The sequence below is a fragment of the Rhinolophus sinicus genome, linkage group LG14 (assembly GCF_036562045.2).
Source record: "Rhinolophus sinicus isolate RSC01 linkage group LG14, ASM3656204v1, whole genome shotgun sequence".
In the NCBI taxonomy this organism is placed as follows: domain Eukaryota; kingdom Metazoa; phylum Chordata; class Mammalia; order Chiroptera; family Rhinolophidae; genus Rhinolophus; species Rhinolophus sinicus.
Window position 1 is genome coordinate 47,093,194 of NC_133763.1, and position 121,896 is coordinate 47,215,089.

The 121,896-nt window shown below is 45.9% G+C and overlaps 1 protein-coding gene and 1 long non-coding RNA gene across 2 annotated transcripts; one reads left to right on the forward strand and one right to left on the reverse strand.

Moving 5' to 3' along the window:
* Nucleotides 1-51,584: 51,584 nt before the first annotated feature.
* LOC141568452 (uncharacterized) lies at nucleotides 51,585-52,481 on the reverse strand. The gene is made up of 2 exons (XR_012491581.1): nucleotides 52,229-52,481; nucleotides 51,585-51,809 (listed from the first exon to the last, which is right to left on the reverse strand). It is a non-coding gene; the product is annotated as an uncharacterized LOC141568452 (long non-coding RNA).
* PTGFRN (prostaglandin F2 receptor inhibitor) lies at nucleotides 51,785-121,181 on the forward strand. The gene is made up of 9 exons (XM_019730614.2): nucleotides 51,785-51,929; nucleotides 80,197-80,565; nucleotides 82,992-83,405; nucleotides 88,795-89,175; nucleotides 99,869-100,294; nucleotides 104,584-105,003; nucleotides 112,815-112,922; nucleotides 115,916-116,221; nucleotides 117,670-121,181. The coding sequence occupies exons 1-9, from the start codon at nucleotides 51,881-51,883 to the stop codon at nucleotides 117,834-117,836; spliced, it is 2,640 nt and encodes an 879-aa protein (XP_019586173.2). The 5' UTR covers nucleotides 51,785-51,880; the 3' UTR covers nucleotides 117,837-121,181.
* The last annotated feature ends 715 nt before the right edge of the window (nucleotides 121,182-121,896 follow it).

The window sequence follows — 121,896 nt, forward strand, 5'->3', positions numbered from 1 at the left end:
ATTTTTTTCTGTTCAAATCACTGTGTTGTTTCTGTTTCTTGTCTAGACTCTGACTGATAGTCAAATAGTTGACAAGAGAAGCTTCCTTTATATACAAGAAGACCAGTTAATACATATGCAAGGAGTGATAGACTTGGAATATTTTACAGTGAAAAAAACGAGGTCTAAGCAATGATCCTCAATGGATGCCACAGCCATTCTTCGAAAGGTCCATGGGGAATCTAATAACGGATGGTTCAGGCTGATTTTACCTAAATCCAGAGGTGGATTTTTGGTGAGCTTCAGCACCCCTCACTTGCACGGTCCCCTTCCAAGAACTAGAACCTAATTTTGTATTTGTAATTTTGATTTCTTTCTCTGAAAGGAAGCTCCTCAAATTGGAAACTTCGTTTTCCACACACCTGGACCGTGATCAACCTCAAGTTCACAAAAAGAGAGACAACCAAACGTGATGTGTCTCCTGATGTGAAGGAACAGGAAATGGCACCAACTGTGAAAATTACCTTTGCCAAAAATTTAATCTCAAACTGACTGAGCCTCCAGATACAATCACTAATTTATAGAAACACTCAGGATAAAAGAACATATTAAAGATGCCAAATCCAAAATATGAAAGATTTTTACAAGAAAGTTGGGGCAGGAAGGGAGACTGCCATGGGTTTTAAAAGACTTTGGAAAAATGTCACCAAAAGCAACGTGCGTACTTTGTTTGGATCCTGATTCAGATCAGATAACCACTTATGAGATCATCGAAATGTCTATGCTGACTGGACCTTAGATGGTATTAAGGAATTACAGTTAATATCTTTTAGATGTGGTAATGGTATTGTGGTTATAGATTTTTTTTTTTTTGAGTTTTAAAAAAGAGGATAGTTTATTGAAAGCAAAGAGTCAGAGCGTCCTTAGATATATATATTTAATTATTTTTGAATGAAGTGATATAAAGTCGGGGATTGTCTTAAAAAATAATCTAACAAAGGGTCCGATAGTAGAGGTTATAGAGAAAGTGCAATTGATCTTAGGTTGATAAATGTTGGAGCTGAGTGATGGGAATATGGAGGTTCATTATAATATATCCGTTATATTCAAACACACTTTTGGGTATGTTTGGAAGTGTCATCATAAGAAGTTTAATGAAATAAAATATAAGCTACCACAGGTGGCATATTATCTGCATATTAATAATAACCAAATTAATATTGGATGTTACAGTTTACAGAACACTTTTCATACATAATTTAATGTAATCCTACCCTCAGGCCTACAAGATAGGTTTTATTGTTTTCATTTCTCAAGGAACACTTTCAGAGTGGTTAAGTCAGTGGCTCACAGGCCCGGAGCTCAGAGGAGGCAGAAATGGGATTCAGGTCCAAATCCTCGATTTCTAAATCCCATAGTCCTCTAGATGAGGTAGAAGAAAAGCTGAGTGATTCTGGTTAACTTCTCAGCCTCAGAAAAATGGGAATAATAATACTCAGCCTGTCTTCTTCTCAGTTGTTGGGAAATTCAAGTCTGATGATTTCTAGAAAAGTGCTCTGTGAATTGTAAGCTGCCTTATAGATTTAGATCGTCATATATAGACTAGTTTTTTTACAGGGGCCTCTACAAAAATGGAAGAAAGTAGAGAACGCGAGGGCTGGTCTTAAGCAAATGCAACCTCCTGTTTCCTCTCTGCAGACCTCCTCATGTTCCCAAATCCGTCTCTCACATCAGCATCAACTGGTAACATGGTTAAGGAGCTTGTGGGAACAGAGGCTCCACAACAGCTGTTTATAACTTAAAAGTTTTATGGCTTGTTTCGGGGCTAGTAAAATGGGTGTGAGACTGCGTGGCATTTTTCTGCTGTTGTCCGGAAGTCTCTATTAGATTATTTACACTAAGTCATTGTTACCTATGAATCTTCATCAAGCAACACTGGAAAACAAATGAGAGACACTTTCAACTCTCTGGGAAGGGGGTAGGGGAATGGAAATTGAGAGGTACAGTTAGCATGGCTGACATTAAACAACAATAACAACTGCAGAAACAAAAAAACAAAACCTCTTTGGAGACTTGGTACAGACGTCGAAACAACCTTTCAAAATGGCAGCATCCAAACCACCACTCCAAACCACCTTGTCCTGAAACACACATTCAATGCTTGCACCGTAATTCTGCCAGTAAATCCTTTAAATACTAACAAGAGCACGTAAATACAACTACTTACTTTGTTTTCAATAGATTCCATAAGCTATTTCATGCGTCAGTATTTCTTTTACAGTAACAGTTTTAGCCACACACAACTTTGGAAGCCCCATTACCTCTCTGGGTCTCAATTTCCTTAGACATAAGTTAGGAACAAAAATAATATTGATCTCATGGGTTAATATTAAATAAAGTGTACACTGTGCATTGCTCAGGGCCTGGCCCAAAGCAGGCACATGTTAGTGTCTCTTTGAATAGAGTTACTTATTAAATTGTGCGTGCCAGTCTATAATCGCCACAGGAGCTCAGGAAAGGAGGGCATTGTGGACACCATGGTACCAGCGTGTGGTTGCTGAGCACTCGGTGATACTGGAAACAGGGGGCTGAACATGTCACAAAACAGTGTGGAATGTCAATTTCAGCATCTTGGTGCTGAGTATATGGCTATTCACTACACATTTTTTTCAACTTTTATGGATGTTTGAAAATTGTTATAATAAAATGTTGGGAGACAAAGTTAAAAATAAAATCTGGTGGCCCCTCCGAGCTGTCACAGCCACGAGCAGCCTTAGCAGAATAAACGGAAAGCAACTGTCCAGATCTATGAACCCAGCAAAAAGGGTGGGAGAAATGAAGGTGGGGGGTGGGGCACTGGGGGTGGGGAGCAGAGGAAGTGGCTCCTGCCTGATGGTGGACACGGTGATGGAACCCCAGCTCACAGAGGGTCTTGCCAGGAAAGTTTGCATCACTTGGAACTTCTGTGCGGGACTTCTCCCGCCAGACAAGCCATGACCATTTCCAGTTCTGCTTCCAGCCTGCCTGGGGGAGCAGCATTACAAACAATGACTCTGCTTTCAAAATGGAAAACTTCAGTCCCAGGATTTCACCAGGAACTTCTGGAGCTTGTGAAAGGTACCCTGCTCCTCAAGAGCTGAATTAAATGGTAAAATTTCAGAATTGCTGCAGAAGTGAGTCACAAATGTCCTGAAAATAACGTATGTGGGTGATTTGTCGGAACTCGAATGTATTGTTTTGGTTTAAGGGATTGCACAGGACATTGGTTGGAAGGGTATGGTACAATACTTATGCCAAACACAGCGTTGGGGGCTTGCTATCTACACTTTACAATTGACTGGGTGATTAAATTAAAATTTAGTCAACTGAGAGTATACACGTATATCTTGAATCTGGACAAAGGTTTAAATATTTTAAGTATTATTGAAGCCAGTAAATATCCGTTGAGCACCTCTTACCCACCATGTAACTATTATGAAGTACAGCAAATATTACTGTTTCCATAATGTGTGAATTATGGAATTCCAGGGATGTGTCATATTCAAGCCTTTTGCAAGCACGGTCTCGTCACGTGTGCTTCTCTGTGAAAATATCGTAGTCTTTATAGTCAGGAAAGTATCACATCAGGGCAAAGCTGAAACTGTACATTCAGCTGGTTAGCAGTTATCATTTACGATATCATTTTTTAAGATAATTTTTAAAGTAAAAATGCAAATGGTTTGAAAGGCCATAAACTGAAAACAAAGTTCGCCTCCACACAACACCCCCAACCTCACTCCCCAGAGGTCACTCTGATAACAGTTCTTTGCATGCAGTTCTAGAAAACTTGACACATATGCAAGTCAGTATGTACGGGACGCAAATGCTGGCTGCCCACCCTACCGGCATGGCTGACTCGCTTTTGGTCCCATGTCTTGCTTGACACAAAACTCAGTCCCTTGATCAGCATTTACAAGAAAGCCAATCATACCAAATACATTCTGATGTTTAAAGTGTTATTACAGACCGATGGGGAAATTGATACGGCGTGCTTTCTTGAACAGGATGCTGCTGGCGACATTCTGAGACAGGAGAGAATGTGCTGCAGTTGGCCCACGCAAGGGGCAAAGATGGAGTAGTATTTACCCACCAAATCCTGTGTGCCATTCCTCAAGACCATATAATTCATCACACATTATAGAAACACTAGAGAAGGGTCACATTGCCCAGCATCAGCATCTCTCACCTAAATAAAATTACAGTCAACATGCGTCTCCTCAGTTGTCTTGCCAGCCCAGACAAGGCATTCTCCTCTTTGGCCCCTGTTCACTGCATCCTGTCAACACACACACACACACACACACACACACACACACACACACACACGGCCTCAGTAATTCTGGTCATGCCTCTTCCAAGAAGCTTCATGGGTCCCTGCTGCCAAGGTCAACTTTCTGTCGTCATTTCCCAGTCAATTGCTTCAGGATGGTTCGCTGCAGCCACACCAGACTCACACTTCCCTGCTGCCCCATCCCTCTGCAGCCCCTTAGCTCAGGACCTCGTCATTTCTTGTCCAGAATGCCACACACTTTCTAAACTATTCTCCCTGCCATGAGGGCTCTGAGCATTCGAGTTTATCCCTTAATCATTACCACCTCAACCCCTATCTTCTACCAACCATCCCAGTTCAAATGCATTTACCTAATCCCTTTTTGATGGACTTTTAGGTTGCTTCTAGTTTTCTCTTGCTGTATGTCATAGTTAATATCATTGACGATACATCTTTGTACACATGTTTGTTGTAAACTCTCAGAAGTACAATGTCTGGGTCAAGGACATATGCATTCACAATTTGGATACATTTTAACAAATTAATCTTTTAAAAATAACATGAAGGTACATAAATGTGTGCTTCCACCGTGTCTGGAAGCACCTGTTTCCCACACCTGGGCCAACACAGAATATTACTAACCTTTGTCATCTTCACCAACCTAATTGCGGAAAAATAGTGCCTCATTATTATTTTGTCATGATGAGCGAGATGAAGCATCTTTCATATATTAATTTACCATGGATTTTTTTTTTTTCTTGTGAACCCATCTCAGTATTGATACCAGCAAAAATCCGCTCCTTCTAGAAAAGATCTTTTCCCTTTGCTTCCAGGACACTTCCAGCTTTTGATTCTTTAGACCCTCTTTCTTGTCCCTTTACTCACTTCTGGAATGTTCCTCTTCTCCAAGGTTCCTGCCTCGTCCTGTTTCCTTTGCCCTGTACACTCGCCCCCGTGACGTCATCTATTCATCCAATACTAGTTACCTTTTACTGACCACTTATTATGATCTAGACATTCTACTAGGCGTTCTAACCACTTATCATAACTATATGAGGTCAGTATTACCATCTGCAAGTTTACAAATGAGGAAACTGAGAGTACAGATGCTCTTGCTTAAGGCCATACCACCAGTAAATGATGGAGCTGGGATTTGGAGCCAAAGCTGTTCCTCTCCAGTGCCAAGCTCTGTCACTTGCCTTGGCATGTCTTCATCAACAGGGAGAGAATCCTAAGTCTATATTACCCCTCCCGGCCTCTCCCCTGGTGTCCAAACCCACACACCCAATTCCTCAATAGAAATCTCTATGTGGACATCTGCAGGAACCTCAAATGTAACATGCTCCCTCATGAGCCTGCCCTTCCAGTGGTCCCTTTTATGGTTAATGGAGTATTTCAGCCTCCCAGCTCCAGCCAATCAAGTCCCATAGAAACAGCTCAGACATTTGAACTTTTCTCTCCTTCTCTCTGCTGTCCCTTAACTCAGGACCTTGTTATTTCTTGCCCAGAATGTCACAGACTTCCTACACTGTTTTCTCTGCCATCACACTCTATGCATTCTAGTTTATCCCCAACTCTGCTGCCAAAGGTAGTGTCTCCAAAAAGCATAATAATCCTATAATGCTGTTTATCTTATAAGGTTCTTACAAGGAAGAAGTGAAGTCATCTATGTAAAATATATACCACATATTAATTCCTCAAGAAACATTAGGACCCCTACCTCCCTCCGAAAAAGTAAATCTGGGAATATAATCCTTTTGGCCTACATAGTAAAGTCTAAAGACTCAATGGCGTCCAAGAGCCTGATCTACCAGTCCCATTCTGGCCTCACACCCTCTGCTCTAGTCAACCAAATTCTTTACTTGTCATGTCTCTGTGCCTTTGCATAGACGGTTCCCTCAGCTTGGAATTCCCTTCCCCACACTTACTCCACTAGTGAGCACTTTTGATTCTTTAAGCTCTAACTCAAACAGCCCTTTTCCCATGGTGCGGTGGCCCTGATTTCCTCCGGTCAGATTCCTGGGCCCCTTCTCTATGCCCCTTTATTTACTTGCAATATCGCATGGCAATTACTTGTTTACCTGCCTATCTTGGCGGTACGGTTGAGAACAAGGCTGGTTTTCATCCATCTTTATGTCCTCTGTGTGTGGTACACAGGAGGGGCTTTAAAAGTGGGTGTTGAATTGACATGTTCCATACGTTAAGAAGCATCTGTCTTACCCTCCCCTCTTCTAGAACTAGCTTTATGGAGAAAAGGAATAAAATCACTGCAGCATCCTGACCGTTCCCTGCAGGCAAGAGGCTTGGCCCCACCTCTCAGTCCCTGCCCTGAGGCATGGAGCTGGCTGAGTCACGTAAACTCTCTGAAAGCCCACCTTTAGGTATCTGTGGAGTCAGTCTCAGCATTTGCCCTGACGATTGGCAAGGCCAAGGTCAAAGGACATTCCAGAGCGAGAGAAGGCAGAATGCAGTCAGATGCAAATTGGTTAGAAGGAACGGGTAGCCAAAGCCAGGGGAGGAATAATCATTTTAGGAAATGGAGAGATGCCTGCAAGGAACGCAGGCATTGGAGTCAGAAAAACTTAAATTCACTGTGTTATCTTGTGGTAGCAAATTAACCTTAAATGTTGTCAACGTATCCCAACAAAGGGCTTGTTTCACTTACCGTCCATGTCCACCACGTCTGCCCTCAAGACAGGCTCCTGAAGTCACAGTCCTGGGGATCCATGCTGATGGCATGTGGCAAGTTGGGGTCCCCACAAAGCAGACTCTGAAAGGAAATAACACACAGAGGGTGTTAGGGAGTGCCCTTGGGACCAGCACCTGTGGAAAGAGCAGTGCAGAGGGAGGAGATGAGCTGCAGTGCAGGCCTAGCAATAACCTTGGCCTAACCTTGGGTCGCTGTAGCTTGACCAGCCCTTCACAGCCATCCCGAGTTGGGCCAAGAGAGTGGGAGCTTCCTACTTCGGTGTCAATCAGGGGTGGACCATGCTGAGGTGGCTCTCTGCAGCGGAGGCAATCCCTGCAGGGACAGTGTCTGCAAACAGCACTCCCAACCCCCAGGACACCAAGTCTTTTGTGGAAGGGGACACAAACAATGTGACAGAGCCCCCCGTGCAGAGGATTTATATAGTAGTACACCCTTGGAACACATGCCAAAGTATCTCAACATGGGTTCTCCCCCAGAGGCCGAACCTCAGCCTGGGATGTGAGTGCAGGCAGCTTATTGGGGAATATGGATGTGAGACAGGAAGGAAAGGAAATCAATACGGAGTGCTTTCATGAACAACATGCTTGCTGGCGATTCTGTGAGACAGCAGAGAACATGCCCGCAGTGGACCCACTCAAGGGGCAAAGACGCAGTGGTATTTATCCACCGAATGCTGTGTGCCATTCCTCAAGACCCCACCTGGAGGCAGTCACCCCCTGGCAGTTCCAACCTGCCTGGCCCAGTTGAGCAGAGTCACAGGGTGACTGCAGGAAGAGCAGGAATGGTAAGCATCAAGGGGATGTGGGTCGAACGCTATACCTGGGAGCAGAGAGCCTGGGCAGCCTCTGGCAATGTTATGCTGCCTGAGACCAGAAGTGACAGTCATGCATCCACGGGCAGAGCTAGACATGGCCCGTGTGATGGGGCTGGGACGAGGCGTTTGCCTTGACCCCGGGAGGGAAGGAGAAGTGGATATGGCTGAGCCTCTGTAACATTTACCACACCACCTTGCCCACCTACCAGCTGTGTGTGACTGAGAAGTTGCTTTACCTTTCTGAGCCTCAATTTACTAATCTATCAAGTGGGGAGAATAACGCTTACGTCATAAGATGTGAGAAGTGAAACTAATCTCCCACAATGCAACAGCACTGGGAACATTCTAGTTCTAGTCTTGAGTCACGTGATAGGTCATGTATTACCTGTATTCTTTCTATGCACCAACTATACCATTAAAATAATAGAGGACAGTTGCTTGACATTATGTATTGTTGAAATTCTAAGACAAATTTCAAATATAATAAACACCTTTATACATGCATATATGTATCAATAATCTGTCACAGTTTCTAGTACCTAGCTGACAATTAGTAATTGGTAACTATTATTACCTGGGAATTACTGACAATCAGTCTCATTAATCACAAACAAACAATGGGTTTGGAATGTGAGTTACCCAGATAAATAATCAGCCCAAGGAGAGATGACCTACGCCTGTTGACTCACCGTGTAAACACAAGTCATGGCAATTTACTAACAGCAAGACCTCTTTCCTGCTGAGCACTTCCAGCCCAGGCTCCAGAGCCAGACACGGGGGAAGAGGTCAAACGTGGTCGCATGGAATCTGTGTCCTTTTCCATTAACTTCTGAGCACTAGAGAGGCTCGCGTGTAGCAATGTCATCAAAATGAGACATGGAAATTCCTCACCTGCCACAAGCTAGACAGAGCTTTTGAGATGCAAACCATATACATTCTCAGAGGAGAGGATTCAAAGGGAAGAGAAAGTCACTTTCAAAGAAACAGCCCCCTGCCTTCCCCCTCCACACAAGCGAAGCGCACAGAATTTTTGCAATCTGCAACGAAAACAGAATTTTAAAATAAACCCTAGGCTGTACTCTCACATCAGAATTTAGAGGAAAATGGATTTCTGGAAGGCGAATTTGTTTTCCTACATTAGTTTCATACACACACACACACACACACACACACACACACGTCCACAAAATGCAGCCTTCGTTCACAGGGCAAACATAGAATGAGCAAGTTCACCTTCAGAGGGAGAGAGACATTCAATAGTTATGAGGGCAGGCTCGAAGCTGCATAAAAATAAAAACTCACAGAAGCCAGCAGATGGCACTTAGTCATAATTTTTCTGATGATTTCTATTAATTGTTAAATATTCTTCATTCTGGCATCCCAATAAGACAAATGATATGCTACGATGGCATCGTAAGTAATGTTTACCCTTTGAGACATTAAATAGGCCTGTTGCATAAAACCTCCCCACCTACATAACCAGCCCAAGACCCATTTTTCTCTTGCCCATGTTTATCCTATGCATATCACAGCGTGCATATGTATGCCCATATATCTGTGTGCTTCCAAGCATGCAGCACATTTGATAAATGTAGGAAGTCACAGCTAACACCTTCAGCCATCTCCAGAAGCAAATCCAAGTCAAGGAATTGTTGTTCCTGAAACAGTCACACAGAACCATTTAAACCACCATGTCTGCCAGAAATAGAACTGCAGAAATACCTCAGGGAGGCCACTTTGGCAGTTTCCTTCAAGGCTTCTATTACAAGCATTAACAAGGTCAGTGACCCTTCCAGCTTGTCCCACCTCACCTGGCCATTCCTTTACTTTCTCCCCGCTCCCCAAGCCTCCCTCCTCTGCTGCCTAATTCCCTTCCTTTATTCTGCTTCTCCTGCTTTCGTTCCTCTCTCCTTCTTCCCCCCACCCCCCCCCCAAGCACTGGAGTCGGTTGCCTAAGTCTTGCAGGGACAGATGCTGTACCAGTCAGGGTTCCTGGTTTCTGACACCAGAAATTGACTCTGTTAAGCAGGGAGGGGAAAAAAAAAATTGGAAAGCGATCAAGTAGTTCACAGAATCAACAGGAAGCCTGGAGAATCTGGCTCGGCCAAAAGGTGAGAACCAAAGGAGATTGGCAGCACGGAAGACAGCGAGGGTCACATCGCCGAAAACGACTCAGCTGGGACAGCGCCAGCGGCACCAGGTGCTAACAGCCACGCTGCCCCTTGACTCTACTGAGAAAGGGTGCCCTCGCTCAGAGGGCTTGTTTCATTCCCTCCGCATGCCAGTCCAGGCTGAAAAGCTGCCTGCCAAGTCTGGGAGAGTAGGTCTCCTGCATTGCTCTCCAAGAACAGAGGTGGAGTTCTGGCTCAGACTGAAGGAGGGTGGGCCTACAAGGCCAGGGCGCTGGGGAGCCTGTCGAGAAAGCAGGAGAAAGCAGATCTCAAGAAACACTTGAAATGAGGAAGCACCACATGGCACAGACACCACTTGTTTTAAACCTGCCTTATTCCTAGGGCACAGATGGGGAGGTTTGCACTTCCAAGCTGAGGGGGAATAACTTGGGGAACAGGAAAGCTATGGGACTACATACGAATCAATCATGCCAACTCTAGAAGGACAAACTATCAAGTGAAATTAAGTGGATGCCGTCGTCAACTCCCTTTATTTCATGAGAACTTGGTCCTGGACAAAGCTAGGAGCTGCAGTTGCTAATGTGAACGCCCTTTGTTTCCAGGTTCTATTTAGCCAATTTAAATTCCAGCTTCTAAACCGTATTCCTTTGACCTCCCACATCTTAACCCTTCATGGAACGAGACGAACTACTTTCTAGGGATGAAATTTGTAACATGATTCCTGGCTTGGTGCTGGAGCCTCTGTTCTCATCCTGCCAGCTGGTCCCAATTATGAGCCGGTTTGGGTAATTTGAGAGTGTGGCGGGTATTTGTGCAGTAGGAGTGTTTTCTAAGCACTTAACTTCCCTTAGGGTCCCAAGCCCAACTAGAACTAATGGATTCTTTAATATTCTGAATTATGAGGTGATTTTTGCTGGTTTTCCAAAAAAAAAAAAAAAAAAAAAAAAGGAAATAAAATATATAAATAAAATCACTTGGTGGCGTGCCTGAAAACCACTGCCAATGCAGAGTGGAAAATGAAGGCAGCTGCCTGTGACATTTGGGCAAAGCTCCAACCCGGCCTACATATCTAGGTGATTGCCTCCATTTTCCTCTGTGTTTTAACACAGTGGGGCTGTGTTGCTGCAAGTTTTCTTCGTAATGGGTGGTGACACCCAGGCAAGTGTTAGGGAGATCTCCAGCCCAATGTTACAGGGCCACACACGTATCTGAGTTCAAGTTTCTGTTTTTTCAACTTAATGTTTCTTGAGCGTCTGTGACACCAAGGCACTGCAAATTCTGGGAGTTGAAAACTGGGTAAAGTTCACTATCTAGTAAGATGGATCTCACCCAACCAGAGGCATATCAAGGTGATGGAGAATAGAAGAGTCAGCCCTTGGCTGGGAAAAGCATTGTGTCACTGACATTGTTTAGAATTGCCATGGTGCGTGGCGTTAATACAAACCAGAAGGCTTTTAGTTGTTGTTGTTGCTGTTTTAACTCTCTACAGACTAATATACCCTATTGCCTGCATCTAGGCTGACTTCTCCAAATGGCACCTTCACCACAGTTCTCAGCTCCAACCCCTCTCCCAGTTTGGGCCATCACAGGCACGGAGATGGTTCAGGAGAAAAAAGTTACAATGAAGATATAAATGTCACCGGAAGACAAGTGCCCATAGCTGAGTGGGCTTGAGTCCCATTGGCAGGTTAACAACGCCAATCTTAGGTGGGTAGACTTGGTCTGTGGGGGGGGGGCAGTCTGAGGCCCCCTTCTCATCCTTATCCCTTGAATCACATTATCGGCATTTACGAGTATCAGCCAGCTCCTTTTTCTCACTAAGTTATTATTTTATGTCTTTGGACCCAAGGGTGCTCATGTGTAAAGTGTGGATAAGAATAGTCCTTCCTAGACGAACTGATTGTTTTAAGGATTAAATGGGAGAACACATGTCAACCATCCGGTACATGGTGAGCACGCAATAAATGTTAGCTGTTATTTTATCATTATTCTATTAGAAGATATTATCTTATGGTGCTTAATTCCAAGGAACAATATCAAATCGTTCTACAAAGTTTGGTTCAAGCTCATGAATTAGAAAGACCATAAGCCACACAGAAAGAGGCAGAGCCTGGGAAATGGAGGAAGGGTGTACCCCGGTCAGCCGTATCAATGCAGATGCAATTCTGAGGGTCCCTTGCCTAACCACTGCCACCCACATCGATCCAGGAATGCCCAGGAGATGGGTGTGGGAGAGCCTTGGGCCCTTTCCTTACCCCACTTTTACCCATATTTACCATCACTTATTGAGGTTTCTTGACTAAATGATTACACTGATGATTGCCAAATGGTAACTTTCTAATACCATTATTTTTAATGCATTAATTCGTTAACTTTCTACAACAAGAAATAATTTTCTTCATGTTTGTTTGTATGGCTACATCTATATGGACTCACAGGCTTCTGTTTTATTCAGTGAGTTACCATGACTTATTTTTATCCTTAAATTGTCCCAGATTTGGTCATAGAAGTCCCTTTGAGATGATTTTTGGGTCCTTTTGATACATCCTCATCATTCTTGGAGAAAGTCCATACATTCTGGTATACTAATATGTTCCAGAACCATCTTGTTCTTTCCCTGTCTCCATCATGAAATCAGCCATTTGTTCAAGGAAACCAAGGTTCCCGATAGTGGAGAGTGACAATGGGAACGAAGAGGGGAACACCAAGTATACTTGTTGCTACTTGGGGTGTCAGACCTCCTAGTGTCTTTCACTGGACAGAGCTGGAAAATATATATGTGTACATGTATATACACACCTATCTCTTGTTATTTATCCATCCATCCATTCTTCCATCTATCCATCCATCCATCCATCCGTCCACCCAGCCATCCATTTTTCCATCCATCCATCCATCCATCCATCCATCCATCCATCCATCCATCCATCCCATCTAAATCATAGTTGACACTGATAGTTCCAGTTTCAATCCAATACCATGAAGTTTATTCTTTTTTTCCCCTTGGGATGCCATATGTGTGCATCCCATCTTCAACAGTGGTAAACCTGGCTCCCAATCTACCTGTATGAAGCCAAACTCCTGACACCACTGAGTCGTTCTCCGTGGCTCACTCCTTGAGCGTCCATCTACCAAAATGGCTACCTACCTCATCCAGGCTTTTTGATGAAGAAAGAAATTAGGGAAGCCAACAAATATACCATATTTTGCCATGTATAATGTGCACTTTTTTGACCAAATTTGTGAGGGAAAAATAAGAATGCACATTTATACATGGATAGTATTAATTCCATATCTATAAAAATGTTAATTTTTTTATTTATGCTTCTGAATTAAAACTGTAACTCTAGAAATCAATAATGATATCCGTATGCAAAATAATATCTTGGAATATGATCATCGGTTTTGTTGAATTTACGATGAACTTGTAACGATGAAGAGTTCTTGGCCTTCTATGATGTGTAAATATCGTAAATTTGTTACCAGTACATAAAATTTCTTGTACCTCATATCTGTTCTTGTGTTTTGTAATTATTTGTTACATAAAATTTCTTGTACCATAATATGCTAAAAAAAAATGCTAAAATTCCTTTATAATACAAAAACAAGCAACTAAATATAAACAAATAAAATTTTGAATTAAAAAATTAAAACCAAAGACTTTTCCCCTGAAAGTCTGGGCCAAAAATGTGGGTGTGCATTATACATGGCAAAATATGGTATTTCAAAGACAGGAAGAGAAAAAGAAAAAAAGGGAATGTAAAGGAAGCAGAAGTAAAGAGGAGCATTGGGTTACCTTTTGATTTGCATTTTTAAAAGAGAATGACAAATTTGTAGAGAAACAATTGAATGGGGAAAAGAATGATCCTCCTCTTACTTGGCTTGGCCTTCCCAGCCCTTGGTAGCACGCTTTAAGAAAGCTTCGATCTAAATGTTTAGAGAAGGAAGGAAGGGTGGGGTGTGGGGAGAAGACAAGAAGAAGGAGACAGGGAGACCAGAGGCTTCCCCACAGGGATACACCATAGATCAAACTCGTGTTCTCCTTTCTGCAGTAGGACTTGCTTGTCTCTACAGTCAAGCACAGAAAATCACACTGAAGTGTGTCTTCCTTGTTCTGTGAAGAACCTCTTAAGTGGCTTCCGGCCGTTGCTTACATAAATGTAGTAGTGTTGGATCTATTGTCCTGTAGAAGGGTAAGTCATCGTAATATTCCTGGCTCAGCAACAAGTCACTTACAATCTCTTTTAGTTATATAAGTGTAGGACAAGTCGGCCCTTTGTCCTGGGAGGAGTTGTAGCAGGATTGTTTTTCCTTCCCCTTCTCTCACTCCCTGCCTAGTAACCTTTTTTTCATAGGCCGACCCGGATGTTACGGATGACCTGTTTGCCTGAGAGCCCAGTGCCTCCTGGGAAGGAAAAGAATGAAGTGTCACTACTCCCAGAGGTTCAAAGTTAGAAGTACATAGCATGCTGTTATGACTCAGGGGCTGGGCAATAAAACTCCCAGGAGGCTAGAGGGCGCTGGCATGCCTAGCCCTCAGTATGGAGGTTTACCAGCTGGCCAGATCATTAAGTCAGACGGGCCCACCAGGTGGCAAAGACTGGCACCAGGGAAGTGGTTGTGTGTGTGGACAAAAGATTGGGCTGGTAAGATCTGCAAACCGGTGGTGTGCTACAGCTGGCTCATACTGGCTTGCAAAAACCGACCGTTAACTTTTTTCAAGAGTTTTGCAAGCCAGTGGTTGCATATAGCCGTTATTAAACGTCGCGTTACGTCAACTTTCCATGAAAATTTATATTAAAAACAAAGGTAACAAATACTCAAAACTCATCACTTACTAATTATTTTACCACATTTTACTGTTGTCTATGCTCTTGAGGTTCTTTCCATCTATTGTAGCTATGTATGTGGTGGAAACGGTACATAACAATGAGCTACTATGCATTCCCACCTCTGCCTCAGTGAGGTCCTGTTGGGAGCGTGAAATCGATCATGGAGAGAGTATGTTTATACCATGGGAAATGGCAAATTCTTAATCAGAGCTTCCCACCCAGCCCCCACTCCTCAGGAGCCAGTTGTTAAACACTTAGCAGCATGATCCTGACTGTAACCTTGAGACTTATTCCTTCCTTCAGTCTTCACTGGCTGAGACCTGCCAAGCAGTGAGGTCCTCGTGATGGAGCACGCACCGAAGGACCCAGTGAACTGCGGTACTACCTCTATTCTCCAGGCTGGAAGGATTTGGGAATTGCTTCAACTTCCTGACATTCTTACCTCCTGCCGGAATGACTCAAGCACCACGAGGTTTTTGACCCACCTTTTCTTGTACCCCGTTTCTAAGTCACCCTGTGGCCATATTGTTCCTCAGCCTGAATCTCTGTTGTTGTGTGTCCATGAGATGCCTAACATCCCTCGGGGAAGTAACGGAATTGAGGGACCCCAGAACCCTTCTTCTGAGCCGTCCTGGCCATTGGGTTGAGAGTGTCCATCACTGAGTATAACTCTGGTGAGTGGGCCAATCCTCAGGAAGATACTGTCACAAGATGAGGCAAGCCACCTAGAGCCTGTGACTGTCACAAGAGGAGACGGTATCATGTCCCTATTTTGACCATGACCCATGTTGGCTCAGCAAGCATCTCTCTGCTCAGTGACCACACTGATAGAGAACCAAATAGAACTGGATGGTTGTTTGTACTCTGGAATCCCTGGACGTAAAATGCTGATTACAGATTTGGAGGGTGAAAGTCTGGCCTCTCCTTTGGACTTCCTGCTCATACCAACATACGGGGCCCTGAATGATGCCCTCTGAGAACCAACTGGGCACCACATTTGCATCTTCAACTGGGTAGAGAGACAATCCACTTCAACAGGAAAGAAGGCCGGCGAGCAGGAAGGGAGGAAAGAAATAAATTAGGAAATTAGAAAGGAGTGCCTAATATTCTCCCTCAGATCACTCCTTCCACAGTATACTCCATCTTAGTTCATCGTATCTTCATTTTCTGGGGGCTCAGATCTTGGTATCTGTCTTGACTCCTCTTTTTCCCAACCCCAATTCAGTCCATCATCACCTACACTTTCAAAATAAACCCAGAATTCCATCTGTCCCTCACCATTTACCACTGCCACCCCCCAGACCCAAGCCACCATTATATCTGTCCTGCAGGGTCAAGAAAGCCCATTTCTGCCTTGACCTTGTTTTCAACACAGCAACTGAATGCTCTTGTGAAGTCATAAGCCAAATGGCATCACTCTTGAGCTCCACTTGAGCTTCCAGTGATTCCCATCTCATCCGGGATGAAGGCAAAAGTCAGACCCAGAAGGCCCTGTGGCGGGCAACGTCCCCCCCCATCCTCTTTAACCTCCTTACCCGCTGCTCCCCCTTTGCTCTCTCTGTCCCAGCTATGTTGGCCTCTATGTTCTTGACTCTCCCAGACATGCCGCCACTTCAGGGCCTGTGGTGTCACTGTGGGTTTCCCCAGGGAGCCACATGGCTAACTCCCCGCTGCTCTTAGTTCTTGACCAAAATCATCTCCTCAGTGAGCCCTAACCAAATTCCTATCCTCCCGTTCCCCCCTCCTTTCTACTTTATCTTCCCTCCTTGGCTTTTATTACTACCATTTGTAAAATTTTTTTAATTGACGTTCTCTTCCACTAGCCTGTGGGTTCATGAGGGCACAGATTTTTGTTTTGGTCCCTCTTCAGATTCCAGAATAGTGCTTTGTGGGTGGAAGGAAGTCAGGAAGGGAGGGGAGGTGGTGGGAGAAAAGAAGCTGGAAACTTTAGAAAGAATGAAATGAGAAAGGGAAGGAGGGAGGAGGAAAAGAGGTAGAGGGGGAACAATGGAATTTCACTTCCGTTTCTGAGGATGATGGTGGCACGATAGCCCTGCAATAAAACTCATCCTTCTCCTTCCTGACTCTGCTTTCCCATCTCCCTCAAGTTGCACAATGACCTGGCTTGGAAGCAGAAATTCGTCTAAGGCTGTGTATCAGAACTGAAGTACTCTTGGCAGAATCTATTATAATTTATACCCCAAGTTCGAATTTGAGCCAAGACATATTTCCAGGGGAAAGACAATACAGCACTTCATCTTGCCGTCGCTCTCTCCCCTTGGTCATGTCAAAGCAGTTTTATAAACAAGCACTATTATTGTACAAGAGAGGCAACAGAAGGGAACTACTACTATTTAGGTGACCAATGGCAAAATCATTGAATCAATGTTATACTGAGGTATAACAGGGGATTCAGTAATGTTGTGGAATCAGAGGCAGGCTTCAACTGCATCAAATTAATAAAATGTAATTTGGAAGAAATAGAATATAAACATTTCTACATAAAAACTGAAGTCAATGGGGATATAAGAAGTTAAGAAGTAAAAATAGGTTTATACCAAACTAGATGGAACAACATTTAAACAGTTGTTGGGATATTAAGAATAGATTTACTTTGTAAAGAATTTGGAATAGTTTAGTCATTTTCCAGAGCCACAGGTATTCTGTGCCAGGTGGGCAATTTTTCCTAAACCAACTAGTTGTCTAGTAAGGGGGCTTTGCAGACAAGTTCCCCAGCTAGAACCCAGAGAAGCAAATGAATCTGGGTTTCTGAAGCTCCAGCATCTCAATACAAACAAACAGGTATCAATGTTTCCCAGAGATGATGATATAAAGTGTGATATAACAATGTGAATTTCCTGAGCATTGGGTTCTCCCTTAACTTATGTATCATGGGACAAGGTAGCATCATATTAACCTCAATCCATAGCCTCTCTGGGTTCAGCCTCCAAAATACTACTAATTTTAGGGAAATTGGGATAACTCAAGAAAGTAATTTTTCATGTATTAGTTAGGATTAGGTTTGGCAAAAGAGGTTGAACTCTCCTTACCCATCTCTCCCAGCAAAAAATAAAAATAAAAATTGGTGGCTTAAACAACATAGAGGTTTATTTCTCTTTCACATAAACTTGCTTGTAAACAGATTATAAAGAGTCCCACAGTATCAGGGACTCAGATTCCTTTTCCTTCATTTTCTGCGTTGTGTAGTCTTCAGTTTCCCTATCATCTCATAGTCCAAAAGAGCTGCTTTAGCTCCAGCCCTCACATCCCCATTCCAGCCAGGTGAAAGAAGGAAAAGACGAAAAGAAGGGAATAACTCCTCCTTTTAAGAACACTTGCTATAAGCTGTTCACACTACTACGTACATCCAATTGACCAGATCTTTAACCACATGACCTTAACCTGACTGAAAGGAAATAAAAAAGACTGGGAACCAGAGTCTTTCCAGCAGCAAATGCTAGGTACATATTAAGGGTACTAATTGTACGGAATACAGGGAAAAACAAATGTTTTGAGACAATTAAGCAGTCTCTGCCACAGGTTACCTCCTTTGACTCTCCAAAAGCATACGTGCACCCTTCTTCCCCCGCCTGGGACACACTCCCTCCCCAAAGGAAGAAATCCCAAAATCTTATGAAGGGACTGCCGCTAGCTCAAATCAGTATCTCTGGTCGATGTGCAGTCTCCGATTGGGTCTAGATAGATTCAGTCCACGATCTTGCAAACCACAAACTGAAAGACTAATTATCTTCCCCTTACTGAGCTACACATACAGGGATGGAGTAAGAACAGGAAAACCACAATTAAAACTCCCATTCAGAAAATGGGAAGTCACACGGTCCACAGCAATTATAAACCCCGCTGAGCAAGAATAGAGGAGACTGTCATCTCAAGCAGAGGAGGGCAGCCACCTGTCCTCTGGGAGGTTCCGTTGTGTCCATTGTCCTGCACGGCTACAGCCGGGGCACGAAGAGGCCAGTCTGCCCTTTGGGGGCTGCACGGCTGTCAAAGCCCGTTTCCTGCTGATGCAGATTTGGAGGCACAAGGGTTGCTTTACACATGGAAGAGTCACAGGCTTTTGCAGGTTCGGCTTATGGTTTCTTCAGCAATGAAATTCCCTTAGAAACTCAGGGGGCATGCCTTCCATTTGCCTTCTATCCATTCCATGCCCAAGGAGCAACAGCCAAAGATCTCATCTAAAAATCGTTTTTAAATTTGAAGACTCAGGTCTTTTGCTTACACACCTGTGCCCACCCCTCCCTCTAATTTAATGGCAGTTAGTTGAAGCTCTCTGAAACAATACATTCTGGAAGGAAGACATCTTGAATTGAATAACAGCTAAGCTGCCACCCACTGTGTAACGGAGAGCTTTTAATGGCACTTACCTGAATGGAACTTCCTGCAGCTTTAGAGCCACCGCCTAGGAATAGATCTTTTGGGGAGTCAGAACATTTTTCTTTTTCAAGTTCCCAAATCAGTGGACTGCTAGTCAATTTAGATGGCAGGTCAAAGGCAGAAAGCACACCCTTACCACGTTTCCTAATAGCTTAAAAATGGGGAAGATTTAGCTTTAGTTTCCTACTCTTCCTATCGCTCAAGGATTTTAGGAGGTCGTAATGACACTTGCTTACCAGCCCCACTCCCAATCCTGGTACCAATTTTGTTTTAGCTAAGATAGCAGAATTGCTACAAAAATAGACCGAAGAATTTTATCATGCTAATACAAAAGAAATGTATTTTCCTTTCACAGGATGAGTGCTCCAGAGACTCGGGGACCCAGACCACCTGAGGCCATGTCTTCATAAACAAAGCAGCCCTACTATGGAAGAGGCTGGGGCCCCATATCTTACACCTTTTCCTGTAAAGAGGTGTTGTTGGAGGCTACCTGCAACCTACACCACACGAAAATAAGTTTGGCGAAGTACTCAAAACTCAGGGTTTTCAACTAATAGAGTGTTGTGTGTGTAGCAATAGGGCGTCTCTAATCTGAATGTCCATTCTCTGAGAGTTAGGCTTCTCTCAGTGCCCCGTATGAAGCCACAGACCCAGGGAGCCACTATGCGCCTTGCACACACCTGACTTCAAATACCCCCACTCCCATTATTTACTACCTATGAGGCTTTGGGCAACTTACTTAATCGTTCTGAACCTCAGCTTTCTTAACTGTAGAATATAGATTAAAAAATAAAACGACCTATAATTTTAGGTATAGGACATGATTTTATATGTGCTTGTTATATATTTAATTTAAAATATATTTATTTACATATATTGAAACATTTACGTTTACATATATATGTATATATACACAGAAGTATATATACATATGTGTGGGTGTATATATATATATACATATATATACACACACACATACATACATATGTACACACACATACACACAGAGGGTACCAAAAAAAAGTATACACATTTTAAGGAAAAAACTGTATTAAAATTGTAATACTCAATATAGACCGATAACAATAGATAAATACAAGTCACGTTTGACTTCTGCAATTACAAGAGGTGATCAAAGTGGTGACCATCAGTGTAACTTTAATAGTTTTCTCCTTTCTTAAAATGTGTATACATTACATTTTTTTGGCACCCTCTGTGTGTGTGTGTGTGTGTGTGTGTGTGTGTGTGTGTGTAATGCCTGGTACTTAGTAAGTGTTTAATAAACGGTAGCTCTACTTATCTGAGGCACACGCAGTTAGGATGTTAGAATCCGCATTTAAATTCGGACAGATCTGTGTTTGGATCCTCATTCTGCCCCTTGCTAGTTTTGTGACCACGGGCGCCAACTCTCTCCTTGTCAGTTTCCTCCCTGGTTAAATGGGCATCAAAACACCCACCTCAGAGTGTGGCTGTGAGGATTATACGCAAAAGAGCACTTAGCACAGGGCATGGCCATCAGTACATCACAGCCATTCAACATGAAGTTATCATTTAAAAAGTCTTTTTTATTACTCCCTGATTAAGAAGGCTCAGCTAAGTTTGGAAACTACCAAGCGTTAGGAAGAAGAAAATAAAAATCTACTGAACTCCCACCACCCAGGATGACACTGTCGGCATTGTGTCTCGATGATTTCATTACAGTCTTCCTTTTTCTATCAGACTATTATGTCTAAGGCTGCAGACTGTGGGGTACCCTTTGAGTCTACACACAGGAAGTTCCTCACTCTGTGTTATGAAAGAGGAGCCAGAAGTCTCTACCAGTCTGAAAATAGAAACAAAGGGCCCACTTAAAATATACCGAGTTTCAATGGGAGAAGAGGGGAGCTCTTCTGAAATTAGTCTAGATGGGCTGCCACCTCGGAAAGAACTGAACCCTAAGGAACAGGAAGCCGGGCACCATCAGGGGATCAGGGAGTCCAGGGCTACTGGAGACGCTGGGCCAATTCAGTGTCGCCCGCCTCAGGCAGGTTCTGCTGGGGAACTTCCAGGGCTCATTGCAGTCAATAGTGTATTCTAGTCACAAAGGGGTTGTGAGGTTCAGCAAAGAGCACAAAGCAAGAAACGCAGACAGAAACACTTAAAACTTGCAACTGGGCACAGGGCAGAACTACAACCCAAAACTCTGGATTTACATATTCTGACATATCCCGTCGAACTAGAACAAGGATCAAAGATTGAAATTGGACAGCGACCATCAGCTTGATTTCTTTCTCAATGGGCTGCGCATAATTGGCACTCAAGGACTACTTTTTATAATAATCACTGATAATCTGATAACAGAATAACAGACCAGTTTGTCATTTTTAATTTCTGTACCCCCCCTCCCCTTACTATTATCTCCGCTGAGACGTTTTGCATTCGTCTTTAAAATGTAAATTTACCTACAGCTATTCATTCTGCTCTATTCTAATGCCTGTCAAACAGAGATGAAAGAAAGCTGTACCAAGGCAAGTCTGAGATCTTCGTCTCAATCAGTAAAATCTTCCGTGGAACCTTGCACTACTCAAGCAAGACAGATCTGAGCTCCTGATACGGTTCGAAAAAGTGACCTACTTTAAAACCTAGCAGTGTGTGTGTGATGAAATGAAAGTGAATTGTTTTGCTGAAATCTGACACTAAAAATAGGGCACCGGATCCTTCCCCTGCTGGCAAAAAAAAAAAAAGCATTAAAATGAGTGTGTGTCTGTATGTCTGGGAATATGTCTCCATAGCAACTATTGTCCCACCTCCTCTATCAGCAGCATTACCCCTCTCTACAGAAAGAGGTCATATGCACGCCTTTCCCAGCACCCCTCCCAATCCCTTACTCCATGAAATCTAATTAAAGAGTGAAATGAATTTTCGCGATGCTTCTAGAGGCTGGGAGAAGTCCAAGGTGGGGGATGGGATGTGGAGGGCGGATCGCTGTTTGGGGGTCGAGAGGAAGGACAGGGAGACCTGCCCTTCCACACTGGAGCAGCAGCACGCAACTCTGCTCTCATTTTTTAAAAGAGCCACAGCTCCCACGCTGAGGCGCTGCAAGGGAGTGATAAACCTGCCATGCAACGATGTTATTACTTTAATGGATACAGGACTGGTTGAGCACTTTATTTCCACCAGGGCTTTTTATGTTGTATCTTCTTCTCTTTACACCACATCCCGTTTTCCTCAGCCCCCTTCTCTTTATTAAGTAACGCTGTCCCCATTTCTAATCCCACTCGGGTGAGGGGGAAAGAAAGCATTGCTTGAGATAATAGGTCTGCCTCTAGAATGAGGTGTGTCAGACAATCACACTTGTGAATAACCCCCACCCGTCAACCTTAAACACCCCTTTTTGTATAGATTAGAGGCGAGCAAAGAATGGTGTGGATGGGGTAGGTGGTAAGGGTTGAGGAAGACACTGTGTGAAGGCTGAAGCCGATTTGTGCAAAGAAGCTTCAGGGCTTTTTTTTTTTTTTTTTTTTTTTAGCATCTGCTGGGAACCTCCCTTCTTTTCCAGCAGCTGCCGCCCTCCTTCTTCCCCACCCCCTCACCCCCTCTAGTGTCCAGTCAGCAGTGGCTTCAGCCACTGCCTCTCCCTCCACTCTGGCCATCCCTGCCCTCAGCTGTCTGGGCATCTGCTCCGTATTCCTGTATCCAAATGTTTTCCCCAGGTTGCATGGCAGTCTGGCTTTGTGCTGCATGAGGTCCCAGGTGCAGCAGAACTGTCTTCCCATGAGGATCTAGTCGGGTCTGGGCTTGTCCCACTGACAAGCAGGAGGCGGGTGGCTGGAAGGCCTGGGGGGCCTCCTGGGAAAGAGGGGAGAGTCTGTCACACACAGTCTTCTTCCCAAGGTGGAGGGGAGGGGCAGTGGGAAGAGCAGCACAACGTTTGTCACTCAGACTTGTCTGTGTCCCAATGGACTGGGTGTGAGTGGGCTGCACACATGTGAAATGCCATGCTTCACCAGGACAGGGTGGCAGGGCACAGAGTAGTATGGCCTGAGGCAGCTGGCATGTGACTCTGGGCATCCCCAGGAGACCACCAGCTTGGCATCTCCAGTAGCTGCCATCTTGACTATGTATCAGCCCCACAGCGTCAGCAGCAGGCACCTCCCTACACAGGGGGAGACAACCAGCCTCTCCATGGCGGGCAGTGGCAGGGGTTTCCCTCTTGCCAGCCAGCTGATGCCGTGAGGACCCCTGGCTTGCCAAAGACCCCTGAAGCCTCTCGGAAAAAATCAGGGAAGACCTACAGAGACGGGTAATGGTCAAGTCAGAGAAATTCCTATGACTTCAGCTTTGTGCCCCGGCTGATGTGGCTTATCCACTATATCATCACGAGAGCTAATGTTTACTGGCAAGTTAAAAAAAAAAAAGCTACATTCACTAAAAGGTAGCAGTGGTGGAAGACGATGGATAGACCAACCGTCTTTCCATGACCAGCTTGAAAGTGGAAGCTCATGCACGCCAACCAATTGCCACCAGGGCTTGTTGACAGACGAGAAGGCCAGACGACCCAAACCATGACTTCAGGAAGGACTGTCCCTGGTGCTTTCCGGGCTGCTGAGAGAATTCTCATTTAACAGCTGTACGTATTCCCACTGCTGAATGCGTATTACACAATATTATCAGACCTTCTCCTACACAGAGCAGCATTCTTGGCCCCCTGGGCGATTCACGGGGTTCCAACACGAGAAAGGGAGCTATCAAGAGTTTGGTGATGAGAGAAATTGTAGCACATAGGTAACAGAGGAAGCCAGACTGGATATCTTTTCAGGCTGGATCAAGAAAAAGCTTTGACAGAATGAGACATGGTTTTCCTTTATTTGAGGTGTTGGGGGGCGGTCTACAGGTCTCGGCACAATTTGTTCAGTGCATGGAACAATGCAGCAAGTATTCCAACCCTGAACAGCTGGGAAAGGAGAGAGAGATGGGAAACGAGAAAGGAGCTGGGTGAGTTCACGCTTGAATAATAGATTGTCTTGGTAACAAAACCACAGAGAGGACTAGGGCTAGCCCAGGTGTAGAGATAACGCGCCCCTCTCCCTTGGGTGTCCACCAGCTTCGAGTTTTCTCGTACGCCACCTTGCCCATACCTCTCCCAGGAACAAGTCCCTTCAAAGCTTGCTCCCTGTCTGAGCCAGTGGCCTCCACCATGGGATGTGTGTTCACTGATCTACTGGGGTACAGAAAAAATATTGGAATCACCTTTAATAATTATTAGGCCTCTGCCTTAATTCTAGTCTTCAAAAGGTATGATAACGTACATCCTATATAGTACAGCAGTGATCAGTATTCATTTCAACGAAGGGTTCTCAAAACATGTCCTAATGGGTCGCATGATCAAAAATGTTTGGCAGCCACTGGTCTAAGGTAGAAGATGAAACCCCTTTGCCTGATGTCCAAGGTCTCAGCAGTTGACCTATTCGACCTCCTCTCCCACTATGTCACGTCTCAGACCACCCACTGCAATAAAGGGATCTGGTCATCCAGAAATTCCTGGGCTATTTTATTTTACTTTTTACACTTTCTTGCTTCTGTATCTTGGCTCATGGAATTCCAGGAAATGAGCTTGTGTTTACCTGGATACCTTGAGTCTCCAACCACTATAGTAGCAGAAATTCCAGTCCATTCCAGGATACCCCTTCCTAACTAAGCTTTCCTAAGTAACCACCATGCTCATAATTCTCAATGAAACACAGCTGTCTGCTGGGGAGAGATGGTCACTCAGACGTAATGGACTCTCACGGACAAACACTACAATTACTGCCTCCCCCACTTGCAGCTGTCCCCACTGCTTGGTAGACTAGAGACCATCAACATCATAGGAATTATTAATAGCTATGTACCCAGCCGTACCAGCCTTGGTGATAAGACCTTGGCATCGTGAAGTAAAAATGGTTCCAGGAGGGACAGTAAAAGCACAGAGAAAACACTTCCTCCCTCTGGAATTCACTCAATCAGGGGTCTCCCAGAGCAAAACTGCGAGGGTAAGAGCACTGCATGCATTTCTGTCCTGTGTGCTTTGCACAATCGTGCCCAGCCAGGCAATGGATCAAGCCTTCAATCCACTGCCTTTCCCAAGGTACCAACCGACAGATTGTATTTTCCAAACATGACAGCCAGAATATCTCCCATCCATCATGCTCTTCCAATCATGTGACACTGATGCTCCTCCCTTTCAGTGGTGAGGTCAGAGTCCCCTCCCTTTAAACTTGGGTAGATCTTTGTAACTGCTTTGTGACTGCTTTGACCCACAGAGTGTGGCAGAAATGACGGTGGTGTGTGACTCCTGAGGCTCGGTCATAAAAATGCCATGCACTTCTATGAAGATCTCCCCAAATACTTCCTTATTATCTGTGCCACCTACCACAGCATGTGCCAGATGAGCTGTGTGACTCTGGGCAAGCTGCCTAAGTTCATGGAACCTCCATTTCCTCATCTGTAGAATGGGAATAACATTAATGCCTACTTCATGAGGATTAAATAAGGCAATCCGTGTAAGTGCTTAGTGTAATGCCTGTCATGTACTAAGCGCTCATGGTTAGCAATTATTATCACCACCTGGTATATGGTGGGTGGTCAATTAACATTTGTCCATCGATTAATCACTTCATGCTGTGCCCGGACTGAAAAGAAGACACACCTCCCATTCTTATCCAGAGCGTACGTGTCCTGGCTCTGCCACTGTCGCCAGCCTTCTCTGTTCCAGCTTCTCTGTGCCTCCCAGCACATGCCATCCCCCCACCACCACCATCACTGTGTCCCCTGCCCCAGTCTTCTCTGTATTTTTCCTCAAACTCCATATTGCCTCTTGGCGTTGCCTTTTCCAGTTTCCTCTTCCTGAAGGATCCCTTTCAACTCCTCAGTCCCCTTTCAACTTTTTTTTTTCCCTTAACTAAGACTTCAGTTCCCGGCATCTAGGGAACCCCTTTGGAAGCCTTTCCTGACCTCAAGATTAGACCAAATCCCCTTCTCCACTTACCCTATCATGGCAGTAGCTCACTGTACGGCAATTGCCCATGAATTTCTCTGTCTCCCCCCATCACCCAGAAGCTACTGGAAGGCAGGATTTCTGTGCTGTTCACCACTGTATTCCCAGTGGTTAGGAGTGTCTAACCAATAACAGTTCCTTAATAAACACATGTTGAACAAATGGTTGCAAATGAATAGGAATTGTAAAACATTAAAGAAAGGCTACATAATATTCAGCATCATCTCTTGAAGAAAGCAGAGAGCTGTGTAACACATTGTGAAAAGATTTCCATCAAAACAGCTTTAAATAAAACCTTGGCACTTAATGGACTAAACTTCAGTTATCTGGAAAAACAATTTGCTTGCAGTGCTTTAACAGAAGATGGTAACTAAATGAGAATGTGATTCGCTTTTTTTTTTTTTTTTTTTTCCATAGGCTTCTCAAATAGAGAAGCTCTTGGGAGGATGGGGGATTGGAAAAAAGAGACCAGATAACTTCCACTGTGCCAGGGATGGAGGCTTGAAAACTTAGTTGCACGATTAGTTGATGACAGACTCGTAGAAACTTCGAGCTGAAAGGGACCTTGATGACTGAGTAAAAATTGCTTGATTGAAAACTGAACTGTTTGTGACCATGGGGAATGGACCACAAAGCAGCTGTCACCAGCCAGGAGAAGGGAATACCTCTGCTGTTCCAAGGATCTGGCCCCCGGTTTCTGCACTAAATGGCTTTCCAGGAACCCCAGCAGTCCCTGCCAAAATTGCATTTTCTGGTTTAACTGCTAAGGCTTTCTGTGTGGAACTAGTAAATATCAGCAATATATTTTTTTTTTGTCCCAATGTGATTAGTACAGAATTCTGTATTATTCCTTCCCACGGAAAGCACACCCTACCTAGGGAGAACACCCCAAATTTCCATTGTGAGGCTAATAGCGACTTCTCACATAACTGAGGCCACTTTGATTTCCCACAGAAAGGCTTCTACCACTTAAATCTCCACCTCGGTTGATGTGGCCAGAACCTGTTGGAGAACTGCATGCCATAACCTGTGCTTCTCTGTATGTTGTCTGCCATTTATCAAAAACCCCGACTATGACATAATGGCAATAACCTTCAGAATGCTGAATGAGTCTCCTCCCTGCCTGGGAAAGCCTTCTTTTAGACAGGACGTGACATGCTGGTCTGGGAGCTCCCAGGTGACATTTTTTCTGCCACTACCCAGGATAATATAAAGATACGTCCACTCACAGACTACGTCCATTGTTTCTAGACCTTCCTGAGGTTCTTTCCCTGGCCCCCCTGCCCCAAAGGAACCCTCCCTGACAGTCCTGTCCAATGAAATCTAGAACAGGTGACTCAAACATGTAATCAAGTTTTAGCACAGCATGAAGAAACGTGGGGGTCCAAAGAGCCTGAGCTGCTATGCAGCACAACTCCAGGGGGCGCCACTCACACACAGCTATTCTGCCAACAACCTGGAGTTCGCTGCCTCACACTGTTACTTAGTTCTCAGCACAAATGTAAAATGTCTAACATCGGGTTCCTAGGTGCCCCTCATTTTCGTCTACAGCCCCTTTTCGGAGGTTGTGACTCTGCCAGCTGACACTTCTTCTGGTTAATAAAACCTACTTTCATTTATAGCTAACAAAACACGTTTGAGCACTTACTATCACGAGAAACTCAAGGAGTTAGGTAGTTACTGCCTTGTTTTACAAATGAGGTCACTGACTTGCGAACAATCACCCAAACTAGCTGCATTTCCTTCCCAGACCCTGTAAGAAAATCCATAGATAGAAACCCATCAATTTCTGCCAGGCCATTTTCTCTCTCTCTCTCTCTCTCTCTCTCTCCTTTTCATCTTCTTCTCTTTCTCCCTCCCTCCCTCCTTCTTTCTTTCTCATCTTGTCTTGGTGGTCTCCGCTGAGTCCCATTCTGCCCTGTATTTACACATATCTATATACGCTTTATGGATACTTACATTCTAATGCAATCACTGACCTACATAGTCACCTCCTCTCCTCGACTCTGACGTCCCTGAGTCACCCCCATCCCTGACCCTAATGCCATAAATGCTGTTTCCGTGTGTCAGGTGGAGAACAGGAGATGGCATTCATTCTGAGTGCTCCTCAAAGTGTGGACTGAGAACAAGCAGTATCAGCGTCACCTGAAAGCTTAGCAGCAACGCAGACTCTCAGACCCCGCCCCAAATCTATTTAATCCGAATCTGCGTTTTGATGGAATCCCCAGGTGACCTGTATGCACATTCCAATTTGAGAAGCCCGGGTTAGAGGCTAATGCAGGCAGACGGTGGGCGTGTGTGTGTGTGTGTGTGTGTGTGTGTGTGTTCACACAACTTTTTATGGGGTCTGACCATCCCCCAAAGGAGGGCCTAACTGGTAACCTCTGGAAGCATCCTTAGTGATCACTCGTTCTGACTCCAGTCTCACTCATAACTTTCCTCTACAACAGTGGCTGACTTGGGCTTGTGTAAGAAGCAGAGGACAACGAGCTGCATTTAGAGGATGCCAGCCTGCTGGGCTGGGGGCTCCAATCAGCGCAATGGAACCGTTGCTCCTTCTTCAGATCAAATGTAATTCCCACCGCAACACCGGCAGGGCCAAATCCCTTGCATGCCGTAGTAAAAATTCCTACATTCCAACTGACTGTCTACTTCCTTCAAGGAAAACACATCAGTTAGTTCATATGCTGGTTGGGGAAGAACAGGCTTGGCATTAGATGGACATTGCTGATTGGGAGAAATCCTGAAAGGTCTCTGGAAGACAACGAGGAGACGAAGCCACTGACTTATTATAAGATCAGGCTTTGGCAACCGCGAGGCGACTTCCTCGGGCAACTCCAAGGCTTCCCCAGAGCATGTTGGTTGGAACAAAATTCAGGCTTGTTCACACAAGTCTGATGAACCCTGTTCACTATTATAATCAACTTCAGATTGTTTTCAAAGGTAATTCTGGCCTTCCTTCAGATGTTGATTCCACCTGAGTAGCTTTTAACTCCATGTTTATTAATGGGCTGAACTGAGACCTTTCTGTTTCAGTTCCAAAGGGCCAGGATGGCATGGGAGACCATGTCTAGATTGGGTCCCTTTGGCAAATCAGCTTGCTCACACCCTAGATGAGTCAGCTGAAAGATAAAAACACTAAAAAAAATTCCTAATTTTCAGCTCTGGCAAATGAAGGCCTTTCTACGAAACCAAAAACCTCCTTGTTTCTGCTGTCATTGCAAAGGGACTGTCACACACTTAAGTTCTTCAGGCACCTTCAGCCTTCTAACCAGCCCTTCCAGTGTTCTCAGAATTCCCAATGCTGCATCTCTGAGGAACCACAGGGGCTCTTCCCAACACTCCCTCTTAATCTGCTCCGAGAAACCACCACCCAGGTGGGGAATGAATCTCTCTCTGTCCCTGTTGATACCGGCACTGCCCTCTCCATGCTCAATCCCTCTGCTGTAAAGCAGCCCTTCAAATAGTGGGGGGTCTCTCATCAACCTCAACAGCTCCCTGTCTCTGAGCCCACCCCTTTCTACCTGGGCCTTTGAGAGATACCCACCCTTTTCTCCTTCGTTCCTCTACCCTCTATTCATTTGTTAGGCTGAGATTTCTTAGAAAAGTACTGTGCTGGAATTTCTTTCTCCCCCAAAAAGGAAACAATTCTAGAATTTGACAGTAACCATCCAAAGAGCTAATAAGGTGAATTCAATGACCTTTCAGCATCTTCTATTTGCTCCATTTCCCAATGGCATCATAGCTGAATCTGGGAGCCCTAATCACTTGTCCCTATTGAGTCACCTACCATCCTTTTTATTGGAAAAGTCTTCAAGTGATATTTACAGAATCCACAGTACACCTTCTACCAAGATTCAAACAGATCCCTCCAAACCCCTTCCCGGAATCAATCAATACCCCATCAGTAAAGAAGCCACTCAAGGTATAAAGCCCGTAACAGAAAGTTAAAAGACTCAGGGCTTCGTTATCCTTTACACTAGTCCCCGTAGGACTCCTGTGTTACCTGTGAGAAAACCCAGGGTCGACAGTAAAGATTTGTCCAGGACTCTGAGCAACAGACAACATCGTTACCCTGTAACACACCGTGGTTTCAGGCTTACACACTACTAACCCTCACACACGACACGACTACCACCCATCAACCGCAAGTCAGTTCTTTACTATAACTGATTTATGCAGTGCATTCTTTAGCATTCCAGTTGATGGAGCTAGTCCACACATTTTTGCCTGCATTTGGAAAGAAAAACAATGTACCTGGACAGTAATGTCTCGGGGTTTTCCTCTTCTTTCTCACAAAACCTGAAGGCGGATACAGGTGATACAAAGTTTCCAAGGGGTCCTGTTTTGTTGCAATATGTGGACAACTTGCTCTTGGCTCTTCCTCCCAAGTCCCCTCACAGGAAGACAGCATCTACTTGCTAATAAAGCTTTTAGCGTTTAAGATACATAGGTCGCCAAAAAATTGTGCAGTTCGCCCAAACCTAAGTTCAGTACTTAGGGCAGCTGATATCAGAACAAGGGTGTCAGGCGGGGTCTCAGCTCTCGCTCCCCACATAAGAACGCAGGACATGGTGAGGCCAAAAAGGAACACCCACGGAGCCATAGACAGGGGAGTCATGCCACTACATTCTGGCAGGCGGCTGGGTTGGAGACACAGGAAGCAGCAGCCGTAATCTGCCATTCGCTTCTCTGCCAACCAACTAACCAACCCCTTAGCGTAGCCACGGCAGTTATATTACTGGCTAATGGCTAACTGGTTACAGCTGATGGCCATCCAGCCACAGTGGATGACCATCTGATTACAGCTGATGACCACCTAATAACCGAGCCAGCACCTTTCCACGTGAGGCCGAGAGCCTGGAAACTGCTCTCCGGGACTCTGTCCCCACAAAGGGCTGCACCCAGATCCAGATTAGGTTTGTGGGGTCCTAAGTTTCCCCAAACCACAAACTAAGTGTCAGCTGTGAGGTTTTCTCCGGCTAGTTGGTTATGAATGAACCCGGACCCAAAGCTCTCTCTTACGGCCAAACCTCTGTGGGTTTTACTAAAGAACAACAACCCTGACCCAGTTTTATGGGAAGAAAACAGGACCGTGTAGCCCTTTAAAGCTGTAAAGGAACGTTTAGTAAACCCACCTGCCCTTGGGCATCTCAACTATCAGATTCTCCTATTCCTTTTTTTTTAAATGAAGAGAAAGCGAATGCCCTTGAGGTACTGACCCCAAAGCATGAAAACCACCATCGACCACCCACAGGGTATCACAGCCAGCGACTGGAACCTGTGGCACAGGAATATCCCCCTTGCCTTAGGGCCATCACTGCCACTGCCCTTTCGGTGATGGCCTCCGAGGAAATCACTGTAAGATCCTCTGTAACCATCTTTGTACTCCATGCCGTGCAAAGAAGACAGCATCTACTTGCTAATAAAGCTTTTAGCGTTTAAGATACATAGGTCGCCAAACAATTGTGCAGTTCGCCCAAACCTAAGTTCAGTACTTAGGGCAGCTGATATCAGAACAAGGGTGTCAGGCGGGGTCTCAGCTCCCGCCCCCCACATAAGAACGCAATTCTCATCCCATTCCACACTGTGCAGTCAGCCGCCCCTCCTCCTATGAAACCCTTTCGTTAACTGCTCCTCACTCCCCTCGTTCACATTGTAATCACCTTAACCTGTGACTCTTCTCCCCTCGTTACTCACAAAGGCCCTCGGGACTGCTTAACACTGTGAGATCACCAGCTGACCCCTTGTGATGGGCAGGAAATGCCTTTCAGTAACTGAGACTTCTCGAGGTTCGCTGGTTGTTCTTATTTAAAAGGTAAACAATGGCTAATACTGTGCTGAATATGCAATGTCAACACCCTTGGGTGCAGTTGAAGTGGCATCTTTGCTTTTTGACCTGCACCCTAGCCCAGGGCACAACTGAACATTTATACTGATAATAGATATGCTTCCGTAGTAACTCGTGATTTTAGAATGTTGTGGAAGCCACATGGTGAATAAAGTTTGAGATGGCCGGCACATTCAGAAGCATTGGATGCTATACTTTTACCTGCTGCTTTAGCTATGATTGAGATCCCAGGGCACCTAAACTTGACTCTCTGGAAGCTAAGGAAAATCACCTTGCTGACACTTTCACCAGGAATGCTACCCTTAAAGGAGCCAACAGCAGTCAACCCTTTGTCGTGGTCCAAAGGGATAGTTCCCGAAGGATAACTTAGAAAAACCATCTAGAGAAGCCCAATCATTGGCCTCAGAAAAGGAAAAACAAGATTAGAAATCCAACAATTGTTGTTTTGATAAAAAGAGAAAGCTCTGGTTTGGGCCGAATGACAACCCACTCCTACCGGAAACTCTAAAAACCTCACTCCTAACTACTGTGCATACGTTAAACCACCGATCCACTGACACTCATGAATTCCATAGCATTCATGAATCAGTACTGGTGGGGAAATATTCATAGGGCTGCAAAAAAGTGCCTACCTCACCTGTCCCACCTGTCCGAAATGCAACCCAAAGAAGACTGTTTGCATGGCTCCCAGATACTTTAAATTGCCTAATGGACCATTTGAGATTTGGCAGATGGATTTCATACAGTTTCCCCCATTTCATGGATAGAAATGTTTTAGTCATGGTCTGTATGTGTTCTCGTTGGACTAAAGTTTTCCCCCGTAGAGAGGCTACTGTTTGCCTCCACTGTGGCTAACATCCTTTTGGAAAAGATTACCCCTAACTGGGGAGACCCTCTCAGACTCCGTAGTGATTGGAGAACCCATTTCATCAGTCAGGTGCTTTGACAAGTCTGTGCTATTCGGCCAGTTTTACAATACTTCCATTGCGCTCACCACCCTCAATCCTCAGGTTTAATCAAATGCACTAACGGCATTACTAAGTCTCAATTGGCAAAATTTGTAGCGACCCTCCAGATACCTTGGCCAAAAGCATTGCCATTGGTCCCTCTAAATCTCAGATCCACCCCCTTTGGAACTCATTAACTCTCACCCCTTGAGACAGTCGCAGGGCAACCAATGCACCCAGCCCCGCCTCTTTTGATCTGCAGCTGATAAAAGGAGATATACTTCAATATCGTAAAGGCATGCTCACTTCTATCAAAATTAACCACGTTTTGGTAGAGCAATCTTTTCACAGTGCACTCCAGGGACGTGAAGACCTTAAGCAACATAATCTATTGGAAAAGACACCTTCAGAAAAACTCTCTTCAACCTCACTGGAAAGGCCCCCATCAGCTACTGCTAGCCAACCTCCGTGCCACCACACTCCAGGGAACAGACTCCTGGATTCACGTGACACAAGTAAGTAATGAAAGCATCGAACCCTGACTGGACCTGCACACCACCTTCAAGGAGACTTGAAGGTCAAAATTCCCCAAAGTTGAAGCACACTGCACCCGATGAGTCAGCTTTCCCAAGATGTTCAGACCAGGCCAGTTGGAAAGTTTCAAACCCACAGACGCTTCTCTTTCATCTAGATTAGTAACTCACTCTGGATTCTTACCCAAATTCATAGTCTCTGAATGTGCAACCTATAGGCTGTATTACTTATAAGACATTTTGCTCCAAACAGCTTCTCTTAATTGTTTCATGCTTTATTCCTGCATTGTGTCTTCCCAAAGCACTTGTTTAATTCTTTCAGATCTGAGTGTACCTTTGCTGTCTTCACTGTTCTAAGATACACACTGTAGAGGAGCTGTGCCTGAGAGATCTCCCTCCCACCTCTCCTTGTCACTCAGATGTGACCACAATAGGGTTCCAGTCTCTTCCCTTTCCCTCTGAGGTGGGACATGACACCCAGCAAAGATCCTTCCTGGTATTGAAGACAAAAGGCCACTGAATCCAGAAAAACCTGACTCTTGATCAGCAAAGCTCCTGGAAAAAGATCTTAATCAAAAGGGGGAAATGTGAAAAATTAATAAACGGAAGTTTCATTTAAAATGGAGTTGGAAAGCTAGAAGAGACAGTTCTCGCACATGTCACTTAACGCACACTACTGACCTCAACAGGAAATGACAAACCACCTTGCATCTTCCACAGGAAGTGATACTACATTACTATCTCAGCAAGAAGGAAAAATCCCTCCTTGCCCAGTTACAGCTCAGCCAATGGGAGACTGCCACAAGTCAACCAATGAAAAGTCACTAGACTTTCAACTTTCAATTTCCTCCAATGGACTCTTTGTTTACATAAGTCTATAAAAAAGCATTTCTCTTGTTTCTCTGGATTTGCCTGTGGTGGTTTGCCATTACGCAGCATGTCCCGAATTGCAATTCTTTGTTGTACCCAAATAGTCCCATTTTGCTGGAGCAATATCTGGCTGCCTATTTGTTGAAGGTCAACATATTTCATATTTCTTTCCATTTTAAATTGAAAAAAAGTTAATTATGCAGTTCGGGAGATAAGCAGTTCAAGCATCTAGGTTCTCCTTGCTGGAAGAAAGGGGGGATGACCTTCAAATCTGGTGATTTATAAAATGGGTTGGCCTTACTAAACCTCTCCTACAAGAGGACGTGAAGGAGAAGGTGGGATATAAGTCACATCACTTTACCCAAGCTGGAGGGTCCACATGGTAAGGGGATTGTCAAGCCTTTGCATTTCTTGACTGACCAGCCCTGGCCTTTCCAGAAGTCTCTCTGCCTACTTTGAAGCGGCAGAGAAGAGAGATGGCCCCATGGCAGTGTGGTGTGGCTTTCTCCCACAGGAGAGCCCAGGGAAAGAGAAGCCAGCAAAGCTCCTCCTGCCAAAGGCAGGATGGTTTCTGCAACTGGTGACACTGGCAGTAACATTTTCCAGGAAGCTGATCTAACGTAGAGACAGCCAAACCTTGGGGAACCCAGGCTGCCCCAAAGCAGAAAGCTCTGAGGGTGTAGCTAAGGCTAATGCTTGGAGGTGCTGTCCCAGCAGCTGGAGGTCATTAAAAATGTGGCACTGGCTCCCTTCTTTGTTTTTAGGATCAATTTAAAGTCCTACCAGCCCCTGGGGCAAGGAGTTAAATTCAAAGAACAGGGACTTGGGACTATCCAGACAGAATCCTGACTCTCAAGACAGGATGTCATTTTTAAAAAGCTATTTATTGAAAAAACAGACTTAAAAAAAAAATCATCCACAAGTCCACCCTCCCCTTGAAACACATTTACTGTTTTCATTTTTCTACATCCTCCTCCAGAGCTAATGCAGTTTTTTTTTATTGCTTTTTACTTAATCAGTCTTGCCTAGGTCTCTCTTGTCTCCTCCCCACTTCTGAAGGCAGTTCTATAAAAAGTATTGTCATTTTCAGTGTTCTGGGTTTGGTGGGGAGAAGGGCAAATCTCCTTCATTCTCTGTGTCTCTTGGCTCATTCCCTCCCAAAGTTGACTCTCTGTCCAGGTGCCCTCGTTTCTCCTGGTGAAGTGTGTTCACTGACTCACTGACTCACTCCACGTGATTGCCCAGCTTTGAAGGGAAAGGCACTAGTGAGGAACAGCAATGTGCTTTTTCAGCCTCACGCCCATTCTCACCTTGAGTCTGTACAGTCGACCATTGCAAGAGGCTGTAGAATTGCAGCTCCGGGCACGCTGCCTCAGTGCAGCCCTGCTTCTTCCTCTGCTCTTGAGTTTCTCTCTCTTCCTCTCCACTGATAACAGCTCTCAGGAACGTCAGGTAACTAAGTGACTAAGGGAAGGATTTCCTAAAGGATTTACAGTGCTCGTATGCCACCACCATGTACTCCAGTTGTTATACTTCTCAACGTCTTTTAAAACGAGGACTGTGGCATTCCTATTGGGAACAGGGTAGGATTTAGGGGTTGTGGCTCTTTCCAGTAGCTCTAAACTAGCACCACTCAGAGTCCTGTCCACAGCAGGACCAATGGCACAGGAGTTGGGGGGCTTTTCTCCAGCAACTTCTGTTTCCCATCTCCTGTGTCACTGACTCTTCCCAGGTGGCCCTGACGTTACTCCCTGGCTGCTTATTGCAACTTTGCTTGACGCCTGGAACTCTTGCTTCTGGAAACCTCACTCTAATTCCCAGGTACTCGCTGGCTTAGGTTTTCTGTTCAGGTTGTCTTTATCATGATGAGGCTAGCTGTCCTGACTTAGCTGAAGGCACACAAACCTTTTGTCTCGGAAACGGGCAGGCAGCGGAAGGGAGGACTCAGGATTCAGCTTAGCACTTCCTCTTTGTCCACTAAGTCTGGGCTAACATTCGCGTGGCCTTTGTTCATTGAATGGTTTTTCTCATTTTTCGTGAAAAGAACTATGGTCTCAATTAAGTTCAGGGACAAGAAAACCACTATCAGGAAGACTAAATAACTGTAACTTGGGAGTCAGAGAGGCCTGTGATTGGATATTGGCAGGGCCACAGATCAAACTTTGTAAACTTGAAAAATGTGCTGTTCTCTCAGCCTCAAGTTCTGCATCTGTAAAATGGGGTTACTACTAACCACCTCCTAGGCTTGCTCTGACATTAAGTGAGATAATATGTATAAAACTCCTAGCACACTACCTACTTGTACACAGTGGTCTACAATTATATTTTTATAATTACTTACTGAAAATGAGCACTTACTGTTTTCTTATTATACTAATTTGTACGAATGCATACTAATTTGGATATTTTTGATGTCAAATAACAAAACTCCAACCTAACTGGCTTAAAAATTAAGAAAAGTTGTTTTCTTGTTTTTTTTGAACAGGACTTTATTGGGGAACAGTGTGCACTTCCAGGACTTTTCTCCTAGTCAAGTTGTTGTCCTTTCAATCTTAGTTGTGGAGGGTGCTGTTCAGCTTCAAGTTGTTGTTCTTTCAGTCTTAGTTGTGGAGGGTGCAGCTCAGATCCAGGTCCAGTTGCCATTGCTAATTGCAGGGGTCACAGCCCACCATCCCTTGCGGGAGTCGAACCGGCAACCTTGTGGTTGAGAGGACAAGCTCCAACCAACTGATCATCAGGGAGCTCAGCGGCAGCTTAGCTCAAGGTGCCATGTTCAATTTTAGTTGCAGGGGGCGCTGCCCACCATCCCTTGCGGGACTCGAGGAATTGAACTGGCAACCTTGTGGTTGAGAGCCCACTGGCCCATGTGGGAATCGAACAGGCAGCCTTTGGAGTTAGGAGCATGGAGCTCTAACTGTCTGAGCCACCGGGCCGGCCCCGGTTTTCTTGTTTTTTTTCCCCACATATCTATTAGTCTCCGAGGTCGGGGGCTTCAGAGTTGATTAGTTCAGTGGATCAACAATGTCACCAAGGACCCAGGTAATTGTCATCTTTGTCCCCTGCCATTCTTGTCATGTTAGCTTCATCCGCAGGCCAGCTCTCTTCATGTTTGCAACCTGGCTGACACGCAACCATCATCACAACCAAGTACAACAGCATCCAAGAAAGACACCATATGTGTATGTGGGTTATGTTTTCTTTTCTTTTTCTTTTTTTTTTAAAGATAAAAGAGACTTTTCTATTTCTGGCCATAAAACTGTAACTTATATTGGAATTGCCTTCCTGCCATAAAAAACTACAGAACTGGACAAAGCACATGAAAAAACTGTTTTTCACCATAAATGCAGGCAGTACAGGATCATCCCCAAGAGAAGGGGGGGTGGGGGTGGAAATAGATGATCCCTATAATTGCCCTGACTTTCTTCCCGGAGACGTTTCTGGATCACAGAGCAAGAGGGGAACCCAAGCAGAGCAGGCAGCCTCTCTGAGTTTGGGAGACAGAGACCAGAGTTTGGGGATATGGAATTTGGAATGGGGGGCTGAGTACTGGAGAGACAAATCTACACAGAGAAAGGTCCCCCAGCAATCTGCATAAGGGAAACCCTTGAGTCTTTTGTTGAATATTGAGCTGCATAAACTCAGAGTAAAATTGCACAAGGCTGGGCAATAAAATGACTCTTGAAGCCGCACAATTCCCAGTGTTCACACAGGAATGATAGCTGTTTGTATTTGAGCCAGCTAGAGTGGAGAGACTTCTCTGCATACCTGGGCATTCAGGTGAGACTCCAGAGGGTCACACCTTAGCAGTAAGGCTAAACTCACCCTAGAGTAAGGGCTACCTGCCTTAACAATGGTTTAAAAAATCCTCAAGCGAATCAAGCTGTTTTTACTTTTAACGTAAGTATGTCTCATGCAATATGTAGACATACTTGTACTAAAAAATTGCTCATTGTTTGAGGTTCAAGATTAATTGGGTGTTCCATTTTTTTATTTCCTGAATCTGGAAACTAGATAAATGTACTGTGGTTACGGAAGATGTTAATATCAAGGGAAGTTGGGTGAAGGATACACAGGAAATCTGTGCTACCTTTGCAACTCTTTCATAAATCTAAAATTATTTCAAAATAGACTAAAAATTTAGTTTATAAAAGATTTTTAATGACACAAGAAAATATTGTTATGTGAAAAAAAGCAGGAAACAGAGCTATGTATTCATTATAATATATATATTTAATGAAATGTATCCATAAAAGGTAAAAAACACTGAAAGAAAACACATAAATATTAACAGTGGTTATTAGTGGATAATTATATTCTGTGTTGTTTTCTTCTTTTATACTTTTCAGATGTGCAACTTTTGTATAATAAGCATACATTGCTTTTAATAATAAACAGTTTTTAAATAGTTAAAAAAAGAAGAAAAAAAAGAATCAAGCTGATTTGCAGGTAAATTAATTGCCAACTCATACAACCCCATCACTCTTTAAAGGAAGACAACAAAATCCAGATACTCAACAATATAATCTGTCAATGCCTAGTATATAATTGTTACTGGATATGCAAAGAAACAGAGAAATGTGACTCTTAATCAAAAGAAAAATCAGTAAACAGAAACAGACTTAAAAGTGACAGTTATGGAGGAATTCCCCCACCCCAAATTTAAAAAGCTATTATAAAATATGTCTAAGAATTCAAGGTAAAACATGGAGATAATAAAGACATGAGTGAAAACTACAAAAATAATGAAGTGGAACTTCCACAGCTGAAAATAAAATATCTGAAATAAAGCCTGGATGGGCTTACCAGGATAACCAACACTGCAGAAGAAAAGATCAATGAACTTGAAGACATAGGAATAAAAGCCATCTAAATTGAAGTACAGACAGAAAAAGTTTCAAACAGTGGGCAGAACCCTAGTGACCTATGGGATCATATCAAGTGACTAACATATGTATAATTAGAATTCAGAAAGACAAAAAGGGTAGTGGTACAAAAAACATATTTGAAGAAATAGTGGACAAAATTTTTTGAAATTCAATGAAAACTAAATCCTACAGATCTTAACATTTTAATAAACCCTAGAGAGAATAAACACAAAGGAAATCACAACAAAACACATCATAATAAAATTGCTGAAACCGGTAATAAAGACACAATCTTAAAAGTAGCCAGAGAAAGAGATACAGTAATGATTGAGCTCTTGTTAAAAACACTGCAAGCCAGAAGACAATGAAATGATATCTTTAAAGTGCTGAAAAGAAAAAGAAACCTTACAGCTTAGATTTCTATGTCCAAGTGAAATAGTATCCTTTAAAAATGAAGGCAAAATAGAGATTTTAAGGCAAACAAAAAGCTGGGGAATTTATCACCAGCAGAAACATCCTACAGGAAATGTTAAGGAAGTTTTTGAAGTGGGAGGAAAACAATACCTGATGGAAACTGGGAACCACAAAAGGAAATGAAGAGCTCTGGAAATGTAACTACGTGCATTAATGAGACATTCTTTTTTCTTACTGTAAAATTTCTTTAAAAGATAATTGACTGTTTAGAGCCAAAGTAACAATAATGTAGTCTGAGATTTATAGCCTATGTAGAAGAAAATTAATGAAAATGATAGCACAAAGGAAGAGAAGGGGAAATTGATAGAGTGCTGTCAGGCTCTTATATGTACACGTGGTTGACCATGGCAAGTTAAAGATACCAATTGTAAATACAGAAACCACTTTAAAAAGAATAGCAACGAGGTATCACTAAAAGCCAAAGGAAGAGATCAAATGGAATACCAAAAATAAACAGATAAAACCCAATCCAAATAAAGGTAGAAAAAGAAAAGAACAGATGAAACAAATAGAAAACAGTGGTAGGATCATAAACTTAGACTCAACCATACTAAAATTACATTAAATGTAAATGTTCCAAGCATCCCAAATACATGCATAAGGCAGAGACTGTCAGAATGGATTAGAAAACAATTATATACTGTCTACTAAAATTGCACTTTAAATATAAAGTCACAGATAAAGGTAAAGGTAAAGGATGAAAAAAGATATACCCTACAAAAATCTGATAAAGGACTTGTATTCAAAATATATAATGAACTTTTACACTTCATTCATAAGAAAAATAACTCAAGTAAAAATGGGCAAAATATTTGAATAGACACTTCACCAAAGAAGATAAACAGATGGCAAATAAGCATTTAAAAAGATATTCCACCTAATTAGTCACTAGGGAAATGCAAATTAAACCACAATGAGATTCTGCTACTGACCCACTAGAATAGCTTAAATTAAAAATGACAATCCCAAGTGCTGACAGCTATGTGCAGGACCTGAAACTCTTACATGTCTTGGGCAGTAACTGCCAAATAATATGTTTGAAAATGTTATTTGGAAAAATTTGGCAGTGTCTTATACATTGAAACATAAGCTTAGCATATGATCCAATAACACTACTTCCAGATATCTTCCTAAGAGAAATGAAACCATGTGTCCACACAAATACTTTTTTGCAAATGTTCATAGAACCTTTTTTCATGATAGGCAAACCCTGGAACAAATCCAGATGTGCGTCAACTGGTGAATGGATAAATAAATGGTGCTATATTTATGTCATGGAATACTGGTCAGCAATAAAAAGGAATGAACTGCTGATACACACAGCAACATGGATGAATCTCAAAAGCATTATGAAATGTGAAAGAAGCTAGACTAAATATATAAGGCTATACCTGTATGATTCATTTTATATAAAATTTTTGAAAAGGCAAAACTAGAGTGACAGAAAGTGCAGTTGTTGTTGCCAGGGCCTGGGTGTGGAGGGAGAGGATTGATTACAAAGGGGCAGGAGGAACTTTTTGAGGAGACAGAAATACTCTATATCACGACTGAGGTATTGGTTACATGACTGTCTAGATTTGTAAAAACTCATCCAACTGTATACTTACATTGCTGATTTTTATTATATGTAAATGATACTCTAACAATAAAGAATAAAACAAACAAGAAAAAAAAACAGTAATCATAAGAAAGTTGGAGTGGCTATATAAATATAAGAAAAAGAAGACTTTTCCAAGAACCCCACCCAGAAGACTTCCCCTCACATCTCATTGGCCAGAATTTCCTGACGTGTTCACGCTTAAACCAATCACTGACAATGGAATGAAACTTATGAGGATTCAGAGTTAGAGCTTTAGAGAGCTGTCAGGTATTACTACTCACTGGGAGTGAGGCAGCCACCTGTTGTGAGGCATATGGCTCAAGAGAGGTGGGTGGACTCCTCACTATTTTGAGGTTCTAGGTATTATGAGGGTAACTAGCAGCTGTAACAAGTAAGCCCCTACATTTCAGTAACTTAACAGCCTCGAAGTTTATTTCTCCCTAGCGTAATAGACCAATGCAGGTATTCCTCGTTGGGGCAGCTTTCCTCCACGTAGAGATTCAGGAACTCTTGTTTATTACCCATCTTGTGGCTGTCATCTTAGGCTTGTGGCTTCCACTAGCAAAAGGGGAAGAGAGTCTGAAGAATCCACATAACTGCTTCTTAACCTGCACCCCTCACAGCTACACACGCAGCTTCTGCTCACACTCATTGGCAAGGCCTAGTCATGTAGCCGCATGGAGAAGAAAAGGGAGCTGGAAATACAGTCCTCACAGGACAGCTGATTCCCAGTGATAAGTCCGCACTGTGGAATGGGACACCCATTTTGGGAGGCAGCTGGTTGTCTGCCATAGTGGAGGTGGAGACACTCACTGCTGAGTTACGAACCAACAGCTTCTACCACAGAAACGCGTTATTTACCCTTCCTCAATTATCCCCCAAACAGTGCTTTGCCATAACTATTATTGTCCCCATTTTGCAGATGTGGGAACTGAGACCCAGAGAGGTTAAATAACATGTGCCAAGTCAGATAACTTTTGTAAGTGGCAGAGCCTGAGTGTTCACTTATGCTGTGTGACACTGGTTCTGTTAACCTCTATTCTAAAATGTCCGAATAAAAATGTCACCACTTCTTTCTTCATCATTTGACTTTCGGAGCTTCTGACACACTCAGGTGAGTGTCAGAAGGAAAATTTCTAAGGATGGGCCACACAGACGAGGAGCAGGTGTCTGCCTGACATTCACCAAGTTTCCTTTTGTCACAGTGTCACGAACACAGACTGTGGAAACACTACACCAACCCTCTTTTCTAGAGGAATGTTGACCCATGTCTGGGCAAATAAGTTTAGTACAAGTCTGTCTGTTCAAATAAATCCTAACTCTCTCATTTTGCAGGAATGACTAACGAGTTGCCATGACTCATGCGACACCCTCCACCCAAATAAAGTGTTTCACTGGATTTTTCTTACACTAGCATGCAGTGAGGAGGGGTAAACTTTTATTTTTCCTGATTTTCATCAGAATCGTGGACCATCTTTGACCATTCTGTAGATCACACATGTGCCCAAGACAGCTGAAAGATGGTCTGGTGGTAGGAAAGGTGCAGAGGAGAAGGGGAGGGCCTGCAGATGGCTTTTCCAGTTTATTAAGATAATGGTACCATCCACAATTCATTTTTTACTAAAAACAAAAATACCACTCTCCCTATAGCTACCACTGTCAGGTGAACAGGTTGGACAAAGAGAATGCTAAACAAGTTTATTCTGATTCCACTTCCTTAGTGCCTTACCTGAAAATGTATGTAAGAGGGTGAATTTCTTCTAGAAGAGAGCACATCATTCAAGCCATTCCCCTCTTTAATCAAAGCTCAGGAACTTTCCATGTTAATTTATTTTAAGCAATTTTCTGCTGGAAATCCAGCACAGAGGTGGTCATCCCTTCCATTTGAAGTGCTAATAATTCACATTCTAACTCCAGTTGGCTCCCTTGTCTGCACTTTGCATACTTTGTGGAATCATTTTAATATTCGATAATCACTTTAATATACTGTGGAATCTTGCACAAGTTACTTAGGCTCTCTGGTCCACAGATGCCTCATCTGTAAAATGAAGGAGTTGGACTAAATAAGTGGTTTTAAGTGATCTTTTCCCACATAAAATGCAATAGATAAGAGAGCTAAAACTATACTCGTTGGACCTGAGGTATTTATGGAGCAGATCTATGAGCCATGTGCATGCTACGATACAAAGCTGAGAGGACCACTGCCTCTGCTCTCATTATGGTGGGGGATACAGACATAAATACAGGACAGTGTGTAACTGTAAGACACACACATTGACTGCAGAGCTGGAGACATGCATGGGGCATCGGGTGGACACCAGCCTGGGGAAATGGGGAGGGCTCTTAGAGGAGGGAAGGGTAGATGTGGCAGACGCCCTGCATCATGTCACATCCTTTGGCCCCTCTCTGAGTTTCCACAAAACCATGGAGGACAGTTCCGTACAGGTTGGCCCAGCTCAAGCCCCTGCATCAGGACTGTAGGCTAGGACGGTGCACACCAGAGGCATGGAGGAATTCACTCACCTGCTGGCCAGCCAACTGGGTGGGAATCAGAGAGGAAATGCTGGAGCCTTCTGTCTCCTGGGGGACAGCTGAGCCACAGTCTACACAGTTGGCCCTAGTGGTACCGTAACACACGCTTTGTTGATTTCTCTCATTCCCTGACTTGCTCCCCGTGCTCCCTCACTGCTGCTTTCTGAGATAACTTCCCAAATAAATGACTCACACCCAACTCAGTGTGTCAGGTTTGCTTTCAAGGGAACCTAACCTAAAGAAGTGGCCACATGAAGAAATGTGAAAGGCCTTTCAGAAGGAGGGCATGGCAGCAGTAAACGCTCAGAAGTGAGAACCTGCAGAGCACGGGAAACACTGAGCAGTTCAGTGCTGGCTGGACCATTGCATTTGATCTGTTGATTACACAGCATCTGGGGTAAATTACCATCCATCTGCCCAGGACGCTCTCAGACCTCGGCAACCCCCCCAACCATTGTGTGCTCAGAGAAAGCAAGCTAATTCTAATATTTGCTAACCAGTGCAGACAGATGAACAGTGCACTTTCCAAGGGTTGGGGGGAGAAGCAGCTGCCCCGCTGCTGTTGGAAACTGGCCTTTCTCAGGAGCTCCCGTGATTCTGATGGGTCACGTGCCCTCTCTCAGCCCCCCGGCCTTGAGTTCAAGGGCAGCTGACAAAGCCTAATCACATCCCACCCTTTCCCTGGTAGCAGAATTCACTGTGATTATTACCTCATTGTATTTAATCTGCAAATGAGGAGTTAGAATTTAAAATGTCTTTTGAAGGGCAGGAGGTGTGGAATAGAATTTTACAGTAGGGAGGACAGGAAACTGGTTCCTACATGGTGCAATCGCACCAACATAATAAAAGACATAAAAAGGTAAAATGAGAGAAATGGGAATGAATAGTGGCAAGGGAAGGAGGAGCTGAAAGCGAGGTTATTCAAAATCCACGCTTTAAGTCCTACTCATTTGCTGGGAGGGTGGGGGTGGGGGGGCACAGATTTGACTCTAAGTAATCTAATCACTACGATGAAAAGAAAAACACTGCCAGTTATAATATCTGCAGAGTCCATAAAGTAAAAAGAAACCGGTGGCTAAGGAAAAGCACGACTTGTAGTGCTGAGACCAGAGCAGAATTTCTCCATGAGTCCTGAGTAGAGAGGCTGCTGCCGGATATAACGAAGAATGGCTGTGAAGCTGTCCTTCCAGGAAACACAGTGACAAAGTGCATAAGGCTGTTTCTCAGGACATCCCTCAATATAGACTGATGGCATCATGACAAAACGCAATTCAGTAAAAGCAACGTTATTGGGAGCCAATATGATATAGCCAGATATCAAGCTTACTGATGGTCTGCTTCATTCATAATTCAGGGGTAGGTCTTAGGGTATCTAGAAGAATGTACAGACTGCATGTACTTTAGGTAATCTTCCATAAACATTGTTTCCCTCGGCTGAGCTTTTAAAAATATTGAGGAACAGTTGGTGTGAAATCATCATCTAGATGACAGGTACTCCCAGTGGCTAGTTAAGCACAAACCCACTGCTCTGCCCACCTGATCAACCAGCCCACCTGGGGCAGGTCTGACATCCTCTTGTGAAAATGCTGGGGCCACACCTGGACAGCCCGTATGTCTCACGAGTGGATCTCCAGTGTTTTCATGGGCAGGATGTGCAAGATTTTCCACAGAAAGTAACTTTGTGGGCTTCCTAACTCAGAGGCAAATGGGTCCTCAAGACCCCACAAGCTTTAAAAAAATATATAAAGAGACCCCCAGAAGCTTTACGTCATACAGCATGGATACAACAACGTTAGTCCAGAAAACGGTATTAAAGCAGAGGCTACAAACCTAGTTCTGCCGTGAGGAAAGAAAAGCCATTCAGTGAAGTACAGTCGTTCCCCCTTATCCATGGGGGAGATGTTCCAAGGTCCCCAGTGGATGCCTGAATCCGCAGATAGTACCAAACCCTATATAGGCTATGGTTTTATCCCATACATACACACCTACGATAAAGTTTAATTTATGAGTTAGGCACAGTAAGAGATTAACGATAATAATAAAACAGAACAATTATAACAATATCCTGTAATACAAGTTATGTGAATGTGGTCTGTCTCTGTCTTGAAATACCTTAAGGTACTGTACTCACCCCTTTTCTGGAGATGCTGTGAGATGCTACAATGTCTACATGATGAGAGGAAGTGAGGTGGATGACGGAGGCATCATGACATAGCGTTTTGGCTACGACAGGTGTTGCTTGAACACAAGCACTGCCACAGCCCTACAGCTGACCTGACAACCAGGATGGCGGCTCAGTAACTATCTCGTGGCACCATCTACCGCAGGGACAAAGCAGTGATTCGTGTCTCGTGGGATGGGGCAAGCGTCGCGAGATTTCGTCATGCTCCTCAGAACAGCATATAACTGAAAACTTATGCATTGTTTGTGTCTGGGATTTTTCCATTAATATTTTCAAACCATGGTGCATGGGGCGTAACTGTGACCTTGGAAAGCAAAACCGTGGATAAGGGGGACTCCTGTACCCAGGAAGTGGCTGGCTGGCAAAATGCCACTCCCCAAGCACCTTCCAAAAACAGACAAAGTTGCAAAATGTACCCCTCTGCTCAATGACTTGCTGAGGGGGAGTATGAGCGACAACGTGGATAAAAATGGGGACACGTCTACCAAAAGCGATGGCTTGGTTTTGGAAGAATTAATCTATGAGTCCTCTCCAGTAGAGAGGAGGTGGGTAGCAGGAGCCTGGTTTTGCAGAATAAAGCCCTGGCATAAGCCTACGAGCTTGCTCTGTTCTCTAACACGGCAGGACACACCTCCAGCCCAGCCCTAAGGGGTGCAAGTTGGAAAAAAGGGCGGAACAGCAGAGACAAAGTTTGTAAGAGGCACTAGAAAAGAGAGTCAGCTGGATTTAGATAAATCACACGGCCTGAAGGTTGGAAGGACTTCCTTGAAGCTCAGTTTGTTTAGGGCCCCACCTAATGCAGGAATGCCGCTATGGCTGCCTTTATAGATTGAACCTGGGGCTGAGTGCTCTTTAGCCAGGAGAGGATACCACTATCACTGAACTAACTCTGGTGATGACAAACTAGGGCAATTCTGTCTCCTGGCAATTTTTACCCAGTCACACGGGCAACACAACACCCCAAACAAGTCTGTAAATCTTCAAAATAATCTGAAGAGAACCACTCAGAGCGTCTTGTTATCTTCTCCAAGTCTTCCAGAAGAACTTATTTCCATGCAAAGTAACTTCTCACTGGATGATCAAATAGATCTAGCAAATAAAAAATATGGGATGCCCAGTTGGAATTTGAGTGTCAGATAATACACAAAGAATACTTTTTTCAGTACAAATAGGTTCCATGTAGTACTTGGGACTACTGAAAAAGTATTCCTTGTTTATCTGAAATTCAAATTTAACTGGGCATCTTATATTTTAGCTAGCAACTCTACTCTGGATGCATTTTAGTTTGCATATGTTTTTAAAATGGAGCACCTAGAACTTAAGATAATATTTCAGTTGAACCCAGAAGCAGAGGTCAAGTAGGTGAGAAAGGCTGGAAGGGGAAGGAAAAAGGATATGGCCCACTCCTTCATCCCCCACCAGCATGCTTCTGTGTGAAAACTAGGGTACAGTGCGTTCACGGAGGGCATAAAGCCCCCTCCCCCAGCTCAGTGTCAAGGCACAAGTGGGGTACCTCTGTGTACCACCAAAATTGGCAGCCCTGGTCTTAGGTAAAGAATCTCTTCCAACATCTCAAAGTCCTCTGTAACTATTTCTAACTTCTTTTTCACCATCAACTCTGCTGTCTGTATTCATTGTGAGAGGTTATTTTTAGCTTGAGTGGGTAGCATATTTGCAGAATACTACACACAATGGTTTGTGCCTCTCCTATCTACTTACCTCCCTTTGAATTTTTTCTCTTTCCTGGCATCAATCCTTTGAATTTCTTTGCAGTACTACTGATCTTTTGATACATTCAACTAGAATATAAGCTCCTGTAGGACAAGGGCCAGGTACACTGTTAATGTAATAACAACGCCTCCCTTTTGTAGAGAGCTTTAACTGCAAAAGCCTTGTCTCATTCCACTTATTTTCTCCTCATATTCTTCTACCCCAGGATCCCTGCAGGCGTAAATGCTACAGGGTGGGTGCCTGGGGACACAGCTGGCCTGGAGGAAGTGAAATTAGGGGCAGTTCTAGTCATCTAAGAACACTTTCTCCAGGAGCTCCCATTACAGTCTTTTAAGGCCAGAGGTCACAGAGCACAGCCCAAACTTAACTCATTCCAAACAGATGAGACCCCTTGCTGTTTTTGAAGCTCCTGTCAGATGGATATTCCACAACTTCCCCCAAGGCCTCACCAGTATTGAATGACTCTCACTCATCAGGAAGTGAAGGCTTCCTCTCCCCACCCTTCCCTTTTTAACTCTTAATTCCATTCTCTAATTCTGTGATTAAATCTTAAATTTCTTTCTGATTAGTAATCCCCAGGGTAACTTCAATAGGGGACACAGGCACCTGGAAACAACACGAGGACTATTTTCATGAAAATGAGGAGGGGGACGAAAGGCCACGTGTGATGATACTCCATCGCCTGCCACTCTGATGAATGACGTAGGGTCAGGGTCATCTGGAGACTGGGCTGGTGGAGGTGGCAAAGCTCGCACACCAAGTCTGGGTGAATCTTGGGACCATCAGCCAATTCATTCATTGGGACCTCTCACATTTCCATTCTCAACTTTAAATAATAAGGTGAATGTATTGATTTTAGCAGGGAAAGCAGCTAGCAGTGTGAGGGTGGGGACCCTTAGGAGGTTTTCAGGGGCAATGTGTACAGGCAGACACGTGTAATCTGGCTGTTGTGACCAGAGCCCTCTGAGGGTCATTGTGACCTGGCCATGGAAACCTATGGTGGGACTCACCTCCTTGGGGATGAGTGTAGGTCAGAGTTGCTGGAGAGTGAGCCTTCCTGATCCAGGCAAACACATAGACAACCAAACTAAGAACAGTTGACTGGGGCAAAAGCCTTACTCTGGCATAAAGATGTCTTTCATAATACAAGCATCATCAGATTCCGGAGTCATGAATTATAACAAATTGTGCTGGTCTGATGTGGGTGCCGTTTCTTTCGTGAGAGATGTATTTTATCCTTTGGTCATCAGGGCTACCCAAAGGGTATGGTGGCTGTGACCAACTGTCTGGAGTTATTCATTTACGCTCCTTTTCTGCTACAAAAACAGCTGTCGTGGGCTGAGTCTCATGACACAGGTGACTGCCCGCGACCAACAGGCTATCCATTTCAGTCCTCGTGTTACTCACCCTGCCTGAACAGTTTCATTTCATATTTCTATTTCAATTACTAACCACTGTCAGTTCCATGAGTGTAAGATGCACCATTCATTTAATAACACCTGGGGGTGGGGAGGGGAGGGGATAAGAATCCCGATCCCATTAAATATACAGTATCTATTGTCAGCTCATCCCTACACCTCATAGCTAAATACCTACTGATACTTCAAGACTCAATTCATAGTCATCCCCTCTGAGAAGCTCTTTGGACAACGTTTCTCAGGACTGACCACTCCCTTGTGTCACAACTGCACCTTACACAGGCTGCCACACCTACGATAGTCATGATGCACAGACTGTAACCCCCTCACGGGCAGGAACTATCTTGTTCATCTCTGGCTTCCCAGAGTCTAGCCCAGTGGCTGACATCAGTTTGCGCTATAAAGATTTATGGAAGACCTCCCATGTGCCAGGAACACACCTGAGTTGCATGTGTCTGTTAAAGGAAAGATTTTCAGCAAACATCGACTGTGCAGTACCATGGGAAATACAAGATGAGAATGTGACAGTCCCTTTGGCACTTCCACCATTACAGCGAGACGGGAGCAGGATGAATGCTGGGCTGTCCTAGTCAATTTGGGCTGCTTAACAAATGCCACCGACTGGGGCGCTTAAACGACAAACGTTTATTCCTCACAGTTCTGGAGGCTAGGAAATCCAAGATCAAGGTGATGGCTGATGCATTTCCAGGTGAGGGCTCTCTTCCTGGTTTGCAGACACATACCTTCTTGCTGTATCCTTACATGGCACAGGGATCATCTCTCTCCTCTCTTCTTGGAAGGGCACTAATCCCATTCAGGAGGGCTCCAATCTCAGGACCTACTTACCTCCCAAAGTCCCATCTCCAAATACCATTGGGGATTAGGGCTACAATATATGAATCTGGGGAGGTATAAACCTTAAGTCCATCGCATGTGCTCACATGAATGTGATTAAGTGGCAAAATGTGTGGTTCAGACATTAAGTGCTGTGGGTAGTTAAGAAAGGGAAAGATCTGAGCGTCTGCAGGGACCAGGCCTTACTCTTCTGTGTAGCTCCAGCATCTCCCAAAGCCTAATGTGAGGCTTGCATTTAAAGTTAATTCAATTAAACTGAAAAAGTTCCCAGAGAAATTCTCGAGGATTCTAGGAGATGGGAAGGAATCGCAGGATGGGTGGACAGCATAGCAAAAGGCTTGGTGGCAAGAACGAATTAAAAAACATTTTTATAAATTGTGTTATAGATAACATAGAATTTACCCTTTTAACCATTTTTAAGTGGCATTAAGTACATTCACATGGTTGCGCCATTAAGGATGAAATTTTGAGTCTCTTTCAGAAGGGCTCATACCTGGGTGCTCACACATTTGTTAGCGGAATAACAAACACTTGTTAGTGGAAATAATAATGCCTCAGCGTAAAAGTGTGTTTCTCTCCCCAACTTAGGCAGTTTCCCCACTAACATCTGTGATTTGTTTTGCATCTATTATTAATGTGAGACTGTGGTGTTGGGGGGCAGGGGGCCCCAAGGCTGCTCCCAGTGTGTTTGAATTATCCTTGTGAAGTTCTAAACAATGAACACTAAAAATTTCCGCCCCCAATACTGGGCCTTTTGTATTCAAATCAAAAGCACAAAACCCTATTGTGGGGGAAAAAAGAATCTATTGGCCACCAGTTGCGTCCACTTAACGTACATTCCATATGAAGTACTGTAGCTATTAATACACTTGAGTGTTTTCTTTTTTGTTTTTTCTTTCATGGGTGTGTGTGAGAAGTGTTCTCATAGGCCATAGGCACCATGGAGAGGGAAGCAGGTGGGCGAGGGACGGTGAGGCCCACCCAGCCGCAGGGCAGTGAGCAGAGCTGTGAGATTTGGGTCCTGGTTTTGCCACTTCGCTGTGAATCCTTGGACAAGTCACCTAAACACTTAGGGCCGCTGTACCACAAGGAGGATGGAATCCATGGCCTGTAAAGTGCTTCCATGGCTTTCAGTCCTATCTGAATAATTTTTCGCAAGGGCCAAGCGGCTGGTTGGTGGGGTGCTTAGCTTGGGACCAGTGGGTGAACGCGCGGGCAGTTAGCTGAGGGAGCAGGAGACAAGCGTGGGTGATTCCACAGTGGTGGAACGCGGGGTGTCCCAGGAAGGAGCTAAAGCGATGCGATTTCCAGAAGAGTCTTTCCAAGGCCAACTTTTAAAGGTCGGAGGAAAGTTTGTCGTGGGGCGGGAGCCCGAGGGGAGAGCTGGGTGGGCTCGGCCGCCTCCTCCCCTTTAAGCGGGCGGGCCCGGCGCTCGCTCCGTTACCTGGAGCGGGGAGGGGCTTGGGAAAGTTTGTGTTTGTTGCTGGCAAAGCGCCCGATGGGAGGCGCGGGCGGGCGGGCGGGCGCTGCGGTTCTTCCCTTTTGCTTTCGGGAAGCGGCCGGGGCTGCTGGCGAGGCGCAGCGGGGCGGCTCTGGCGCCCGGCTCCCGGGGCCCGGCCGGCCGGAGGAGGGCGGGGAGGAGGTAGGCGGACCGGCGGGAGCGAGGGGCGCACGTCCGCCCAGCGCTGGGATTGCTCGGCTGGCGAGGAGAGCGGAGCAGGCGCGCGGCCCAGGCGGAGGAGCGCCGACTCTGGAGCAGCCGGAGCTGGAGGAGGAGGAGGAGGAGAGGCGGCGGGGAAGGAGGCGGAGGCGGAGAGTCCCTCCCGCCCGGCGAGCATGGGGCGCCTGGCGCCCAGGCCGCTGCTGCTGGCGCTGTTGTCGCTGGGTGAGTGCGCGCGGGGCTTGGCGGGGCGCGGGGGACCGTGGGGCCCTGGGGGTTCGGCGGGGCGCGGCTGCAGCGCGCGGCCTGGGGCGCCGAGGGTGCCGGGGCCACTCCCGGGAGACCCGACCGGGGTACGCGGGCGGCGCGGCCCGGCGGGGAATGACCGCGGGGCCTCCGGGAGCCGGGCGCGAATCCGGCCCGGCAGCGCGCGGGGTACCTGTCCCCGCGTCGCCAGGCCGAGCCTCGCCCCCCACACGTGCGGGGGGAGTGGCTCGTGACCCGCTGCCCCCAGCCCTCCCTACCTGTTGGCCGCCAGGAGCCGGGCTCACCTTGATCTCCGGCCCGGAAGGTGCCTGCGGTCCCCGGCCAGTGTCCCCAGCTCGGGAGCGGAAATATGCGCCTTTGATCTGCCTGGCGGTAGTCGAGACCCGCCGACTCGCTCCTCACACACAAACCCAGGATGAGTTACCTTTCTTGGGAAGCGAGGGAATCCACCAACTTCCTTCTACGAAGGTCACGAGGTGGCCCAGAGCGCTACAATAGAAATCAGTGTGCGAGTCCTTCTGTCATGTTGGCTGTGGTTAGAGCTTCTGCCTCAGTCTTTTCCTGTATTTCTTCTGGAAACTGCCTAGCTCCATATTGACACACAAAGACCTAGGAGGCTTGGCTTCTCCAACTTTTCCTACCTGTTACTTTTCCTGCCTTTCCTGTCCCCTGTCTTCCACCCTTCCCAAACCTCCGTGCCTCTTGATGAATTGGCCCAATGCCCTCCCCCAACCCAAGGAATCTTTGGTGGGTTTTTTTCTCTTCATATTCCTTTTACTCTATACATACAGACACCATCTTCCAAGTAGATACATATCGTTGTCTTAGTGTATTAACATAACCATGTGGGAATCAGCCACAGAAATACATCTGTTTATTAAGTGCCCACCGTGGTGCCCCAGGGCTGACCCTTATGTGCTTTGATATTCTTGAATCCTTTTGGTCTGTGTCAGAAGAGAAAGAATGCTGTTACCTGACCACCGGTTTCCTTCCAAGCCTTTGGAGAAGGCAGATCAGAATCTTTTGCAGAGTGGGTGGTGTGGGGTGTCTGTCCCTTCCAGGCCCCAGCTGCACACGGGGTAAATGACTACTCTGCATTTATGGTCTGAGGGTCCCAGTGGAGGAGCTCCACAGCCGCTCCCATCCTGATGGCTCCAGGGCGCCCACTGTCCCAACCCCCACGCCTCTTGCTGCTGGTGGGCCAGGCTTTCTGCTGCTACTGTGTTCTCTTCGCCTCCGAGGGGTTTTCTGGAACGCACTCCCCCAGAGAGTTTATCCAGCCACATTGTTTTAGCTGCCACCATTTGCAGAAAGCTTCCAGATCTTTCACTTAGTTTTGAAGCCTCTCTTCTGTGATCTCAGATCTGAGGGCTTTTATTCTTTTCTTTTCACTCTGGGACCCTTGTAAGATCGTTTGTTTCGCACTGCTGATGATAGTCCATAATAGTTAATGGGCTCATGTGTTTGGGTCAAACAGGGCCATGGCTGATGGTTGCACAGACTGTGCACTGCACAACTCTGGGAACTGCTATTCACTTTATAGTCTGTGTGAGAATGACTCCCCCTAGAGGTGTGCAGGTCACAACCTGTGTATCACTAAAGGTAGACGTTTGAAAAAAAAAAAAAGCCCTTGAATAGCTATGATAAGGGAAAAAAACGGAGAGAAGAAAGGGCAAAGGGAGAAAATAGAAGTGGCAAAGCAAAAACAAATGGAGGAAGCACAGCTTGGGGAAATCTTCATTATATACCAGTGTATCCTGCCCTGACTGGGCATCTCATGTTAACCTCACACGGGTAATGTCTGTGGTGTCACCAGCCAATGTCTTATCCCCTAACAGGTCCCTGAACTTGAACCTGATAACTCTGTCCCCACGGAATCTCACTCAGTATGGCTTCAGTCTGACCTTCGGGAAGGCCTCCCTATTGTTCCACTCTAGCACTGTCCTGATTCCTGAAACGTAATGTGTTGATAAGCAAGATCGTCTTTCCTCTCGTGTTGCAACCTGGGCATAATCTTGCTGTCACTTTCTTTGACCTCCATGTTCACTCTGTCCCTCAGTTCTGTGGCTTTTCCCATAGTGCAAACTCCAGCTTTTTCCCGTCCTTCCTGTTTCTACAGCTACTATTCTAGCCCAAGATGTGATACTTCCCCACACCGTTCACTTCTGACATCTTCCTGGTTGACTCTTTCCACCAGCCTCCCTTCTAAGTTCATCATTTTCCTAAAGGATCAGCTTTGGGGGTCCTGCCTTTGTGCGCTGGTTTGTTTTTTTTAGGACTTTTTATAAAGATATGCTTCCCCTTGTGTTCTCGCCCCTCTGGTCTTCTGTCTTGATTCAGACACTTCATTCTAAGTAACCTGTTTGCTCTCCTTTACGTAGAACATTTGTGAGCCTCCTGGCTCTTCCATGCCGCTTGGCCTCGCAACGCCTCTCCTGCTTCTCTCCTCTTGCCTGGGTATTTCCTTTCCCCCCTAAAACTCAACTGCCTGCATGAAGCTTTGCTAAGTCTATCACCATCACAACAACTTCATATGTCTGCCTATGTCTGACCTGTCTTGTTTGTGCATTCAAGATCGCATTTCTCAAATACCCATAGGAATCCATACGGGTGTCCCAGACAAATGCCTCCCTGAGTGGTGGGGGTGGCTGGGGGAGGACAGATAATAAAACAACTGACTAAAGATAATGAAATACCTGACATAGACACTACGTGCTGATAGGAAGCAAGGAAGAGGAGGAGTCGTTTTGACTTGGGATTGGGGCTGATTTTCCTAAGAGGTGACATTTGAGCTGAGCCTTGAGGACAATTAGTATTTTGGAAGAAAGGGTAGAAGAACATCCCAGGCTCTGGGGAAAGGCATCAAGTGTGGGTGAGTGAGGGTACAGGGCTCCTTCAGAAATGACGAGGGAGCTCCATGTAACTGGAGGTGGAAGGAGGAGGACGTGAGGGGAGGATTTTGGGTGGATTCTGAAAGATGGTTGTGCTGTGCTGAAAAGTCTGGACCACGAGGGGTGGGTTTGTTGGCCTATGGGTGCTGCCAGGCAGCCTGTACTTCTTTATCATAGCACTTATCTCGCTCACTGTATGTAATTGTGTGTCATGGTCTAAATCCCCACCCTGATTGTACCCCTGGGGGGCAAGGGCCATGTTGGTCTTGTTCACTGTAGTATCCCTATAGGGTGACTGGCACATAGTAGGTGTTCAGTAAATATTTTCTGTGAAGCTATATGTGAGGTTTGAAAATTAAGTTTGCGAACTCATCCTACTAAACGTGCTACATGCCTCATTGCTAAATATCACTATGGTCACCTTTGAAGTACTCCCCTTGGGAAGCTGTGCACCGATGCCAGTCTCTAGTCCACCCTTCAAAGCAATTTTGAAACTCTTCTGGCCATCAGAGCTGTCATCATATTATCCTTGATGTCCTGAATGTCATCAAAATGTCTTCCTTTCAATATTTCCTTTGTCTTCGGGTAAAGAAAGAAGTGATTGGGGGCCAGATCAGGTGAGGAGGGAGGGTGTTCCAGTACAGTTATTTGTTTACTGACTAAAAACTCCCTCACAGACAGTGCCATGTGAGCTGGTGCATTGTCGTGATGCAAGAGCCATGAATTGTTGGTGAAAAGTTCAGGTCATCTAACTTTTTCACACAGCCTTTTCAGCACTTCCAAATAGTCAACTTGGTTAACCGTTTGTCCAGTTGATACAAGTTCGTAATGAATAATCTCTCTGATATCAAAAAGATTGCACCATCATTACAACAAGTTTGCGAACTGAATACCGTGTTTCCCTAAAAGTAAGACCTAGCCAGACAATCAGCTCTAATGCGTCTTTTGGAGCAAAAATTAATATAAAACCGCATCTTATATAAGACCCAGTCTTATAGTAAAATAAGACCTTGTATTATATTATGTTATATGATTATTATATAAGACCCAGTCTTATAGTAAAATAAGACCGGGTCTTATATTAATTTTTGCTCCAAAAGATGCATTAGAGCTGATTGTCCGGCTAGGTCTTATTTTCAGAGAAACATGGTAGTCCGACCTCTGTGTGTATGTGTGTGTATACACATATATGTATGTATATACACATATAGGTATATATACACACATATGTACATGTACACATATATGTGTATGTATGTCTCGTTTTATCTGTGGATAATGGGTACCCATTGAAAGTTTTCAGGGTGAGATTAAGACACCATGGCCATCTGAGGAGAGTAAATCCTCACTGGGTGCAGCATGAATTAGAAAGTGGAAGGTATGAAGATTGTGGAAAGGGGTTATGATATTCTGAAAAAATGTATCTTTTGAAAAATATTTGCAAATCCATTGAAGTAGTTGTTAAGCGACAAAAGTATTACACCGATAGTTTAAAATTCACATAACATAGATGGTATTATGTTAATTAGGCAGGCTAAACTGCTCCAACAGACTCAAAGCAAAGAGGTTCAAACAATCGACGTGTCCTTCCTAACAGTCTCCAGGGGATGTTTTGATGAAAAGGTTGGTGGGATCCCTCCCTGCTCTACACAGCCGCTCCCAGGCTGATGGCAGTTCTGCTGTTTTCAACTGTGCTTTCTAAGGTCACTTTGGTTGTCACCATAATCTTTCCAGCTCCATAAACGGTGAAAGCGCATAGAGGAATAGGTATGGAGGCTTCTTGGCCAAGCGTGGAAGTGGCACACATCATTTCTGCACACATTCCATTCGAGAAAATTCAGTCCATGCCACACTAGCTGCAAGGGAAGCTGAGAAATGCAGAGTAGCCTGGCAGCCGTGTGCCTGGTCCTAAGGAGGGTGAGAACAGATTTGACGGAATAGGTAGCAGTCTCTGTATTATAAAGGATATAAAGTAAAAAAAAAAGTGCCCACCCTCCCACTGCCCAGGCACAGCACTCATAGCTAATGGACGTGTGTCTGTATACTGAACGTTTGGTTTGTTCTTTTCTCAGAGTTTCTATGCAGGGCTCGGCGCCTAATAGGCACAGAGTTAAAATAGCAGCTGTGTATAGAGGATGGGCAGATCCAACGTCAAGCTTGTACGTATATTCTCTTCCTTACTCCTCACAGCAACATTTTGAGAAAGGTACCAGTGTTTTCTTCATATTACTGATGAGGAAACTGATGCCAAGAAAAGTTAAGGGAAAAAAAGAGTTAAGGAACTTGTCCAGAGTCTTTCAGCTGCTTCATGGCAGAGCCAAGATTTGATCCCAGGACTCCATTCTGCCTCTACTAAGGGAAAGTTGGTGGATCGTCACCATAACCTTATGCTGTGTATTGCTTGAGGTTAGTGAGGTGAAAAGAGGTGATAGTGGTTTGAAAGCAAAAGTACCATTCTAGTTAAGAGGGTCTGGGGCGGGGGGTGGGTGGGGTGAGTGCAGCTCACGCCCAATTCCTGAGCAGACTGTGCCAGGATGCACCTCACAGATGGGGCGACTCTGCACGCCCTCGTAGGTCACCGCACCTTCTCTGAGGACAGGACCCGAAATGCTGCTCTCTCCAGACAGCGCTGACGCGGGAAGCCTGGCAGCAGGAACCCTGGTGAATTCATCCAGCCTAACGGTCTTTGAAATGCTATGGCCTTCTGAGATTCCTTGGCCCTCATTTTAGCCTTGTTAACAGAATTCCTGCCTCTGCCAAGCTGATTAATGCCTGCCCTGGCTATAATTATTCTTATTAGCCTGCTGAATAGGGACTCTCGTTGTTGGTGCTCATTGCTTGCTAGGCATTCAGGCTAGTCGGCATTTATATGGCTATTTTGTTTTAGTGACGAGTGTTGAATGGATTTTTACCCCATCGATTGAATGTACATTTTCATCTTGGCGCTGTGTCTGCCAGTTAAATAAGGTGTGTGCTTGTCTGTCAGTGTGTGACTGCATCTCACTTTATCAGGTGAAGTTGGGGGACGCTGTCACGGCCGTTCATAGCTATTCCGTTTAATTGCATTGGTTTCTTCAAGACAGGCGAGCAAGGCCATTTGACTCTCTGCTTTGGGAAAATAACTAGAACTGGCAAAAATTGTTCATAATTTATCTTCTAGGAAAGGGCAAGTGCTGTAGTTGGCACAGTCAGTGGTTTTTGAAATCTTGAATATTTCTCCCCCCCACACCAACTGGAGTGTTTGTGAAGCAACAGAATTAGACCCGGAAGTTAACGCTATCCCGGACCAGCAATGCGATTTTAGTCGACCAGCGATAATGGCTCTGCATACCCGTTTGTGTCCTTCGAATGCTGATTTCTCCACCGTGCTCTCTAAGTGTTTGTGTGAGACTATGGAGTCACTAAGCAGCGTGATTCAAATTTAAGTATGATGGCGTGGGACCTTAATTGCATCCTGCTTTGCACCTTTATAAGCAGCTGGAACGTGAAAGCATTTACATCACTCAGGATATTTCAGGGGACTGGCTAGTGTTGCTCTGTGTAGGATGAACTTGGCTTAAGGGTGCAGGGCACATTTCAGGATGGGTGCTATCTTTGAATCCTAATAAAATAGAGGCACATGTGCAGACAGATGGGTTACTTCTCAGACCTTAAAAGTGACCAAGACAAGCACATCTGGTAATGGCTCTCCCGTGTTCTTATTTAGAGCTAGACTGGGCCAGAACTTCCTAGCTTTCTGGCCATGGTAAGGGACCCACATGGGTTTCAGGTGGGTTGTAGGTGTGTCGTGATGCTGATGTCCTCATCCCCTGGATCCTGCAGGTCAGAGATGCCTCTAAACCAGAAGCCATGTTTACCCTGCAAGCCATACAGGTATGACCCCTTCCTGTGTGCCCTGTGATTTGACGGAGGTTGGCAGGTATCTGTTTTACTTGGTGAACCCTAGCCCTTCAGCCCCAACCTGGCCTTAGGATGAGCTGTTTTCAGATGGAAATTGAGAAGCTTGGTGACATGGCGAGTAGCTCACTTACTCATTCAGGAAATATTGCGAGAGTGCTAAGTACCCCAGGCCAGGCATTGTTCTGAGTGCTGGGGATTCTGTGGTAAACAGAGGTGACGCATGTCTCCCCTCCAAGGGGGGGGGGGCAGGATGCACCAGGCTTATGGTTGGTGGTGTCCCCAGAAAGTGCAACACCACCTGGATGATGGAGGTGAGGGTCCAGGGCAAGGTCTTGGGAATGCGTACAATTAGCAGACAGGAAGTGGAAGGCAGAGATCTGGACGGAGTGGTCAGGGCGAGGAACCAGGAGAGCCTCTGTCAGAAACCAAGCAGAGAAGGGTGCAAGTAGATTTGTTAAAGAGGGATTGACCGAATGCTGCTGAAAAACCAGAATGATAATGACAAACAAAGCATTATATGTGTGTATCTAAACTATTTCTGCTCTTGAAAACCACTTATGCAAAGAAAGAGTAGGGCTCAGGCTCTGGAATCGGCCTCCTGCCCTCTAGCAAAGTGAAACTTGGACAGGTTTCTTTACCTCCCTGATCCCCAGTTTCTACAGCTGTAAAATGGAACTGATACCTCTCTTGCAGGTTTGTCATGAAGATTAAAATAACATATCTAAAAGAAATGCAAACATTACACTTCATGTATGTAAATCCGTAGAACTTTGCTACTCAAAGTGGGGCCTGGGGGCCAGCCGCCTCTGCCTCCGCAGTACCTGGGAGAACCTCAGGGCTTAGTCTGCATTGTAACCAGGTCTTCAGGGGTTTCGAATGCATGCTGAAGTCGGACAAACCCTAGTCTGGAAGAGTGCTTGACACACAGGTTATTTGGTGGCCTGGGCTTCCTGGGTGAACGCTGAGGCCATGGCCCTGGTCAGAGTCAGAGCCAGAGAGAGGAGCATGGGGCTGGGCTGGGCTCTGTGGGAATGTGGCAGGTGGCGTTAGCCATGAAGGAGGGGTCAGCTCAGCTCTGGAGTGGAGGCAGTCAGCCTGGTGTCCTGACTTAATCCCACCAAGTTTGGCAGCCTGGGAGCAAGGGAGGGATGTGGTGTGACCTCTCCATGCGATGATGGTGGAAGGATGAGGGATGCAGGAATCTGTAAGGAGCTGTGACAGGTGGCCAAGATTTGTAGGTGGGATGAGCAGGTGATGGAGCTGGAAGGCCTGATAAATCACAGAAGGTTGGAGGGACTAGAGGACGTGATGAGGGTTAAAAAGCAGATTCAGAGGCACAGGGAGTGGGTGGGCCAGGAAGGGAGGAGGGAAGGATCCAGAGAGGTAACTTGTGTATGTAGGGTCTTGGAAGTGGAAATCTGAGGGGTGGTAGGCTGGGCGGGCAGTAGCCCAAATGAACACTTATCCAGAGTTATCACCTCTGACGTCATTTTGGCCAATTTACCTCTAATATCTGACTGGGCCAAAGTGTGATAATGTTTGTTTCCTCGCCTTTTAAAACACTGGGCTTGGATTCTGGCCCTTGATCTTCCACTCATTAGTGTTGTGACCTTGGACAAGTTGCTGAGTAGCTCTCAGCCTCTGTGATGTAAGGGGCCGGGCTAGCCAATCTCAAAGGCCCTCTTCCATCGCGAACTCTTTGAGTCCACACTGACCCCTGCTGTTGGCCATATGGGCTGCTTGGTCCAGCCTTGGCTCCTCGCCCATCTTTCCCAGCGTTCCTCCTGTCTGCAGCCTGTCCCTCTTATCTCTCACCTGCCTGGCGTCTCTCCACCACAGGGCGGTAGGGGCCGCGGAGGGCTCTGGGAATTGTTTGTCATTCTGTCACTGTATCAGCAACTACTTCCTCCTTGCAGCCCATTTCCTGTGCTGTGAAACTGGCATCTTTCCCCATGATTCTCTGGGTTATGGAGGTCCCCCTGCCACCAGGCTAACTGTGCTTTCAGATGGACTTCTGGGAAAAGTCACAGAAACAGTAGAACCAAGAAGGTGCTTCTAGATGACAGACCTTCTTATTACTGATTTTTTGGCATGTTTTATTGAGGTTATCAAGCTGTGAGTAAGTGGGGGTCGAGTTATCAAGGCTCAGCCCCCAACTTGGGTTTTCTTCCACATTTAGTCCTCAGGTCTAGGGAAGAGCCTGGCAGACGGTGACGTATCACAGGCTCTCCTTTTCCTAACACCCCCAAGACCACAGCGAGAAGAGACACAGACATCTTCGGATGTGTCCAAATGTTACCACCACCTTTGGATTTTCCACCTCCTTCCTGAAGGGTAGGAGAGTTGAAATTCAGATGTCACCCATCAGTAGCCTTAACTGACTAAGACATGCATTCTCAATGATTGGGGACTTTCTTCCTTTTCATTCTCTTGGTCTGAAAGGGAAAGGTTCAAAATGATGTTGGACGCAATGCCAACGAAAGGCTACAATCTGGAAAACCTCCATATTTCTAGGAACCTGTGTTTACGATGTTGGCCTCCACTGTATCATGGCTCCTTCAAGGTGCAGTGACTGGTGACCCAGGGAAGCTGTCTCCCTCGTCTTGGGTGCAGACAGTTTTGAGGCTTGTCGAGAACCTTCTAGGTGTGAATGCTCGGCTGTTGGGAATGGCTGTCTTTGGCGGTTCTGGAGGTAAAGGGATGGACAGTGCTTTCTAAATGCCCTGCCCCTTAGAATGGTCTACGAACAGACTCTTAGCTGCTTTGTTGTCTGTCCGGTGTTCTGCTGCTCTGTTTATGCTGCAGGGAGGAGTTAAAACACAAAAACTACGTTTGGCAGAGCTATTCATGTTTCCATTTTCTGAAGGCTGGCACATCCAAATGTTTTCTTATTTGTTAGAAGGCAGTGGAGTCCATCATCTTTGATCGAGACACCCATACAGTAAGTTCTGAGTGGAGAGCACAGTGCCTCGCCCAGAGCCGTCTCGTTGGTCGAAGTCACAAACGCACCCAGCTATTACCCTACACCGCAGGGCAAGACATCCCTACTTTTCCTCGTGGTCATGTTTTTTTTTAATACTTCCGCAGCATGGAGGGAGTATTTACCATGTTTCTGACACTGGGGGAGGTGACACAGGAATTAGGAAACGGAGTCCACCGTGGAAACGGAACCCCTTAAAACTGAACAGCAGAATGGATCGTTGGCGCATTTGAAACATCTGAGTGGATGAATTACTGGAGAGCTGTGCATATGGGGCTGTCGGAATGATGGGGATAAAACGGGGGCCTGGAGCTGTTATTATGGAAAGTCTTCGTGGAGCAGGTGGGATAGGAACGTGGTTTGAGCCGGGAGCAGGGAAAGCATTTCAGGTATGAAAATGACCAGCGCCAGTTGCTCAGAGGTGGGAGTAGATCAGTGTGTGGGGGCTGGCGTTTCATGTGGGGATTAGCTGACTTAAGCTGGAGCAGTAAGAGAGGCCTCAGGGGGTGTGGATATTAAACTCGGAGGAGGGGAGGTTGGTGGAGAGGAAGAATGTGAGCAAAGTCACCCTGAAAGGTGTTGGCACATCCTCAGTGCCCGCAGAGCAGCTAAGAGCCCACACGTGTGAGGCTGGTGAGGTCTGCGGGGGCTCAGAGGAAGCTCGCCTGCTACATTAAGGTGATACATCAGGCCATCATCCTATTTTTGGTTGTTTCTTACAAGGAAGACGGCTCCTAAAACAATTACTGATATTCCCCTTAGGTAGTTCATCGGAGCATTTCTTCAAAGGACTATTACTGAATAAGAGACACAGGGACGTTGGAGAGGAACGATGGGCAATTTTAGATGTTTTTCTATGGAAACGAGCTTTACGCAATCATGTGGTCTAGTCATCAGAGTCCCACTTTAATAACAATTTATCCCACAAACAAGTTTCATCCGAAGCGTCAGGATGAGTCCCAGAAAGCTGGTGTCATACCTAGCTCGTAAGTACCTGCGGGAGGTCTCTGTTCCCGCCCCTCTGGAGTGTCACAGAGGGAACAAGGTGGCATGTACTGCCCAGTTGCACTCTTGGGGCTCCACAGGCCTAAGGGGGTGGCCACGCAGTGGGATCTGAGTTTGATCCTAAGAAAATGGCGGTGAGACGTCAAGGTCTCTGTTCTGTCCAGTATGTTCCGTGAAGGCATTTGGGCCTCAGCACAAAGAAATGGGAAAACTGAGCCCGTCATCAAATTTTGATGACTCCCCTTGAAGTTTTCCCAAGGACCCCTCGCTCCACACCCTTAGAAACGACTGTACATTCTATGCCTGTGTTGCCCCCCCTTTTGTTTTTCTATTGTCTTGGAATGATTTCCATTTGGAGCTCAAGTCCAGCCTTACTTTCCCTGGAGAGAGGAGGACACGTGCAGACCCCGGGGTGCTGCCGGCGGTAGCACGGACCAGCCTGTGCCCGTCCCTTTGTCGTGGGCTGTCATTGAGCCACGTGCCTTCAGAGCACAGCCATCGATTTCTAATGATCAGGTTATTAGAATGAGTGTTGGTCCTTCTTACCCCAGACGGTGAGCGCCATGAAAGTAGGATCATGTCTATTTTTGTTTATCCCAGTGTCCAGGAATTCGTGTCTTGGAATGATTAAATTAATTTATGTGGTTCGAAAACACTTGGGTGTATTTCACATATACATATACATCTATAATAGAGACAATGTCCGACATATATGCAATACCTATGTAAAATCTGTGTGATGGACCTTACGTCATAAAGGGGGCAGAAGTGACTATCTTTGGTATGTGTGCTTCCTGTCCTTTTTTGTTACTACCATAGTGTTACCGCACGAATTTCTTGTGACTTCATTTCTAAGACAGAGGTTTGCGGGGTAGAGTAGGAAGAAGTGGAGTCCGCCCGTGAAAAAGGAAGGATGAGAATGTCTCCATTCTTCCTCGTGTGATTTTCTGTTTCTTGTCTCCTTGGCAGCTGGTGTGGGAGATAAACAAGTCATGGGTTCTCTTCATTGTCTCTCTGCTCCCTCCACCCCTTCCTCCCTTTGTGGGGTTGACACAGCCTCTCCCATCCCCAACTGGCATCGCTGCCTTCCTGGGCCTCCTCTTGCTTGTTCGCAGTGTGGAGAAGCAGACTTCTGCATTTCCAGTGCATGCTCCGCGTGCCCTGTGGTTGAGCTAGTTAGTCCAAACCACAGATCTGCCGCCTGTCATCACTGTTCTAGCAAGCAGCCTGCTCTGGCCACGTCGGGCTGGGGCAGGGATGCTGCTGCCTGTGGCATGGACCTCGTCCCGCTGTCTGCCTAGTTTGCAACGACTAGTTATTACCTCCCTGGTGCCAGGCCTTGTTCTAGATCTCTTGAGGGGCATAGACACCGTCCCTTGACTCCCGTAGCTGCCTGTCTAGATGTGGAGGCATGACATACACACAGAAAGAGAGCTGGTGTCACAGAAGTGTCCAAGGATTGTTAGAAGAAATGCTAAAAATTCAGAGAAAAGGGAGAACATTGTGGGCTAGTTTAGACAGAGGTGTTCTCGCAGGAAAGGTGAGACACCTGACAATCCTCTACACCTGTGTGCATACCACCTGTCTCTCCCCTCTACCTGTATATAGTTTTAGGCGTTAGTAGCATGTCTGGGTTGGGGATCTTGTATAAGGATCCGAAGGACCTGGGTCGTTGGCTTCTCTAGCCCCAAAGGAGAGTGAGTGGTAATAAATCTGCTGTGGCAAAATTTGAGGTTTGGGATATTGAGATTATATCACTTCCTGGGGTGCTGAGAACGGCATCTAGATTGATGTGTGTTATGGCTGCTCTCACCACATGCTGTTCCCTTTCTGTGATGAGCTTAGCAAAGAGCTTTTTTGAAAATTCATCGATGAGGGGCCATTTCTGGTATATAAGTGAGATTAAGTTTCTCCTATTATCCCACCCAGATGCTGGTCTGAAGATCAATGCCGGCTCTAAAATCCGAGTTTGTGGAAGCTCAGTGAGACAGAAGTGGTGCAGTCATGACCTCACCACGCATGTTGCTGGGCTGTGAAGGTGATGACGAGCAGAGAGCCGTCTGCCCCTTCGGGGGACTCACAGTCCAGCGAGGGAGGCAGACCATCCCAGCTCGGGGTGATCAGGGCAGCCATGCCCAGTTGACCTCAGCAAGCTCATTCTGAACTCTGCCTGGAGCTGCGGACTGAGCCTGGGGGAGCATCAGGAAAGCCATCTGCAAGGTGGATGCATCCGAGCTCATTAAGTCTTGACGACCAGTCGGTGTTTGTCTGGTAGAGAAGGGGTGGGTTATTTGTTTCAGGCAGACGGAAGAAAGAATATGGCTAAAGGAATACACCTATTTATAAAAGTGTGCTGGTCTTGCATGAAGACAATTTGTTATTTTTTTTAATGGCTGGAATATGGGGTTGAGTTGTAGAGTCTTCAGAGGGCAAGCGTTGAGACTGGAGAGAAAGTCCTAAGAGTGTAAAGAGCTTCGACTGTCACCTGAAGGAATTTAAGCATGATGCTGTGGGTGAGTTGGTCCATTTTTTCCGGTTCTGTCCTCCCTAGAATGCTCCAAGTCCCTCATGCCCTTTATTTCCGTGATATTTTAAAAGATTCTCATTGTTTGAGGACTCGTTCTTCCCACCTTCTCTATGAAGCTGCCACAACGTTCCATCCTTCTCGACTCTGACGCTTAGCTGGGTGTTCGCCCATCACCTTGCCTGACGATGTCGTTCTGCACACAGTAGGTGTGCAGTAAAGAACTGCTGAATGAAGGAATGAGATACCAGATTGATAGAGTTAAAGTCCTTTCCTTAAAGGGCACGTGCACCCAGAGTCTTTTTCTGTTCAGGTCAAACTGCGACACCGCTCTCCTTCCTGGGCCTCCTTGGGGTAGCTGGTCATGGACCGCCATTCACTCATGGCATCTGTAAATGTCAAGGGCAGGCGTAAGGCCTCGTTGGGAGACAGTAAAATAGGGGGGAGACAAGACAAAGCTGCCCAAGGTAAGGAGTGGGGGAGAGTTTCAGCACCAGTTGTCTCAGGTGCCTTTCATGCCCAGATGGAAGTTTAAGTCCTATATGAATCCCGCATTCTCGTTAAACTAGAGGCTAAAAGCAGGACCAGGTGTTCCCACAGAACTTGGCAGACTGTGTTGGCCAAGTTCGAACACGGAGAAGCTTGAAAATGGCTGAGCAGTGAGGGATGCTGGGCAGTGCTTGGGCCTCTAGCAGCTGTTAAGTTTATAGGAAGCTCTAAAATAATCCTCTGGATTGATCTTGGCTCAGCCTTTTCTGTCTCTGGTCCCTAGACAGAGAATTCTTTAAATCATGTGATATTTGGTGAGTTATTTGGGTTACTCATCAGTTCAGATCGCCTCACAATGTTTTTGCATCTTTTTGTTGGTCTTTGACATCTCAGAACCTCAGTTTGCTCATTTAGTCCTCTTAAGGTTGAGTATTAAATGATGTGAACAGGATTTATAAACTGTAAAGCAGTGCTGTAAATGTAAGGTAGGTTTCGTCAATTACCGCGTCCTTGAGGGCAAAGCTGTCTGTTCAATACTTGGCTCACGGTGTCAGTTAGGGTTCCATCAGAGAAGCAGAGCCTCTATAAATATTATGGACTAAGGCATTTATGAGAAGAATTAGACTTTACACAATTGGGAGGAGCTGGGGAAAGTCAAGGCCAGAAAAGGGGAGCTGGAGGACCCGGGGGAAGCCATTAGTCAGCCCTCCTGAAGCACCTTTGGAGGTGGGCAAGGTGGAGGTTGCAGAGGAATCTGGGACCCCGGCAGGGAGGGACTACAAAGGGGGCCTGGCGAGGGAGTCTGTGGAAGGGTAATTGCCTTTTCATAGCTACCACTTCTGATTTGCCGCCAAGCAAATGGTGATCTGGGGGCATTTGTCAGTAAGGATAGCAACTGGGAAGAAAGAACAGAAAGAAGAGCAAGGTCACACTGGTGCCCACTCACACCTGTGCATCTGTCTCACCACCTTTAACCAGAGCATAGTGGCTCCTGCTGCCCTTCCACTTCCCAAGTCTCAAATGCACTACTGTTCTGTCGAACTGACCCGGAACTGCATAGGGAAGAGGATTCTGGGAAATGTAGTTCCAACTTCGCCAAGTTGACCCAGAACAAAAGCCTACAATTTCATAATGTAGAATTAAAGATTTTGCATGGCTCTGGCCTCCTAGGATCTCTCAAAGGCCACAGAACTGGAACCAAAGTCATGGTTATATGATCTAGTGATTCACCGGTCAGAAGTCCAGTGAGTTAATGATCCAGTCTTTAAGAAGAGATTTGTTCTTGTGTTCCTGGGTTTCTGGTGGCCTTGGTTTTCTTCCTGTCTTCCTTGCCTTTCCTGTCTGTAGTGCCAGAGGCGATGGTTATGTCAGCAGCAAAAGCTCAGTAAAGTTGCACTAACCTTAAAGAGCCTGTCAATTCTGGTGGAGTGCAAAATCTTTCTTTCACCGAATTCTTGTTTGACCTGGAAGACTAAATGCTTACTATTCCTCCTTGCATTGCATGAAGGCTAAAAGAGGGTTTCTGGATGCAAATGACTACAGACGAGAGCCAGCAACTGTCATGTACATGTTAAGTGAGAACAAGGTTCAGACGTCTGGGCCACCCTCTGCACCCCCATGATCTGTTATTCCCAGCAGCCCCTTCCTCATGTTTCTGCAGCCAGCTCAGGCCAGCCGAGGACTCAGGGAGTGCCTTGGTCCCTGGAAAAATAGCACACTTGGTGAGATTTAACAGTCACGTCTGGACCTTGTCGTCACTCTGAATTCTGTCACCTTTTGATTGTCAACTCTGATATATCCCCCTGTGACCATAACCTCTTCCCTTTACTCCTTTCCAGTATCCTCGTGTCTGTCTCCATCCTTGCTGTGAGCCCCCAATCTTGAACGTTCCTTTTTTCGAGTCCACCAGGCCACTCTCGCTTTCCTGGGCTCTGATCCAGAGCAAAGCCTGGTGGTCAGCACTTCAGCAATGAGCTTGTTAGCGTCCTGGGGCTCCCCTGCCACATTTCTGTGTCCGTCCTCGTGTCGTAGTTGAGTGATCCACCCCAACCATCATCTCTGAGCCTCAGCCTTATCTTGCTAAGGAAAATCTCCAAACCTGCCCACCCGAGTTTCCCCACAAAGTCAGGGTGTCTTTACTGCACCTTAGGCCTCTTTTGTGTTCATTTTGTGATGGTTTCCTATTATAATCCTACTGCTTGTTCGAAACCTTTCCCATGATGTATTTCCAACATCTAACCCCTCTCCGACTTGACGGACACAAGGGAGACCAAGCTAAGGTTCCTCAAGCTTTTTGCCTCAAACATTTCTCTATTTTTACCTACAGTTTTCTCCTAAATTCTGAAAAAAGTCAGGGCTCTATCTTTGGCTCTTTTTTTCCTTTTTCTGTGTATACTGTCTCCCCATGTGACCCCAGGCACCCTGTGGTTTTAAACACCATCTGTGTGCTCATGGCTCTTCAATGACTGTCTCTGCTTGGACCCCACCCCCCTCCCCAGCTCCAGGCATACATGTCTACTGCCTACTCCACTGTACCCCCCACTCTCCTGTCTAACAGGCATCTCAAGCTTAGAACAGCCAGGAGAGAACTCTAGCTTTGCCTGATACAACTGACTCCCTCATCTCAGTAAATGGCTTTCCTATGTACCCAGAGGCTCAAGCCAGAGCTTGTGGGGGGCGGGGGGGGGGAAGAAACAAACTTTCCTCTACCTTCAAGGTTCTTCTGCCTGGTCTAATAATCAAATAGACGTGAGGCAGATTAGCAAGAGAAAATGATCAAATTTAATACATGCGCATGGAAACTGTATGGGAACCCTGCATGGATGAGTGAGTCAGAGACCCCACATTCCCGAGAGGTTCAGAAATAGAAAGGGAACATAGGTTCTGAGCTAGGGAATGAGGCAGAGTGCCTTGGGGCTTCCCAGGGCCATTGCAGGAGGATAAGAAGAGCAGATGTTTAGTAAATAGAGGTTTGTTCTACTCTGTAGATGAGTCAAAAGAGGTTATCATTGGTAATCTCATGGGCTACGCCCCTCATTCAAGTTTTTTTTTTTTTTTGTAATTAAAGGGAGGGGCAGTTTCTCTTGAGCCTGAGGCTAAAGTTGCCTTTAGCGCCAAGGAATCTGCATACCACTGAAGCACATCTTGGGCTGGCTCCTTCTGAATCCCTACACCTGCTTTGGGGTCGTTTTCATGGCTGTGCCCTATCTCTTTGCATGTTTGATTGTTCCCTTGCTTCTGGCTCTTTCTCTCCAAGCCCCACACTACATCACTGACAGTGCACCTCTGTGGACGTCACCAATGACCACTTCAGTAGGTCCTCAGTTCAGTAGGCTTTTCTCAGCACCCGTCTACCTAGCCTTTCCCGCAGGCTTGTTCATTTTTCCTTCAGACTGAAACATACCAGTGTAATAGGAGTCTGCTCTAGGAATGTGTAAGATGCAGATCTGGGTAAGAAACAGGTTCTGCCTTCGGAGCTGGGCATCTACCAGGAGCAAGCAGATGGGTTTGTCTATAAGTGAAACAGTCGATGTTACTCCCCACCCTCCCTCCTGGAAATTCTTGCATCCCTTGGCGGCTGGGACATAGACTTTTCTGGTTTTCTTTCTCACTGGCCACTATTTCTTTTTCTGTGCTGTTTTTCTTCTGCTTGTGTCTGAGAGATAGGAGTTTGCTATGGTTTTGTTCCGTTCTCTCTCTTTCTGTACTCTGTCCCTCAGTCACCTCTCTGACTTCCACATCGTCTCTTCACCCCCCTCGCTCCATGCATGTGATTTCACATTCATGTGGGACTCAGATATCTGTTAGGGGCTTCCGTATCAGTCGATCTTTCTAGCATGGCTCTCAGATCTGCTGCCTTCCCCATTCCCAGCATTGCCTGTGTTTTGATTCTTATTACCTCTGTCATCTTGTAGAGGGCTCCCGCCTGACCTCCCCTGGGTCCGCCCCCGTCTGCTCTAATCACCCTCCTCTTCACCACCCCCACAGGTCCTCTCCTAAGGGCTCCCCCCTTTAACTCTGGTCACCTTCCTCCTCAGTGTGTCCTGTCCAGCCTTCCCTCCCCACCAACCGTTTTTCAAAAGCCCAGTTCAAATGTTGACAATGCATGAAGCTTTTCCCTAATCTTTTTGGATGGACACACTCTCACTTTTGAAGTCCATGGCACTTATTAGTACCTCTCTTTGGTTACTTCCATCCTTTCCTTTTGTAATAAATTTTATTGGGGAATATTGGGGGACAGACAGTGTGTTTCTCCAGGGCCCATCAGCTCCAAGTCATTGTCCTTCAATCTAGTTGTGGAGGGTGCAGCACAGCTCCAAGTCCAGTCGCTGTTTTTAATCTTAGTTGCAGGGGGCACAGCCCACCATCCCATGTGGGAATTGAACCAGCAACCTTGTTGTTGAGAGCTTGTGCTCTAACCAACTGAGCCACCTGGCTGCCCCTCCAGAAGCTCAGCCACAGCTCTTTGTCTTCAATCTAGTTGTGGAGGGCGCCGCTCACTGGGCCATATGGGAATTGAACTGGCAACCCGGTTGTTTAGAGCTCGCGCTCTAACCAGCTGAGCCATCCAGCCGCCCATCCTTTCTTATATTATAATTTTTTTGGTACACTTTCTGACCCTTAACATATCATGTATAAGTCCCTTAACATATCAAATATAAGGCCATTTTCCCTTTCTCTCTCACCTGTCATCTAGCATTGGTGCTTCTTGCTCAGTTGTTTGTTGAATGAGTAACATGTTTCCCAAGTGTATTTCAGTGAGGTCTTAACTGAACCTTTTTTTTCTCTTTTTTAATGATTATAAGGCCTCTAGTAGAACCTTATTTGCGTTCAGATGGGATTTTGAAGTACTGCCATATGTGATTTCATTACACGTTCTCTGCTGGCTGTAACTTGTTTAATGCTGCATTTTCATCACTTAGGAACTGTCTAGATGAAAGCTGGCACAGTCCCTTCCTGCCAGGCCTCTCAGTGGCAAGACATGAAGAGACAAAGGTTTTTCATTTGTTGAGTCAGATACTGCAACATAGGTGCTAGGAGAGTTTGCAGGTTTGATTGTCTATGTGTTCATTTCTAGTTCACATGTGAACTAGGAACTCCATGTGGAAATCTTTAGGCCCCCCGTCCGTCTTAAAGGCTTTGTAAAGACTCAGGAAAAGGGACTTGGTTGTCCTTTTATAAGGGAATTAAAATAACATCAGCTGTTGAGTTTCAGCGTTTCAGCTCCACCTGTACCACCAGATACAAAACTGCCAATCAATACTCATTTTCCAAGTGGCCCCGATTGGAGAGTCAGGCTGTTGGCTTCTAGGCAGCTCGGTGAGATGATAAAATTTGAGCAATAGTAGAAACAATTGCAAAAGTCCTTTGCTGTGCTCTGCAGGTCTTGATTTAGAATAATGTTGGTGATAACCCCAAGAAATAAAATCTATTTCCCATGGATATCACGAGGGGGTGGAAGACGGTAGATAAATACAGTTTAGTCTTCATTAGCTTGTCTCAATGATTCCTCACGGAGAGCTCTTATTGAAATAAGCTTTGAAGGAATAGCTTACCTTGAAAAACTTGCCTGACTTTTCTTGCCTACCCCTATCCATTCTATATGACAGGGGAAAGTTGAAGGCATTTAATTATTTTCTTGAGTACCTCAAAGGGGGGCAAATGGTAATCTGCAAACTATTACCTCTTGCTTGTTAGTTATCTATACTGCTGAAAAGTCAGAGCAGTGGGCTTCCAAAAAGCCCTTCCTATATGATTTTGGAATAAAGTTCCCTTTACCTTTTTTTGAATAGGAAAGTCTGTGACGTTTAAGCTAGTATCACTTTAAATAATGAAGGTAGTAGGTGAGAAAAATTTTTGAAGAACCTGGAAGGTATTTTTAACAATCCCACTTCTCTGCTTCTCTCATCTGTCTACTTCGTATTGAGAATATATATTTCTCTCTGAGGAACTCATTTCTGTTACTATGCTGCCTGTCTGGTTTACACTGACCTTGGAGAATTTGAAATATTTTATAGGGAATTTCAAGCTTTCTTCTTTCTACTCAGAGCAAAGGCAAAATCAACAGAAGGTAGCCATATCAGTAACACAGTTGAAGGCAAAGCATCCCAGCCCATCTTTGTCTTGACCGTGCCATGTATAGGCCAGATATGTGGCTTTGAGGCCCTCACTTCACAGCTGTTATGACCTTGAGCAAGTTATTGAACGTCTGTGAGTCTCAGTTTCAGTCCTGTTTCCTCCGTTCTGTGATAGGGGTGGTAGGATCTATCTTACGGTTCTGTTCTGTGGATTAATTAAGACGAATTAGGAATAGTATGTACTGCAGTGCGTGGCATATAAGGGAGACACAGTATATTATTCCTCCTCTTACTCTATCCCAGTCTTCTTGAGAGATATTTATTTAATGATGAATCAAAGTGAACACATCACAAAATAAATACATGATTTTAGTTGAAATGATGGATTCTGTGATTTATCAAGTGTTTTTTATTATTTCCCTTTGCTTCTTATTCCCCAATAGTTATTTGTTATCCATTCTTTCACTTCTGTGGTTATTCTAGAGATTGGAATATACACTGTTGACTGCTTGGTGTCTACTGGTGGCCCTTTTATCATTACCGGGATAATGCAAGACCTTAGGACATTTAAGCTCCATTTATTCCACTCTTTCTCTCACTTTTTGTGCTGTTGATGTTTTATATTTTAATTACGCATATATTTTAAATTCCAGCAGACATTACTAATACTGTAGTATATCATCAATATTCAGTGGACTTATCCACACAGATACCCTTTCTTTTTGCTATTTATGCCTTTGTATCTTTCCATGATTGCCTCTGGGATCATTTTCCTTCTGTTTGAAGAACTCCCTTTAATATTTTTTGTTGGTGTTTCTATAGTGTTTCTTTTTGTTAATTCTCTTTCCCTTGTTGAGAGTTGGTTGAAAGCATATTTATTTTGCCTTGTTTAAAAAGGATTTTTCTCTGTGTCGAATTCTCGCTTGGCAGTTATTTTCCTTCATGACTTTAAAGATGTCATTTCATTGTCTGATGAGCATGTTTTCTGTTGAAAGTCAGCCATCAGTTATATCATTGCTCCCTTCGCTGCCTTTCAGCCGTTATACTGTGACGTACCGAGGTGCGGTCTTCTTTGTATTTATGCTGCTTATGATACGTGGTGCTTCTTGGATCTGTGGCATGTCTTTTGTTGCTTTAAGAAACATCTTAGCCATTATCTCTTCAAAAATGAATTCTCCCTAATTCGACCACATTCTTCCTCCTCCTGGAACTCCATAACACGTTTGAGCTTTTTACTGTCTCTCATGGGTCTCTTAGATTCTTTTCTGTGAATTTCATCCTTTTTGACACCCTGGGTAAGTTACACTGACTTCTTTTCTGCTGCATCTAATTTGCTATCAGAGCCATTTATTGAGCTCTTAATTTCCAATGATATATATGCAGAGGGTGCCAAAAAAATATATACACATTTTAAGAAAGGAGAAAACTGTGTTAAAATTCTAATACTCAATATATACCGATAACAAAAGATGAATGTAAGTCATGTGTATACATTTTTTTGCACCCCTGCTACACACACACGTGTGTATATGTATATATTTTGGTTCTAGAATTTCAATTTGATTATTTTAATAGATTTCAGTTAAGAAGTGAAATGCTATTGTTTATTTCTTTAGTAACCTAATCACAGTGATTTAAAAGTCCGTATCTGATAACACCAATATCTGGATCCCTGTGGATCTGTTTCTATTGTCTGTTTTTTTCTCTTTTGTTTTCAGTCATTTGGTCGTGTCGTATAGAATGTCTGGTAAGTTTTGATAGGATATTGAAAAATTACAGCAGGTCTGTATGATGTTATCTTCTCCCCAAGATTTACTTTTTTTCTTCTTCTGGCAGGCTTGTAGAGTAAGAGAAGCTCACCATAGTCTAATAAGGAATTGAGATGTTTTGAGACTGGGTTTCAGTATTGATGAGAGCTAATTGGTTTTTCAGCTTTGCTCTTCCTCCAAGGGCATAGTAGTTGAGAGTCTGGGGTGTTTACTATAGTCTGCCTTCCTGTGTGAACTGGGAATTCCAACTATCGTTTCCCTAGTACTGAGATGGTTGAACACTTTCTTAACCTTTTAGCCTCTTAGTATTTACTTTCTGCTTAGCTTCTCTGCCACTCATCCCCCCCACCCCAAGCCATTTTCATAATGTCAGTTGCTTTGAGGGGCAAAGCAGTGTGCTTGCCTCCCTGCTGTTGTCTTTTCCCTAGGATCTTGGCTCCACAAACTATGACTTTCTTAGTAGCCCCAACTCCCACAGTTGTCTTCTTGGTCCCGTGAGATGCTGGCCGCTCTGAGCTACTGACTTTATTGAAATCTGTGGCCCACACCTCTAAAAATTGGCAGGCATATCTAGAGAAAAAGCAGTGAACATTGGTGTTCTACCTTGGCGTGATCTGGACCCCTGATCCTGGACACTTGGATTGCTCACCGATGCATTCAGTTATCAGTTTCTTGTATTTTACGCATCTTGTTCTCAGGCCTGGGATAAGCTACTCTATCCTGAAATGGAAATCTCAACTACTGGTCTTTTGAAATTTATACCCTACTTACATCCCCTCCTCCCAAAAAAGTGTTTGAGGCAGTTTGCAATGATATGTACATGTACATGCAATGAAAACTTTAAAGGTAAAAAAAAAAAATCAAAAGTACAAGGGTAGCTGGGAAGGCAGGGGAAGATATAGAGACAGTGGAAGGAGATAATCATTAGAAATTTAAGCTGTGGGTAGTTTCCATAGTTATCATCATATTTGGTACAGGACTTCCTTGAAGCTAAGGTACAAAAGGACACATGGATTCCATATATGTTGGAAAACAGGACTTGGAAGTTGGGATAGAGGAAAGAGATGAAACTAGCAATAACAGTTGTATTGGGCTTTTGGTGGATTTGGTTTATGTTTTTTTTTGTAGGCTTAGGCAAATTTTTCTTTAAAAGAAGTGGGAGGCAATGAGGGTTCTGCACCTTATCTAAAAGGGTCTGATCTCATCAGGGCATTACACGTGCTGGACCACTTAGTAATTGGGATTGCTAATGGTTTGGCAGAGAGGCCTTAATACCACTGCACCACGTGACATTAAAGCCCCCTTATTTTGTCTTGAGCATCAGCGGTCCTCTGGGCTGTGATAACTGGTTTGAGTGGGAAGGGATATATATGGTTCTTGTTTTCTGGGGAAAGAATGTACAATGGTCCACCAACAGGTACAATTTTCTGGTACTGAATTCTAAGGGAATTTTATCATATGGATTCTTGTGTCATCAAACAGCATGACGTTGTTCTTGGTACTTTTAAGGGTGATAAGCAAATGCTTTTCATATGAAGATTTCTTTTGTTGACCCCTGAAAATAAATGAAACCATAATTTAAAGTTGCTACTTAGTAGAGACATTTTTTATGGAGAACTAGCCTCGTCACAGTTCAGGTACCAAAGTGTTTGGGACTCTTAATTTGAAATGCTGGTAGAATTGAGAAAACCGGAGGAAAATTTCATTCTTTTCTCCTTAGTTATCAACTTTTACAAGAGGTTTTGACAAAAACTGGCAACGTGTGGCTATGCAGATAATCGTTTTGATTTGAAAAGAGCCATATGCTTTATTTTTTTTACAAGTTACATTTATTTAAAAATATTATTAGCTGTTATTTAGCACCATTACAAGAAATCAGTGCTAAATACCAGATTGCTTGTAACAAGCTGAAATTCTGTTACCAAAGTTTAAAATCTTGATTTGCATGGATGAGGGGGACAGCTCAGTTCTGCATGCAAGACACGGCCCTGGTTTATATCTTTTTAGATTAGATTTGATCTTTCTGGCATCTGTTCATATCTGCTTTGCTTTTCCCGGCGGCACTAGAACGTAGCCAGCATTGAAGGTACTTTCGCAGGTTAAGTTGGAACATGGAGGTGGGAGTGCCTGAGTGATCCCAGGGGAGATGGGGGGGGAGGCTTCCCAGGCCAGGTGGTGCTGGAGCTGCTTCTTGCAGGAGGATGAGATTGGTGGGAGCATATTCCAAGAGGCACAGAGGCAGAGGTCATGGGGTGCAAAGGTCCCATGACCACTCCTGGGAAATGCCCGGGGCCACCTGGGCGGGTCCCAGAACCGAGAGCACCACATTTCTAGAAAATGAGGGGTCATTTGTTTTGTTGGAGCATAAGCTTTACAGGGTGGGAGAATGGTGGGAGAAACTGGAGTGGTAGCCATGGGCCAGGCCGTGAATCATCTTCCATGCCTTTTTTTCAGTCACTCATTTAGCAAATATTTATTGAACAATGACTGTGTACCAGGCCCTGTTCTAGGCACTGCATTCAGTAGGGAACAAGACAAACAAAAAGCACTGCTCTTATGGAACTTAGATGCTAGTGGGAAGAGACAGACAATAAATAATTGTAAAAATAATATGCATGCATATAAAGTATATTAGTGATAAATGAGAAGAAGACACTTTGGCCAGAAGAGCAAGAATGGAGGGGATGGGGGTGCAGTTTTCAGGTGGTCATGAAGGCCTTGTTCTGAAGGTGACATTGGAATAAAGATCTGAAGCTGGTGAAAGAGCCAGCGCAGGGGGGTCTGAGAGTGTCCCGACTGAGGAAACATGCAAAAGCCCCGAGGCTGCGGCAGGTCTGGTTTCTTCTAGAAACTTTAGGAGGAAAGCATGGCTGACATGTAGTGGAGGGAGCCAGTGGGAGAGGAGCAGGAGGTTCGAGAAACACAGAGGGCCAGATTCTCCGAGGCCTTGATGAGACCTCTGTGAGGATTTTGGGTTTATCCGAGTGAGATGCGGAATGACTGGCGAGTTTTGAGCAGAGAAGTAACAGAATACAACTTAAGTTTTTAAAAGGTCACTTTGCTGTGTTGAGAGTAGAGGTGGAGAGCGGAAGCCAGGAGGCCAGCTGGGAGGTTGTTGTGCAATAATAATTCAGGGGAGAGAGAAGGTGGCGTAAACCAGGGTGATGGTAGTGGGGTTGCCTGGGAGATAGACGGTACCCTGTAAGTGATAAGAAGCCATTAAAGGCTTTGGACCAGGGAAGTGACACGTTATTTGTGTGTTAAAAGGGTGATTTTGGGCAACCATGTGGAGGTAGGATTGGAGAGCTGAGACTGGATCAGTTTCCCAAGCTCCAATCACTAAGAATAAAGATAAGGACCCTACAAAGGCCGTCATCTCATGCCTGAGCGCCCCATTGGGCAGTTGTCAACCCTGGTCAACTTCTTGACAAGGGATAAGAATTGAAAGATTTACACATGAGGAAACCTTGCCAAGGAAGTGAGGTCAATGATTATGATCAGGCGGCCTGCAAAGCCGATAAACCACGTCCCCTTACCACGTGGCAGCCCTGTCTGGAGTTTCCGTTTCATCCTCAGACTCCTAAGGATGGAGTGTGTGGTGACTATTGTCTCCATGTCACAGATGAGGAAACCTGGGCACGTGGAGGGTAAGCACGAGGCTGTGGAGCCTCTGACGGATCTTCACCTTGACACTTCCTTCTGGCAGGTTTCTTAGGAAGATTCAGAATGGTCTGAATCTCCACAGCGGCAAAAAAAGAGATCAGCTATTTCCCTTGTGAACTGGGGTGATGATGGCTTCGCTGCTGGGTAGTTATGTATTATTTCAACACCCTCTGCTGCCAGTGACAGGAATTAGATTAAGGATTCTAAGTGGAGGTGAATGGAATTGCAAGAAACGAAAATGTCCTGAAGAAGGATGTGTGTGTGTGGTGTCTGGGTGAATGTGGAATGATCCAGAAGGCTGGATCCAGTGGCTCACATAATGCCATCAGGTCACTAGGGTACATTCTCTCTGGTTCTGGATTGTCGGCCTGGGTCTTCTGCTGTAGACGCTTCCTCACCTTGTCGGGAGGGCTGCCCACGTGTGGCTTCAGAGCAAATCATTTGTATAGTACCCTGTTTCCAGAGGAAAGGATAGGTGTCTTCCTGAGAATTTTCAGCAAAAATGAGCTGGGAGGATTCTGATTTACTTGGTTTCAGCTCCAGTGTCCATCCCAGGGTCAGCCCATCTGAGGGGCACTTCAGGAATACCAGGCAGCACCCATGCGTGAGCGTTTGCTGGAAGTTCTAGGCCTTAGGTCATGGACATCATCCTATAGGCACTGCGTTGCCTTAAGAAGAAAGTCACAACATGTTCCAGCACTACCCCTTGAGAGTATCTGGGGTTGGTAGTACTGTTCTCCATGGGAAGACATGTGACCCATCGTTCTGAGTTACCAGTACCAGTCCCTTTGTTTTTATGGAGAGTGAAGTGGGGTGCAGCAGCTTTCCATAGAACTGGAGAACAGTCAGGACCTGCTCTGGCTGGGCTGGGAGGAGAAGGCCACCAGCGCCCCCTACTCTGAGTGCCGACTGTCTCCATCACCGTGTCTCCTATATGGAAATTTCCTTTTTCTTTCTCAAAGTCAATGATAATGGGTGGAGAAAACAAGAGCTGGCTTTGCAAAAGCATTCCTCAGCGTTCTTTTTTGTTTGTTTGTTTGTTTTGCCCTGACACAAATTAGGATGAAAGATTTTCACCTATAATCGGGGATACATATACCTTTGTTTGCCTAACAAAACTTAATGAGACACAAGTGCGTCTTACTAAGTGTAATGGACTCTAATATTTTCTGTTCTGTTTAATGTCATTATAAAAACATACACACATGCTGTCGTAACTACTATAAATTCATTTTACAACCCACTAAATGGTGGCAACCCAGAGTTTGAAAAGCGTGAATTAAACCACTGAAAAACAAGCAACAATTGTGTATTATTTTGCTGGGGCTCCTGTGACAAAGTACCACAGAGTGGGTGGCTTAAACAACAGAAATTTATTGTCTCACAGTCCTGGAGACTAGCAGTCGAGGTGTTGGCAGGGCTGGTTCCTTCAGAGGGGTATGTAAGGGAGAATCTGTTCCAGGCCTCTCCCCGAGCTTCTGGGGGTTTGCTGGCAATCTTTGGTGTTCCTTGGCATTTTTCTTGGCTTGTAGATATACCACCCCCTTCTCAGCCTTTATCTTCACATGCTGTTCTCTCTGCGTGCATGGCTGTGTCCAGACCTCCTCCCTTTTAAGGACACCTGTCATTGAATAAGGGCCCACTCTATTCCAGTGTGATCTCATCACAACTTAAATAATTACATCTGCAATGACCGTATTTCCAAATAAGGTCACACATTCTGAGGTACTGGGAGCTAGGCCTTCAACATGAGTTTTAGGAGGCAGGGGGACACAATTCAGCTCAGGGAAAACACAACATTGAAAATAAGTAATAGAAGTCCCCATTTTATTGAGCTCGTATTACATGAGAGACTCTCAGCCAGGCGTTTTAGTTCATCAGCTCAGTGAGACCTTCTTGCCCCATTTTATGGTTGAGGAAGCCAAAGGTGGGAGGTCCTCCCAGTTTAAACCTACATCTCCTTGATTTCAGAGTCCATGCTTTTTCCTGTAGACCTTAGTGCTCTGCTTACTTATAGAACACCCAAGAGGAGCCATACAAGTCCATTTGGTCTGAATTGCAATGTTAAACACAGATAGTAAGCATGCTACGGAATTGTGTTGCGTTTCATTGCAATGAAGACATCTTAAAAGTCCCACAATTGACGGTCCCTACGGGCTCTACAAGAGGCTTGTGTTCTGGGGGCAGGGATGCCAGTGAACGTTTGGCTTTGTCCACTGGCTTTGTCCCCAGCAAGTTGAATTGCTACATTCCTAACAATACCCAAGCCAGCAACCCACCAGACGAGGTACTCTCTCCCTTTGCGCATTCCCATCCTCGTTCTGAATTTAGATCAGGGTGAAGAGTAGAGAGAAAGAAATGAGCCAGAAAATAGAAAATTAATACTCGGTAGAGTCGTCATATTTTAAAATTAATTTATAGGCAATGTCAGATAATCGGAGTTAAATCATTTTATCAGCAGGCTGCTCCAAGATTTAACAATTGGCATCCATCAATGTAAATCAGGTCCCAGGCGCCCCAGGGAATGGTCTCCAGGGAGGAGGGCTGATACCCGGCGGACAGAAGTGTAAATACTTGATTAGCTGTGTCCTTTTCTTTCTCACAAAACCTAACATACTTCTACATCACATTGAGTGGTACGTTTACATAGTAACAGGAGAGAAGAAGCTATTCAGGTTTAGAGTCAGCCTACTTTTCATGCTTATCTTCCTCCCTGTCAATCCTAGGAAACTGTGGAGTGAGACGTACTCATTTCAGGGGTGTACCCCTCGCTCGTGGGTCCAGGGATGGGCTTTCCCTCCTTCTGTACACGCACAGGCAGGACACCATGTTCCCCAGCTGTTCAGCTGTCACGTTTCTGCCACGTGCCTGCAAACAGGAGCAGCTGGCGTGATCCAAGACCCACCTTTCATCTCTTGTCATTGCAGCTCTCTGTCGAGGGCGCGTGGTGAGAGTTCCCGCCGGCAGCCTGGCGCGGGTGGTGGGTACTGAGCTGGTCATCCCCTGCAACGTCAGCGACTATGACGGCCCCAGCGAGCAGAACTTTGACTGGAGCTTCTCGTCTTCGGGGACCAGCTTTGTGGAGCTCGCCAGCACCTGGGAGGTGGGCTTCCCGGCCCAGCTGTACCGGGAGCGCCTGCAGAGGGGTGACATCCTGTTGAGACGAACAGCCAACGACGCCGTGGAGCTCCACATAAAGAACGTCCAGCCCTCTGACCAAGGCCACTACAAATGTTCGACCCCCAGCACGGATGCCACGGTCCAGGGCAACTATGAGGATACAGTGCAGGTGAAAGGTACGTCCTCACGGGGGGTGGGGGGTGGCCATGCCAGGGCCAGACTTTCCTCTGCCCCTCGACGGTGGGTGACTTTGTTGAGCAACTTAACTCCTCTGGGGTTCTGCTCCATCCTCTGTCCAATGGAATAATCGTGTTTTACCTGCTCAAAGGCAGAAGATGGGCCAGATGGCCTCGGAGGGTCCTTTCTCGTCTCTCCACTATGGTTCTGAACTGTCCCCTGGCTGGTGAGCCGCAGGGTGTAGTGGTAGAGAGCCCAGCTCTCCGTAATATCTAGCCCTTGTCAGCTTCCACGGGCATGTTCCGTCAGCTTTCTCTGTAACAGCGCCTCGTTTAAAGGCGGTCAGGACGAAGTGAGTTAGCACACGTCAAGCCTCAGCGCAGTGCCCTGGGGGGCTGTATGCGTTATATGTAGAGACAGTGATGTGGTCACTGCTAGCTTATGAGGAGACACTGCAAGCTTTGGCCTGGCGATGCAAGTATCACACCTTATATATCTGCATTGTTTTTGGGTTTATTTCCATTTATTTTTCCATTTTCCAGGCCCAATTAGGTTTACTCACACATTCAATTCTCCGAATCCAATGAAGAAAATAGGGCAGGATATTTCCTTAATTTACACATGAGGAAATGGAAGAGCATAAGTGAATTACTTGCCCAAAAATCACAGCTAATTAGTAAAGGAGCAAGAACAAAAATTTTAATTTGGGGATTGCAAAATAGAAACATTATTATCGTCTTTATTTTTATTACTTAATTATGCATTTATTTGTACCCTGACTTGTTCCAAAAAGAATTCATGTCAGGATAGGAGTGTATTTAAGGATGGGGAAAGTAGACAATGAGCATGACCATATAAAAATGATTTGTAGAACCCTGCCCTATCTCAGATACTGTCCCCTATTTGACTCATGAGGTGATAAAACAGCCATGTCCATCACATAGGTATTGAAACATCAAATCGACTTCTTCCTTTACCTCTTATTCCTATAGAAAATCCCAGATGTTTTTTAGAAAAAAGTCCCATAACACATTCTTGCCCTGCAGTTGAACGATGCATTGCTTTTACAGTCAGCACACACATGCTGCGCTCTCATGAGATTAGATGCGCCCTTGTGTCCCCTTGAGGAGTTACAGGCAGCAGGAGAATTCCGCCCCATCCCAGTGTCTTTCCGTTTTATCTCCAGGCGTTAGAAACAGGAGCAAGGAGAGGCCCTTCCTTGGGTCAGGAAAGCAGGTGAAAGGCCCACGAAAGAGACTCGTTGGCTGCCCAGGTGGAGCCCTGGTGGCTGCCGTGCCTGGTCCAGGATCTGTCTGGCCTTGAGCTTCGTGGGTCTTAAAGCTGTTTATCTGTGCCCTGAGGGATAAACTGGCTTTGGGGAATGAGTCATGTCGGCTGGAATCATAGACTGATGTATATACTAGAAGGTCACCGTATTCCTTTTGCAATAGAGCTGGGTCTTGTCTAAAGATGTAGCAGTTTTTCTGTTATCCAGAGGAGTCCCTTCTCAAAGACACCAGATTAGTTTCTGAGTGTGGAATGGGGGTAAAAACCAAAGAGCGTGAACAGTGGTTGGTGTTCGAGGAATCTCTTACCCAGCTCACAGACAAGCCTGGGAGACTCTCCTTGCCCCTTCGTAGAGGCTTCCTCTCTGGTTACCTCACTGTCGCTTTCCTTCCTCAATAGCACTCACCAGTACTTTGCTTTATCTCAGGTTCCCTTTTTTAGATTCTGTGGGGGAGCCCCGCCTTTTTCCAGATGGCCTTGATAGAGCAGAGAGCTGAGGCTTCCGCTTTCCCTGATGGGTTCTTAACCTGCAGACGCTCTCTGCCCACTCTAGTCATTCGTAGGCATTTCCCGGGCCGCAGGGCACAGGCAGGCCTGCCTGGCTCTCCCCTCTGTGGATTGTATTGCTTTAACTCTTGGAAGATCCCTCAGGCTCCCCGTGTCCTAATAAAGGAGTATTTGACGGTAATAACCAGTTGTTTTATCGTGATTGCTAAGTGCCAGCACTGCCCAGGGCACATCCCTGACTGGGAACGCTCAGTCAGCTCCCAGAAATACATCCCGTTTTCACTGCTTGTCAGGGATGAGGAAACTGAGGCACAAAGGGGCAAAGTACGTTGCTTAAGGGTGGCAGAAGAATATCCCCAAGGCCCAGCTCCTCAAAGAGAGTACACACACACACACACACACACACACACACACCAATTTTAGCAGGGGGTCTTATTAGGGCCTCTTATTTTCAAGTCAGAAAGTCAATTGCGATCACAGATGAATCAAAATGGGGAAATGTAGGCGTTTCATCAAGAAAGGGGAGGGGGAAGTTGTCCCTGCTCACAGCCTTGGTCAGCTCAGAAGGTGATGGGGGTTTGCCGGGCTGGGGGCTTGGGTGGCCCGTTGACAGTCTGTTTTCTGCCCCTAGTGCTGGCCGATTCCCTGCGCGTGGCCGCCAGCCCGCCGCCCTCCCCGGGCCTGAGCCTGCGCCAGGGCGAGCCCTTCGAGCTGCGCTGCGTGGCATCCACTGCGTCCACGCTACACACGCACCTGGCGCTGCTGTGGGAGCTGCGGCACCGCGCCACCCGGCGGAGCGTCCTCGCCCTGACCCACGAGGGCCGGCTGCGCCCGGGCCCGGGCTACGAGCAGCGCTACCACAGCGGAGACCTGCGCCTGGACACCGTGGGGAGCGACGGGTACCGCCTCTCCGTGTCCCGGGCGCTGGCCGAGGACCAGGGCACCTACAGGTGCGTCGTCAGTGAGTGGATCGAAGAGCAGGGCAACTGGCAAGAAATTCAAGAAAAAGCCGTGGATGTGGCCACCGTGGTGATGCAGCCGACAGGTGAGCTTCTGGAAAGCGGGTATTTTAAACTGTATCTTATTTTCTGACCAATGGCAGAACTAAGCAGGAGCCCGCCCCATCTTTTTCAGACAAGATTTCTGCTTCTCACGTGAGGCCACGTGTTGAGTGGGGGAGGGGAGGGCATGTTCGTTTTGTGCTTTATGCCTGTAGTTTTGCTTTGCAGCGGTTTTTCATCTGGATTCAAACCCAGGGGAAGCTGCATTGTCCATATGATACGAAGACAGTTTTTTGACTGAAGGATTAAATCCATTTAAGTGCCACAATGAGGTCCAGCCTGGTGTCCAGAGGGGCTTTGGGGTGGCACTGCCCCCACGTGGCTCCCTTGGCTTTCTCCTGAGTGGTGTTTCCAAAGCTCTGGATCTGCCATTCCCCACAGCTGTTGGGAATGTGTGTCTGGCTCACCCCAAAATCTCCCCTTTAACATGGATTCTCTAGGCGTGCTTTTCAGGTTCCCTCAGATACGCCGTCCCCTTTTAGGTGAGGAGTTCTCTGGGGCTGGGCCTCTTCTTATTTCCTGTATGACACATAGGCCAGGAGCATCCAGCCCTGGGGTCTATAAGCAAGAAGTTCTTTTGTCCTGTCATGTGTGAACCAGCCTTTTGAAAAATCAAAGGATCACCCAGGCAACCAGCTGTGTCCTGGGCTCTGGGGTCGGAGGTGCTGGAGGATTGTTCCCAGGCCTCACGGAGCTTCCCGCTTTGGCAGAGACAAAGTGTCAAGATCCCATTTCAGGATGATGTTGCCGTGGCTGGATGAAGGTCCTTGGTTTTCTGGGAGTCTCACATCTTCTGATCTCAGAGTATTTTGCTGCCATAGCTGCTGCCTCCTGTTTTGTAAACTGAGACGCCCTTGTCTGGACTTACTTCCTGAGTATAAAAGTGAGTGTGAGGCCACTCTTTTGCTCAGATGGGAAGGAAAGCAGGAAGCAGTGTACACGGGGAGCATTTTTCCTCTGCAAGCTGCTGCACCACCACACAGGAGCTGGACTTGATAAAAGCAGGACTGAGGTTCAGTGACCGTGGCTGTTGATGAAGGTGGGAGGTGCTCTTGCTGAAGAAAGGGGCTGCCCGGCACGGTCAGTCTTGGTTCCGCTGGCCTTGGAAGTCACTTTCCAGATGGACTTGGGTCACGTTCCTTTTGAGAAGTTACCTGCCTGGAGTCTGTCCTAAGAAACCTCAGCCATTCAGCTTGCACCAAACGACGGTTTTAATGGGTGGAAGGCTTAAGAGTTTCAGATTTGCCACAAGTTATCTCTTTATGCAGGAATGGCAGTCATGAAGGCGTTTTTGTTTGTTTGTTTGTTTGTTTTACCTTAAACAAGCCACAGAACCCATAATACCTAGTTATAAGACGTCAGTACTCTGAATCTGTTAGGCAGGGAATAGCATTTGGCTCTCACCTGAGCCTGGGGGTTCATATCCTTTTTGTATCATGGGCTTCTTTGACAGTCTTTTGAAGCCCACAGACCTTTCTCAGAATTCTCATGTTTCAATTCATAAAATACATACATAGGATGACAGAGGAAAACAATTATGTTGAAATCGTCATCAAAATAGTTTAAGACAGATTTGTTATATATATAGCAATATTGTGCTTTATCAGTGCATTAAATAATAAGACATAGTGGCAAGCCTCACAACTACTGGGGTTTCTAAGTAGTGACGAATGTGAAGGACAGTTAAGGTATTTGCAACAATTGTAACTCGATGTGAAGGTATCTGTGGCTTCTCCTGGGGCAAAGTCCTAGGCACAGATAAAACTATGCTGGTTTGTTGCTTAGTTTCATAATGAGAGGAGCTGCTGTAGTAGAAATTTGTAAAAACAAAGACACAATTCTTTTCTCATTCATGTGACCGACTCGCTAAATCCTATTCGTGGACCCCAGGTTAAGAACCCCCACCCTGGAGTGCTGGTGTTTTTCCTGCGAACACCTGCACTATGCATAGTTAGCTTCTTAAATATTGTTATTGCATAGTTATGGTAAACAGCACAAAGCTACTTACATGGTCGGGCTGTGTTACCTGGGTGGCAGTATCTCCCCATATTAGGAGTGTTTAGGTTCATGCACATTTTAGTGTCTAGTTTATGGATTCAGTAAATATCCAGTAGGAGAAAGCCTGAACCACTGCAGGCTTTGTCTGAGGTCCCCTCTTGGCGTTATGGGCCCTTAGAACTGGTTCTTTTTTTTCCTTTAGCCCATTCCTTCCTGTTTCCCACAAGTGATTCCCCACCCCCACCCCACCCCACTCCACAAGATGTGGGAACAATGGTTAGTGGTGTGACAAGATATTTAGCCACTTATAGAGAGAAAAGTACAGTGTGAACTAGACAAGTATAGTTGAAGAGGTGTTTCTGCCGTTATTCCTAAACGTGAGACTGTATTCTCCATACGTACAGTCCACAGCCCCATACTGACCACTTCTTCACTCACCTGGCTCCCTCCTGAGCCTTCTTTTACCTCCAGTAGCTGGCGGCCGGCACAGAGGGCCTTCAGCAGCAGTATTCCAGGGTCTCTGGGCACAGGCGTTGTAGGTGGGAAGCTTCAAACCGCAGCGCAGGCTCGGGGCAACCGTTTCCATACTGACTCTCAAAAGATATCCTCCAATTACTTTTAAAAGAGTCAAGGAGGAGGAAGAATTTGTAGTGTGGGTGGAGGTAATAAATTAGACTTCACATTCTTGTTTCTAATTACTGTGCCCACCTCATTTTCTGTCTTCGTCAAGGAGGGTCTTGAACTTGGCCTGAAACACTTGTTTGAAATGTTGTCAGGCTTTGGCATATTCACATGGAAGCTATTTTCTCCAGAGGGCATGGGCTTAGGGGTTGGGCCTTTTCTGAACTGGGCACCAGCCTTTGTTGCTGAGCCTGCTCGGGACATCAGCTGACGCTGAGCCACTCTTGCTGGAAGACCAGGGCTGTGCCTCCATTTGAACCCCTGGGAGATATTGGCTGTGTGTCATCTAAGCAGCTGTTCCCAGAGCATTACCACGAGTTAAATGTTTTTCTACTCTGATTACAGATGTTCAACTTCTTTTTAAACCTCCCCCTACCACCCCCTCCCCCCACATAAATAAAGCAAAATGTTTCCATGTAAAGAGCTGTGACAAGGGAATGCTGGAACCACATCTGCCTCGAGACGGTGGCACCAAATACTTCAGGGCTTCATCTAAATACAGTGTACTTTTAATCATCCACACTAATGAGAGAGCTCAGTGGTATGATACTCCACAAATCATTGTTTTGGTTTGAGAATGTATGCTTTCTGCTTAACTTGAAGGTGGTCTGTCCAACGGGATAAATAATGCTCTGACTACACTGCATTTTGAAAATTTGACTCATAAAGCGTATTGTCTGGTTTCACTTTCCTGGTCCTTCTGTTTAGGATTCCCCCCCCCCCCCTTCACCCAAAAGATGGTTTCACCCTCACCTCCTACACTCCAGCCTCCAACCTCTACCCTTAGTCCCCAACTAATAATATGTACCAGTTAGAACTGAACTATCCTTTCTCTGTAAAATCACCTAAGTCTTAGTAGGTTGGTGGAACCATAATTGCGGCTTTGGACTGTAAATTTTAAATCGTTATAACAAGGCTCAAACACATCTTTATTCATCAGAGTAGGAACCATTACAATCAACACATTTTTGCCAGTGGGCAATAAGTTTGTTTATTCCTGTAACGTAAAAATCCATGCTTCGGGATTGGAGGCATTCTTGGAAAGCGTTTTCCGCCTCCTGCTGGTTGTGGACGTGTTTTCCCTGCAACAAGTTGTCAAGATGCTTGAAGAAGTGGAAGGCGTTTGGCGAGAGGTCAGGTGAAAATGGTGGATGAGGCAAAACTTTGTAGCCCAATTCGTTCCAACTTTTGAAGCACTGGTTATGCGACGATCAGTCGGGCGTTGTCGTGGAGAAGAATTGGGCCCTTTCTGTTGACCAATGCCGGCTGCCGGTGTTGCAGTTTTCAGTGCATCTCATCGATTTGCTGAGCATGCTTCTCAGACGTAATGGTTTCACCGGGATTCAGAAAGCTGTAGTGGATGAGACAGGCAGCAGACCGCCAAACAGTGACCATGACCTTTTGTTGGTGCAAGTTTGGATTTGGGAAGTGCTTTGCGGCTTCTTCTCGGTCCATCCCCTGAGCTGGTCATCGCCGGTTGTTGTATACAATCCACTTTTCGTCGCACATCACAATTCGATCGAGAAAGGATTTGTTGTTGTGTAGAACAAGAAAAGACAACTCTTCAAAGTGACCATTTTTTGGTTTGCGGTCGGCTCATGAGGCACCCACTTATCGAGCTTTTTCATCTTTCCAATTTGCTTCAAATGCCGAATGACCATAGAATGGTCGATGTGGAGTTCTTCAGCAAATTCTCGTGTCGTTGTAAGAGGCTCAGCTTCGATGATTGCTCTTGATTGGTTGTTGTCAACTTCCGATCACCGGCCACTGTGCTCCTCATCTTCAAGGCTCTCGTTTCCTTTGCAAAACTTCTTGAACCACCACTGCTCTGTACGTCCGTTAGCAGTTCCTGGGCCAAATGCGTTGTTGGTGTTGCGAGTTGTCTCTGCTGCTTTACGACCCATGTTGAACTCGAATAAGAAAATTGCTCGAATTTGCTTTTTGTCTGACATCATCTCCATAGTCTAAAATAAATATAAAATAAACCGCAAGTAATAAGTCATTAGCCAAAAAAAAAAAAAAAAAAAAAAAAGAAACCCGTAAAGCGAGAAATGTGCATTAACATGATATATGACATAACCACATTTATTTAAGAATGTCTTCCAGTATCAACTGGCAAATTTCAACAATGCAAAAACCACAATTATGTTTGCACCAACCTAATATCATGCACATAGAAAAAGTATAATTTTAGTTTACGAGGTTCAGCAGACTTCTTTTTAAACGATAGTGTATCAGTTAAGAGCAGAGTCCCTTGAGGCGGACAGCCTGGATTTGGGTCCCAGCTCTGCCACATACTAGCTGTGTGACCTTGGGCAAGTTACTTAAGTTCTCTGTGCTTCAATTTCCTTATCAGTAAAATGGAGGTAATAATAAATAGTAACTACCTCATAGGGTTGTTTTGAAAAGTAATGTTTATAATATATAAATTAATACATGCTCAGAACAGTGCCTGGCATATAGTACATGTATGTGTTTGTTGCTGTTACTGTTTTTATGAAATAACAAGAAATGTGGCATGTCACATTAATTTATTCGATAAATATTTCTCAAGCACTTGAAACTGTAACAGAGCCTTCTAACATTAAGGCCGTACATAAGAACGTAAAAGGAGGTGATCTAAAGGGGAGGGGGTGTGTGGAAGGGGAAAACATAATGCAAATTACCGAGACGTGTTTGTTTTTAATTTTCAAGTTCTGCGAGCAGCCGTGGGCAGGAATACATCTGTGGCTGAAGGAAAGGAACTGGACCTGAGCTGCAACATCACGACAGACCGAGCGGATGACGTCCGGCCCGAGGTGACGTGGTACTTCAGCAGGATGCCCGACAACGCTCTGCCTGGCGCCCACGTGCTGGCACGGCTGGACCGTGATTCTCTGGTGCACAGCTCTCCTCATGTCGCTCTGAGTCACGTGGATGTGCGCTCCTACCATTTACTGGTTCGAGATGTCAACAGAGAAAACACTGGCTACTATTTCTGCCACGTGGCTCTCTGGGCACCGGGGCACAACAGGAGCTGGCACAAGGTGGCAGAGGCCACATCTGTCCCAGCCGGTGTGGATGTGACCTGGATAGGTGAGTGGTTTGCAGGATGGCTCTTTGCCTCTCTGCCTGAATCCCTCCTCAGGGATATCAGGAGGTGTGTGGGCCCTGTGCGTGTCGCGTTATTTTGGTGTTCTTGGTATCAGGACAAGCATACTTTAGCCTGGATACATCCCAAGCTGGGGCAGGGTCAGGGGGGAAGCAAAACTGGCTGAAATAGAATCTGGCAGGCAAGGGAAATGTTTAGATACCGTGGCTTCACACCCCCGTTTGAGAGAATAGAGTTTCCTTTTGCTGTTGAGATGCTGAGTGGCTCTTGGAAATGGATCTTTGTGGAGGGGGAGCTCGGCCAGTCTTCTTTGCCTTCTCCTAGACTCCAAGGTGCTCTAAGGCCCAGTGCAGAAAGAGAATTCCTGCACTTAATGGAAGGCCTTTTTTTTTTTTTTTTCTGAATGCCCTAGAATCCTAAAATGATTTTATTTCCAGATCCCAGTTAAACGCAAGGGCCTTTCTGCTTCCCCAGCTCTCGGGGTGGGCTCTGACCCGGGTACGGTTCCCCCCCGGGAGAACAGGGGGGCTCCCAACTGTTGACCACCTTGCCACCCATTTATAACAATTGGTCACAGAGGTGAAGATCATTGTCACGTGCTCTCCTTTTTACCGTCGTCATCTTCCCCATCTCTGAGTGTCCTGCTTGCCCTGCAGGGCTGACGTGTCCTAACTTTTGTTACTGTCTTGTAATTAATTGCGAGTAAACTGAGGCAGGATGGGGCCCCGTGGAGTGCGGAGTGCCTCCCTTCCCACCTCCATTATTGCAAAGATGGAGACCGGCCTCCCAGTCAGACTCGGCTCTGTTCTGAGCTCCAGCTCCCCGCTGTCCCGTGACTGTCCTGAGCCCTGCCGGAGGCGTTTGGCATGGCTCTGATTGTCAGGAGGTTCAACATCTTCAAAGGCCAGGAAATCATTCCCTCCTTCGTCCGGGGCCGCACATCCTCCAGCCGTGACCCCCGACTCCCCCTTAGCTCTTCCTTGTTTCCACATCGAAATGTTCTCCTGGGTTGAGTGGATCTGTTCCTTCCTACTAAGCCTTTATTTGGCAGAGAGGGGGAGCTGGCAAGAAGGGACAGAGCCGGCAGGGACGAGAAGAGTAATAATAAGAGAGTTGCAGAAGGTACGTCCACTTCAGAGAGAGAGTAGGCAGGGCGTGCGTCACCCCTGGTCGCAGGCTGATTCTTTGATATCCGAAAAGTGAAAGGAGCAGGGTCTCTGTCTGGCAAGCTTTCATGCTTGCCGTCCGCACCCCACGAAAGGGGTGGTGTCCTTTTCCCTGCCTGACGCTGAGGGTCGCAGACCCCACGCCTGCACAGCGCTTTGCACATACTGGGCCCTCAGTCCACGCTGGCTTGATGGATAGAGAACCCGGCACCAGACACACGGGTAGTGTTCAAGTATGTGCATAGGAAAACAAGAATTGCCAAAAAAGCAATGATGTTCAGCGCGGAGGGTATTCAGAGACCTTTGCACCCGCGGAAACCCACGAGGAGTGTCTGTGGTGTAAAACTGACTGCTTTTTTCTCCTTCCTTCCTGTAACTCGCCTCCTTCCTTGAGCCTGTGACGCCCACCTGACAGCTGCTTAGGCCCAAGTCGGGCGTGAGTACAGCAGCAGACCTTCTCCAGGAACTCCCAGTGGGATTCTCTGCCCAGAAACGGATGGGCCCAGCCTGACACGACATGATTCTCTCTAGCTACACAGCATATATGCGTATGTATGTGGTTTCCATACCACATGCAACGTGGCAGGTGGCCAACAAAGGCAGGAAGACAAACGACCTGCTGAGTACGTTGTTTATATAGGTCATCTTACATTGTGTGACTATGGAATGGCGTCACAAGAGAGTTCCTGAGAAAGCTGGTTCCCTGTGCAGGTGTGACACAAAACTCCTGAGTTGTGCCACTTGGCAGACGAACAATTATAATCTTTTTTTGAACACTTACTGTGTGCCAGGCACTGGACTGAGGGCTTTTCATGCATTAAATAGTTAATCCCCACAGCAACCTGGTGAGTGAGGTACTGCCCCATACACACCTGAAAACCTCCGGTTTTTATTTTGCTTATGATTTGAAGGTCGGGAATGAGGAAGGACTCAAGAAGGTTTGTGTGTGATCTACATGGCAACAGCTGGGACAGCCAGGACCGGGGGTTCCCTTCCGCATGGCTTTCCCAAGCACCTGTCACCATGCTTCTGGACCTCTCTTTCTGTCCTCGCATGGTGGCATCTCATCCCCCAGGCCCTTTGCACGTGGCTGGGGCTTCTCACGGCCCAGTCTTCTCAGGGTAGTCCCACTCCTTGCATGGTGACCGGTTTCCAAGAGGCATGACGTAGAAGTACCCAGCCAGTGACAAGCTATCCCTGGGACTGGCACATTCCACTGTTTCCTATTGGTCAAAACCATCACAGAGCCTGCTGTAGTTGAAGGGGGTGGAGGAAAAGACCCCATCTCTTAATGGAAGAGGGGCAGAGTCAGGTCACAAAGGGGCATGTGGGGAATAGTTCTGGAGTCATCTTTGGGAAATACAATTTATCACTGTAGTTAATGCTTGTTTTATTTCAAAATAAACATTTAGGATGGCTTAGAGAGAATTATGGCCCTGGGTCAAGTTTGCTCCAAGTATTGTCATCTTAGATGGAGTCTGCCTCAAGTATTGTTATCTTATGTGGAAACATTTTTGGCTTTGGAAGTCCAAAGAGCAGGGCCGTTCTTGTCCTTTTTTGGTGGGGGCGGGAGGGGTTGGTACACGGAATAAACGAGGGATTGAAACTGATTGGAACCCTCTCATATTCCATTGTGTTAACCAGACAGATCAGGGCAGTGATGTGAATGGGCCTGGCAAGTCCAAGCGCAGCTGGGAGGCTCATGATGATTTCTTAGAGGGGAAGAAAAAGCCTCCTTTACGGAGGATCATGTCCTACTTTTGAAGGAGAAAAATAGATTCAGGTTGGCTTGCTAAATGGCTCGCACAATTTAAAGCAGGAGACACAAACATAAAATCAAGATCAAAAGAGGTGGAAAAAATCAAACAATAGGTATCGCAAGGTAGGTGGGATGAATGAGTTACTTCATCTGAGCACTGAATCTGCCTCTGACGTTTTGAAGAGTTGAAGCAAAAAGAAATGTGATTATACAGTTCTCCTCAGATGAAGGAAAACAAGCTCTTTCAGAGAGACAAACTTTTTCTTATTTTAAAGAAAACTAATTTATCATGTGCTTTTTTTTTATTTAAGGGGCACTGGGTAACATAATGGACAGTGCTTTCAACTGTTCTTTTACAAAAGGCCCTAAGTGATCGTTGAAATGGATGTTTCTTATATCCACTCTCTGTAAAAGCTGAGGGCATAAATCTTGAGCGTGTGGAGGAGTTTCTGGAAGACACTGAGTTGCTATGGAGGACAAATGTCGCTTTGTGTTGAGCTGGTGTGATCTATGGCTAAAACTATGGAGAATCTGGAGCGATGGGGAGTAAATCTGCACCTTAGGCCATCTCTCTCTCTCTGCTATCAGATGTCTTAAATGAGCCATTGGCAAGAGGTGGGTCCTATTCAGTTCACGGCTGAGCTCTCTGCCCCGAAGTACCAGGCGTCTGTGGTGGTAATTGGCGAGGCTTCCACGGGCTTCAGATATGAGAGAGAGCAGGAGGAAGGAGGGAGAAGAGCCGAGCTCTGCTGTTCAGGCTTAAGAACCTGCTTGGCATTTTTCCTCACGAGAGGACCGTCGCCTCTTCCAGCCATGTGCCAGCGAGGGAGGTAATTCTTTTTCTTTAAAAGGGGCTGTTAATCTGCTAAGTGCTTAGTGGAGATTTCGGGGTTCTGTGCCATCTATAGGAGATACGATTTAGATCCGCAGACTTTTCTAGGCAGCTGTTATTAGCTGTCTGCCCAGGATGATGTCCGAAGGCAGAAGAAGAGCACGGGGGTAAGCGTGGAAAGCTGCTCCCCCACCTTCTAGGTGTGTGATCGTGGGCGTGTCGCTTAAGGTTTTTCTATGCTTTGGTTTTCTTGGTTTCCTGCGATAATGCATCCAAGTGTTTAGTACATGCGTGGGACTTACGTACTCACTATGTTTTCATGGTGCTGGTGATGAGTTACTGGTGTTTGAGGGGGGCTGTCAAGGTGTGACGTACCTCTCCCCACCAAGGTCTGACCCAGGGAAGACATAGGAGTCTGCCTTAAGGCATGGAGGGACCAAGAATGACCAGGAACGTGTGTTCTGGAAGCACTGCTCCCAAGGAGAAGGGGTTAACTGACCACACCCAGCCCCTTTCCTGTTCCCACCCTCAAATCTGGCAATTCATTCTTCTTTCTTTGGGAGGCGTTGCGTGAGGATGAGAGAAAAACCACATGAGTGTTACTTCATGTGGGGGGCATAGCTGTCCCATTCGATGATGTTATCTTTAGTGCTCTGGCATCGCTGGCGTTGAATAGAACGTCACAATAATGGTTCTACAATAATGGTTCTATGGAGGTGAGGTCAGGTGTCCCCCCTCACCCCCCCAAAACACGAGCTACTTATTTATAGCTCTCTTGGGTTAAATGTTAGCGAATAAGTTCATTGTTCTATACAGATGTGCTCTTGGCAACTCTTTGACAGTAGGTAACTCGTTGACAGTTAGTCACTGTGCTCAGCTGCCTCCATTACAACTACTTGCCCAAGACAATTAAAACGCATCAGCAGAGACACAGGTATGCCTTGTTCCGTTTCCTCTAACGCAGCATGCATGCACCGTGTTCAGCTAATTAGCCCTGCCAAGTTCAGTCAGCTTCAAAGGGGGTGTTAGGACACAGCCATGTTGTACACAGTTCAGCATTAGTGCCTCAGTGGATGTCGTCACCCTCATCTTCTGGGATGTGGCAGGCTTTGAGAAAGAGTTAATAAATTGGTGTGGGATGACGTGCGCTTTGGTCACGGAGCCAAAGCCCTGTCTCGGTTTCTATTCATACACACGGGGCAAGACCTCACTTCGAACTTAACCCCTCTGGGCGTTGGTGTTTGTTTATTTCCACTTAGGAAATGTACATGGAAATAGTCTCTGTCTCATCAGGTTGTTAGATTAAGCGAGAATGCAAGGGGAGTGTATGGCGTGGTACGTGGCTTCGATGAATGCCAGTTGTTATCCTTACCATTGTCAAGTAGGGCTAATAATACTTTCCTGACAGAATTGTGCAGGTGAAAGGAGGTAATTGTGTGAAAACCTACAGTTGGGTCCCTGCACACAGTAGGCACAAACTGCCAGCTTTTACAGGTGAGCCAGTGATTCTGGTAGCTCTTCCTTGTTTTGAAACCAAGGAGTAACCAAGAAGTTACTCCTTGTAACCAAGGAGTTCCATGACCCATGTTCAAAACCATAGTCTTTCATTTGAAATGGGATTTGCACCTTTGGAGGCCGTGGTGTGCCCACATATGAGCAGGTGCCATCCAGGGAGCCAGACTCAGACTCAGGAGCACATCTTTGCTTCTCCAAGTGTTAGCGACATCAGACATCGCGCGTAGCCTGGCTTCAGTTCTGTGACGGGGCTTACACAGTGGGTGCAGGGGGTTGTTTGTTTTTAACTTTTTGGAATAGAACTTACAAAGAAATTTACACAGAAATAGAAAGACCCATCCGCTTCCACACTTATCAATAGTGTCATTTCTTCTCCCCTAGACACACAAGTACTTTTTTTTTTTTCCTTCTGGAAAAATTTAAAGCACATCCCAGACATCCTGTCGTTTCACCATTAAATAGTTCGGTATGCATCTTTAGCTGTACGCATTTTAAAAACATAACCACCATTGCATTCTTAGCTGATTTCTTGAGGAAATCAAAGAGAATATAGTGGTAATCAGTAGTGGCGTGCTTATGCCCGAAATGAGCATTTTTATGCAAAATATTAAATTGAGTCCAGTTCAGCACATGTGATATTACGTGCAGGGCACTGCATGCATAGCACATACAGATGAATAAGGTAGGTGGTCCTGACGGTGCAAAACCCAATAGAAGACCCATAAGACACACTTACATAGAACCAAAGTTCAAGGCTATGTTCAGATAAAATCCTTGGAGAGCAGGGAGCCTGGCAGCTGATAGGGTCTCCGTGAACGTCTGTTGAATAAGCAGGAGAGTCTGTGACAGGCTAGGTGAGTTCAAAGGCAGCATTGGAGAGGCTCCACGGAAGGGGTGTGTGCATGATGGGTGCTGAGAACAGGCACCATCTCTGCAAACAATTTTTTAAATTGTTAAAAAGCAAGAAAGGAAAGTTTCCACCCAGGCACAAGAGAAAAATAAGAGCCCACCTGTACTCCCACCATTCTGCCATGGTGGTCGTATCGTCTCTAGGGGCAGAAGTATAATTCGACCCGCAGGGCTGGTGGATAGTTCAGATAACCTTTGAACATCCTTGAAATTACTAGAACCTACCCCTTGGAAGTTCCCAAGCCAAGAAGCCACTCATTTCTGTTTGCCGTGGCCTTAGGGTCCTCCTCTGTGGGGCCTAAGGTTTAGTTTCAACAGAGAATGAGGAGACCAGCTGGTCCATGAAGAGCTTTTCCTGTCCTGCCAAGCTGGGATTCCTGTAACTAGACGCACACATGCTGCAGCTCATTGCCGCTGTGCTTGCTCTGCGTCTGGATACGTAGGATTTAACATTTCCATTGGGGCGTGGAGGATGGGGGGGAAGGGGACAGTCCCTTTGGTCACTTATTCAGCACCTTGCTGAGCGGGTGTCCCGGGTGCTGAGGCAGAGGGAACGGCAGGAAGGAAGGCAGAAAACGGAAGCGTAGGAGGCGCTTAGGGAGTGTTGAGGTTGCATGGAGTCTAGAACATATGCGAGAAGGCAGTGGGCAGTGGGGCTGGACAAGTGGGCTGGACTTGCGCAGGGGAGGGCTTCTGTACCAGGCTGGCAAGTGTGTTCTCACCTGAGGAGGTGAGAGCAACAGCCACGGGGGTTCACTGGACAGACGACCTGGTTGGTACCTGTGTCAGCCTGGAGGTCGGGTAGGAGGTTATTCTAACAGTCTCGGCTGGAGGCACAGAGAACCAGGATGAGAGGGGTTTTCACTGCTATTCACAAATATTTGTAGAGCGCCTACTGTGTGTGAGGCCTGGAACAGGATAAGTGGAAAAGACGCTGAGGAGGTAGAATGTACGAGACCCTCAGAGTGGAGGGCCAGATGGTACACATTTCAGGCAGGGAGAGTGAATGGTGCGAGTGTGATGACGGGGACAGTGATTGGAAAGCGAGGAGGAGGAGCTGGCTGTTGGAATGGGATTTTAGCTGTGTGTGTATATGTGCGTGTGTGTGTGAATGTGTGTATATGTGTGTATGAATGTGTGTGAATGTATATATGTATGTGTGTATGTGTATGAATGTGCATATGTGTGTGTGAATGTGTGTGTGTGTATATGTGCGTGTGTGTGTGTGTGAATGTGTGTATATATATGTGCACGTGTGCACACAGAGGCAGGTGGGGTGTGAGGTGGTGAATTAGGTTGGGAATGTGCTACCCTTGAGGGCCATGGGGTGACCAAGTTGAGAGGCCCAGGGTGCAGCTCTGTGCCCGGGTCTGGGTCTGGATACTAAGGAAGAGTTGGGGCCCTAGTAGGAGAGCAGCTGGGGTCCAGGATCCAGGGAGTGAGCTCTGGGGTGTGGCCGGGCCAGAGGGGAGGAGGTGGGGTGAGAGCGACTCTGGGCTTGGTGCTGGGACTGCTTTTGACAACCTTTCCTGTGTGTTCTGTGGCCTGACCACTTAGTAGGTCAGCTAAGTCACCGCTTATCCACCATCTTTCATGGTAACTTTAATAGCCTTTGTTTTCGACGTGCCACTTTGGAAGACTATGCTCCAGGGCTGGAAATAAACCATGAAGGGTTGAAGGGTTTATTATGAAAAAAGTGGTAATCCGGAAGGAGACAGAAGAGAAGTCACCACAGGTTGCTCCACGGGGAGCCAGGCTGAGGGGATGGCCCCCAGGGAGCTGTCTTCCTGGGTCAGAGTCCCTGTGGCAGTAACTTTGCAGTGTCACGCCAGTCGTAGCGTTCAGTGTGCCTAATGGTCATTATGCCAGGCAGTGGTACTTAGCAATACGAAGTTCAGAAGACAGGAAGTGTGGCTCCTCTGAGCATGAGGGAGGATGCACTAGAAAAGTGCTGGAAAGGATACAGCACCGGGTTCTGCCACTTTGGAGCTGTGTGAGCCTGCCTCCTCAGATATGCCATGGGAACTGTGAATAGTAGTTCACAGATATATGTGTGTGTGTGTGTGCATACATGTGGATGTACATATGTGTGTGCCCATGTGCATACAGACACATACTTAGGCAACAGTCTAAGCACTTCTATGTATATTTTAATTCAATCCTCACAGTAACATTATGAGGTGGTTACTATTACAATCCCCATTTTTACAGGTGAGGCACCAGAGAGGTTAAGTCATCTGCCCAAGGTTACACAGCAAGTAAACGGCAGAGCCAGGATTTGAACACAGTCTGGCTCCAGATCCCTGGCTCTTCACCATAGTTTGTTACTGCCTCACAGTTCGTCGTTCAGGCTGACGGGGTAACACACGTGAAGGGTCTTCACATTGTGCTTTAAATGACATTGGGGCTCCGTGAGTGACAGCTGTTACTGCTGCTTCGTGAGGGCTCTTGATGCTGTGATGTTCCAGGTCGGTCCTGATAGGACTAAGAGGAGGGCCATCTTGGTCTCTGCACAGCGAGTTCAAGTCTGTCCTTTCCACATTAACCTTGTCCCTGCCCGCACTCCAGCTGCTATGCCAAAATCGGACATGAGAAAGGGGTCTCCAACCTTGGATGTGAGGCAGTTTGGGATTACCTTGGCTTACGCACATGATGGTGTAAATACATTTCGGGGGCATGTGTCCCTCAGTTGTTGAGAGGTGGTGTGGTGTGTCAGCACCCTGCCCAGGTTCAGGGACCCCCAGCCGTGCGACTTGAGCACACTCGCCTGTGAGATGAGGAGGCCAGACGCCATTCTAGAATCCTCTGGTGTTTCTCTGCAGCATCCTCTCTGGGCAGGTTTTGCTCCCCTGGCCGGGCAGGGCCATGATGGTTTAACTCTATGGCCCAGGGTCCAGACTCAGCACATGAATGCTTGTGAAGATGGCATTGGAGGGAATTAGGATTTGGAGTTCTTTCCATTTCCTGGCCCAATGAATCATTCTTGGAGAAGTCATGACGTTATACATTTCATTAGAAGTGTAAATCACAAACTAGCAGTTCTTGGACCTCAGCAGTTCTTAATCTGAATGAGTCATAAATAAAAACAACGTTAAGTAAAACTCAGCTGTTTGAGGTGATATGAATAAAGATAGTGCTGGCAAATGGCAAGTTTTGTGTAGGTAAAGTGGTGTTTTCCTCCTAGAAGCAAAGTGCTATGAAAGAAAAGTGTAGCCCTTTCTAGAGGCCTTACCATGAAGACAGCAAACATTTATTGAGCGCCCACCACATACAAGGCTGTGTATTTGGAACTTGGGGACGGGACCTTCAAGCAAAGGGTATAACGCAGTGGGAATACCGCTACACAAAAGTACATGCATGGCTTATGGGAGCACAGAGAAAGGCTGTCACACTCTGGGGACCCCAGGAAGGGGGCACAGAGGAGGTGACATGGAAGAATGAGTGAAAATTTGCAGGACAATCAAGAGGAGAGGGCCACTACAAACACGTCGCCACATGGTGTGGGTCTGGTGACTGGAGAACTTCAGATAATTAAGTGTGACACGCAGAGGGGTGGGGGTAGAGGGGAGGCGACACAGGGGTTCCAATGCCACTTCCTTGGCAAGTGTGGAGGAAGGCCTTGGGGTCAAACAAGGCAGAAATGTGGAATTGCAGAAATGGATTGAATGGATGCTGTGAACTTCAGAAGAAGGAGGGGTTTTTATATAAGTGAAACAGCAGGACTGTGACAGACGCTGAGAACGCACGCTTTTTTCACACCTTGTCAGAATCGGTGCCTGGCAAGGAAGCGGAGGGTCTTAAGTGAGCAGGTTTTACTAGAGCCAAGATCTTCAAGGCTGGCGTTCGACGTGGATCTACGGGAGTGTTCCACGTGGCAGTGAAAATGTCCTTTGGGCACTTTGAGGACAGCGGTGTTTGTTGACCACTGAACACGAATTCAGCAGAAAAAATCCGAGGGCCAGTCACGTGAGGATCAGACTCCCGGGGGATGCTGACGTGAGGGCCTACGTGTGGGGCACAGCTAAGGACGGCAGGACCCCGAGCCACGGTGGGGTTGACTGGCCTCAGGTGCTACAATGTACTCTGGGATGGGGTTTTCCATTGGGGGCGCTGCGTGGCATTCTAGAGAAAATCTTGGTATAGCCTGGGTGCCAAGCCTCTTAGGTCCTTTTCAGAAGAGCTTAATCTCCCTGGGGAGACTGACAGCAGAGCACAGCCCTGTGGGAAGAGCAATATTCTGCTCAGGAACAGTTGGCTTCTGGCCTTGGGAGGTGTTCTTGGGGCCACAGTGGGAGGCGCGTTGGACAAGTTTTGTGATAACCAACTCTTACAGGATCCTTCCCCTCTAACGCAGGGACTTTCATTTCCGTCACTGTAGGTGGTACGCTAGGGATTTCAGTGTCAGGACCAGAGGAGCACGTGCGTTTCCTTGTTCCTTTTGCTAATCCTCGGTATGTTGCTGTCTGACTGTATTTTTTCCTTTCTCTTTTGTTCAGAGCCAGACTATCAGGTGTATCTGAATGCTTCGAAGGTCCCGGAGTTTTCCGACGACCTCACAGAGCTGGAATGCCGGGTCGTGGACACGAAGCGTTCGGAGGCCAGCGTCCGTTTCACGGTTTCCTGGTACTACAGGGTGAACCGGCGGAATGACGACGCGCTGACCAACGAGCTCCTTGCGGTGATGGACGCGGACTGGACGCTGAAATACGGAGAGAGGAGCAAGCAGCGGGCCCGCGACGGAGACTTTATTTTTTCTAAGGAGCGTTCGGACACGTTCGGCTTCCGGATCCAAAGGACTACAGAGGAGGACCGAGGCAATTACTACTGCGTCGTGTCCGCCTGGACCAAACAGCGCAATAACAGCTGGGCCAAGAGCAAGGATGTCTTCTCTAAACCTGTGCACATATTTTGGGCATCAGAAGGTAGGCGCTTTATTCTTGATCATGAACCGTTGTGTTTGGGCAGAAGTCATTTCCCTGTGCGTTTTCAGATGCGCCGTGACCCTGCAGGTCATTTATACTAAGAATCCCAAGAAACGCCTGTTCCAATGACTATTGTTTTTATCGAGAGCCCGCACCCCTGTAAGACAGTGACGCTGAAGAAGGGGAAGTCCTGATGAGGAGGCTGGGGCTTAGTTAGTGGTGGGAGGTCATCGTCGTGTGGGGACCCACTGTGTGCATGGGGTCAGCCGCTGTCACTCGTGCTGCGCTGGGAGGTCTTACGCCAAACCTCACACAGGTCTTTGGGGGTGTGTCCATGTCTATGAGTTTCCGCTGGATGCTGGCACATTTGAGGTGCCACAGACTGAGTGGCAACCACAGGCCACGGCACCTGACCTTGAGGTGCGGGTCATCCATTCACAGAGATTATTTCTGGGGAGAACGGAGCAGAACAGAAGGGAAACAGTTTCTTTGATGCCTCTCCTCCTGCGTGCTTAGAGCACTGCCTGCCTTGCGATGTCAGATTCATCAAGTCTTTCATCCCTGTTCTTGCCCATCACACACACCTCCGAGGTCCTCCTTCACACCCTGGATGATAAGCACGACACAGCCCCCTACACGCCTCTGTTGACTCACTGTCACCTCTTCTATATCCCTACACCCCGAAAAGGCCCCCTGGAGCTCAGTGAAATCTCCTGCTTCCTGAACAATCTCTGAATGTTCCTTTCTCCTCCTCTCATTAAACGTTACCAACTTCGCTCTCCCCTGAGGACACGTTCCCGGAGCCTTCCTGAGTGGTGGTGTTTTCTTCCCACACTTGTCGTACAGGTGGGCCTGGGTGGGACGGCCCTCCTGGTCCCTCGCTGCAGCTTCTAGGTCATTTTCCCTTCTCCCTAAAAACATCCAGCTCCGATCTCCTCTCATCAGGTGATACCACCTCTCCGCATTGCCATCACCTGTCGATGCCCAGGTCCTCCTCGTTCATTCTTTGAAGATGTTAACTCTTGAAATACCAAAGTTTGAATCCCACAGGAGATTCTGTCTTAATTGGCCTGGGGGGAGGGTGTCTGTGCCGTGGGGCATTGGGATGTTAAATGCTCCTGAGGTGGGTCTCCTGTGCAGCCGAGGTTGAGCAGCCTAATGTAGCTAAACCTGTCCCCCTCAGCCCCTCGTCCTCTCTACTCATCACATCCTCCGTCCTGTTTTGGTTATTCACTCCCCTGCTCACACCCGACACTCAGCGGTCTCACTTCTGACCATGGAAAGACTGGCATACTCTCAATTCCAAGTATCCTGTTCTCTAAGCACACCTGTCTTTCTAGATCATTCCCTGTCCTACGCCAACAGCAGCCCTTCAGCCCTCCCAGGACCGACAGCCCACTGGTCCTACCACCTTGCGTTATCCTTCATTCACTCCCACTGTGTCTTCACTTCTGTCTTACGTAGGGTGACCATTTGCCCGGGGCAGTCCACTCTGCACCTGCTGTCCGGTGTTATTTTTCATAACACCCTCTTCCTCCTTGGATCTGCCCACACGTGGGAGGTAGGACACGTTAGGGGTCACCCTGCTGTGACCTCGCCTAAGTTCCCAGTCAGTCACCACCACTCCCTGGGCGTCCCCTTAGCTCTCTTACCCCGCTCTCGGTTGGCATCATCCTCTGGCTGAACCACACCCTAATGAAATGCCAACTCTCTGTTGCCTCCCTCTCTGCGTCTGTAGAGCTGAGTGTGGTTGGAGAAAAACGTTTACACCTGTGGACTGGCCTGGCTGTAAATCTGGAATCATTCATGTCCAGTGGGCTCTCCACATGGCCTGGGAAGCATTCTGCATTTCCTTAACCTGTTTACTTCCCTACTCTCTAAAATGATTATTTCATTGTCACCATTTCTCTGTCCCGGCTCCTCTCCCAGCTTCACTCTCAGCTCTTGGTCCTGCTTTCTATTCCCTAAGAAAACCAGAAACAGTCAGGGGAGACCCCCAGCGGCTGAGCCCACCTTCCTTGGCTCAGGTCCTAGCAAAGCCCAGCTCCTTTCACGCCTCAGCTGCGTGGCTCCCGTCTTACATCGTCAATATTTCTCTTTTCTGGACCTTTCCCATTGGCCTGTAAACATGCCGTTAGATCTCTCCTGTGTTTTTGTTTCTTTTTGTTTGTTTTTGTTTTGTTTTTGTTTCTTAAACTAAACTAATCTTCATCTCACTCCCCTTCCATCTTTCTGTTCCCCACGCCCACTTGCCCACCCGTGATGCTCTCTTTTATTTTATAGTCATCTCCCCGTTCCCGCAATTTCACTGTATGAGGTTTTAGTTACCCACGGTCAACTGGAGTCCAAAAAACATTGAATGGAAAATTCCAGAAATCAAACGATTTGTCCGTTTGAAGTTGCGTGCCATTCTGAGTAGTGTGATGGACTCTTGCACCACCCTGCTCTGTCCAGCCTGGAATGTGAATCCTCCCTTTGCCCGATGTCTCCACGCTGTAGATGCTGCCTGCCCGTTAGGGACTTAGTGGCCCTCTAGGTAATCAGATCAACTGTCAGTCCTTGTGTTCAGATACCCCTTATTTCACTTAATAATGGCCCCAAAGTGCAAGAATAGTGATGCTGGCAATTTGGATGTACCAAAGAGAATCCATCACCTTTTAAACGAAAAGGTGAAAGTTATTGACTTCATAAGGAAAGAACGAAAATTGTATGCTGAGGTTGCTAAGATCTATGGTAAGAACAAATCTAGCTGTAAAACTGCATAATTTATAAATGTAACTCTATCCTAGGTGTGTATGTATAGAAAAAACCAACAACAACAGTGTATTTAGGGTTCGGTGCTATCTGCAGTTTCAGGCATCCACTGGGGGGTCTTGGAATGTCTCCATGTGGATAAGGGGGGACTACTTAGCCTAAGTGTTTGATTTATCTATACTTGATGTCCCCAGTTTCTCTCCCATTCTTTCTTGCACCTACTCCAATCACTTTGCCCCCCCTGCTCGTAATACTAAGATTACTCGTCATCAACTTATTGCAAAATTCAATTGTTACTTATCTTGACTCAGCAGGATTTAACGCAGGTGCTCAGGTCTTTATTCAGATGATGCCCATTCAGAGAGGCCATCTGTGGCCACTAAAATTGTGACCCATCCATACCCGAGTCCATACCTTTTTCTTTCCTTCCCTGATTTATTTTCTCTTAAACATTTATCACCATCTGACCATACTGTATATTTTACTGCTTTATTTTGTTCGTCTTTGTCCACTAGCATATAAAGGGAAGGGTTTCTGTATGTTTTCCTGTGACCTTCCCAGTGCCTAGAATGTACTTGTTTAGTTAGTGAATGGGTGACCAAACTCACAGGAGAATCAGGAAAGAATGGGTGCCTCAGTGGAACCTCAGGAATCAGTGATTCTGGAGAGACACTGTAACATACGTGTTCTCCTCGGGGTCTTGGTGGAACAACTATTCCCAAAAAAACCAACATAAAAATTCCGTTTTATAACTAGACAGATTGTAGCTCTGATGGTCTCATTGGGGGATAAAAATAATGTTTTTCATTCATTTATTCATCCATTCAACAAATATTGAAGCACCTTCCAAGCGTCTGACATTGAGCTTTTCTAATAGCCGTAACTTCTAATATGCATATGCTTGGGGATTATGTTTTTGACAGAGAAGCACACAGACATGGACACTTGCTCAAAATGTTAAAACAGCATCTCTGTGGAGGTGGCTAGCTCTACAAGTGTATGCTCCCATCACTTGAGTAAAAATCTGTTCTGTAACGTTACCATCGTGATTAAACAGAGAACCCATTTCTCTCTTGCTCTGCTCTTCCGAGCAGGCTGGTTAAGCTAAGAGTACTTCTCCTGCACCCAGCAGAACCTCAGGGGGAGCAGACGCAAATGATACCACCTGGAGCCCGTCTTGCCCAGTTCACGAAGCGAGAGCTCTCCCTCACATTCGGGCCGGAGGTGGCGGGGGCCACACCAGTAGCTTCCCAAATTCTCACTCTGGGTGAAACTTCACAAGGCCCTGAAAATCCTTAAAACCAAATTTGCACCTGTCGATTCCCTCTTCCCTCACACCCATTAAGTCACTTCAGACTGCTCTGCTTCATCCAGCAGCGATGTGCTTTCTGAGTTTGCGGATTGTCCTAAGTGCTGTTATGTGGCCATTTGCAAGTAAAAGTAAATGCCTATTTCCTTGGCATCGTCCTTTCAGATATATGTCCATTTTAACGGATGCCATTGGAAATCACCTGTTTTCTCATCCTTCCTTGCAGATTCCGTGCTTGTGGTAAAGGCGAGGCAGCCAAAGCCTTTCTTTGCTGCAGGAAATACCTTTGAGATGACCTGCAAAGTGTCTTCCAAGAATATTAAGTCGCCGCGTTACTCTGTTCTCATCACGGCCGAGAAGCCTGTTGGGGATGTCTCCAGTCCCAACGAAACCAAGTACATCATCTCCCTGGACCAGGATTCGGTGGTGAAGCTGGAGAACTGGACAGATGCCTCACGGGTGGATGGTGTGGTGTTAGAGAAAGTGCAGGAAGATGAGTTTCGCTATCGAATGTACCAGACTCAGGTGTCGGATGCAGGGCTGTACCGCTGCATGGTGACAGCCTGGTCTCCTGTCAGGGGCAGCCTGTGGCGAGAAGCAGCCACCAGCCTCTCCAATCCTATTGAGATAGACTTCCAAACCTCAGGTGAGCAGGGAACCCTGTGGGATCATAGATTGAGCTCGAAGGGACCCTCGGGTTGTTTTTTTGATCCAATGGCTTAATTTTTAAGCAAGTTTGTTGAGATGTGATTCATAGGTCATACATTTTACCCACGGAAAGTATATAACCCAATAGCTTTCAGTATATTCACAAAGTTGTGCAACCACCACCACAATGAGCTGTAGCACATTACACCCTAGAGAAACCCCACACCCCTCAGCTGACAAACTTTAATTCCATCTCCCACCCCTGCAACCTCCTGTCCCCCGGCAACCACTAATCTGCTTTCTCTCTATGAACTCGCCTATTCCGGACATTTCACACAAATGGAACATATTATGTGGTCTTCGTGTCTGGCTTCTTTCACTTCAGCATCATGTTTCTACGGGTCATCCATATTGTGGCGTGCGTCAGAGCTTCATTCCTTTCTGTGACGGAGTCAAATGCCATTGTGTGGACACACCACGTTGTGTCTATCCATTCATCAGCTCGTGGCCATTGCGTGATTCCAGGTTTTTGACTATTGTGAATAACGCCGCTATGAATGTTTCCATACAGATTTTTGTGGGAACATAACTACCCTCCTTTTGACCCTCATTTTTTTAAATAGGTAAATATCTGTTTTAGCATCTTGAGGGAACGTGACGGAATATGAATAAAGAGAGGATAGAACTGAGTCTCCAGAGAGGCGAAATGACTTTCCGCAAGTGGAAGTTTCAGAGCTAAGACCCCAATCATACCCAGCCCTGTACCTGTCTCTCTCCGAGGTCCCTCGGATTGAAGGTCATGGGCAATATCCTTGGCCCAGTTTATCAGAGCAGTATTTCCCTACAGGGATTGAGTATCCAACCCTTATGCCTGACTTTGCTTTTGGACTGGAAAAAGATTTCCCATCAGTCGAGTGGCCAGAGATGCAGTGGCATGGGTGAATATATCGGTCAGCCCTATTGTTAAGAGTAGTTACTTAGGGCTGTTCATCTATGGGAAGGTTAGTTAAAACAGGGGCATTTGTATGTTGGTTCTGAATTGGTTTTATCTTTGAAAAGTAAAATGTTCTTGTGCTATAAGATGGAAAGGTCCACCTTTTTTTTAAATGACAGATACGTATTCTCAAATAGAAATACTTCTTATTCATCTGTGTAATTTATTAAGCTTTTCTGACAAGTGTGTGTATGAGAGTGTGTGTGTGTGTGTGTGTGTGTGTGTGTTTCAGCAGGTAGATGATTTAAAAAATCATTGATCCTCAATCCTATTTAGAATATCAAGATAAAGGATCATCATTTGTGAGTTTAATATTCAGTGTTTTCACTAAATCTGCCCTGGATCCCAGTTAGAAATTCCTGAATTTATAAATGCATCTGTAAATATCCAGGTATACTTGAATTAGTATAACAAATGCAAGGTGTTTGTTGAATTAAATTATTACCAGTTATATTAAGGTAAATTAGACCTTAATAAAGTTTGTCTTTTATTTAATATTATTTTGTATAATTATGGTCTTTAATAGTATTTAGTGAAATAATCTTCAGGCATCTTTTAATCTCTTAGCCTTTAGATTAATAAAGAGCGAATACTGACTTAAATCTTTAGATTTGGAAAGAGCGGCAAAAGCACCGTGCTCTTTTATTGTGTATCTGCTTGTTTGTTTTTTAATAACAACTTTGTTGAGATGTAGTTAACATACTATAAAATTCACCCATGTAAAGTGTAATATTCAGTGGTTGTTAGTAGCACATTTATAGAGTTGGATAACCATCCCCACTATATAATTCCAGAACTTACTAATCACTCTAAAAATAAACTATGTACCTAGTAGTAGTTACTCCCATCTCCTCACCCCTAGCCTCTGACAACCACTAATCTACTTTCTATCCATGAATTGAATCATATCGTATGTGGAGTGTTGTGACTGGCTTCTTTCACGTACGTACCATAATATTTTCAAGGTCCATCCATGTTATAGCATGTATCAGTGCTTTGTTTCTTTTTATGACGGAATAATATTCCATTGTATGGATACACTACATTCTATGTATCCATTTATCTCTTGATGGACATTTAGGTTGTTTCTACCTTTTGGCTGTTATAGAATAATTTTGACATAAAGTGTACAAGTTTTGTGTAGACGTAGGTTTTCATTTCTCACCTAGGATTGATGCTGGGTCAGATGGTAACTTTAATTCTCTGAGGAGCTGCCACTCTCTTTTCCAGCTGCAGCATTTTACATTCCCACCAGCAGTGTATGAGAATTCTGGTTTCTCCACTAACCCTGTTATTCTCCGTCTTTTTTGTTGCAGCCAACCTAGTGGGTGTGAAGTGGCATTTCACTGTGTTTTTTATGCATTTCTCTAATGATTTCTGATGTTGAGCATCTTTTCATGTAGTTGTTGGTTGTATATACATCTTCTCTGGAGAAATATTTAAGTCATTTGCCCATTTTTAAATTGAGTTATTTTTTATCTAGAGATTTTCATAGAGTCTGGATGCAAGTTTCTTAACAGATACATAATTTGAAAATATCTTCTCTCCCTCTGTGGGAAGTCTTTTCACTTTCTTAATGGTGTCCTTTGACGCATGCAAGTTTTTAACTTTGATGAAGCCCAATTTATTCTCTCTTTTGGTTGCTTATGTCTTTGGTGTCATATCTAAGAAACCATTGTTTACCCCAGAGTTCTGAAGATATATGCCCATCTTTTCTTCCAAGAGTTTTATAGTTTTAGCTCTTACATTTTGGGCTATGATCCATTTTGAGTTAAGTTTTGAGTGGAATGAGGAAGGGATTCGGTTGTATTCTTTTGCATGTCCTAGCACCATTTGGTGAAAAGTCTGTTCTTTCTCTCATTGACTTGTCTTGGCACACTTGTCAAAAGTTATTTAACCATAAACGTAAGGGTTTGTTTCTGGACTCCCGGTTCTATCTCAGCGATTTATATGTCTGTTCCTATACCAGTACCACGTTGTTTGATTACTGTAGCTTTGTAGTAATTTTTGAAATGAAGAAGTGTGAGCCTTCCACCTTTGTTCTTTTTCAAGATTGTTTTAGCTATTCTGGGTCCCTTGCATTTCCATATGAATTTTAGGATCAGCCCATCAGTTTTGCCAAAAAGACAGCTAGGACTTTGATAAGGGTTGTGTTGAATCTGTAGATCAATTTGGAGAATGTTACCATTTAACAATATTGTCTTCCAATCTATGAACATGGGATGTCTTTTCATTTATTTGGGTCTTTAATTTTTGTCAGTGGTACTTTGTAGTTTTCAGTGTACATTTTTCTAACTTCTTTCATTAAATTAATCCTAAATATTTTGTTCTTTTTGATGCTGTTGTAAGTGCAATTGCTTTCTTAATTTCCTTTTCAGTTTGTTCGTTGCAAGTGTGTAGAAACACAACTGATTTTTGTATATTGATTTTGTATCATGCAACCTATCTGAATTTATTAGTTCTAATACTTCTTTGGTTGATTCCTTAGAATTTTTAAAATATAAGATTATGCCACCTGCAAGCAAGATAGTTTTATTTCTTCCTTTTCAAACTGAATACCTCCTATTTCTTTTTCTTGTCTAATTGTCCTGGCTAGAACCCCTGGGACAATGTTGAATAGTATTAGCACAAGTGGACATCACTGTCTTGTTCCTGACTGTAGGGGGAAGTGTTTGGTCTTTCACCATTAAGTATCATGGTAGCCATAGGTTTTTCATAGAGGCCACTTACTAAGTTGAGGACGTGTCCTCTCATTCCTAGTTTGTTGGGTGGTTTTATCATGAAGAGGTGTTGGGTGTTTTGAAATGCCTTTTCTGTGTCTGTTAAGATTTAAATGGTTATGTGGTTTTTTTTCCTTTAAATATCTGTTTTACTATCTAGAGGTTATTCCATGTTGTTTTACATTTCCTATTTGTTGTTTCTTTAAAACGGTTACGAGGAAGAGGGGAGACATAAAATCTTTTGTGTGTCTGGGTGAGGCACGGAGATTGAATTTATTTCTCAATTCTTTAAGTCTCAGCATAACAGAAAAAAACTAACATAGCTTCCAGATTGACTGGACTGTCTAAGGCTTTTATGTTATTGAATCCCTGGAGTTGTCATGGCCAGTTCACAGTTTCAGAGAAGCTGCCATCAAATCCAGCACCCAGCAAATGCCATAGCCCTGAATACTCCCAGCAAATATTGACTTGATATTGGAGAGCCATCGCTTCACAGCGCACTGTCAGGCACGTCTAGCAAAGAGGCCCTTCCTGGCGTCCACCTTTCTCTTCCCTGGTTCCAGGACACTTGCCTCTTGGTGTGAGGACCATTTCCCAAGGGGCACTCCATTTAGTCATGACTTTCACCATCAAGGGGAAAAAATAGAGTCTACATGTGATGATGTTAAAGGTTTTGGTCTTTTAAAAGAAGAATAAGAAAGGTTTTCTCTTTCTCTTTAATAGAGAAAAATTTAAAAAATACAGTAAGGTAGAAAGAAGGACAAGAGAATCACCTCTAATCTGTTCACTTGTGGTGTTTGTCTTCCTAGGATTTTTCTCTTGTATGTCGTCTTCGTGATTTTGAGGTCGGGCTGTACATACAATTTTATGACCTGCTTCCCCCACTCTCCCCTCTAACATTGTAAGATAAGCTTTTTCCAGGTTTTAACATATTCTGGGTAAATACCAACTTTAATAACTATACCTACTAGAATTTGGTTAACCATCACCCTATTGATGGACATGCAGTTGGTCTGTAATTTTCCCTTTCACAAAAATACTGCTATTAACAGCCTTTGTTTAGGGGCTGGAGTTGGAACCTGGCTTGTGTCGGTGTATGTAGATCAAAGCTAAGTGGTCATGTACTCTCTGCAGACTAGGAATCGGGGGACATCTAGTGACTCTGGTTGTTCATTTACATTCTCTGTGCCGCAGTCTGTCACCTCTGCAGTTAACCAGACAGATCCCCTCACAAAAACAGCATTACCACAGAAATGGACCGTAATAAAAGCATTTCTAAGTGCAGGATGAGGACCCACGTTAACAGTGAGTGAGTTGTTGATTTCATGAGAAGGAAATCCACGCTGTGAAGAGTTCACAACAGAGGCCTTTCCCCTGGTCCACGTCTGCGTGGTGAGCCGTAGCACAAATGCTCTGCTGTTCCCGCAGCCACGGCCACTAGGGAAATGAGAACTGTACCTGGTGACCTAGAAGGTATCTGGGGTTTTCTTGGGAAATATAAAGGAAAGGAAGTAAAATTTGTCCAAATTACGTTACGTCTCTATTTGTTGGTTCAAATTAAATCAAAACCTAAATCCATTATGAGGATCTCTTTATGTTTTACCATTTTATATTCTCTCAGAAGGGGCCCGGACATTTTTTTTCCCCCCTTCTTCCGTCCCGCCCCTCACCCCACTCCGGTTCAAGCCGTTGTTTCTCAGTCTAGTTTATAGGACACAGTTCTCTGGCCCGTGCTGGTATTATGAGCCTTGCGCTCCCCCCCCGGCTGAGGCAGTCGGTTGAGGGTCAGCTCATGGCAGCTCTCCGGCCACTTACACTGGCCACCAGCTGCTCATGGCAGCAGTCGGCAGCCCACGGCAGCCCATGGCCACCTCCGGCTGCTCCCGGCAGCCCAGCTCCAGGGAAAGCCATTGTTCACAATCTTAACTATGGAGGGCACAGCTCACTGGCTCATGTAGGAATTGAACAGGCAACCTCTGCGTTAGGAGAACGGTGCTCCAACCACCTGAGCCACTGGGCCGGCCCCCGGACACTTTTAGAAAACCCCTTAATGTAGCTCTATTTTATAGCCATGAAATTTCTAGTCAGAGAAAACAATATGTGGTCCCATTGTTCACCATGGGTGCTGCCAACCTGTACCCACAGATGGGCATATATGGCATGAAGGTTTCCCCACAGTCATTGCCACCAAGCCTGCTCAGACCACCTGGATCGATCCTTTGCCACCTCCCTGCTATGAGCAGAGCAAATCCAGGGTGGTAAGAACCTGAGGGAACCTGGCGGAGAGCCGAGTGAATGGGCAGGCATGACGTCCAGCAGAAGGTAACGTCACCTTGTCCTCTTTGCTTTCATCCCTTTCCCCATTTCTGGCTGCCATGCTGTTATGTTCTTGATGCCCTAGAGTTAAGTCCCCGCCTGCTGCTCTCTGGCGAATCTGAACTCTGCAGAACCCGCCCAGGGCGGCCTCACCTCCCTACGTTCCATATGCTCCAACTACCTTTCACCTTCCTCCCAGCAGAATGCAGATTACTCATGTACTTGGTGTTAGGAAAGCAATCTGATGAATTCATCTCACTACTGATGCTGAAGTGAAAAGGCAGCCTTTTTGATTCTTTGTCTCATTGGGTTCCACGATCTTTTACTCTCGTTCTCATGGTCATTTCTTTTAGATGTTTTTTTATTTTTTATTTATTTATTTATTTTTATTTTATTTTTTTTTTAACTTATTGGGGTGACAATTGTTAGTAAAATTACATAGATTTCAGGTGTACAATTCTGTATTACATCATCTATAAATCCCATTGTGTGTTCACCACCCAGAGTCAGTTCTCCTTCCATCACCATATATTTGATCCCCCTTACCGTCATCTCCCACCCCCCACCCTATTTTTTTAAAAGTACTTTTTCTTTCTTTCTGGTAATCTGATTAAAAAGGAGTGCTAACACTTGTATTCTTAGCTTCTAATGAGTTTCAGAATGAATGTTCGGGGCCATCTATCTTTGCTTCCCAGGAAACCCAAGGAAAATCCCCTAGCGTTGGTGTTCTGGAAACTTCTTTAGGTTTTTCTGTTCCTAGATATTAGGAATGGAGATAAGGTAAATGTTGGGCTCTTTTGGATCAGGTTGGCTTTAAGCTATGTCGTGCTGTCACCTAAAAGTGAGCTCTAAAGGGGTTAAAAAACAAATGCACTATCTAGCCCCTCTCTCTGCCCAAGAAGACGGAAGGTGCCCCAGATAATTCTCTTTGTGTGTTCAATATTTACACTACATATTTTGTTGCTCATATGTAGGCTCATTACCTTACAACTCAGAAACTTAGAGGGGGCACTTCTGCCTGGCAGTGAGAGATGGTACTGTGAGGGAGTTAGCGTGGTTTGGGGAGAAACATCTCTGGCCTTTGGAAGAAGGAAAGCGGTCTTTTACAAAAGTGAGCTGGATATCAAGGGAGTGTCCTTAGGAAGATGTCCCAGACAAATCCTGTCTGGGTAGTTTTTTTTTAAGGAGTATCCATGCCACCTCAATGTCCCCGGCTGATCAAAGCCATGCCTGCAGTGGTCCCATGACAGTTGATGGAAATGTTGTCACTGTTGGCATGTCTGTTTCCTTCCTGGATTCCTGCCTCTTAACAGCAGGTGCTTTCTCCAGCACCCAGCACAATGCGGCTGCTATTCCACCAAGACCCAGAGCGTCCCTGATTCAGCCCTGATCCCTCTGATCTCCAAGCCACCTGGCCTGGAAATAAGCCATGCAGAACCAGGAACAACCCAGGTTGTACCTGGGTGAGACGTAGGGGTGGCCTGCAAATGAGACTGTGGTTGTCATCGGAGAAGAGGTAAAAAGAAAAGCCATAAGCAAAGTAATTCTTTGAAAGAGTTCTGTTTTGGTTATAATCTTCAGGTGAAGCTTATTTGGATGTGCCTAGGCTCGCGTTTCTCTCTCAATAGAAGAAAAGCAACCTTGGCACACCTATTTTGTGAGTTTCTAGCCCAGTTCCAAGGAATGGGGAGCCCCATTTAGATGGCCATTCGAGCACCAAGAATGGAATTTAAACAAAAGTGGGAAAGAGACTAATAAGGCGGCATCACTTTCTTGCAGGTCCTGTATTTAACGCCTCCGTGTATTCGGATACACCATCAGTCATCCGGGGAGATCTGATCAAATTGTTCTGTATCGTCACTGTCGAAGGGGCAGCAGTGGACCCAGGTACCTCTCCCTACCCTTTCTCCTTCCCTATATGGCTGTTTGTAAACGTCTCTTACGTCATCCCGTCTGTTACACCGAAGTGGAGCTCAGGGACTGGATTGTCTGTTTATCCCCAAACTGCTCAGCCCAGGACTTTGTTCTCAGTAGGTGTTTAATAAATACTATTGAATGGATGCATCTGTCAGATGATTTGGAAACGCATCCAGGCCTTTAATCTGTGTTGTCAAAACAATCAGTGGGCTACTTCCAGGGCTGACTGAAGCTGGTTTGAAACCCGCAGGCAGAGGGCACTTACACAAACCTAGATGGTACAGCCTACTACTGGAATTGTCTGTGCTACACTTTTACACGACTGGCAGCACACTTGGCTCGTTTACACGAGCATCGCCACACACATGTGAGGAATGAATCGCGCTGTGCCGTCACTAGGTGGTAGGGGTTTTCAGCTCCATTATAATCTTATGGGACCACCATCGTAAATGTGGTCTGTCGTTGACCAAAACGTCGCTGTGTGACCTGTCACTGCCATGTCTGAGGTGCAGAGGACTGAGGATACAGAGTAGGATTCGGAAGTGAAAATGAAGGTGAAAGTAGGAGACTGCCAGGGAAAGGGGAGGGAAATCTTTGTAAAAGTTGGAATAATATAATTCCCTTTTTTACCCTTCAAGCTCATTTATGATATATACAAATAATACATCATTTAAATGCTCTTTCTCAATAAATCGTGGGTCACCATTGGTACCCTTAATATAAAAACCTTTTCCTCCAGAGTAATTGCCAAAGTTACAGGTGGCTGTTAATCTTACAGATCACACTTTTCCAGAACTTTGCACTCTTGCGCTGTGTGGGTGGAAGGTCCTGAATAATTAAACACAAGTTGTAGTTTAGTTTTTCCTCACACATCCTATGGGCTGTGCAAGAATTCTCTTCTGGAAGGGACATGCTGTGTAAGTGGGCCAAGTGCCAAGGTGGGCGGAGGGGTGGGGGCAGATGGTGGCCATTTCCAGGCACCATCTTAGGTCAGGTTCCCCAGAAGCAAAGCCTGAGACAAAGCGTGTGAGTGATTCATTGAAGACGTGCTCTCAGGGGAAAACAGTGAGGGCACAGGGGAATCGAGATAGAGCAGGGAAAGAAGCCAGGCAAAGATGTGAGTTCAAAACAAGTTAACTCCCCACGGGGAGCTCTGGAGCGTGGGTCGTACCACGGAATATGGCTTCCTTGAGGTAAGGGACTGGGCTTGTAGGTCCCCCCAGGCATTGTCCACAGGCTGAATGACTGGGGAGCAAGGGTGTTTCTTCACTGCCAGGAGGTGGCTTCTGTCAGCAAAGGCCAGTCCCTTGGAGGACACCAGTGCGTCATGACGGCACCAAGAGCCCCTGCTATCGACGGTCATGCCCCTCCTTTTAGCAGCCCCTATTTGTAGGAAGTCGTATGTTGAGCTGTGGAAAGGAGAGTGTTGTCCGTGACAACCAGCTTTTATTGAGCACTTACTACGTGCCGGGTGCTGTTCTAAGCATTCAAGAAAGATAGTTAACTTAACCTTGGTGGTGTCGTTAAGTCACGGTGAATTTAAGTGACTCACCCAGGTCACATCGCTAACAATTGCTGGTGCTGGAAGTCTAGCCCGGGTAGCTGGGCCCTGCAGCCTGGCCACCACACTGAAAGGACTGGGGTTAGAGTCTGGGTACAAGTAACAAGGACACGGTGTGACTTTTTGCCTTCAATAACCGCCCCCAGCACCTTCTGTGACCTCAGGGACAGCAGCACTGAGCTAGAGTTTTTGTACATGACAGTGATATTTGGGTGCCTATTCTACTTGGGCACCATGAAGGTGTGACGACGTTGACAGCACTCCCCCTGCCACCTGGGAATTGGTCTTCCTGGCAAGACATGACCTATACACTGGGAACAATCCAATTTTATGCTCAAGTACCACAGTGGGTCGATGCGACGAAAAGGAAGGTATTTTGAGCATCAGAGTAGAGAGCTGTCACCCTGTAGGTAGAGCTGAGATTTGCCGTAGCCCTTATTTTTAGAGCGAGTGGAAAAGGAATCGTCATTTGGATAATTCTGTAGAAATTCTTGCAAGCATCTGACTATGATTTATTTGCCTTATGATGTGCTTTTTGAGGTCATTAGCAGTGTGGTTTTACTAAACGAGTAAGCATTATTTGGTTTAACAAAAATTGTGTCATTTAACATCTCTGTCGAAAGCCTTGTCAAGCGAATGTAAGAGAAAACCGTTCGTGGCCGTGCAGTCCTTTCTTGCCCGCTGGATGCAACTCAGACCTGACACAGCTAATATCAGTTGGTGACTCTTCAAAGAAGTGGTCAGGGGCTCGTGATGTACACTCTATTTTCACATTCTATAAGAATTACCACTTGTGCCAGTCTTCTCTCTCTTATGCCCACATTAATTTATTTGAGGCTGTTAGAACCTTAATTTTGCAGAGTCCTTTACGGTTCAGCAGCATTACTCAGTGGGACTGTTAAACTGTGTTCAGTTTTCTCAGCTTGACATTTTTTTCCTGTGGTTCTGAACTTAAGCGCTTCTGCGGGGTGGGGAGGGAACCTCAGCAAACCGTAAAATCTAAACTGTTTACAACTCTACATTTTTTATGAGTCACTTGATGTACCTTTCATTCCGTAACGACTTTCATGTCATGTCCAAGGACCCTGCTTTCTTCGGGAGGCAGCGCGTGTGATGTCACCACAGTCCCGCTTTACCTCTTGTGTCCTTCCTAGGAGATCGTTCAGGGTCCGACACTTCTTCCTGTGCTCGTTAGGCTGGGTGGGGGCAGTGGCATGGTTAAGGGGTGGATTCTGGAGCTGGACTCCGTGGGTTAAGCCGCCCGCTCTGCGATCTCCTGGTATTTGGTCCCGCCCGGGTAGGTTGAGTGGTGCTGGCCCATAGTGGGTGACATGCGTGTGAGCCGTGCATGGTATTTCTGCCCCTGGCACTGACCCTAGCATTTTGGCTTGGTGATCCATAGATGATATGGCCTTTGATGTGTCCTGGTTTGCCGTGCACTCCTTTGGCCTGGACAAGGCGCCCGTCCTCCTGTCTTCCCTGGATCGGAAGGGGATCGTGACCACGGCCCAGAGGGATTGGAAGAGCGACCTCAGCCTGGAGCGTGTGAGCGTGCTGGAATTCTTGCTGCAAGTGCACGGCTCTGAGGACCAGGACTTTGGCAACTACTACTGTTCCGTAACTCCCTGGGTGAAGTCACCAACAGGTTCCTGGCAGAAGGAGGCAGAGATCTACTCCAAGCCCATCTTTATAACTGTGAAGATGGATGGTAAGAATGACACACAAATAAATCTGTCGGGGTGCGGGCAATGTCTTCTCTCTCTGCTGTGCTACTGAACGTGCCACACAACCAGCACAGCCTGCTTTCTCTCTAGACCTGGCTGGAGCCCGTATCGGACATCTGAGCAGATGCAGCCCTTGCTGTTTTCCCAGCTTTGGTGGCATGTACTGGAGGCACCACTGAGAAAGGATTTCTAAGACGTGCTGGAAAGATTTTTGATGCTTTCTATGCATTCTATACAAACCCGCTGCAGTGTGTCCTGGGGTTGGCACAGATTCTGCCAGGCAGAGGCAGAGAACAGTTGAGAGAGCAGGTTCAGCTCTCCAGGCAAGGCCGTGAATGGGTTCCTGCCACACTTGCCTAAATGTTGGTTTTGCTTCTTGGAATGGGGGTCACTCCAGCTGTCACTAGTGTGGAGGGGTTTCTTCATGGAACCCCTAGATGGGAAGGGGAGCTGCCGGCCTTGGTGTCAGAGGGCCCTCTTCCCACCCCCTGTTACCTGAGCGTCCCAAGTAGGGGTATGTGTTCCTTGGTTAACGAGAAACGTCTTCTCGGCACAAAGCTTCAAAGTAAACATTACTTGAAGAAACTCCATGGAGAGAGGTCTTGTCTCCAGGGATTAGTAGGAGCCTTTGAATGTGTTTCCCCGATGATACGTCAATTTGGGGGTGAGACTGGCACTGAAACCCCAGCTCTTCCACAGATGACTTACCTTTCTGTCTGATCCTTTCTTCTCTTGTACAATGGGATGCTAACCTTTCATAGGGCGGTTGTGAAAATTCAGCCATGTTAAATGTCAGGCACCTCCCAAGGAGTGATGGTCCTTCTGGGGGGAGGTGACACGGGATTTGGGGTGTGGGATCTAAACAGTGCGTCCCTCACACTCAGTCACTTGCACTGTATTTGCATCTTGGAAGTCCCTTGTTTGAAGTGACTCCATATGAAGACCCAGATTTACCAAACAAGTGGGGGAGTGATTATTCACTTTGCTAGATAATTTACTATAGTGTTACTTAAAATAGCTCCCCGAGTACACTTCAGTTACTTGATGCATAGAATTGATTTGCGTACAGTTTTTTTTTTTAAGGAGGCATCTGCTGCAGAGTGTGTGGTGCCCTTATACTGACTTTTAAAAGCCAGTCTCCTGCCAAAACCCTAAAAAGCAAATTGACATTCAAAGATGTCGGATAAAATCTTTTTTCTGCATCCTCCCGCTTCCCTCAAGAACTGGGTGAGGAGACATTTGCTCATTTTTTTGGACAGAGACGTCTGAACTGCTCCTGTCTCGAGCGCAGTGCTGGGTGCAGGATGAATGAGATCTGAGTTTTGGGGAGGGGGCTCACCCCGGTGGGGCGGGGAGGCGGTGGGCTTCCCTGGGGCTGCCTCCCTAGCATCCCTCACCGGCTTCTCTTTGCTCTCCCCTCTCCCCCTGCCAGTGCTAAACGCCTTCAAGTACCCACTGCTGATCGGCGTCGGCCTGTCCACTGTCATCGGACTCCTCTCCTGCCTCATCGGGTACTGCAGCTCCCACTGGTGTTGTAAGAAGGAGGTCCAGGAGACAAGGCGTGAGCGCCGCCGGCTCATGTCCATGGAGATGGACTAGGCCGGTGCCCGGGACGGGCAGTGACGGGGGGACGATCCAGGAGCGTTTTGGGCGAGAAGAGGACAGTGACATTTTAACGCGAAGTGTGTTCCACTAAAACGCAGTCGTCTCTAATCTCAGGTGGGACTTGGCGCTCGCTTCTGCATGTCAAGTTCTGAGCGCAGACATGTTTACCAGCACACGGCTTTTCTTCCCACGGCACTTTTCTGAGAACCATCGAGTGTGTGTTTTCCCCACGGCGGCTTTTTTAATGGTTAACCTCTGCCTAATTTTTTTCTCCTACTGGTTTATAGATGTCTGACTTGTGTGTGTTTATATCTTTTGTTTCGAGGGGTTGCGGTGAGGAAGGGGTGATGGCATTCGGAGTTCTTTGTCTTGGGCGAGACGGTAACTGCCTGCTCGAGGGCCGGCTTCTGGGTTGGAGGCCGGCCTGCTCGGTGCCACTCTGTCCTCCGGCCCAGCGACGACAACACAGCCCTGTGGCAAAGGCTAACTTGTGGCTCTTACTACCCTGCCCCAGCCCCTATTTTCAGGGGTTTAGACTACAGTTGAGATCTAAACTTGCAGTATGTAACTTCTTATTGAGCCCAAAGGCGTATTTTCAGTTTTTGCTTCTCTGCCCCCTTTCCATTTCTTTGCTTTATGTGAGAGTGCTGAAATGGCGGCCCTGGAATCTAGAATTTGGCTCTCCACCGAGCACCTTATCTCGCCACCTTAGCCTTAAGAATGAATTATGAAGAAAAAGACACAGCCACCTCTGTCCAGGGCAGTCCAGAGACGGTCTGCATGGAACAAGAGGCTGGGGACAAGGGAAGGAGCAGACACTCCACCAGTGCTGAGGCCATTGTGCCTCGAGGGGCCCCGTGGAGAGCAGAAGACGGATTGTGGGAGTAGGTTTCTGCAGCTCGTGCCGGGACGGTCAGTGGTGCCAGGGGCGTGTCTGGTGGAAGAAGCCACCTCCGTTGCCCCCTACCGCCCTTCGCAGGTGACAAAGGTCTTGGCCACCAAGGGACTGCCAGGGGAACCCACACATACCCCACGTCCTTCACAGGCTGCTTGATCTTAACGTGAAGGGGAATTGCTGCTTGCAAGACGGACTGACTTCACGGAATCAGAAATTGCCTAGAAGAGCCATGCATTTTCTCTGACCTTTTCAGTCCTTCAGGTCTTTGTAAGCTCCCCTGCAGGGGGTTGGTGAGAAAGGGTATATACTTTGTGGTACGTTTGCTTTCCCATTAGGAGCAGAAGGAAACCCAACCATTTATTACCATGTGAACAGCCTGCAGAGTAGATCTGAGAGCAGTCCGTTTTGCCCAAGTGCTTGTACCAGGAGTGGGACAACGGACCCAAAGAGATCCTGAAATGTCTCACCCCTGGCACAGCGCTGGCCTTCCGGAAGCATCCCGGTGGGGTGTTCTGAGGCTTGCTGGTGACTCATGCCCCACATTGCATCCCTCTCTGTTGCTGTCCTGGCTCTGATGGATATGACACTGCTCTGTCTTCCGAAGGGGAAGAAAAAAAAGATGCATTTGTTTTGAGCAATAAAGTAATACAAAATGATGGCCATTCATGTGCGGCTGTTTATAACAATGGGCCGGACGAGCCGTGCCCCTCCCGGCTCACCATCTTCCTGTCCACTTCTGCTGCCCACGATTCGTTCTGCACTTGTCACCGAGTCACCCCCAGGAGGCAGATTTCCATTCAGTTTTTTCTTTTTTGTCTTGCCCACTGAGGGGACCTCTCATGTGACAGACGCTAGCGTCTGTGCTCATGGTAGCAACACAGACGCATCCCAGGCCTGGAGTCTGTGGTGGGAAGACAGGCGGCAGGTGTGCCCCAGCAGAGCGCGAGTGACTAGAGGAAGAGGAGGCCTCGAGAGCGCTCAAGTTGGGTATTTTCTACGTCTCGTTTCCTAACGGTGCTGTTTCAGAGGCAGTGGTCACAGGTGATTGATTGTACAAACCAGAGTTAGAGAGAATGCATGTCAACAGGTGCTGTGTTAGTAGCGGCCAGTGCCTTCGAGCCCTGGCAGTTATCACACACATGAAAAGAAGATTCAGGATTGTTGTAAAGTGGGCCCTTCTTGGTAGGAAGAAAAGGTACTTAGTTTGGGGCGTGACCAGGTGGTCCCAGGTGTCTGTGAAACCATGAATGGGTCACACCAGACACTCTAGTAGTAAAGGTGATATGTGCTCACCTTTTCCTTTCAAATTGCTGTTGCAGTTCAGGGCTGGGGTTGCTGAGGCATTGACCCCAACCCCACCCCCTGGCCATTGGGCGGGCCAAAGCGCAAGTCGCCTGAGGGCTGGTCCAAAGGGGGGAGAATTTCCAGGGTGTTGTGCCAAGCCCCCCGTTCCTTCCAGGGACGTTAGCTTGCCTGGAATGTGTGTCCTTTTAGAAGTGTGAGATGCACTCCCTTGTACCTAGTGGGGCCCTCACAAAGTGCTCTTCTGGAAGAGCTTCCTGCCAGAAGTACCAGGGGGGATGGAAGCAGGACGTAGCCACGTTTCACGTATGAAATTGCACTTCTTAACAAAAAGAAACTTTATAAAATGTTTGGGTTTTTCCCTAATCCTAAAAGTCTCCCCAAAAAGAGCCTACGCTATGTTCAGATAGGAGCCTCAAAATCACTTTTAAATTGTTTACTTTATAATGTTTACATACACTTTACACTTAAAAAAAAAAAAAGGAAGGAAAAATGCAAACTCTGACTTTTTAACAGCTCTTCAGATTTTTCATGGGACAGTGGAACTCTGACTCACCAACTGGATTTCACTCCTAATTTAGAAATTTATTTATTTGTGTCTTTTTCTCCCCTCCTGTGCACATGGCTTCCCCTAAGGTCCTGGTGAAGGAAGTCCCTTCCACCCAGACCCTTATCTGTTTTCCCTGGTGGCTCTTGCTTCTTGCTTTGCAGGCTGCCTGCAGCCATGATTTTGTCAGTGACATCTGTGAGCCAAAGACTGAGCCTTTTTGGCAGGAATAATAATAAGCAATACTACACAACTTGCTACTTTCAGAAAACTTTTTTTTAGCTTCACCGATGACAACAGAGGAAGAAGGGAACTGGGGTTTGGGTACGTTCTCCTCCACTGTTTGACCAAATTCTCAGTGATAACTATGGTGTGCAGATCACTAGGAGAAAAAAGTTGATTTTCTTTCTTTTTTTAGCGTGGCACATAAGGATCTGCCGAATTTTATGTAGACAAAGAAAGGGTCTCGTGTATTTTTGTCCATATCCGATGTTATATGAACTAATTGTATTGTTTTATACTGTGACCACAAATATTATGCAATGCACCATTTGTTTTTTATTTCATTAAAGGAAGTTTAATTTAAATTGAAGTTGTGTGAGGAACTTGGTATGGGCCTCTGTTATCGTTTCATCTCTGCATGAGGGATTGTAGCTGAATTCTTGTTGCGGCTCTAGCACCTTCTGATCTCATTGAATCCTATGAAAGCTTCATAGATGTTCACTAAAGATAAAAGAAGAAATGGAATTAACGGGATCAATACTGAGATTCCCACCCAGTGCAAAGGTGAGGGCCAGACCTCATGGAAGGTCTCTTGGGGTTCGGTGAATTCTCATGACTTTGAGGTCGCCTGTCAGGAAAGAGAAGTTAGATGGTGTTCCTCTCTGTGGATGAGGAAACAAACACCAGAGTTGTGTGACCATATTGTGACTGGAACAGAGTGGTTTTTCTGACTCATAACCCAGTCTGGAGCCAAACTGGTTCAGAAGGTGCTGGGTCAAGCCCCTGGGTTCAGGGACCTGGACAGAAGCGAGCGCGGGGAGCCCCGACTGCCCGCTGGCCCTTGGAGCAGCCACTCGGCCTTGGCTGGCCTCCCGCCATGTTCTGTCTTGTGGGCCCGTTGGTGTCCTAGGCAGGGACCCCCTCACATTGTGAGGTAGGTCTTCAGAGGCAGGGCCTGTGACCTGATGAGTAACCTGCCCAGGGGTTGGCACCATCCCAGCCATGGTGAAGGTACTGGCAGTTTATAAGCCGGTTAGTGCTCTACTATGGCAAAGGGCCCTTCCCAGCATGTTGTCAGTGAACTG

Coding starts and splice junctions, on each gene's coding strand:
- PTGFRN (XM_019730614.2), top strand. CDS start 51,881: ATGGGGCGCCTGGCGCCCAGGCCGCTGCTGCTGGCGCTGTTGTCGCTG. Junction 105,004..112,814: donor GATAGACTTCCAAACCTCAG/GTGAGCAGGGAA, acceptor ACTTTCTTGCAG/GTCCTGTATTTAACGCCTCC. Junction 116,222..117,669: donor TATAACTGTGAAGATGGATG/GTAAGAATGACA, acceptor TCCCCCTGCCAG/TGCTAAACGCCTTCAAGTAC.